The 144179-nt window shown below is 44.9% G+C and overlaps 3 protein-coding genes across 4 annotated transcripts in view; 1 reads left to right on the top strand and 2 right to left on the bottom strand.

Annotated features, from left to right (window-relative positions):
* Positions 1–3755: 3755 nt before the first annotated feature.
* On the top strand, positions 3756–12542 carry gnat2 (guanine nucleotide binding protein (G protein), alpha transducing activity polypeptide 2; the record flags this gene model as incomplete). Its single annotated transcript, XM_084333306.1, has 8 exons — positions 3756–3861; positions 7400–7442; positions 8809–8950; positions 9380–9537; positions 9771–9899; positions 9994–10123; positions 10248–10401; positions 12352–12542. The coding sequence occupies 8 exons, from the start codon at positions 3756–3758 to the stop codon at positions 12540–12542; spliced, it is 1053 nt and encodes a 350-aa protein (XP_084189432.1).
* A 2492-nt stretch (positions 12543–15034) lies between these two features.
* On the bottom strand, positions 15035–90439 carry gnai3 (guanine nucleotide binding protein (G protein), alpha inhibiting activity polypeptide 3). Its single transcript, XM_084333748.1, has 9 exons — positions 89815–90439; positions 64724–64766; positions 63650–63791; positions 62980–63137; positions 60077–60205; positions 56756–56885; positions 21660–21813; positions 20163–20355; positions 15035–17213 (listed from the first exon to the last, which is right to left on the bottom strand). Exons 1-8 carry the CDS (start codon positions 89930–89932, stop codon positions 20165–20167), a joined length of 1065 nt encoding a protein of 354 aa, XP_084189874.1. The 5' UTR covers positions 89933–90439; the 3' UTR covers positions 15035–17213; positions 20163–20164.
* A 46869-nt stretch (positions 90440–137308) lies between these two features.
* gpr61 (G protein-coupled receptor 61) overlaps positions 137309–144179 on the bottom strand; it is an 8208-nt gene continuing 1337 nt past the window's right edge. Inside the window, exon 2 of one of the 2 annotated variants that reach the window (XM_084333853.1) lies at positions 137309–143214. In XM_084333853.1, the coding sequence (XP_084189979.1) occupies positions 141561–142979 (1419 nt within the window). In that variant the 5' untranslated portion in view covers positions 142980–143214 and the 3' untranslated portion in view covers positions 137309–141560. Of the gene's footprint in view, positions 143220–144179 lie in introns of both variants that reach the window. The other variant, XM_084333852.1, reaches the window with a different exon arrangement.

Raw genomic sequence — 144179 nt, forward strand, 5'->3', positions numbered from 1 at the left:
CACTTGTGATGTCATCAAGTATAAAGTCTGGAACTGTTCCATTGACAATGAATGGAAGACAGTTGTTATACTCAAATGAGCTTTATTCTATAAATTCTATATTCAATAGTGTTCTCAGTTCATGAACAGAAAATGTACCTTATAATCAAAACATCTCCAACACAGACTTTATTTAATAAGTTTGAGTTTTAGCACTCTAGTTTTTGTATTTGAGAGTGGTTCACATTCACTGGTCTTAGACCACAGGAACAACATGTATGAATTACTTCTTAAATTTCAGCATAGTTCCCCTTTAAAGTCCCTGTCTGTCAATCCTCTAGCTACGCCCTGAGCCTATTTGACCCTGACGTCATTGGACTGCCTCTGGGACGGCCTGTCTGTCTGGCTGAAGCACAGACACAAGCTCTTGTCAACCCTGCTTGCGCTCAAATGTCAATAGACTGTATGAGTGGCCACCCCCCCCCCCCCCCCAGTTAACATTAGGCAAATGTGGTTCAAGGGTTATTATTTTGCCCTGCAGTAATGGTTATGTCATATGATATGTCATCTTCTATGGATAAAGACAATTTATTAATTTGATATGAATTTATATCAAGCATCTTAGTGCTATAGTCCTGTAACAGTGTGAGTTCACCCCTTCCTTTGTGCCGTGGCACAGCCGTTTTGGAGGGCTGTACTACATGGAGCAAGCAAATTGGACTACAGTTGTCTAACGCCAAGAATGCTTCACGCCAATATATATATATAATATATATATATTTTTTTGGTGAGTGATCATACAGTTTAAATGGTAATAGGGTGGTTTGAACGAGGGGGCAAGGCAAGGTGTGACATCATCTCCGCAGTCTAAACACATACAGAAACAACAGAAAGTTACTCACATATGGCATTCAAATTTAGGCAAGCATTTAAAAGCTTTTGGCCAATTAAAGACCAGATTTAATCAAATTGTTTCCACATGTTTTCAGCTCTACGGTACGGTACATTGGCCTATTATGTATTCAAAGCTTTTATTCAGAGACAAAAAAAGTTTTACAAGATGGTGATTTTCCCACTACTTTAAATGTGAAGGCTGACAGAAGGACTTCCTCCCGGTTGAAAGGGGTGTGTTTACAGACCTGAGGCCTGCCTATAGCAAAGAGAAACGTTCCCATCCTCTTCCACCCTGACAAAAATAAGTTGTGACGTTCCAAATGACCCAAAGTAACTGATTGGTTGATAAGAATGCAAACACTGGCAGTCTGTGCCCAGCCCATTTAGAGTGACTGGCACCGCCAGATAAAAGTGTCCTCAGCTCAATTAAAAAACTAAGCACTCCAATTAGAATGAAACCAACCTTTGACTCCAAGTTGCCTGTCTGTGCCAATGTTCTCACCCAAGGTTTGCAAACAAATAGAAAATTATACATTTTCAACCCTGCTTATAACCTGACTCCACTTTATTATTGAATGAATGAATGAATGATTTTATTTCGGTCTTCTTTTACAAAGCAATGTACAGTAGTAGGAAATCTATTTAAAAAAATAAAATAAAATGACTGAAAAGGTGTAGGCTGAAGCCGAGGCTTATAATTGCCTACCCTTTTTACATTACATTATTAATAAAAAATATAATTAAAATAAAATAAAAATAAACATAATTCAGTACATCATTTAGCAAAAACAAAAGGTTTCAAAAGAGTTTCATAGTTTTATATACAAAACGTATACACTTATAAAAAAAATATTATATATATTTTTTTGGTCATGATTTTAATCCAGTTAAGTTATAATAAAATATAATATATATTTGTATTATAAAATATACATCATCATATATTGTATGAATGACTGCACCTTAATATATCCCCTGGCAGCAGATCTGTGGGCTGCTCACTCCGGCAGGTGGACAGACACACAGTACAGTACAAATCTGTTTACTGGAAATATTGTCTGCCTGTGTTGCCTGCACTTGGCTGAGTGTATGGAAAGCAGTGGGGGACACATCTCTACTGTAAGTATAAAAATAAAAAAAATTATAATATATATACATAATACATTGAGAGAAATCCTGGTGTCAAGGTCAGTACAGTACACCTATCTGCCAGACCAAGAATAATCAATAAAATCACCAGGCCTTGGAAACAAATTTATACGATTTCATCTTCGGTTTTGCATATCTTCACTTCAAGTTGAGTCAGATTGGTTGTATTCAGAAGATCTATCACTGGAGCATGTGTTGTCATTTCAAGCTACTGGTTACTTGCATGAAGTGATTGTCTCTGCCTCACTTCAAATGGTGTTCAGTGAATATATGGCTTTCAACAAACATCTGCACATTATTCTTGCGCATACTTTCTTTCTAACCAAAGACTTTTGTCTGTCCAAAAGAAACATAACAGTCTACTAAACCAAAACTTAAAAGCAGAAATACAGAACTGAAATAGAAGGATCATGTCTCTTAACCAAAATAATTTAGCATGTTTCATTTAATAAATAAGTTTTGCTTGCACCACTAGTGTAATCAATGTCATATAAAAAGGTACACTATCCAACAGATTATAATAGACAGAATGAAAGCCCTGTAAACACTGTTCATGCAATAAAAACCATATCAAGACTGGGTATTTAGCAACCCAATGTAACTCATTATGTTGTGCCAGTTCGACGCAGGTGGAAAGATAATAGTCCTTAACACAAGGCCCACTGACCTCCATCCCTAACCCCTAGGAGATTGTCCTGCGTTGTCCAAAGATCATCACTTCCGATCCTACCACACAACACACTTGCATAAAGCCACAGATACGTCTCTCACAAACTGTAATCAAATCAGGATGAATATTGGAGAGCTTTTCTTTTTTCCCCATTTATGTTGAACCCTATTATAGAGTCAATTGCACTAACGGGGATTGATTGATGTTCACACAGTTTGATCCCGTCGATGTTTCAATGGCCACTCAGCAGTAGGGCTGCAGTGACTGTTGCTGTTTTTAGCCTCTACCTCACCACCTGGGATTTAAACGCCTTAAGCGCTAAGGCGTTTACCAGACCTTAATGCTTTTCCTCTCTGCCCTCGTCCACGTGATCGAACGGCTACTAAGAGCTGAAGAATATACTCTGTGTTCAGGGGAAGAGAAGCAGACAAGAACTTCCTTCTGTTGGAAATGTTAAGTCTTCTCCCATGATACTGTATCACAGTACGCACCAGTATCTATCCTACCCACACACACACACACACACACACATACACACACACACACACACACACACAGTTATCCATAAACCCCCATGTGAGAGCCACTCAATAAAAATATTGACATTACGAAGTACGAACCACATGAGTACTCTATAGTACATTTATTCCTGTGACCCCAATGTGCCAAAATGTGTCTGGGAAGCGTTTGATTTTAGAGAATGGAAGTGTTTGATTTGTCCTTTTCTTTTTTCCCCTCCTTTACAACCTTCACTACTGTCCTTATTAGGCTAATTGGATTGCTTGGCCAATCAGGAAGAAGGCCCTCCTAAGAAAGGGGTTTAAGCAGAGGGAATTAGAGGGTGGATCTTGGAAGTGACCAGAGTGCTCTATCGACTTGACCCTTGAGTTGTGTCCAGCTGATCATCAGAGGCCACGAAACCTGCACCTCCCTCCTCAATCCCCTTCCGCTCAGAAAGCACTTTGCAGCACGATTAGTACTGCCTCCCATTTCTTTGTTTGCAGCAGACAGAAGAGCCGTCAAAATTTCCTATCTCGAGGATCTTGATTTGGAGGAAGAAGTCATGGGAGCCGGAGGCAGTGCCGAGGATCAAAAGTCCAAGGAGTTGGAAAAGCAACTCCAGGTGGATGCCGATAAGGATGCTAAGACTGTCAAGCTATTACTGCTTGGTAAGTGGAACCACACGTAGGGTAGGAGGACACTGGAGTTGGCTAGAGCAGGGACCTTTGGGTCATCAGTGCGTCTAAACCAAGTAACATCTGGTTAGTAACATCTACCTCTGGACCGAGATTCAACCTCAAACTGCGAAATGAGCAATTTGGACTAAGGGCCTGCAGAGAGAGTCTTCAACGTTACAGCATAGGGCCACTCGAGGATGCCACGTCTAGCTGAAGGGCAATAAAAAAGGTTTGGTTTGTTGAAAAGGTAGACTCAAAACAACAGTTTCACGTAACAGTGTGAGTTGTGTTGAGAGCCAGACTACTTATTGCGTAGCAGAAGAAAGAACCGAATCGAGACCGTTGTAACCAAGGGGAGAATGAGTAGACTAGCTCCTTGGGTCAATGCACTTTGTGTTTCTCAGGACACTGAAGCGTTGGATCTTAGCAGGTGCCAAAACCTGCAGTGGCACATCTGCTCACTGCTTAGTCAGAAGTGAAGGATTCTCAGGGGGATTGAGAGACATTGCTGATAAATGTTCTATCTATAAGACTTGACAGATGACAGATGAGATGGCAGTCCAAGCCTGTGTAACTAAGGGGATAGGAAAGTGAAAAGGCATTATAGTGAGAGAGGGGAGCAGAGAGGGAGAGAGGAGAGGGATTTAAGTTGATGAGCAACAGAGATTTTAAGATGAAGTTCAGATTACCAACTGTCCTATCTACACCCAAACTGCTAAGTCCTCTCTAGGCTATCTGAATAACTGTAACTGCTTTCCCCCCCTATTGCTAGGTTTTTAGTGAGTTTTTCCTTACCTTCGCAGGGGGTATGTCTGGGAGTGTTGCATTCATTTATTTATGGTGTTTTTGTTTTGTTCTTGATTTATTGTGATGTTTCTTCTTGACTTGTTTAAAGAAGACGTGTCCGGCCCATGGGGACATTAACGTGTGTTGTCGGGCCTTACAAATACATTTGATTTGATTCTGTATAACTCCAAACTATAACTCCAATAATTTCCAACTAGAAAACATTGTGAATAGAATTTTGTATCCAATGGTTGAGCAGAATATCAGGCCTAGATAGTACACTTACTGCACAGGTAGGCATACAGATTTAGTCCCCATCATGATTTTTGAAGTTGCAAAGTCAAGATTTAAAAAAGAGAAAAGAAGACTGACCACTGGAACTTGAGGTTAAACTTTTGGAATACAAATAGAGACTGTGGCATTTGGTTTTTTAATTAACAAACGGTTATACATTTTTTTTTAGTGCTTACTTAATTTCCTCGCCGATCTCTTAGATTCAGGAATAAATAGTTACTTGTCTATTGGAACTATGTCTATTGGAGGAATTATTGTAAGGACACTGGTACTTAAAAGATCAGTCTTTGGTTAAAATGAATCAAGGTACAGTGGCTATGAAACGCCAAGCCGCTTAGCTAAGTGGTTTAGCCCAGATCCACTGGGCTGGATCTGGTAAGGTCTTCTGTGGTTCCTTCACTCTGATAGATAATTATTCATTATTCATAACACCAGTGAGCAATTTTAACTTAGTCCCACTGGATGCTGTTAGGATAAGCAAATGGTAGCTGTCTGCTTTTGTTGCATTAGACAGCCGTTACTGTGCATTGCAAGCCCTGGAGATACATTTGTCATGAACACGTTTTATTTGCAACAGTCTAACAGCCCGTCAAATCTTTTAATCAAAAAATGTATTCAGTTCCAGGAATCCAAGACTTGGTACAATGGAACGATCAATACTCATGCAGGATAAGCCGGTTTTACATACAGTACACACTCAAAGAAGCCCTAATATCTTCTGTGCTTTTATATCCTTATGACATCTCAAATTATGCCTACTGGTAATAGTATTGACTGTATTACATACCTTTCTAAAAAAGTAAAGTATGGTTGGTTTTCTCACCAATTAATATTTATTGGATTAACAAAAATAAAAGAAATATGAGGAGATGAACAATGTCGCAGTGAACAGAAAACAACTACCACAAAAATGGGATCCCAGTCAATTATTTCACCCAAAAGTAACGTATTTTCATGGCTATGATACAGTAGCCTACCAAACAAAACATTGTACATTTGCCCTCCATTAGATGCATGTAAATGTTGTAAGCCAACATCAATCATAATAAGTATAAGAGATAATTAAGTATTGTATAAGAGATAATCATAGTACTACAGAGCAGATGTAACTGGATCTGAAACACAGAGCAGATTATGTACTGGATCTGAACCACAGAACAGATGTAACTGGTTTTGAACCACAGACTAGAGGATGTACTGGATCTGAAAAACGGAGCAGTGCAGTGTTGCCAGATGGGAAATGTTCAATTATCGTCCCAGAGGCTGAAACATTTTTTTTTTCAGGAAAACTATTGTTTGCAAGTCATAAGAGAACAAATAGGCATAAATATGAAATATATTTATATTTATAATATATACAAATATGATAATTATCGTACATCTGTCAACCCTGGAGCAGAGTTCCACTCTGTGGGCTTTGATGAAATACAATAGGAGAGAACCTGCACAGAAGCCACCTGACAATCACCATCATATCTGTACAACTCTGCTATATCAAACCTGTTTACCTCTTGGGAAGCTGCAGAAATAATACCCCCCCACCACAAAGATTTCTCCCATCAAGGTGATGTGTAAAAAGTACAATTAGAAGTTGGCTAAGAGATTCACATTCAATGCAACGGTCAAGGCTAAGAGAATATCAGAAAACTGACCGAACAGATGGGCGAAAAGGAAGTATGAGACAGATGTGGATCAGAGTATGAAGGCAATCTGAATCATCAGAACTCTGTGGCTATAGTCGGCGAATGAAAACAAATCCTATACTGTCACACTGTGACCCCAATAATCCCGTCAGTGACCCTGAGCAGACCTACATACAGTAATGCTACATGTAGAGGTAAAACTAAAGGTGGGCTAAAGCCTGGGATCACAATAAAGCAAATCACCACCAATATGACAAACAATTATATTTCCAGATTAGAATGAATCAAACTCTATTTTACAAATAAAAAAAGGTGGTTAAACAAAACATGTTGATTGGTTCACTTCTTCACTGCTAGGTTGAGCCGTTTTAGGCCACAGGATGGACTTACCGCAGGCTCAACTAATTAGTCTTTTGACAGAGCTCAGTGGGCCTAGCTAGTGCCGGACGTCCATCTTTGGTTGCCCCATGGTATGGGAATTCCCTCTGGGCTTGGCCTGGCTGACAGTCAGTGATGTCCCCTGGTGTCCATGATCTCCTTACAGGCTTTCCTGTCGCCGGCAATATCGGCACTTAAAGTCCTGCAAATCCAATTGGGTCACTTACATTGTAATCATGTTAGAAAGGCATGTTTATCGAGTCATACGCGTCTTCTTGGTGTTGGGAACATTCTCTTTGAATTGATTGTATTATCTGGAATTACATTCTGTGGTTTGCTCCGGGTTACGCAATGTGTCTCTACTCAAAGGCATGTCGAAGCAATACATAGTGATTACTAATGTTAATATGAATGTGTTTCCCTTTCAGGCGCTGGTGAGTCAGGGAAAAGCACCATTGTAAAACAAATGAAGTAAGTAAAAATGACAAACACACTTAAAACAGACTGCATTAAGTGATGAAAGAATGAATATGTTATTTGTTAAACACCATGTCATCATTGGTGAGTAATTACAATGTACAGTCCCCCCCCCCCCCACCTCCTCCAATGTACAGTTTCTACGTCAAATGTATACTCTATTTTTTTAGACTCTTTTTGTATCACAAACAGTACTGTATTTGCAAATCTGGTATGTCATAAATGTATAGATGTAGCAGTACTGTCTATCTGTATGTCGTGTGTCATATATGTTATGATGAATTGAAAATGGGGGACCCTGATGTAAACAAGACGAAAGTCTTTCTCTGGTCTGCATCCCCTTAACAATAGACCTATCTCAAACCCTGCCCTCTTTTCTTGATCCTCCAATCACAACGGTCTCTTGCCTCGGACAAGCTTTGTTTGTCCGAGGCAAGCGACAGTTGTCATTGGAGGATCAAGAAAAGAGGGCAGGGTTTGAGATAGGTCTAATATTGAGCTGTACTGTATTGTACCCATTCTGCGATCTGTTAATAACATTTTCAATCAATCAATCAATCAATTACAAACCATTTGAAAATCCCTCAAAAACTGGAACAGGATACAGATTATATCAGGCAAAATGCCCCCACATCTCTGTCCATTTTGCTTTGCAGTGAAGTGTAGCACAAAGGTTAACAGCACAGACATCCGCTTGCACTCATTTGTCAGCACTTGCCTTTATGCACAGTGCAAATGTTGGCCGTGAGAGATGAACAGGGTTAGAAACATACCACCGGGTGGCACTGTGAATAGTGTATGTATGGATATCTGATATTAGCTGTGATCAGCAATACACAGACGACTGACTTCAAAGAACCATACCAGTCATTTTTGCCTTGATACAAAAATCTTTTTTCATAATCTTTGATATTTTTTTGGCATTTTAATTAAATCTGGTGACTTTATTCAGTTTATGTGTTGTTTAAGACACATTTTCTGATACACTGGAAGCCAATGGCAGTGGTAAATCTACAGTGAAAAGATTATGAAAAGATAAGGGTACCTTGATTTTTGTATTAGCATCAAGGCAAGAATGACTTGGAACCCACATGTCAAGAAGACTGCATGGTTCTTTAAATATCACTGTACTTGATCCTGGCACAAAAATATAGCAAGTAATTTGAACTGAAATACAAAATCAATTATTTTAACAATTAACTATTTCCCAGATGTGACTGTAGCATGATCAGTTAGTGATATGATTAACAGGTTCCTTCCTGTTCATTCAGTTGAACATGGATGAAGAATGACAAAAGCTTTGCACTGGATTTGACCTTTTATCTATCCTTACCTCAACCTCTTTCTCTTCTGTGAAAAGGATTCTCCATCAAGGAGGTTATACAAAAGAGGAACAAATGGAGTTCAGAGCCGTCATCTTCGGCAACATCCTGCAGTCTGCTCTGGCTATCGTCAGAGGCATGGAGATGCTGTCCATCGATTTTGGTTCAACATCTGCACAGGTCTGGTATCACACAAAAAATATATACATTGTATTAGACATGGACTCCACATTTTATTTGTATTTTTATGTAGAGTAATTATAAATAAATAAAAATTATAATAATAAAAAATAAACATCCTTTAGACAGCTTTTAGAAAGGTGCAGAATAAAAGTATTGCTTTCCTCCCAAAAATATTGATTAATGAATGTATCATTTAAAAGATGTTGGTGGGTCCAAAATTCCGTTTGTTTATATGTTGCCTGCATGTAGCCCCTCCCTACTTCTCATTTCCCCACATGGAATGCACCTGATTGGACATGCTGGTGCTCTAGTGTGACATCTAGTGGCCAGATGTTATCTATAGCACCTTTAAGTAGTACAAATCCCTTGAGAGTGCTGATGGTTTCTTTGTATCCTGTATGTGTGTGTGTGTGTGTGTGGCTACAGGAAGATGCTCAGAAGCTGCAAAACTTGTCAGACTCCATTGAGGAAGGCACCATGCCCGTTGAAGTGTCCGATGTCATCAAGAAGCTGTGGAAAGACAGTGGCATTCAGGCCGCATTCGACAGAGCTGCTGAGTACCAGCTCAATGACTCTGCTGGCTAGTGAGTCAACAACTACATACACCTTATTAAGCTTACTGGAATTGAGACCTGGATAGTGGATACACATTCACAAGATGAAAAAAGCGGGGAAAAAGAGCTAACGTCTAACTTTACAAGTTAGATAAAGAAAGTAAAAAAGGACGGTCACCCTTGTGCTGAAAGGATCAAATAAAAGGAGAGATTTCAGGTCTGAATCCTGAATACCATGTGTTTTTCCACTTTGTCATCTGCAGCTACCTTAGTGAATTCGAAAGGATCACCACGCCGAACTGGTTGCCCACTGAGCAGGACGTGCTGCGATCTCGAGTCAAGACAACTGGTATCATCGAAGAACAGTTCTCCTGCAAAGAGCTGCACTTCAGGTTAGTCACCACAGTGCATGTTGCAAATTTGTGACACTAGTTAACCGTGAATAGGAATCGGCTGACTTTGCTTTGGCTCTTCCCTGATAACTAGGATGTTTGACGTGGGTGGCCAGAGGTCAGAGAGAAAGAAGTGGATCCATTGTTTCGAGGGTGTGACCTGCATTATCTTTTGCGGAGCCCTCAGTGCATATGACATGGTGCTCGTAGAGGATGATGAAGTGGTAAGATGGCAGAGAAAGGATCCTATATAACAATGATCGATATATATGACAATTATATATCATATGTACAGTATAAAATAATGAAATGCCAGCAAACCAACTCTGTTCCTCTCGACTGTTGTAGAACCGCATGCACGAGTCCCTCCATCTATTCAACAGTATCTGCAACCACAGATTCTTCATGAAGACCTCCATCGTACTCTTCCTCAACAAGAAGGATCTGTTCGTGGATAAGATCAAGAAGGTCCCCCTGAACATCTGCTTCCCAGACTACGATGGTGAGTCCATCTGACGCTGCCTGCTATAAGACATCTGAGATGCATCGAGCTAGGGTGTCTGTAAGGACAAATTGCGGTCAAAGTGTTTGCATGTTTCATGAATTATGCCTCCTGCTGCGCATTGTGTGATAAAAAGCCAAGGTCTTGCAGTTGCTGCCTAATTGATGTCCAGGGTGATGATTTCAGGTTGGAGGCCTGGTCAGTGCTCTTAAGAGTATGAGAGAATAAATACGCTGGGGCGGGGCTAGGGGGTGGCTACTTGGGCTCAAGCCCCGAATGTATTCTGAAAAGCCCCGAATCTATTTATAAAAAAAAAAGAAAAAACGTTTTATTTATTTTTATACAATTCATCATTGTTACATGAAAATATGTTTGCACCAGATTTAGCAGAGGCTAATTTCCATCTGTGGTCTATCCAGCTGCTAACTGTATTTGAGTGAGTTAAGTCTTGGTGTTATGGTAGACTCAGACCTAAGCTTTAAATCACAATCAACAAGTTGACAAAAACTTAATTCTTCCACCTTAGAAACATAGCTAAAGTACGGCCATTTATAAATCAAAAGGACGCTGAAAACCAGATCCATGCCTTTATCTCAAGCCAACTCGACTACTGTAATGCACTCCTTACCGGCCTCCCGAAAAAATACGATGATAACTATTTTATTGCAATGCACTATTGCATTATTTTATTCTATTTTACTAACTATTTTATTGCACTGCACTATTTTACTTTGTATCAGTGAATCATAGACGCCTGGCCATAAGAGCATTCGGAGCATCTCTGCTCTCCCACTATTGAACTTGGGGGAGCAAAGGTATGATCTTGCTCCACCACTTTTTTATTATATGAAAAATATGATATATCCCCCCCCCCCAATATATAAATCTAACCATAACTACGTTATGGTTAACTGAGTTTTATAGTGAAAAGAGCAGCTTTATTGGTCAAGATTGAAGGCTCTATATTGCAGGAAATTGCACGTACAGGTTCATTAAATTAAAAAAAAAATTCAAACCACCTGCCAAAAAAAAAAATTCAAACCATTCAGCCTGCCAAAAAAAAAAAAAAAATTAAATAAAGGGCACCTATCTGGGCTAAGCCCCGGATCTCCTACAATCCTAAATCCGCCCCTACTCTGATAGTGAAAGAAACAGTGGCTCGCTGCTCACCTGTCAGTAATCCAGTCATACTTGGGGAATGATCATATGAGACCAGTTTTATCATAGGAAAATGTGTGTACAAAAGAGAGTTGTTATGTATTATGCATTATTCTTCACAGCTTAATCTCTCAGAAAGCAAAGTAAATACTAGACAATCTTTCATGTCCTCTCTTTACTCTTCTAATGTCCTCTTATCTTCTATTCTAATGTCCTCTTATCTTCTCTTCTAAATGTCTTCTCAAAAATGCTATCGACCATATTCACGTGCCAGCCATTTTGTTCTCATGTCATGCTCAGGTTGGGATTCCTTCACACCCTGTTCCGGGAAAGTAATCCCAACCTGAGCATGACATACGAGGAAATGGCCACTGTGTGAATATGGTCAGTGGAGAAGGTCAGAATCTCTTCCCCTTAGATCCTCAGTATATGATTTGAAAAGGAGTAAAATAGATGGTGGCTAATATGAATCAAGACTAAAATAATTAAGATGAGTCACGCTAAATATCTTGAGCTTCATTTACATATATCAGCTGATTAGTGCAACATCGTTCATGCTAAATATTGAAGGGACGGTATTTTTAACAAGGTTATTTTTTGAGGGACAGTGGGAAATTCACTCCCTACAGTATACTATACATATATATATATATATATATATATATATATATATATATATATATATATATATATAGGCGCTGAGAAGGAAACAGAGGGTGGGACACTTAACACTAAGTTTGATGCTCTTTTAAAACCATAACCCCCCCCCCGCCCCCCTCTAATTTGGTGCAGGTCCGAACACATATGACGACGCCTCCAACTACATCAAGACACAGTTCATGGACCTGAACATGAAGAAAGGTGTAAAGGAGATCTACTCCCACTTGACCTGCGCCACAGACACACGGAACGTGCAGATTGTGTTCAACGCTGTGACAGACATCATCATCAAAGAAAACCTTAAAGAATGCGGTCTTTTCTAAGCATCTATAGAGTGGAAAAGGTACAGTGGCGCAGTACAACCTAACGTTCTTGGCTCGACAGGAAAAGCAGTGTGGAGTGACCACATCGCTCTGTTGACACAACGTAACGAGGTCCGGCTGTGACCCGACATTGGGGAGGACAGACCCCTGGCAATTCAATCAAAACCACACAGGACATAATCTGGTCATGCAGTGTTGCCAAGCAACAATTCCTGACCATATTTGCAAATAGTACTCGTGCTGCACGGCCCATAGTGACTCTTGGGGAATGATAATCTCTATCTCATAACGCTTTATGTGGAAATGCTTCAACAACTGCCTCCCGGTGCGACACAGATCAAATTAACTGACCATTCTTTAAATCAAACCGAAATGACAGTAATAATATATCTTATTTTGGAAATAATAGCTGGTCTACGACCTATGAGATGCCGTTGGCTGGCTCACAAGAGTAGACACATTTACGACACACAACTTTGATGGCATTTCAAATGTTGGGGTCACGGGAATATTCTGACTCCAACATTAGTCTGCCTGCCAAAGAGATGGGCGAGAACCCCTGGCATTATGACTAAATAGATGGCAAAAAAAGTCTAGATGCTATGTAACTGACTAAGACTGTTTCTTTTCTTCTGCTTCACAGAATGTTTTTTCCAACCTTAACCCCTCACCTCACTCATTGGCATTGACCAGGGGAATGCACTAATGGAGGAACGCAAAGGATCCTAAAGGTTGTCCCGACTGTTGTGTTAACATCACTGCTACCATGCCAAGCCCCCCCGGTTCCTCCACATCACTCCTAGGCGTCACCCCTTTTTGCAACAGTACCCTCCTGCAAAACAGTGCATTTCACATCCAGCTGGAGTGAAACAACCATTAAGTCACCATATATCCCTTGTGGTCATGCGAGAGAAATGAGAACGGAAATATAAAGTATAATGTATAAAGATCTTTTTTTCTTTTTTTTTAGAGCAGCTCTTGACAGCATCTGAATCTGAAGTGTGTAATCCCCCCCCCCCCCCTGGAATCTGCTGGTATGAAAAGTTAAATGTGAGATAGTTGCTTCAGCCAATTCCTCATCGCTTCCTAAGATGTCACTTTTTGACTGTATTGTTTCTCGCATTTTAAATTGGAAACCAAGCCCCATCAGATTAATGTGAATAAAAAAAGGGGGGAAATATTAATATATTGAATAGCAACATTGCAACATTTGTTTTTGTTATTAAGTGCAGTAGTCTCTGTGGTCTTGATATTTTAACTGTAAAGAGTTGCTGTGCATTATCGCAGTGGATATTCTCCAGTGCTTACAGTAAGTATGTCCAGATTACAAACCAAAAATTGTACATGTATCTATTCTATAGTGTTAATGTATTTCAATTCACTTACAAAACTTTAAACATTTTGATGTGATGAATAAAAAAAAATATTAATAAAGAAAAGGAGGACCAAACGTGTTAGAGGAACTTTGTACATAAGAGTAGACTGATCGCTATATTTTGAAAGACGAATAATTCAGAAAACTATAATGGAATACAGAGAAAGAGGGAAAGACTAGACGGATGTTGCTTTATTATGAAAAAGGGATTGTAAATCTATTGAGTTTTGTCCTTTCTTATGAAATGTAGAGGCATGAAATAAAGATGCATTAACTCCAATCTCTTTCTGTCTCCGAGCCGTTGCTACTGAAACGTCACAATAGTGCAGACGTACCGTGTATTGAACAGTTAAAAAAACGTATTTACCAGTAGCCAGTTCCCGAAAGTTATCGCCCTTGGGAGAGACACTGTTGCCGTTCTCTCCTGTGTATATGGACGGAAATGGCGCACAAAGATGGCATGTGATATAAGAGACAATGAAGAGAGCGACTGATCTGTGTTTTAAAGGTCTGCGGTGCCCAGAGCGGGGCTGCTGCTGAGATGAGTCAGTGGGCCACCGCTGAAGCATGGAAGGGATGGAAGGTGTGTCACACAGAGAGAGAGAGAGAGAGAGAGAGAGAGAGAGAGAGAGAGAGAGAGAGAGAGAGAGAGAGAGAGAGAGAGAGGGAGAGAGGAGAAAGAGAGGAGAGAGGGAGACAGGGAGAAGAGAGAGATAGAGAGGTCTACAGCAATCTTTCTACTCTGCATGACCTGCTTGTCTGGTCCATTTGGCTGAAAGAGACCTTTTACCTTTCAGTGATTCACTGACCTACAATAAAGGCTTACAGTGGATATAGGGCGAGCAGTAAGAGATGCTGACAGTTTGCTATCGATTAGGCATCAGGGTTGGGGATCGATTCCTTTTCAATTCAATGACTTCAGGCAAAAAATTTAAACACTGAAAAAACTTTTTTGCCATGAAAAGGTATTATACGACCTATTAACAAGAAAATAAGACTGAACATTCCATCGTTGTAAACGGTTATTCCCGTTTCAATTCTGAAGTGATAGGTAATTGATCCCGACCCCATTACGCATTTAACAGAACACAAGGTAAGAAGAAAAGTTTAGTGCCATCATTTAATAGTGTTAAGAGGAACAATACAACTGCACACATTCAAAACTCAACCAGACATGTAACTCCCGACTAACTTTCAGGAACGCTGGCTGTACATCATAATGTTCTGTGGAAGAAGTCACCCATTCCACCGCCCGGAACCGCACTTGGGTTATATTGGCAACATAATTCTAACAAAGGGAGAGAGAGAGCGTGACACCATTTAATATATAACAACACTTTCTCCCATTGTAACTAATGTTCTGTTGAAGATTCATGTGTTTATTTAAAAAAAAAATTAAACTTTTTAGCGTTTATCGCTTTTCTGGTCAAGCATGACCGACAGAAACAGGTTGAATGGGATGTAGAGTAGGGGAAGACACTCTGAGAAAATACGGTGGGTCCGGGAATCGAACTTGTGTACCCCAGATCCGTGACGAGCACTGTTGTCCTCGACGCAGAAATAGCGCCGAGATACGCGGTGAGCTACGGGAGCTCCCGATTCATGTGTTTATTATGGTCAGTTTTATTCTTCTGGACTTACATCAAAAAAAAAAAAAAAAAAAACCTAGAATAGAAATGTGTCTCCTAGTAAAATATCAAGCAGTGAATGGCAAATTGTCGTTCATGCAGGTATTAATTATTCATGTTTTACAAAGTCCTGTGAAATGATGGCAGAACAAACAAGAGTTGTCCCTTAATAATACAGCTTTACACGTCTTGGGCTGCAGTGACATGTCCTAAGTATAAAAATATTGTTCAATACAAACTGTTTTAATTTAGTTTCGTTTTTTTTTTTACTACGTACACAGCTACATAGCACTGGCAAAAATAACCTCAATTCTTTTCAATCTAGACAAAAAAACAACAACTCTGGATTACTAAAACTCAAGACAGAACTGTTAAGAGTATATATACATCAAATGGTTCCATGTAAAATCCAGGCCCATACATAAATTATGGTATTCACACAACCAATAGATGGAAATTCTATATAAGTGCAACCCAAAATTCAAATAAAATATAACAACAAATGCAAAAAAGGACAAATAAAATGAAACGAGAGAGAGAGCAAATATTCAATGAAAAAGATTATTTGATACAGCCTCACAGCTAAGAGGGAATGCAACACATGTCAGTTAGGAAAACCTTGAGATGAAGCCATGAAACTCAATTGAAAATTAGCAGTTTTGTTTTTGGTCCTCATGCATAGTATTGTGACGCCCTACAAAAATATTTGAAGAGACAACAGAGGGTCTCTAAACTAGAGCCCGACCCATACTGGGGTTTTGAGGCAGATGCCAATACAGAGTAAAAATGTATAGCAAGGATCCCTCAAACTTAGTCATCAAAGAGTTGACAAAAATATGTACTGTACAAAATGTACTGTGAATATGAATATCTATCGTATCTATAGTAGTAGTATTTGTACTAAATGCAAAATAACTGCCTAGTTTGGGCCTAATTGTGCATGTGACTAGCATCAATTAGCCTGGCTGTAAAGAGGAGTCTTGTGTGGCTCTATTGAGTCTAGTTTCATTCGGATATCTTGAAGTGAAAAGTCAAGGGACCCCTTTGAAATTGGCCATGCCCATGGCGTTTTCCTCCCATCAAGTTTAAGCTATCTTAAAATAGCTTAACTTTAGCTTAACTTTGCACATGCTAGCTCACTTTGTCAGTGAGATAGCATGACATGGCTGGTACTTTTGGATTCCGACATCTCAAGATCTCTTTGTTTACCAGTATCTTTGTGCTATCTAAAAAAATTTAAATAAAAAAAATCCACTCCCTAAAGGCGGTTAATCAAACGGCGGGATATTGGTAGCATAAACGCTGATACTGATATATCGGTGATAAGCCAATATCGGCCAGGCTCTACTCTAAACTGCCAGTTCTGTGTGACGGACACAAAGGCCATAAGAATTACAGGACTCTTAAATTAACTCACAGTGATTGTTTACACAAGACACCCCTAATCACTTCCTCTCTGCGTTGACCATGGTAAAAAAAATCAAAAAATCTGTCAGTAAAGAATAAGAGACATGAATTGAAATAAGTCCCCAGATTAGTGGAATGGAGGTCCTGTGTGCAGCACGACCACCTGCTCAGTTCGTTTAGTCACGCCTACTTTCCCCAAATCGTCTACTGCAAGTCAGAGCAGCCCCAGCAGTCCTCAAGCCTCCTCCCAAGACACCCACGCTGCAGAACAAAAAAGAGAGGACAGAACAATAACCTAGGGGTCCGCAAAGACGATTTCAAACTAGAAATGGTAACAACAGCTTACAGTTTCTACGTCAAATGTATATACTCTCTTTTCTGGGCTCTTTTTGTATCACAAACAGTACTGTATTTGCAAATCTGGTATGTCATAAATGTATAGATGTAGCAGTACTGTCTGTCTGACTGTATGTCGTGTGTCCCCACCTCCCTAAAACAAGCCAGAGTCACGCCCCTCATAAAAAAACCAACCCTGAACCCCACCGTCATAGCCAACTATCGTCCTGTCTCTCTTCTCTCCTTTCTTTCTAAAACACTTGAACGTGCTGTATCCAACCAACTTACTGCTTATCTCTTACAGAATGACCTCCTAGACCCCAATCAGTCTGGCTTCCGGACTGGCCACTCCACAGAAACGGCCCTCATTGCGGTCACAGAGGCACTTCACTTAGCAAAAGCGAAAGGCCTCTCCTCTGTCCTGATTCTCCTAGATCTATCTGCAGCCTTCGACACAGTCAACCATCAGATCCTCCTCGCGGCCCTCGCAGGAATGGGAGTGGCTGGATCTGCGCTGACATGGCTGACATCATACCTCAACGACCGCTCCTACCAAGTGTCATGGAGAGGGACTCTGTCGGCCACCCGCCCCCTCCGGACGGGTGTCCCCCAGGGCTCGGTCCTAGGACCCCTTCTCTTCTCCCTCTACACTAAATCACTGGGTAACATTATCACGTCTCATGGCTTCTCATATCATTGTTATGCCGATGATACTCAACTCTTCCTCTCCTTCCCTCCCTCAGATATCCACGTCTCTGAGCGGATCTCGGCCTGTCTGTCCGACATCTCCGCCTGGATGACGACCAACCACCTCAAACTGAACCTAAGCAAAACAGAATTGCTCCACCTGCCGGCCAAATCCTCCCCCCTGACCGACCTCTCCATCACAGTCGAGAATGCAGCTGTGACCGCGTCCCCGACCGCCAAGAACCTTGGTGTTGTCCTCGACGACCAGTTGAACTTCTCTGCTCACATCGCAGCGACAACCAGAACCTGCAGATTCCTCCTGAGCAACGTCAGAAGGATACGCCCCTTCCTGACAAAAGAAGCCACCCAACTCCTCATCCAATCAACAGTCATCTCCCGCCTCGACTACTGCAACGCACTGCTAGCTGGCCTCCCGGCCACTGCCACCAAGCCTCTTCAACTCATTCAAAACGCAGCGGCCCGCCTGATATCAAACCTACCGAAGTCGGCCCATGTCACCCCACTTCTTAGGGACCTGCACTGGCTCCCCATTGCTGCACGTATCCGCTTCAAGGCCCTCGACCTAGCATACCGTGCAGCAAAGGGAACCGCTCCCGCCTACCTCCGGTCAATGGTCTCTAACTACACACCCTCAAGACCCCTACGCTCTGCATCTTCTGGCCGCCTCAGACCTACTCCTATCCAAGCTCCCGGAGGGTCATCAAAGAGAAGCCGCCTATTCTCAGTCCTTGCCCCACAATGGTGGAATGAACTACCCATCCCAGTTAGGACAGCCGAATCCCGTCCAATCTTTCGCCGTCGACTAAAGACTCACTTCTTCAACCATTATCTGAAATGATTAAAAAAAAAAAAAAAAAAAAAAAAAAAAAAAAAAAATCTAACCCTGACTAACCTTACTGTCATGCACTTGTCCTAATAAACTAACCTACACTGTAACACGCAACACTTGATGAACATTGTTACTCAGCTGATAGAGTTGTACCCTTCTTGCTGTCTTGTCGTACAGAACTTGTAAGTCGCTTTGGATAAAAGCGTCAGCTAAATGACTAAATGTAAATGTAAATGTAAATGTCATATATGTTATGATGAATTGAAAATGGGGGACCCTGATGTAAACAAGACGAAAGTCTTTCACTAGTCTGCATTCCCTTAACAATTGTATGTATTGAGCTGTACTGTACTGTACCCATTATGCAATCTGTTAATAAAGTTTTCAATCAATCAATCAATCAATCAATCAATCAATCAATCAATCAATCAATCAGAGCATCATAAATACAGACAGTAGGCATGACATACATTGTATACTGTCTCTGGTTTATTCAGTCACACAAAGATAAAACGTCTACAATGACATGTAACATCCAGTCAATGATCATAGTAACGCCAATAAGCACAGATGTATTTAAATATGTATTATGTAAACATTTAATAGATGGAAATGTGCTCAATAGAGTATACTAATGTTGTAGGCTCCAGTAGGTTATAAGGTGCTCTTGAAGACGTAAACACTGAATATGTGTAGCTGGTAGAGGGGCAATGATAACACTTTTCAGGTCTTTTGTTTTTTGCACGATTAATAAAGACATTTCACTAGTATCTCCCTGCTCTGTGCAAGAGTGCCTGAATAATCCTTATAATATATCAAAAACATCTATTTAAAAAAATATATACAATATTATTTTGATTTATTTCCTCAAATTACCCTATTATCACATACTGTAACTTGCATTGATCTGACACAATTTCCTATAATTTACAATGTATTTAAATAATTTATAGGTGGGTAAACTATTTCACAAATAAAAAGGTGGAAAGATTTAGTTTAGGGGGGTTTATCCTCCATTACATCCCTGCTCACACTTCAGCAACAATGACCTTCCTTCTCCCTGTTATTGTTTATCATCCTTCGCCTGCCCGCCCCCCCCCCCCCCCCCCCCATCCCATGGCACATGGCACTATTACACGCCTGTCACAGAAGAGGGATCCCTCTTTCTTATACCCCCCCCCTGGGAGGTATTCCTTGTCTTGACTGAGGGTGAAGGTCAGCAGGTGTCCCTTACTAAAGCCCTTTGAGACAACTATGATTAAGGGCTCTACAAATAAACTTGACTTGACCAGAACAAGACGGCTGTAATGGAAGTAGAGAGGGGGGGGGGGGCTGACCTTTAATACAGGCCACACTCTTTCAGGTTGATCTTTATGATGACATCTGTGACGGCGTCAAAGACAAACTGAACATTCTTGGTGTCAGTGGCACAGGTGAAGTGGGTGTAGATCTCCTTCGTGTCCTTTCGTCTGTTCAAGTCCTCAAACTGGCACTGGATGTAAGAGGCCGCTTCTTCATACGTGCCGGCGCCTAGGATGAGGACGACGAGAGGGGAAAAACAGATCAGAAATACTCAACAAAATTAAAGGGATTCGGATTTGATGGTAGATTTAGATTAGAAGTCTATGCTGTTGAAAAGGATAGACCTTTATACAAAAAATATTAAAAACTTCACTCGCCTGTGTTTTGATTTCTGAGAAATGCTGTTAGCCTCCTTTTAGCATTTTGTTAGCAATGCTAGTGCAAGTCAATAGTGGTATGTAACCTTTAATCAAAATCGCAACCAAGTCTTTTCGAACAGTGCTATTATTTATTTGTATTATTATGACTAGAGCTTGTAGAAGTAAATGGAATGCATGTGACATTGGGAGAAACTAAAACACAGACACTGACAGTGAACACTTTTTGAAGATCTGATTCAGGGGCTTGATACGTGATTACTGGGATGAGATTAGTCATTTAATTTGAGTATTAGAATCAAAGTCTTCAAGTAATAGCTTTGTTCACCATGGAGAAAAAAAACACATGGTAAAACACAACAACAATGCCAAAAAAAATAGACATTTGGTGCAAACAGAGCAGTAATGTGTGTGTACCTTCAGCAAGGCTAGCTAACTAAATACACTCAGTCTCGGCACAATACCGTGCATTTCAGAGCCAAAGATATGTGTAAATGTCAGAATCCACCAGGAACAACCAAGGTCTGGGTTATCCAAACTGACAGGCACGGGATAAAATACATCCAATACAGTCTAACAGGGAAGCAAGAGGCATGAATATTTAAAGCCTGGATTTAACGGTTATCCACAATTATTAAATATGGGACCACAAGACAGTACCTGGCTTGTTAATATGCAGTTTGGTTTTCAGTTATAAGCAACATAGAAGCTATCCAGGATATGGCTATGATCTGAACATGGCTATGTTATTGAATTACATTTCAGCTCAGGAGTAAACTGCTCAGACGACGGCCGTTTCTCTTAAGACTGAAAGTATTCAGATTTGTTAAAGTATGCGGCATGCACTTCTGAATTGAAGTGTGAGGAGGGATTTTAAATTAGAAGCTAATAGATAGACCACAGCCACATAACTGTCCTTCTCTCTGGAGACTAGGGTCTACAGTATCTTGCTAACAACCCATGCAAGCCAATTTGCCCGACACCATCAATCAATGTCAAACATAAATAAATCACAATCCATGGTGAAAAGAAAAGAAAAAAAGTTTATACTCAAGACTGATGAAAAATCTGTCAAAACACCCAAGAACCCAAGACATACCAAAAAAATAAAAAAAAAGAGCAGCTTGACCTGCATGTTTTACGCCAGTGCCTTACCAGAATACTCAGGGTAGCAGATGGTAAGGGGACTCCTGCCGATCTTCTCTTCAAACAAATCCTTCTTGTTGAGGAAGAGGATGATGGAGGTCTCTGTGAACCACTTGTTGTTGCAGATGGAGTCAAAGAGCTTCATGCTCTCGTGCATGCGGTTCTGAGGGAAGAACAGAGAGAGAGAGAGAGAGAGAATAAAAATGTATCCACCTTGTCAATAGTTGTACGTTGTCATAATATTGTCTTATAAATTCCAAATGATCCAATGTTTAGAATTTGATCACAGGGAGGAACAGACGATATTGACAGTGTTCACCACTATGTTGTATTCTAATGTGTACTCACTGGAATGGGTAATAATGTGTCATTTACATTTAATTGTAGCATCTCGCCATTTTACCAATTTCTGTTATGTTTTAATTACACTCGTGCTGTGCAAAGTGTTCGAGTGAGTATTGCAATCACTGCTGCTCTGTCTGTCTGTACCAGTCAGAAATTGTGCAGTTTTGATACAATTTGGATGAAACCTAGCACACAACCTGACGGCAGACCAAGGACCCAGATTCCCAAATATTTTTCAAATTCAAATTTTCAATAATGAGGGTAAGCATAAATGCAAGAGGTTGCTACTGAGCTTCACCTAGACTCCTGTAATCAACTGAGTTATCTGGCAACACCTTACAACATACAGTACGACCATGCCAGAGTCAGTCTCGTATTGTAGGTGAAATATCTATGCATTAGAAATTTTTTCCCAGCTGATTTCTTAGTTGCATCAATATTGTACTGTCAAGAACAGTTTCATGCTTGTAGGTTAAGTACCATATTTAATATCATACATAATATATGGCCAATTGTCCATCTTGTCATCAGGAAATGCCCACATAATTAAAAGCTGAGAAATCTAGTGATCTATGCACAAAATCTTAGGTACAACAAGATTGTGTTCGCTAGGCAACTTGTGTTTAAAGATGAAGTATTTCGAATGTTTGCTATTTGGCCAAACGAGACGGCTGGTTTAAAGTAACGTTCTGGGGAAGAATGCACATTATGGGCAGAAGACACAGTCTCTGGAGAAGGAGATAACTTTATTTTTTATTTTTGTGAGATACAAATGAGTGCCGTCAGGTGATTACATTTTTTTTATCTAATTAATTACAGGATTTGTAATTAATTAATCTAATTAATCGCATAACCATTTTAGGCCTGATATTTTATATTCTATAATCATATATCAAATTGCATGTGTCCAGATGGCAGAATTCAGTACTGTATCTACAAAACCTTCTGTTTAATCATCTTCCCTTTATTAATTTACTTAGATTTTTCAGGTCTGGTAAATTTTAGCATGGTGTTATTCACAGTAAAAAAAAATTGAATTGATATTCTCATTTGGTTCATTACAATTTACTCAAGCCTAGTAACAGACACAGTATTTCTGACACTGGGAATACATTCCCTGAGATCCATAGATGTCCCTAGAATCAGATACGAAGAACATGCAAATGGACCATTTAAAAAAAAGTTTGTAAATGTTTATTCTACGTTCTTATGGAATGAATGAGATAAAAAAATAAAATAAAATAAATATTATAAAAAAGAATTACATTTCTTTTTGTTTTAATTAATTTTGAGTTGATTTTCATAACGCGATAATTTGCTGTGTAATTAATTAATCAATCTAATTAACGCAATAAACTGACAGCCCTAATACAAATGCTTGTGCACATTTATCGGATAGTTGTGGTTATACTTATGCTGTTAGTTTTAGCAACTTTTCGCCGCAATCAGACGCTTAGTTTTCTAGAATCTGACGACGGAAAACCCTGCGGCTGCCTGGACAAGTGGGCTAGCTAGCTAGCTGGCTAGCTCTGCCCGCTAGCTCACAGACACCGGTCCCTGTCTTTTCTCCGCAATCGCACTGGGATACTCCACAAGAATCAGCGGATCCTACTGAGTCTACTCCCCGCATCAGGCCCAGTTTTCTGGGCCTCGATGGTAAGTCCTGACCTCAGCTGGAGCTGCCGGTACTGCTAGCGATAGGCTACTAACCCTCCTGCTAGTGCATAGCCTACTAAGCTAACCAAACTAGCTAGACCAGTGGTTCTCAACCTTTTTACACCAAGTACCACCTGAGAACGTAGCTGGCTTTCCAAGTACCACCATATGACCGAAGTTAAAATACAGTCTAATCAGCTATGCACAGTTCACGCAGGAGGCACATTTATTCCTAATATTATTTATTGTTAACTTTCGTCAGACACAGCCACAATTGAGAACATAACTCTCACGTAGCAAGTGAGAAAATTAAGAACAACTGTATTTCAGCAAATGTACTAAATATGTCAAACTTAAATGTAAAAATGTCACATACTGTTTGAACACAACAAAGCCACAGCCACTGGATTACAAGATTTACAGTGCAATGACGATATACTTTTTTCTTTTTCAAATGTAGCCAAGACACCAGGTGTAGGTCTCTTACTCAACAATCAGTGTTTTTCTCATCTCACCCACATCTAGACACACATCACCAAGAGAGAATTGTACACATAGAAATAGAGATCCTTTTTTAAGTTCTGTGAAGCTGAGAAACATGCCATGTAGGCTTCATTTTACTCACTCATATCACGCAGAAACTACAAATGATCAATTTCACATGAGCAAGACAAGAGACAAGCAACTTACTGAAACTAATGAGTGGTGAAAATGAGATCTGGACTGCAGTACACATGCACGGTCTGGTTTGAGAGCAGTGGTTGAGATGCGTAAAATATCGAGCAGGTGGGAGTCAGTCTGGAGTCTGGACCTCACTCACGCGACTCTTGTTCAAGTTCATAACAGAGAATGTCTGCTCACAGATTATATGTAGAGCCGAACAAGCTCAGCATTATCTTTGCAAATGTTTGCATTTCTGGGTATTTACCTTTTATCCAGCTGTCGGTAAACTCTACTCTACCCTCTACTGGACTCTTATCCATCCCCAGCTCACGCCTCAGCACCATGGGTGCCCGAGCATTCAGCTGCTCGGCTCCCAGACTTTGGAACTCCCTGCCCCCACACATCCGACAGTCAGACTCACTCTCATCATTCAGATCACAATTGAAAACCCATCTGTTCAAACTCGCATATTCACTATAACCTCAGTCACTGGCCAATACCCCCTGCTGTTTGTTTGTCTGTTATTTTAACTTCACTGTTTTTTATACTTCTTGTTGTTTCTTATTATTTTCTTAACCTTGTTTTTTAACTGCCTTGCAGACTGGGTATACTCACTATAACTGTACCCTGTGTGCCACCGTTTTATATTTCATATATATAAATTTTTTTTGTCTTGTTTTTAACTCCACTGACACTTTTGTCAAGATCATTGTTTTAATCTTGACTGTTTTGTTTTATGCCCTGTAAGGTGACCTTGGGTGTTTTGAAAGGCGCCTCAAAATAAAATGTATTATTATTATTTAAGAGACCATTTACAACTGTAGAAATAGAATTGAATGTGGTGCAATTGAGTGTTGAGTGAGCAGTTACAGTAAAAGTCAGCAGTTCCAAAGTTGACGTAAATTATAGTGAGGTGTTTTGCTTTATGGCAGGATTGAAATATAGCGCTATCCTAATAACACATTTTCATAGCTGATGTTAAGCAGATGGGTAGGGCTTTGTCTGCTTGTGTGGGTATAGGTATCCCCCTGAGTGCCCTTCTAGTTGGAATTTGTTTTTATCTTAATTTAATCATCAATTGTATGTACTGTACATTGGCTTTATGTTGCAGACTTGGAAGAATAAAGCTAAAACAAACCCTAATAAACAAACAAAAAAACCACCAAACAAAATACCTCCTCCACTTAAGGATCAAGGATATGATATGATATATGATATGATATTAGCATTTATAATGCGCCCCCCAGTCAATTTTTACATCGGTCCGGGGCGCAGCCCGGGGAAAAAAAATAATACGAATAAATGGACAGGACAAAGAAACAGGGAACCAGGCAGACGGACAGACAGAACATAAGAACACCTCAGACACACAACACAACAGCAAAGTAACTAGTGATCATCCAGAGGGGGAGCTTATTCCACAGTGTCGGCGCCATCACTGCAAAGGCCCGGAAACCCTTTGTCACAAGTTTGGCCCGCGGGACCCTCAGACACAGTTGGTAATTTGATCTGAGGGACCTGGAGCTGATGTGTTGGACCAAGAGTTCCTCAATGTAGGCCGGAGCGAGACCATTGAGGGCTTTGTATGTGAAAAGCAGAATTTTAAAATGTATTCTCTTCCTCACTGGGAGTCAGTGGAGAGAGACAAGGACTGGGGAGATGTGGTCCCTCATTCTGGTGCCTGAGACCAGCCTGGCAGCAGAATTTTGAATGCGCTGGAGGGGGAGGATGGTTTTGTCCGGGAGACCAGAGTAGAGGGAATTACAGTAGTCCAGTCGTGAGAAAATGAGCATGGTGATGACTTTATGAAGGTCGCTGGGGGAGAGGAAGGACTTGATTTTTGAGATGATGCGCAGTTGGAAGAAACAGGACTGTACTACTGATCTTACTTGTTTATGGAAATTGAGATCCGAGTCAAATAAGACCCCAAGGTTTCTCACATTGGGTTTCACCAAGGAGGAGAGGCTTCCCATGTTTCTGGAGCTCTGAGTGACTGCGGTGGGGGTGCCAAACAGAATGATCTCCCCCTTGCTCTCATTTAACTGTAGGTGGTTTTGTGACATCCACTCCTTTATGTTGCCTAGGCAGGTCTTCAGGCGGTCTAGGCCGGTGGAGTCAGCTGTTGTGAGTGGGAGGTATATCCGAGTATCATCGGTGTAGCAGTGGAAGGAGATGTTGTGCAGAGTGATATTATAGCTATGGAGACAATCCTGCATATCAGGCCGATACCGGGATAAAATAAGGTATTGGATCAGATAATTTCCCAGGCTAATACAAATATCCAATACCAGGAGCCATGACCAACGTTTGATATCTCAGGTATCAAATCATGGCGACTTCTTTTTCTGCATTTTAGATACACAGAAGCATGTCAGATTTAACTATAAAGGAAGAAAACTATCTGCATGTGTGCTTGCGTATCCTTCGCATATCTCAAGAACCGTTCATCCGATCAACTTAGATAGCTTTTCCTCCATTTAGAATTTTTTCCTATAGGGCAAAGAAAACTTTTTAATTTGTTTTACCTACTTTCTATAGAAGCATCTAAGAATGAAGTTCTATGGAAAGTAGGTCTGCATTCCCTTAACAATTGTGTGTATTGAGCCGTACTGTATTGTACCCATTCTGCATCTGGTAATACAATTTTCAATCAATCATTCCAATAATACACAGTTGGATGTGTTAGTTGGTTGGATGCACTTCAAGCTGCTTCCACATGAGGCAACTTCTCTCAATCATTCCAATAATACACAGTTGGATGTGTTAGTTGGTTGGATGCACTTCCGATCTGCTTCCACATAGAGGCAAATTGTCTTTTTTGTAGTTGTGGGAACAACTTTTTCTGGCGGATGGTTTTTTCAATAAATCTTCGATTAATGTGTGTTTATTGTATAGAAATAAGGTTGGATGAATGTGGCAGTTGTATAAAATCTTTACACCACTTGCAGTCGTGATTTGTGAACAATAAACCATGCCTAGGGGGGTCTAATGACCCTCGGCTGCGCCTCGGGCCTAACGACCACCCCTAGGCATGGTTTATTGTTCACAAACCACTCCTGCGCGTGGTAATAATAGGTATTATGTTTCATCATGAATGCATGAAAGGGGGGGGGGGGGGGGGGGGGTAATTTTTTTATGTTTTGATGGCCAGTAACGGCATGACCACAGACCTGTGGTCATCCACGCAGTCCATCTCGCAGGTCTCTTCATATAAATATCTTGGGATTTTTGTCGATAACACACTAACCTGGAACACCCATGTAGATAGCCTGTGTAGCAGACTACAACAACGACTGCACTTTCTACGTCGCCTTAGAGTTCATGGTGTAGATAAAAAATGTATGTTACTTTTCTACCAATCTGTATGAGAGTCTCATCAGATACGGTATTACAGCTTGGTTTGGTAACCTGTCTGTATAATTAAAGTCCAAACTGGCCCGTCTGATGCAGACTGCATGGAAAATCATAGGGGTGAAAGGTCACCCATCCATGCAGTCTATTTTTGAACAGGCTACTCTAAAGGCAAGCCAATAGAATAGTCTCGGACCAGGGCGGTCAGGTGGCGTAACGGAGATTGCGTTCGTCACCAAACCCCGGAGCGGCTAGATTCGCCTGTTCGAATCCAGCTCACAGCTCCGGGGTTGTCACTAGTGGTCTGCAAGGGCCTTGAAATAAAGCCCGAGCCCTGCCCGAGCACGTGAACTTCAGGCCCTGCCCGAAAATAAGCCCGACTGTAAATAATATTTTAAGCCCTAGCCCGCGTGAAAACCAGAAAAAAAATTATTATTATTATTAAAATATAATTTTTTTTGTATTTGTTTTAAATATTCTAAACACTTTATATATTAACTTAATAAATAAACAAAAACAAAAATGTCCAATAGGTCTGCCTAAATAACGCATATCACGCTGAAAACTAAGAAGCATTTATGCCTCCCTCCCAGTGCTCGCTTATAGAGCAGCCTCGTAAAACGTATTGAAGGCTATAGAATCTTCTTTGACACACACACGACACACAATAGCCTACTCAGTCACTATACAAACAGAAATCAGATTTCGAGCAGAGCAACATATGAAAAGCACAACAAAACGGTAGCGAGTCCGACCCAGCAAATAATAAACATCACTCACCACGACATCAGCAACGCGTTGAACAACTTTAACAAAACTTCTCCAACTGGCTACATACATCCAAGTACAAATAAAACGTTCGCCAACTGGCTATATTCCAACACAACCAATCGAGTTGTCCCCGGCCTGAGTTCTCCCTGCGCGCTGCGGTAATTACATCCAAATGTTTCTCTGATGACAGCTTGGCGCAAAAGAGAAAGCGAATCTTAAAGGAAAACGAAGGTTATCCTATAACCCTAGTTATATGAAAAAAAAAAAAAAAAAAAAAAAACGGCGGTGCCCGGCCCCGGCTGAGCCCGAATTATTTATAAAAAAAAAAGCCCTACCCAGCCCGAACCCGCCGGGCCGGGCCCCGTCGGGCCTGGGCAAGGTTGCAGTGCACTAGTTGTCACCAGCTTGGCTGGCCGTTCACACTAATACAATTGGCAGTATTAGAGGGTGGGAGAAGCTGGCGGGGTGGGTCCGGGTCGTTGTAAACAGACTTTTTCTTTGCCCCCCCCCAGCACTCAATTCTTTATATAAATACTATATATTTTTTTCCTATTTTACGGTTGATTCACAGTAAAATCATGACTGATATAGAGCAACAAACGACAGGCCAGGTTATAGAAAAGGTGAATTTGAGGCTTGATGCGACAACTGAGCCTCAAAATAGAAAGGTCAAAAAACAAATGGACAAATTGATATCTACCTGGCAAACAAGAAATTTACTTCCAAAGAATGACGAACTTGCCCTTACGAGGACACATAGACAAGAAATACTGGACTATGAGAAGGGAGAATTAACTGTCAAAACCATAGAATGGGAAAAGGCGGGAAGACACAAGATGGGGCAGGCCAAGGCCGCTCTGGACAAGGCTGAGCGGCGTATGACAAGAGTCTCCTCTCTCTTGCTCCACTTCAAATACGCAATACCTACTCAAACGGCAGTGGGCCCTGTGTTTAAGGACATAGATGAGCTGGACAGACTCAATACACAGGCCCAGGCCAATTCCACCATTCATAAAGTACTGACAGTGGAACAAGCTCCGATACTTCCACGAACTGACTTAATCCCCTCACCTTTAGAGACCGGCTCTTTGACCTCCTTGCTCTATCCTAGTCTCCCTCTTTCCCCGGCAGCAGCACAGGCCCCCGAACTGTATAGCACAAATCCCCCTGCGTACGCACCGCACAGAGCCCCTGCTGGTCTGGAGATGATTCAAGCCCCAGTGATACACATCACCTCGGGGGTCCTAGATGTGGCTGAGACAGAGAGTGACCGTAAATTGACACACTTAGTTGAACAGGTTGACAGGATTACACGTAATGCCCCACACCCGTTAACAGACCTCGGCAACCGCTATGGCAGAACCGGACAAGGGGGGTCCTCTGACACAACTGTACCCTGGGCTAAAGATAAACGGAGCACAGCGTGCAGTAGCAGAGTGTCTCTAGATGAGGCAAGTGATGCAGAGGATGCAGAATGTCTGACAGACAGAAGGACGGGCTACAGCCCTGTTATGGGAATTAACAGGCAAGAAGAGGAGCACCATGAGACGAGAGAAGTGGAAAAGATCAGTGTGATAAAGGGAAGACTGAAGATGCAGGCGAGAGGGGGTGAAACGAAGGGGGGATCATACGACATTAGCGGAGGAGAAATGCTGATCCAGCATCAAGGTTATGACTCCCTTGCAACACCCACGAGTGGCAAAGACCAGAGGGGAGAAAGGGGGGATGGGCAATTCTCCACTCAATGCCCACTGATGACTAGCCCTACAGGACATGCCTATTATCAGCCATGGAGTCACAGAGACATGGACTCCCTAGTGGCCAAATTGCCCCCCTTAACCAAGGGTGGTCAGAAGTGGGTAATGGAACTTGAAAAATACACAGCAGGAGATCGCCTGTGCTTAGGTGACCTCCGGGCGTTGATGGGAAGAATAGAAGGGCGATTGCCTGCTAGGCAAACCGATCTGCTCGCTCAATGCAGTATGAATCAAGACCAGGAGGACTTCAACATTCATAGACCACGCTATTGGGCAGCAGTGAGGGACCGATATCCTACTAATCGGACACTCACTGCACTGGCCAGCCTGAAAAAGGAATCAAATGAGGACATTCACACCTTTCTTAAACGGTGTGAGGATGTTTGGTTGGAGTATACGGGGGAGAGGTATGACGAAACAGAGGCCACAATAATGGTGTGGAGGAGTGCCGTAGTTAAAGCTCTCCCAGAACCGGTCCGTATCAAATTGGACGATATCGTGGGGTTGGACACGAAAACTGATGGGGAATGGAGGGCATTTCTCATACATTATGACATTAAAAACCAGAAGGCACAAGGGGCGAGTGAGGAAGAGATGAAGAATCTGGCTAAGAGATTATTAAAGTTTCAAGTTGCGGAGAAGGACAGTGAGCGAAATCAAGGGAAGAAAGAGAGGAGACAGATGGTATTGGGGTCCGCCTTGAAACAAGAGCCTCAAGAGGCGGAGATGGCAGTTGCGCCTGGTGGAAATGTGATGACACAACAACAATGGCCCAACCCCATGCAATATCCAATGTATGGGGGAGGGGCCATGCCCAGACAGGGAAGAGGCGGGCAGCAGCAGCGGGATGATGCCTGCTATCTCTGTGGAATGCGGGGTCATTGGGCCAGGAACTGTTGGGGTCACAACCAACGGGGAACCACCAGGGGAAACCAGAGACCCTTTGGCCCCAGAGGAAGAGGGGGTTTGCGCGGCTATCAATCAAACATGGGTCCGCCGAACATGCAGGCAGGACAACCACCTTCCCCCTACTGGACTCCTCCTGCATACCCTGGTCAGCAGCAAGTTCCGCACCAGTACACACAACCACAGTATGGTCCAATGCCACCCAATGCTACGCAGTTGCCTATGGCTGCATGGGGAAATTAACAACAATGAAGAGGCCCAGAGGGTCCAGCCACGGGTGAAACACTTCATGAACCAATGGTCACCTATTTAATTGAGGGAGAGGACATCCAACTAATGGTGGATACGGGAGCTACAGTTTCTGTCCTTAACAGTCTCAGGGGTAAAGTCCCACCGCTGTCCTCTCATACTCTGAGAACGGTTGGATTTTCGGGTAAAGCAGATGAACAGAAATATACTACCCCATTGGTCACACGAATAGGCAGTCAAACCCTAAATCACTCATTCCTCCACGCGCCACAGTGCCCAGTCAATCTAATGGGCAGAGACCTCCTAGTTAAGTTAGGAGCTGTCATTTTCTGTACTTCTGATTGTATCATTTTGCGACTCCCGGGAAGTCATAACAACGCTCCCATCACTCACCACTATGGACAAAGGATATTAATGTTAGGAACAATTGACACCCAACAGGAAATCACTCAGGTCTATTGGAGTAGGCTGCTTACTACTGAGGTTGACACGCCTGAAATACAGAGACATTATATGATGTGGAAACCATGGATAAATACCCTAGGGGCGTATAGGCCCCCGTCAGATCCCCTACACTCGACATACAACTATCTTAGGAGGACTGATGAGGAGTATCAACAGGCCTGGGAGCAAGACAAAGAAGGCCACACTGAGACAATACAGACATCTGACATTATTGTGGGTCCCCAAGGGGTCGCTGCATATTCACATCTGACCCCAGAACAACAAACATGGTACACTTTAGACGCAGACGCCACACCCCATGTCACCCTAGCGATTGCAGTGGGGTATGAAGCTAGGTCCCTGGGCCTTATGATGAAAGAGGCCCTCACCTGTGAGTGGATACCCACTGCATTCTCCAAGGTCTTCACAAACCCTGTAAACAACATGTGGAAAATCCTCCACAGAGGCACAGATAAGGGCTTGTTGGAGGTACAAGAATTGGAACGTGACCATGGACGAGAACACACAGATCACCCGGACACTGAGACATGGCTGCGTGCTGTGCCGTCCAAACTGTGGACTACGGGGCCATTCGATGTGGGTTGTGTGACACACAGAGGAGTATCAGTTACCCTTAAGCCTGACCAATATCCCTGTTGGTGGCCGCAGTACCGCCTTAAGCCTGAACAGATTGTTGGGATAAGAGACACTATCGAGGGGCTCCTGGAGGTCGGGGTTCTAAGATACACCACATCCCCATGGAACACACCTATCCTACCAGTACCCAAGGCAGGGGACAAGGGGTGGAGAATGGTCCATGACTTAAGAGAGGTCAACAACGCAACAACGACAGAAAACATTCCTGTACCTGACCCCTATGTGGCGCTACAGAACATCAATCCATCACACACCCACTTCACAGTCATTGATCTAGCAAATGCATTTTTCTGCTTACCCCTCGACCCAAAAGTACAAGATATGTTTGCCTTTACCTATGGAGGCAGTCAACTCACCTATAACAGGCTACCACAGGGCTATAAGGACAGCCCTGGGCTATTCAATCAGGCCCTAAAGAGGGACCTGGACACCTTACAGCTTCCTGAAGGGGTCAATTTGATCATGTATGTAGACGATTTAATCCTGGCCTCGCCTACGGCTGAGGCCTGTTTGAAAGCCACCACTGACCTACTGACACTACTCGCCGAGGTAGGATACAAAGTGAAGCGAGAAAAGACACAAATAGCGAGAAAGACTGTCACCTTCTTAGGACGACTCATCTCAGCTAACAGCCTGACATTGACTTCGTCACAGAGAACATCTATACTCTCACACGGTAAACCGAAGACAGTGCAACAGATGTTGGCCTTCTTGGGCCTCACTGGGTACAGTAGGACTTACGTGCCAGACTATGTGACTCTAACTCAACCACTCAGAGACATGATTGCTGAAGCAGGGAATAGAAACCTCACAGCAGAACTGGAATGGACAAGGGAAGGCGAGGAGGCCTTCACTCAGACCAAGCAGGCGCTGGCACAAGCTGCGCATTTGTGCACACCAGACTATACACAACCATTCTACCTTGATGTTTCTGAAGTAGGAGGGGTAGTGAATGGTGTCTTGTATCAGAAACAAAGGGGAGAGAGGAGGGTGATGACATACCACAGCTCAAAGCTCGACAACATAGAGCTAGGTCAGACGGGATGCGCCAGACACCTGGCTGCACTGGCCAGAGCTATTGAAAAGATAGCTCATGTAGTCATGTGTCACGCCCTGAAGGTGAACACCACACATGGAGTAGTTGCATTTTTGAGCTCTAAAGCTTTTGCATTCTTACCTGTCAGAAAGATCAGGATTTCAGAGTCCCTTACACAGCCACACATTAGCTACGAGACCGGAAAAGCTAACATGGCTTCAGGATTAGCCTCTGATGACCATGAGCCACATGACTGCAGCTATATAGCAGAGCGTGATTTAAAGATCAGGTCAGATCTGTGGGAGGAACCGATACCAGAGCCAGATATGGTTCTCTTTTGTGATGGGTGCTGCTACAGGGGTGAGAATGGGAATATTGCTTCTTATGCCGTGGTAGAACGTGCCAGCGTCTGCTCAACTGGCTGAAATAATAGCATTGACAAGAGCATTGGAACTGGCACGGGGTCAGAGGGTAAACATCTTCACTGACTCTGCATATGGCCACATGGCTGTGCACGTAGATGGCCCACAATGGATTAGGCGGGGTTTATTACCTCTCAAGGCACACCAATAAAACATGCAAAAGCACTTAGGGATCTCTTGGCAGCAGTCCTCCTTCCCCTGGAGGTGGGGGTCATGAAGTGTAGAGGTCATCAGAGTTCAGACACATTTATTGCTAAGGGGAATGATGCAGCAGATAAGGCAGCAAAACTTGTGGCAGGGTACAAAGGTCAGATGATGTGTTTACGTGAGGCAGAGGAGCTGGAGTTGACAGAGGATTCAATCAGGGAGCTGCAGCAACAGGCTGGTCCATATGAACAGAACCAGTGGCTGAGAAAGGGAGCTACATGTGTTGATGGGATTTGGAGAGCACATGATGGCCGCCTAGTGGCACCAGCTAAACTGTGTCAACTGATCATAAAGCAGGCACATGGCCCCACCCATGTGGGCAGACTGAGAACTACTAAAGAGGCAGAGACGCATTGGTGGCACCCATATTTCAAAGAGATAGTGGAGAACTTCATTGCAGACTGCCACACCTGCAACGCCTTTAATGTAAAGAGGACCTACAAGTGTCCTATGGGTAGGTTCCCTGTCCCAGATGCGCCTTTTAAAGAAATCTGCATAGACTTCACAGATATGGGAGCTGAGAATGTTGTACGTGGATATAGGTACATTTTGGTTGCAGTGGACAGGTTCACCCGATGGGTAGAAGCCATCCCCTGTAGGAAAGAGGATGCGGCCACAGTTGTTAGATGGCTAAGAAACGAGTTTGTCCCCCGTCATGGGCACCCGACCTTGGTCCGAAGTGACAATGGAAGTCATTTCACCAGTCACAAACTGGCAATAGTGGAAAAACAGCTAGGCATAGGACACAAATTTGGGGCTGTTTATCATCCGGCCTCACAGGGCCTTGTAGAACGAGCAAACCAAACTTTGAAGAGGAAAATGGGAAAAAAAGTCATGGGACTAACATGAAGTGGGTGGATGCACTTCCCCTTGCGCTAATGTCCATGAGATCTTCCCAGAGTGGAAGAACTCACCTTTCTCCCCATGAACTGATGACAGGTAGACCAATGCCAGGCCCACCCAGAGAGGGGGGTATTGGTCCAGCGTTGAACATATGGGATATTGAGGTGGAAGACTATATTAGGGCTCTCACTAAAATCACTCAAGTCTTGTCTTCACAGGTCCAGAACGCAGAGCCAGCCGAGGAGACACCGGAACAGACTCCTGTTAAACCTGGTGACTGGGTAAGAGTCAAAGTGCACAAGAGAAAGTGGACTGACCCTAGGTGGAAAGAGCCTGCCCTGGTAGTGGAAGCTACCTCACACGCTCTGAAGGTAAAAAGTAAAACAGGAGCTAATTGGCACCACCTCACACATTGTGTACCTGCACAGGAACCCTCTCCTAAACTTGAAGAGGTTAGACACGATTTGGCCGTGCTGGAACAAAAGAGTAATGAGAATCTGGCTACCTGATCTATTAGAATCAGCAATATCAGATGACATTCTGTCTGATATAGGACAAAACATGCTCGACGACATCCTTAATATAACATCCCCTTCTTCTCACCAAATACAACACCAGAACACAGTTGAAAACATTACTGAAGTACGCCATATCTCTGTAAAACTGAGTAGGGTAGTAGTGGGTAGTCTGGCAATCACAGTGTTTTCCTTACTACTTGCTGTACTTTGTTACGGAATAAGATACCTTCTAAAAAATGGAAATGGCGTCTAAAGATAAAAAGTTCACATGTCTTAGGATCAGTCTGGTGATAGGATGTCTGTTAGTTTTTACCCTTGGTCTGTTCTGCTATTGTTTCTCATCCAACCCCCATGCAGTGCAGCAGACTATCAAAGAACCCGCTTCCCGTGACTACACCCAGAGACGCGGTGTTAGAAAGGCCAGATACATTATGGACGTCAGGTTTGAGGAAGGGAAGACATCAACAGTGTTGATTGACGCATGTATATTGGCTGGCTGTAGAGGAAATCATGCTACATACTCCCAGTTGAATAAACGCATCTGTGTTTCCCATGCTCTTCCATGCCATTCCCCCACAGACTCAGCTTGGGACACTAAGGGGAGCAAGGACCATGCCTGCACGCAGGATCCAAAGATGAGATTAGACGAGTCTGGGCGCTCGCTTAAAGACAGACTGACTGTGATCAACGGACAACCCCCACCCAGCTGTAAAGTAGGTTCATGTAACCCCATTCTTATCACCCTCGTAAATGCACAGGTGGGGGATGCCGTTGATCTGGTCGTAGGTATTCCGGGTGTGGGATATCCAGATTTCACAGGACCATTTAGACTGGTGATAGGGCCCCCGAACACCCCACCCCCCCTAGTAGAGGGAGTCCGACCCAGACCATTGGCCACTGAGCACCCACAAGTCACATATGTTCGTATGGGTTCGGTAGAGGACACCATAGCCATAGAGACAGGATATACTGAGCCAAATATGTGGTTGAGATGGATGCTGTTCACTGCAAAACTGAACGATGTGTCTGAATGTGTAATCTGTGCATCAGCCAGGCCCTCGTTGGGCACAGTCCCCTTTCCTGTGAGCATGCGGGAGGACCCCAGAGGTTTCATGTGTCTACTGGACATGTTCCTCACTAAAAACGTTGTTAAACCCAATTGTACCGCACTCACTAAACTGTTTCCCCCCGTTGAAGTGGCCCCCATTGCTCCCCCGTTTACTCCCTATCTGGGGGCGTACACGTGTATCACCAGGAGGGACAGAGGAGGCAAAGCAGTGGGGGAGATAAAGACATGTGACACACAACACAGTGTCAACACACTGAGTACAACAGGAGACTTGTCAAAGATGCGCTACGCCAGGACGGATGTCTGGTGGTATTGCGGTACAGACATACTCTACTCCATTCTCCCCGATAGATGGTCAGGTGTATGTGCCCCTGTTCAGCTGGTTTTGCCCTTTTATGCTATCCCCTATACTGCTGAGGAATTAAAGAACACAGCGGCAGGGGAGAGGGTACTCCGCCCCAGCCCTCGCCGTAGCAGGCGTAGGGCCCCTAAAGGCTCCTTTGACGATAGCGTTTATCTTGATTCCATAGGCGTACCAAGGGGGGTCCCCGACGAGTTCAAGGCCAGGAACACAGTGGCCGCAGGGTTTGAATCTATTTTTGTTTGGCCCACAATTAATAAGAACGTAGATTGGTTGAACTACGTGTTCTACAATCAGCAGCGATTTATAAATTACACGAGGGAGGCTTTTGAGGGGGTGGCGGAGCAGCTCTCCGCTACCAGCCTCATGACACTCCAGAATAGGATGGCGTTGGACATGTTAATGGCTAAGAGGGGCGGGGTCTGTTCCATGTTCGGGTCCTTATGCTGCACATTCCTCCCCAATAATACAAGTCCAGACGGCTCGGTGACCAAGGCCTTGTTAGGCTTAACGACCTTGAGTCATGAGCTTAAGCGGAACAGTGGTGCAGCAGACCCTTTCGGTGGAGCGATGGAGAGGTGGTTTGGTCGGTACAAGTCTATGTTTGTCAGTATGTTTATGTCCCTCGCTGTTGCCGGTTATGTTCTTGTCTTGGTAGGATGTTGTTGCATCCCCTGTCTCCGTTCATTGACCAACCGGCTAATTACTACTGCACTTTCCAAGGAGAAGGATTCCTCCTTCTTTCCGCTGTTAAAGGGAGACGGCGAGCCAGATGGGCACTCGCTGAGGTTGGCGGAGGACGATCGCGGGAACTACGTTTCTCTGTATCCTACACCAGGGGCACTAGATGCCCATGAAAATCTCCCTGATTCTGTGCATGCTCATGTAAATCTCCCTAATTCTATGCAAAGTCCCTTCAAATGTGCCACTCTCCCGTATGTCTCAGACCGTATGCCCCGTGTACAGACCGTATACCCCACCGTATACCCCCCCCCCTGCTGTCCCATCTGCCCCATTCCCTCCGTTCTCTACTCCAGCCCCTCCTCCCAGTGTCCCCTCTGCCCCATTCCCTCCATTCTCTACTCCAGCCCCTCCTCCCAATGTCCCCTCTGCCCCATTCCCTCCGTTCTCTACTCCAGCCCCTCCTCCCAATGTCCCCTCTGCCCCATTCCCTCCGTTCTCTACTCCAGCCCCTCCTCCCAATGTCCCCTCTGCCCCATTCCCTCCGTTCTCTACTCCAGCCCCTCCTCCCAATGTCCCCTCTGCTTCGTTCCCTCTTTACTCTCTGACTGTACAGGACGAGTAGGACTGAGAGGCCTCTGGGCTGTCCGTTGCCACGTGTTACCAGATCGTGATATCCAGATATGGGAGGAAGCTATGCCTAGTCTCTCCTCACCGGATAACACAGACTCTCCTGTACCTGATACCGGGAGAAGAAGCCTCATATTATAGGACTCTAACCTGTTCTGTCTCCTACTCTACCCTCTCTCTCATCTCTCTCTACCACACCAAATTCTCTCTCTCCTCTGGGCCCCCAAATTTATGTGGTCACACTCCACAAGCCCAACTAGGTTACGTGCAAGTCTGATGTATTAGTGTTGGTCATCCCATACGAACCAGAGAAGAAGCCTCATATTATAGGACTCTAACCTGTTCTGTCTCCTACTCTACACTCTCTCTCATCTCTCTCTACTGCACCAAATTCTCTCTCTCCTCTGGCCCCCAAATTTATGTGGTCACACTCCACAAGCCCAACTAGGTTACGTACAAGTCTGATGTATTAGTGTTGGTCATCCCATACGTTGAACATTGTGATTAGAAATATGTCCAGAGATGTGCTGAGATCCATCATGGACGTCGGACGGCGGGGGAGTTTCATTTTTTGGTATTTTTCTGTTTTTTAAGGGGCCTTTTGACGCCCAACACCCTGATTTGGGTTGTTTTTATTATACACTGTTATGTTATGTTTGACAACTCACAGTGAGTCTGATGTGCTGTGAGCTGCGCCGAGGGCCGTTACCATAATAGCGGGACTATGGGACGATGTGTGCCTTTTATCCTCCAATTATGTCATAGTATTAACACTTTAACTGCCGGGAAACACTTTACAGCGTCATTCCCGGCCATGCTCAAGTTGCCGAAGGACGCTTTACAGCGTCTTTAATATCAATATTTCTAAAATCTGTGATCGGATTCATATTTCCCCTCCGCTGGCCTGAGATCCACCAGGAGGACCCACTGAGCTCTCTGGCGGTTCAGGAGCGCCATCTGGTGGCCGATCGGCGCAATCGCCAAACAGGAAGTGCTATGGAGGTTGTGCTGGTCGGCCATATTACTTCCGGGCACTCGGTTTGGCTGCCGGCACTCTGGCTCGTCACAATATAATAGCAATCCATTGCCAATAACTCGATAAACAACATGATTTGGACGTATATAGTATTATATAAGCTGGAAATGGTTCATCAGGATAAACATCCCATAATCGAAAACGGTCTACACCACGCTGATCGTCCAACGGCGCGAGGAAGATCCGGTGAGATTCAGCGTTATTCTTGAACGTGTTCAATAACGCTGCCCACGGAATTATAAACGATCCCCCGCCCATCCGGTCATCATCAGATCATACGTAGATCATTCTAGAAGTACGTCCAATTGAAATTTTTTATATCGCCCCGATTGCCATCAAACTGTATTTCATCATCAATATAATGCATTTGGGGCTATAGATCACGTTCTGGAGAAAGCTGCAGAAAGAGATGAAAACATACTTATACATTAGACCATACTTTACTATGAATATGTGAATGAAAAAGTTTAACGTTGCTACACAATGAACAATACATATAGGACTTTGAATGGGCCCTAATAATGGCAATGTAGCAATAGAATTTAAAAAGTTATAGCCATGCAAATAAGGGGTACTTATCCATAGACAAATAGAGCTGGCAACCCATGGTATAGCATGAATTTAACCTCCGGCACCCATAGTGTTAGCAAGTTATTATTCAAGTGTGTTCTTTAATAGGCCGTACTTTCTAGGCCGTGGATTGTCTCGGGAGGTTTTTGGCCACATGCAGAGGACTCTGTCTGATGTGACAGGTGGAGAGGTTGATGATTGTGCCATTTCTCTACCATCTCGTGCTTTTTACGGTGTGGATTGGGTCGGCCGGTGTTTTTTTTTTTTTTTTATTGTTTGGTTGTTTGTTGATGATTTTGCATAAGGTCCCCATCTATTTAATTTTTTCCCTACCTAAAGGTAGGGAAGGGGGGACTGTTGAAATATGACATGTATAATCATGAAAGTTATAGCAGAGACATTCTACATGTATAATCATGTAGTTTTATAGCAGAAGACATTCTCCCATTTATTACACTATGCAAAACCTAGTTCCCTTGGGTTCTCTCTCTCTGGCACAGCCAGACCACTCACAGATCCTCATCAGTGACCATAAAAACTCACACACACACGTTGCAATATCCTCATCTTCCCTAAGACACATTCATTCCCCAAGACACAACGCTGGAACATATAGCCTTAACTCAACTAATTTGACACGAAATGCCACAAGTGACTAAATTATGACTTGACTAGGATTACCCCGCGATTAGAAGACGGGGCCAGGTAGAGTTTAAGTACCAACGATAAGACACAGACACATATAAATCTCTTTCCCTCCCTTTCAGAACAGACCCCCACTTTAACTCTCACACACCCAAAACACATCCCCCCACACACACACACACACACACACACAAACACATCCCACACAAACACATCCCACACACACAAACCAACACACACACCAACACACACACACACACACACACCCAAAACACATCCCACACAAACCAACACACACACACACACCAATTATATGATGTGCCATGGAGAGAGGAGATAAGGGAACGGAGGAAGGGGAGGACTTCACTTTTTTCATTTGGGAGCACACACTTTGGCCGGCCGGTCAGATCACTCTGTGTTCAAGAACTAGTATTTTGTTTATTTCACCTATTATACCTTATTCACTTTTTATACCTTGTTCATTAATTTTTATATAATAAACTACCTCAAAAGTGTTTCATTCTTTACTTCTTTTTTAAATCTTATTACCGATCGGGTTTGAAAGTCTGCAAACTCGACACTATACCCACCCAACCACCTCCAATTGAAATCGTCACAGCAGTAGTTTGTTTATACTTCAGAAGTATGATATTTAACCCTTAGACGTCTAACCTAAATAGCTCCTCCTGAGAATTTCCCCCTTTTTTTTTGTTACATAATATACAATTACAGATTCATACCTTCAAAATAAGCCATCAATTGTCAAATTTGAGACGATAGTTTTCAATCAATGTCCTATCAAACATTCTGGTACAGTCATTGCCAATTTGCAGCAGGAGCCTCTGAAGAGAATTCAGTGAATTCAGCTAATGATAAGGGAACTACACTCCTTCCCAGAATTCAATGTGATGTCAATGTTAATTTCAATGACTAATTCACACCATGAAACAAAGGCCCAGCAGGGAACAATTACGGCTGAATGGGGGTATAGTGTGACTGATCAATACAGGCAACACACACTTTGATTTGATGCCATGCATATACACACACTAGATAGACAGAGGTTTAGATATTTAGATAGATATATAATAGTAATATAATAGAAAGAGAGAGAGAGAGATAGAAAGAAAGAAAGAAAGAAAGAAAGAAAGAAAGAAAGAAAGAAAGAAAGAAAGAAAGACAGAAAGAAAGAAAGAAAGAAAGAAAGAAAGAAAGAAAGAAACAGAGAGAGAGACATTTATAATAATAATAATTATTATTATTATTAAATAGAATAATTTTCTATAGGCTTGCCGTGGTAGTCAGTGATACTGGTGTCATTCTGTGTTCAGGCTTCCATACTTACTGATCAATACAGGAAACACACACTTTGATTTGATGCCATGCATATACACACACTAGATAGACAGAGGTTTAGATATTTAGATATATAATAGTAATATAATAGAAAGAGAGAGAGAGAGAGATAGAAAGAAAGAAAGAAAGAAAGAAAGAAAGAAAGAAAGAAAGAAAGAAAGAAACAGAGAGAGAGACATTTATAATAATAATAATAATTATTATTATTAAATAGAATAATTTTCTATAGGCTTGCCGTGGTAGTCAGTGATACTGGTGTCATTCTGTGTTCAGGCTTCCATACTTACTGATCAATACAGGCAACACACACTTTGATTTGATGCCATGCATATACACACACTAGATAGACAGAGGTTTAGATATTTAGATAGATATATAATAGTAATATAATAGAAAGAGAGAGAGAGAGATAGAAAGAAAGAAAGAAAGAAAGAAAGAAAGAAAGAAAGAAAGAAAGAAACAGAGAGAGAGACATTTATAATAATAATAATAATAATTATTATTAAATAGAATAATTTTCTATAGGCTTGCCGTGGTAGTCAGTGATACTGGTGTCATTCTGTGTTCAGGCTTCCATACTTACTGATCAATACAGGCAACACACACTTTGATTTGATGCCATGCATATACACACACTAGATACAGAGGTTTAGATATTTAGATAGATATATAATAGTAATATAATAGAAAGAGAGAGAGAGAGATAGAAAGAAAGAAAGAAAGAAAGAAAGAAAGAAAGAAAGAAAGAAAGAAAGAAAGAAAGAAAGAAAGAAAGAAAGAAAGAAAGAAAGAAACAGAGAGAGAGACATTTATAATAATAATTATTATTATTATTATTAAATAGAATAATTTTCTATAGGCTTGCCGTGGTAGTCAGTGATACTGGTGTCATTCTGTGTTCAGGCTTCCATACTTACTGATCAATACAGGCAACACACACTTTGATTTGATGCCATGCATATACACACACTAGATAGACAGAGGGAGATATAGATAGAGAGAGGGAGAGAGGGAGAGAGAGAGGGAGAGATAGAGGGAGAGAGATATATATAGGTTAGAAAACAACCTGGGTTCTCAGACAGACAGACAGACAGACAGACAGACAGACAGACAGACAGACAGACAGACAGAGAGAGAGAGAGAGAGAGAGAGGCGACGTCATCTTTCCTTCACTAGCACCGTGTTTACTACAGCGCGGGTGACGGTGACCAAAACACCAAACTCGTCACACAGTAGCCAGTGGCTGATACTGTAGTTCACGTATTCATAACTCATATACACACACGCACTCTGCCATACTTAGTTAATGTTTTAGCGCGATGTGGGTATACAGGACTGTCGCTGCAGAGTTTCTGTTGCACATAGAAGCAGACTCGACACAAGTTTCGTCTTGACGCTGCGTCTCAGCGCGCACACACACACATACACACACACCACATTATTCTGCGAAGCAGCTCAGTGTCCCGTGGATATTATTGCAAGAGATATTTCATACATATTATGAAAAGCCGATGCCAATCTGTTGTTTAGAATTTGGATGGGGGGTAGCGAGTCTCTGATACCTCTCACCTCTGCGCGGGGGTCGAACACCTATTCACAGCGCACACGCTTCTCTTGTGTGTGTGCGCGCGTGCGTGACGTGCGTTTCGTGACGCGCTGTAGTTCTCTGGCAAACGCAGATAATTACAAGCATACCATCTAGCAAGAATTAAACGTAGTTACAAATAGTATTATGTTTAGCAAGTAAGGAGACATATATAGTAAATCTCAAAGCACTCGAAATTGTCATTTTTCTATTTTTACAGATTTCTGAAAAGCGCGACTTCCAGAGCATTTATGAGTCATTCTAAATCCCTTTGTTCTCCGCCCACGGGTCCAAACAAGCCCCGCGACCTAAAAGGGTTAAACATGGTCCCCAAAATGAATGGAAAAAAAAAACCACGGTATGGTACGTACCTCGGTTTTGAAGTCAAGGTTCGGTACGGTTTTCGGTACAGTGGGGGAAAGTTTGGCTTTCCATGTTCCACTCAGGGGTGATGTAGTGTGCAGTAACTAATTGTACTTGTAGGGCTGTCAACGAATATTCTATATTGAAATTAATAATCGACTTGTAAAAAAAAAAAGATAATAATAATAATTATATTAGATTGTGAAAAAAATAGCCCCCGGTGGGCGGTCGTTAGTGGTTAACATACCGTTGTATTCGTTCGGTACACTACACAGCCGTTCTGTACGGTACACACTGAAACTTGTTAGGTTCGGTACGGATACGTGTACCTTTTACACCCCTATTCACCACGGTATAAAACGGAAATGTATTGATGAAAAAATAATCAGTTTTTTGCATGTTGACCGGAAGAAACCCACTGACAATCGACGGCGTTAGAATATAAAATATAGGTTTAGCTCTACAAACAAGGTGAGCGTTTACATGGGGTTAATGGGTGGCATGGCCTATGCACTTCCCGGAACGGGCGTGGCACTCAGTGTTAAACCCGGAGCCCTATTTTCTGAAAATCCGCCTAAAATACATACCTAAGTAAATGGATATTGCTCCACTTCTACAAGGTCCATTGCATGTTCTTGGTATCTAGGGACATCTATGGACCTCAGTGGATGTATTCCCAGTGTCAGAAATATTGTGTCTATTACTAGGCTTGCTTAAATTGTGATGAAATAAAGGAGAATATGAATTATGATTTTTCATTGCATCTTTGACAGTGAATAACACCATGCTACAAATGACCAGACACGAAAAACTGCCACTGAGCTCGTTCAATACCTTCTTGAGATCACGTGTACAAAAAATTATAATAAAGGGAAGATGATTAAACAGAAGGTTTTGTAGATACAGTACTGAATTCTCCCATCCGGACCAATGCAATTTGAAATATTATTAAAGAATATAGAATAGCAGGCTTACAAATTATTCTTGAATACGTTTGAAAAATAAAACGATAATTTTGTCAGACAGTCTGGAGAGATTGATTTATGACGTGATGTCATCAGCGGTCCGCCGGCGGACCGCACGGGCGGAAGAGTTTAAACACTGTAGCAGCTCAACTGGAGAGGAGCTCAGATGATCATTCTGAAAAGTATGTAGTGCTTTTTTTCCTTCTCCGATCAGCTGTGAGAAAGTCCGTGGGAGAAAGTTAGCATATGTGTTTGCGCTCGCGCGTGTGTCTTTCCATTGGTTACCATTATTGGGCGAACAAGAAAACTAAAGAAAACTGTAAAATTGTAATGACCCTGCTGTGTTACAATTACAAACATATAATTCATTCATGGTTTTGTTTTAGGGACACGAAAGGCTGTAGTAAACGGGAGGGAAGGAGGGGAGAGCCGAGTGCAGAGTGTCAGTGCGCGTTGTCATCATGCCTAAGCTTCAACGTTTTATTCATCGTCTACATTTGGCAATACAAGCTTAATATTCAACGTTAAAGATCAATGTAAGCCAGTGTAAAGTAAAGTAAAGATATTGAGCATAGATTTGTAAAATATGCAACCCTAGTTTCACCTAGTGGTATGAGACGTATTCTTCGTATGGCTGCGCATACCGCACCGTGACACCTGTACCGTAAATTCGCAGGCCGAATACACATACAGTTACACCCCTAGTAACTAGAAAGTTACTGATTTACTGCGGTTGTTTACAATGGCAGGTAACCCAATTTTGTTTACAAAAGTATCTTCTACCTAGTATCTTCTAGCCTTGGTGCCTCATAATTGTGTTATCTATGGCAGAAGATAGAATAATTCTAAGAATTGTATGTAGTGTAGTAGTAAATATGTTTTGTAAAATAATAGCAGGCTCTGCAAATGTAAACAAATCCTCTCCCCCGGAAACTGCATAGTGCATCTTTAAAAACCCTTACCATTTCCTCCTCCAACCTGTACCATCTCCTCCTCCTCATCCAACCCTTACCATCTCCTCCTCCTCGCCTCCCTCGTGGACAAGCTCAACTCTTTCTACGCTCGGTTTGGTGTAGACAGTGGCGCTGCTAGCTCTCCGGCTAGTGACGTCACTGGCGCGCCGGCTGTTGTGGAGGGGGGGGGGGGGGGGCAACCGCGGGGGGGGGGGCGGGGACGCTCTCTCGTTGTCGGAACACAGTGTGAGAAGAGCATTTATGCAGGTGAACACCAGGAAGGCTGCTGGCCCAGATGGTATAACAGGACGCATACTTAAGTCCTGTGCCAACCAGCTAGCCCCGGTGTTCACCGCCATATTTAATCAATCCCTGGCGGAGTCAGTGGTCCCTGCCTGCTTCAAGATGTCTACCATCATCCCTGTACCGAAGAAACCCTCCCCAACATGTCCAAATGACTACAGACCCGTGGCACTCACCTCTGTGGTCATGAAATGTTTCGAGAGGCTGGTCAAGGACCACATTTGTGCCTCCCTCCCCAGTGATATGGACCCTATGCAATTTGCATACAGGACAAACGGGTCCACTGACGACGCGGTCTCCCAGGTACTGCACAGCACCCTCTCTCACCTTGACCGTCAGAAGGGGGGCTATGTGAGACTGTTGTTCATTGACTACAGCTCAGCGTTCAACACCATAGTCCCCACCAGACTGGTGGACAAGCTGATCGAGCTGGGTCTGAGCTCCGCCCTGAGCGTCTGGGTACTGGACTTTGAGCGAAAGACCCCAGGCGGTCAGGGTGGGGGGTCAGACCTCCAACACCATCACCCTGAGCATCGGGTCCCCCCAGGCCTGTGTTCTGAGCCCCCTGCTGTACTCACTCTACACACACGATTGTGTGGCCAAGTTCAGCTCCAACTCCATAGTGAAGTTCGCAGACGACACAGTGGTGGTGGGGCTGATCTCGGACAACGACGAGAAGGCCTACCGGGAGGAGGTTGAGGTACTGGAACGCTGGTGCCAGGACAACAGCCTGCTCCTGAACATTGGTAAAACAAAGGAGCTGATCGTGGATTATAGGAGAGGACAGCAGGAGACACACACACCACTGAGGATTAACGGGGCTACCGTGGACAGGGTGAACAGCTTTAAGTACCTGGGGGTCCACATCTCAGAGGATCTGACATGGTCAACACACATAGACACAGTAGTAAAGAAGGCGAAGCAGCGCCTCTACCACCTGAGACAGTTAAGGAAGTTCAGAGTATCGGGGAAGATACTCCAGTCCTTCTACTCAGGAGCTGTAGAGAGCATCTTGACCGGAAACATCACTGCCTGGTATGGAAACAGCACGGCACAGGACAAGAAGGCCCTACAGAGAGTGGTGCGCTCAGCCGAGCGTACCATGGGTATTGCACTACCTCCCCTGCAGGTTCTATACAACAAGAGGTGCAAATCCAGAGCCTGCAGAATAATGAAAGACCCCCACCACCCCAATAACAGCCTGTTCCAGCTGCTGAGGTCAGGCAGACGCCTGCGAACCCCAGCTACTAGGACAGAGAGGCTTAGGCTCAGCTTCTTCCCCCAGGCCATCAGAGCCTTGAACAATGAACATTGAGTGCCACAGAACACTGAACTATCCACACACAAGCACACATGAGCACACACACGACACGCACGCTGTGCACTAGCAGCCACTTTAACACTTTAACATGAGCGGGCACACACTCATGCCGCACTCACCCACACTTATTGCCAAAAGGAAAGGCCACTTTAAATTAGTATAGCAACAGTAACAGTGTATTGCACTACCAAAGATACCTAGCATGTCCTATATGCTCTGTAAATAACTATGTACAGATACCGAGATGTCACACCATGTTACCGGTTACCTGTTATTGCACAATGTTGTTTTTATTGGATTCTATCGGTTATTGCACATTGTTGCGGGCAAGACCACCCGCATTTCATTGTATACTTGTATGCCGTGACAAATAAAACTCTTGACTTGACTCATCCAACCCTTACCATCTCATCCTCCTCCAACCCTTACCATCTCCACCTCCTCATCCAACCCTTACCATCTCATCCTCCTCCAACCCTTACCATCTCCTCCTCCTCCTCATCCAACCCTTACCATCTCCTCCTCCTCATCCAACCCTTACCATCTCCTCCTCCTCATCCAACCCTTACCATCTCATCCTCTTCCAACCCTTACCATCTCCTCCTCCTCCTCATCCAACCCTTACCATCTCCTCCTCATCCAACCCTTACCATCTCCTCCTCCTCCTCCTCATCCAACCCTTACCATCTCCTCCTCCTCATCCAACCCTTACCATCCCCTCCTCATCCAACCCTTACCATCCCCTCCTCCTCCAACCCTTACCATCCCCTCCTCATCCAACCCTTACCATCCCCTCCTCCTCCAACCCTTACCATCTCCTCCTCATCCAACCCTTACCATCCCCTCCTCATCATCATCCAACCCTTACCATCTCCTCATCCAACCCTTACCATCCCCTCCTCATCCAACCCTTACCATCTCCTCATCCAACCCTTACTATCTCCTTCTCCTCATCCAACCCGTACCATCTCCTCCTCCTCATCCAACCCTTGCCATCCCCTTTTCTTCCTCATCCAACCCTTACCATCTCCTCATCCAACCCTTACCATCTCCTCCTCCTCCTCCAACCCTTACCATAATAATAATAGATTACATTTATATAGCGCCTTTCATAGAACCCAAGGTCGCTTCACAATCAGGACAAAAAATAGGGCTAGGGAAATGGGGGGGAAAAGGGGATGAGGGAAGGTAAGGGATAATGGACCTAATCTAATCTAAACTAATTGATGGGGAAAAGCCTTGGTGAAGAGGTGTGTTTTTAGAGCAGATTTGAAGGTGTCCAGGCAGGGAGCGAAATAAACTTTTTGACTCACCGGCCAGTGGCGGGTAGATGGGAAGAGTCTACCCGCCAAGCATATTTCTTACCTGCCAAACATTTTTTGATTAAAAAAAAATATATATATATATTTTATATACAATTTTTTTTTAAATAAAATATATATTATATAATCATACTTGTAGTTGTATTATCTGCGAGACATCGCCACCATGCAATAAGTCAAAATGCTTGCTATCTGCAAACAGCTCCACTGTCTGTGTGTATACTTGAGTAGCCTCCAGCTCCAGCAAGGATTCTCCGGCCCTGCAGCTAGACCCTATATTCAGCTAGACCCCACATTCAGCATGCAAGGATTCTCCGGCGATGCAGCTGGACCCTATTTAGAACGTTACGGTTCTTTTGTCAAATCACATTCAACATGCCCTCAGCTAGAATACGCATTCAATCAATGTTATAAGACATTGATATCAGGAGCTATCTGTAGCTACTGCTAGCCCGGTAGATAACGTTAAGACAATTTAGTTTACTGGGACAGATGGATCATCTAACGTGAGCTAGCTAAGCTAGCTAACGAGCGAACGGAGGTATTATGCACTCGAGTAGACTATTGCTGGAGTTCCAGAGGGTAGGGGACGCCACGCTGAAGGCTCTTTCCCCAAAAGTCCGTAACCTGGTGCGAGGGATGGAGAGGAGACCTAGATCAGAGGATCGTAGGTTCCGGGATGGAGTGTGCTGGTGGAGGAGATCAGACAGGTATCGGGGGGCGAGGGCATGGAGGGACTTGTAGGTGAGGAGCAGGAGTTTGAAGGTGATGTAGAACTTGACTGGGAGCCAGTGGAGGTGGATGAGGGTGGGGGTGATGTGCTGCCAGGGCTTAGTGTGAGTGAGAACCCTGGCAGCTGAGTTCTGAACATACTGGAGCCTGTCCAGGGCTTTGCTGGGTACCCCGAACAGGACTCCGTTACAGTAGTCCAACCGGGAGGTGATGAATGAGTGGATCAGGGTCTCAGCCACAGAGTCTGAGAGTGAGGGTCAGAGACGGGAGATTTTTTTTTTTTTTTAATATTTATTTTTTGGCGTTTTATCGCTTTATTACTACTGGGCAGTCCAGTAGGGAGAGACAGAGGAGAAATGGGAGACAGAGTGGGGGGAAGACATTCGGGAAATAACGACGGATTCGGGAATCGAACCCGGGTCGCGGCTGAGCGCGCTATGTGGTTCGCCACTGGGGCGCCAGAGACGGGAGATGTTTTTGAGGTGGTAGAAGGCTGACTTGGTGACAGATTTGATGTGGGAGTGAAATTAAAGTGTGGACTCAAGGGTGACGCCCAGGTTATGGACTTCGAGAGACGGGGAGATGGAACAGCCGTCAACGTGGAGGAGGAGATCTCCAACCTTCCCGAGCAGTGCCTTGGGGGCCACAACCATGAGCTCTGTCTTTTTGCTGTTCAGTTTCAGCAATTTGGTTGACATCCAGGTTTTTATGGCATGGAGGCAGTTGACTACAGACTGTGGGGGGAGCTGGGAGGATGGTGAGGTGCTGATATAGAGCTCAGTATCATCAGCATAACAATGCAAGTTGAGTCCGTAGTGACGTATAATCTGACCGAGGGGGAGCATGTAAATGGTGAATAGTAGAGGACCCAGCACGGAGCCTTGGGGGACACCGTGGTTGACTGGGGCCGGGGGGGAGGATGAGCCGCTGACGCTGACAAACATCTATTTGTGAGATATGAATGAAACCAAGACAGAGCTGTACCGGTGATGCCAAGGTTGTCGGAGAGGCATTTGAGGAGGACTGAGTGGGATATTGTATCGAACACCGCGGAGAGAAGGATGAGGAGGCTGATGTGTCCGAAGTCTGCAGCAAGGAGGAGGTCAGATCTTGATGAGGGCGGTCTCTGTGCTGTGATCAGTGTTGGGCAAGTTACTTTTAAAAAGTAACTAGTTACAGTTACTAGTTACTTCTTCCAAAAAGTAACTAAATTACTTACTCAGTTACAAATTATAAAAGTAACTAGTTACTTCAGAAAGTAACTATTGCGTTACTTTCAAGTAAATTTTTTACATAAACAACATACACAAATCTAAACTATTTTAATGTTGCTGTGGGACAAAGTGAGACTAGCCTCCAATCAAATGCCATGTATGTAGATATTATTATAATTACTATGTTTATATAGTGGATCATACAAATACAATAGATGTTTTGGAACTTTTGATATCATGTATTGCCCCTCAACAGGCCACTACTGGGCAACATTAAATTATGCTTGTTAAGCACTATACCAAAAATAAATAACAAAGATATACTGATTGAACATTTTAATTAACAGATTGCAGAATGGGTACAGTACAGTACAGTACAGCTCAATACACACAATTGTTAAGGGGATGCAGACCAGAGAAAGACTTTCGTCTTGTTTACATCAGGGTCCCCCATTTTCAATTCATGACATACACAACATACAGATATAAGAATCTAATCTAATCATCTAAACAAATCTAATCATGACATTTAAGACATGCATGACATACAGATATATATATCTCTGACTCTGAGCACCTGAAGACTGTGCTATTAAACCAGGAAGTGCAGCACTATGTCAGCAGAGTAGAGCCTCCACTACTGCAGTGTAACACACAACTAACACAAGACTAGAGTGAACAAAAATGCTCATGGACCCGCGGTCTGTCATTGAATGCTCGCGTGTGTTGTTCGTTGGATTCGTTTTGGATAATTTGGCCACCAAAACTACTATCAAAACGTACACGGACCGCGGTCTCACGTCGACTGGCTTGTGTTGTCGCGCTGTATTTCAGACTCTGGATGAACCCGCCCACCTCTACCTTTGATTGGTTTACCATGGCATTTTACTCAAGCTCAGCCAATCGCGCGCTGAGGTTGGCTGAAGGACTAACCTCGTTCCCAGCTTTATAGAATGCCTCTCGTCGCAGAGATATTTCTGATGAAAAAAAAAAGCTTCAATCATAGACAGTAACGCGCGACATTTTTTGCCAGTAACGGTAACGGCGTTATTAAGATTGGATGAGTAATCCGTTAGATTACTCGTTACTGAAAAAACTAACGCCGTTAGTAACGCCGTTCTTTATAGCGCCGTTACTCCCATCACTGGCTGTGATGTGCTCGGTAGGCTGACTGAAGGGGTTCATAGAGCTCATTGGACAGATGTTGATGAAGCTGGGCGGCGACTGCCCTTTCCAAGGTTTTACTTAGGAAAGGAAGGTTGGAGATCGGCCGGTAGTTATCCAGCACCTCAGGGTCCAGACCAGGCTTCTTTAGGATGGGAGTGATGGAGGTGGTTTTGAAACAGGAGGGAACTAGAAGAGAATGGCGCTGCTCCGACCGGCCGCCTTTCTGTTAGCTCCGTCGAGACTGTGCTTACTTTTGTTAATTTTTATAGTTTTAAGAGTTTTATTTGCATCAACTGTTGGTGCAGTATATGTGTATGACCGTCAGTCAATCATTGACATTGGATTAAGGAAAACTTACCGATTGGATTGCTCTCTGGATCGGATTGCTGAACAGCAGCAGTGGCCCGCCGAAATCCTTTGTTGTGGCTGAGGCAAGGAGAAGGCACGACGACGTGGAAGAAGAGCCGGGGTCCGGAATAGATTGAGGTCCAAACGACACAGAACCACATTGCCCAGCATATTGTTGGCCAATGTGCAATCGATAGGAAATAAACTGCACGGATCCAATTCCAGAGGGACATTCGGGACTGCAATGTCCTCTGTTTCACAGAAACTTGGCTGTCTCCAGACATCCCGAATCATGCAATAGAACCGGCAGACCACTTCTTCGTTCTCCGCAAGGACCGGACGGCAGAAGAGTCACAAAAGACGAAAGGAGGCGGCATTGCCTTCATGATAAACAAGGAGTTGTGCGATTTAGGCAACGCAAAGGAATTGTCTAACCACTGCTCCCAGACCTGGAGTTTATCACGATCAAATGTCGACCCTTCTTTCTCCCGAGGGAGTTAACGTCCATCATCCTCATCGGAGTGTACATTCCACCACATGCGAACACTGGGGCCGCACTTTCAAAGTTACACGACGAGGTAAACAAACTACAGATAGCTAGCGTTGACGCTGCCATTTTGGTTCTGGGCGATTTCAACAGCGCGCGTCTTAAAAAGGTGTTGCCGAATTTCTATCAGCATGTGACTTGTCCCACCAGAGGCGAGAACATATTAGACCATGTATACTCGCAATTTAAGAATGGGTACAAGTCACAGGCTCTTAGTCCTTTCGGTAAGTCCGATCACGCCGCCATCTTTCTTTTGCCAAAGTATAAACAAAGTCTCAAGCGTACGCCCGTAGTATCGCGAGAGGTTAAGCGTTGGGCCGTGACGTCAGAGGAGACACTCCAAGCTGCGCTTGAATGCACAGACTGGAGTGTATTCCGTGATAACACAGCCAATATTAACGAATACACTGAAACGGTGCTTGACTTTGTCTGTACTCTGGTAGAAGAAACAATCCCCTCTACCACAATTAGACTATACCCAAATCAAAAGCCCTGGGTAGATAAATCCGTCCGTGAGGCTCTGAAAGTGTGCACATCAGCCTACAACACCGGGCTGGTGACAGGCAACATGGAAGAACACAAGACGGCAAGATACAACGTCAGGAGAGCAGTAATAGAGGCAAAACGGCGTTACAGGGATAAAGTTGAACTTCAGTTTGAACAGGCTGACTCTAGAGGTATGTGGCAGGGCCTCAGAACAATGACAGACTACAAAGGCACCTCCCTCAAACTGAACAGTGACATCTCCTTAGCAAATGATCTCAATTCCTTCTATGCAAGGTTTGAGGCTGTGAATAACAACACCAGCCTACAAACCACGGCAATGGGGGGAGGGGGGGGGGTCTGCTGATGGAGACTCAGTGTTCAGGGTAACAGAGCATGAGGTGAGGCGGACCTTTAAAAAAGTGAATATCAGGAAGGCAGCAGGACCGGACGGCATCCCCGGCCGCGTCCTAAAAGTCTGTGCCGACCAACTGGCCCCGGTATTCACTGACATCTTCAACCTGTCCTTGGAACAGGCTGTCATCCCCACCTGTCTGAAGAAGTCCACCATCATCCCTGTACCCAACAAATCTACGCCCGCTTGCCTCAACGACTACCGCCCTGTAGCCCTCACCTCCATAGCCATGAAGTGCTTTGAGAAGCTAGTGAAGGGCTACATCTGTTCCTCCCTCCACATCAACCTGGACCCCCTGCAATTTGCATATCACCCCAACAGGTCCACGGAGGACGCCATAGCCCATGTGCTGCACACAGCAGCATCACACCTGGACAAGAGGCAGGGGAACTATGTGAGAATGCTGTTCATCGACTACAGCTCAGCATTCAATACCATAGTCCCCTCCAAACTCATAGCCAAGCTCAGGGACCTGGGCTTGAACTATGACCTCTGCCAGTGGGTCTTGGACTTCCTGACGGGCAGACCCCAGGTGGTAAGAGCAGGCAACTGCACCTCCTCATCCATCACGCTCAACATAGGGGCCCCCCAGGGCTGTGTTCTGAGCCCCCTCCTCTACTCCCTGTACACACATGACTGCGTGGCACAGCGGAACAACAACACAATCATCAAATTTGCTGATGACAGTAGTGGTGGGCCTGATCTCTGCCAACGACGAGAGGGCCTACCTGGAAGAGGTAGAGAATCTGTCACAGTGGTGTCAGGAGAACTGCCTCTCCCTGAACGTCAGCAAAACAAGAGATGATTGTGGACTTCAGGAGGTCGGGGGTCAAGGACTACAGCCCCCACAGCATCGACGGGGCACCGGTTGAGAGAGTGAACAGTTTCAAGTACCTCGGAGCCCACATATCCGAGGACTTGACATGGACCACACACATTGACAGTGTTGTGAAGAAGGCACGACAACGCCTCTACTTCCTCAGGCGCCTAAGGAAGTTCCAAGTCAGTCAGAAGATCCTTAGGAACTTCTACTCATGTACAATAGAGAGCATCCTGACTGGCAACATCACCTCCTGGTTTGGGAATAGCACTGCACAAGACCGTAGCAGACTACAAAGAGTGACACGTTCAGCCGAACGCACAATTGGAGGGGGGCTTCCCACCCTCCAGAACATTTACAACAAGCGGTGCAGGGGGAAGGCTAAGAGAATCATCAAGGACTCCAGCCACCCGAACAACTGCCTCTTTGAACTGCTGCGGTCAGGCAAGCGATACCGGAGTCTTAAGGCGAGCACAGAAAGACTCAGAAGAAGCTTCTATCCCCAGGCCATCAGGCTGCTAAACGAACAATAAACACTATGCAACAACCATCAAATGCACACAGCACACACACCCACACGCACACACTCACTTAAACAAACAACACACTGCAGCACCCACTCTCCACACTTTAGATCACACAAACACACTTTATATTTATTGATAAAGGATTTGCACTACAACTCGTACACCTACTGTAAATTGTACCTAAATTGCCCCTCATCCCATTTCTCCCTTGCACTATATAGTATTGTATATTAGTACACTGCATAGTATATTGTATATTATATGGTAACTCAGTTACGTCTATTCTGCATCGAACATTGTACATATGTCTATACTGAACACTGTGACCTATTTTTTTTACTTCTAATTTACATGCTATACTATGTTATTTTATTTCATACTTATCTTGTCTTGCACAGTCTCTGGAGCGTAACAGTAAGAAGCATTTTGTATAAAAGTATTCTGTACTTCTGTATGACAACTATTAAAGAAACTTGAAACTTGAACTATTCCAGATGACAGAGAGGAGTTGATGATGTCCGTTATGATGGGGCAGAGGGTAGGAAGGCAGGCCTTGACCAGCACCGTAGGCATGGGGTCGAGGGAGCAGGTGGAAGCTTTGGCTCTGGTAACCAGCTTCATGACCAGCGGAACATCCACTGGGGAGAAGGAGGAGAGAGCGCACTGGGGATGGAGGGATGCAGCTGGGAGCATGTAGTCCCATGAGGAGCATCTCCTCATCGAACCCTTACCATCTCCTCCTCCAACCCTTACCATCTCCTCCTCCAACCCTTACCATCTCCTCCTCCAACCCTTACCATCTCCTCATCCAACCCTTACCAGCTCCTCCTCCAACCCTTACCATCTCCTCCTCCAACCCTTACCATCTCCTCCTCCAACCCTTACCATCTCCTCCTCCAACCCTTACCATCTCTTCATCCAACCCTTACCATCTCCTCCTCCAACCCTTACCATCTCCTCCTCCAACCCTTACCATCTCCTCCTCCAACCCTTACCATCTCCTCATCCAACCCTTACCATCTCCTCCTCCAACCCTTACCATCTTATCCTCCTCCAACCCTTACCATCTCCTCCTCCAACCCTTACCATCTTATCCTCCAACCCATACCATCGTATCCTCCTCCAACCCTTACCATCCCCTCATCATCATCCAACCCTTACCCTCTCCTCCTCCTCCTCATCCAACCCTTACCATCTCCTCATCCAACCCTTACCCTCTCCTCCTGCAACCCTTACCATCTCCTCATCCAACCCTTACCATTTCCTCCTCCTCCTCCAACCCTTACCATCTCCTCATCATCATCCAACCCTTACCATCCGCTCCTCATCCAACCCTTACCATCTCCTCCTCCTCCTCCAACCCTTACCATCCCCTCTTCTTCCTCATCCAACCCTTACCATCCCCTCTTCTTCCTCATCCAACCCATACCATCTCATCATCCAACCCATACCATCTCATCATCCAACCCTTACCATCCCCTCTTCTTCCTCATCCAACCCTTACCATCTCCTCCTCCTCCAACCCTTACCATCCCCTCTTCTTCCTCATCCAACCCGTACCATCTCCTCCTCATCCAACCCTTACCATCCTCTCTTCTTCCTCATCCAACCCGTACCATCTCCTCCTCCCATCCAACCCTTACCATCCCCTCTTCTTCCTCATCCAACCCTTACCATCTCCTCCTCCTCATCCAACCCTTACCATCCCCTCCTCATCAAACCCTTACAATCTCCTCCTCCTCATCCAACCCTTACAATCTCCTCCTCCTCACCCAACCCTTACAATCTCCTCCTCCTCCTCCTCCTCATCCAACCCTTACCATCTCCTCCTCCTCACCCAACCCTTACCATCTCCTCCAAGCCTTACCATTTCCTCATCCTCTGCCAAGACGAGGTCGTAGTCACTCAGTGCTACACAGAAGATGATGGCTGTGACTCCCTCGAAGCAGTGGATCCACTTCTTCCTCTCTGAACGCTGGCCGCCCACATCAAACATCCTGCGGTGAAGCAGAGTAAACACAGTTACTCCACATGTGTGTGGGTGGATAACGCGGTGAGGATGAGCGATACTTCAGTAGGAGATTTGCATTATTTAGCACACTTGCCTCCATGCAAGTTCATGAGGGGCCGGTCCACTGACCACAGTGGCTAACCCAGGGGGACTTGTGGACCAGTGTTCAGACTATTTTCAGACTCTCCTTTCACTTGTATGGGAGTTCAGAAAAGAAAACCATACTTCTTCTAATCATATGATGAGACAAAACTAATAAGGGTGGAACTCTTTTTTGTCATGACACAGTGTTCCCCAGCTACTCTGCCCAGTTTGCACAATGGCACCTAAAGCATCCAATAACGAGCCTCTTGGGGAAGCGCGACCCACAGCCTACAGAGCTTGGAAAAGGATCGACAGGCCGCCTGTACGTTAATGCCAAGCAAGCAGTGCAAAAATGCTTCCGCATTCGTCACCGCACGCTAGTGCGGTAAAGCGCCCTTCTTTTCAGACAAATGCTACCGTGCGTGCACCGGCGGCGGCGTGCTCGCTCAGGTGCGTGCGTGCGCCGGCGTGCTCGCGCGAGGTGCCCGCGCATGCGACACGAGCGGAGCTCAATATATATAAGTCACCGCCCCTTATTCAGTATCCAACAAATAGCTCAATTGGCTAGGACACATGGCTGTGGATCCTATGGCTTGTTTGCTGGCGAGTTCGAATCCCATCGAAAATATTTTTTAACGTGATTTTTTTTTAACGTGTATTCTTTCGCCGATTAAGGTTAGGCATTGTTTCGGAGTTGGTTAAGGTTAGAACGGTTAAGTTTAGGCGCTGTTAAGGAGCTGGTTAAGGTTAGAGTTTGTCAAAGAGAATGGCAATATAATTTCTATGGTTAAGGTTAAGGTTAGGCATTGTTTCGGAGTTGGTTAAGGTTAGAACGGTTAAGTTTAGGCGCTGTTAAGGAGCTGGTTAAGGTTAGAGTTTGTCAAAGAGAATGGCAATAGACAGCCTATTTCCGCGAAAATGAAAGGCGCATTACTGCATGCCACTACGGTAAATTTTTGCACTGCTTGCTTGGCATAAAGCTACACGCCGACAGGCCGCCGGAATGTGTAGTGGGGAGGCTTTTCTTTCCAACATACAGTATAGCACAATTTAAATAACTGTTTGTGCAATATGGATAGGATATTGGACAAAGGGCAGTACACAGAAGAAACGGCCATAGCTTGAATGACAGGAGAGAAATAGGCTGCTCACGTGGAGAAGAAATTACTTTCTATGTATAGCCTAATAGCAGCATAATCAAATCATTGTCATAAGGAAGAACACAAGTGGCATTATTTATTTGCATGTGAATAGCTAGTGTAGTGTAGTGTAGTTTCCTGAACAGGAACTTGGTGCAGCTTTTCTTTATGCAAGCAACTGTCAAAATCCAGCTGGCCTAGATGAATTGCCTTCTGTCCCGCACCGAAAATCTACATACAAATTTCTTAATCCTTTTCATAATTTCGCAGTAATTTATGCATAGAATGACACAGCTACTCATCAGCTGCCTGGTATAAGGTAGTAAAATAAAGTTAGGCTCTCGACTAAAATGAGGAGGAAAACGCTGCCTGTGCACATTCCCTGTTATAGTACGATTTTCAGACTAAAATACATGCAAACAAGTCTGAACAAATAACTGCCTGAATGTAAGTGGTGACAACAGACCCCTTGAGGCAGCTAGTGTGTGTGTGTGTGTTTTTTTCTTTTTTTTTTTATTATTATTATTGCAAAACAAAAATTATTAAAAGTCAGTACTCAACACATAATGCATAATGAAACTAACAGACAAGGTGGCTAAAATGACATGCAAGTACAGAAACAGAAAACAAAAACAACAGACCCCTTGAGGCAGCTAGAGTGTGTGTGTGTGTGTGTGTGTGTGTGTGTTTGTTTGACCCTTCCTGAACTCATATGAATGGGCTAAATAATGCAAATTGTGAAATATATATATATATCCAGGCCAATGAGAACAAAGCCCCACACAGCAGCAGCCCACAGACCCTGCTCTTTTATCATTAGCTCTGTAATATCATGCTTGTCTAGGGTGGTTCTCCCTCCACCTGGGGCCCGCGGAGACAAATGGAGGCTAGATTGAATTTGGGGCCTTATGAAATTGGTTCTTATTTTCCTTATAATGCATTTTTGTTTTTCCGTGGGTCCAGTGCCTTTTCTTCCCCCTATTTCCCGGATGTTGACTTTCATATATTTCATCCAATTTGACCACCATTCAAGTGTGTGTGAATTAAACACTAGAGGTGAACCTTTTCTTTGCTAAAAAGTTATACAATATATCGTTCTCAGGTTGTAGTATTAGATTGAGGCTTAATGCAGCCACTGCATACAGGCCGGTCGGTCTCTCAAAGTCCAGTACAATTTATGCTGCCAAAATGTTGAATTGTTGCTGTACTTGTTGCCTGTGTAAAATCAATAACACTATTGCAATGAAGTGATTCAAGTACCAAACGTAAAATATATTAGCAGCTACTAACCTAATAAATCCTAGATGAGAGCATGTTGAAGCTGGACTGCTGTACTTTGACTTGTACTTGGCCGTCTGTTCTAAGTTCCTAATCTATTTAAATGTTTTATTTGTTTTCATGTCGCTTCAACAACTTGGCTTCATTGTCTCACAAGAAGAACCTCCACATGTATTTACTACTGGACAAACCGTCCTTGAAGTTCCAGGCCGAAATGCGCGCACGTACGCACGCACGCATTAATAAGGAATGTCATAATATTTATATTTCTGCAACAATTTCCCCAAAAAAACCAAGTCTAGTCTATTATGTTAAGTTGCGTTAAGTTAATGCCACCAAGATACAGTTGTTCTACTGTAGTTAAGGTTTCCTTTGATACTCATTAGCCGGCAATTAATTAACAACGGTTTACAATACCTTGCCAGCTAATAACTATTAAAGTCCTTGCTTACAAATGCTCTCTTGATGATACATCAACTTGTATAGAAGAGGTGTAATGCTTGTGTAAAGTCATTAGGTCCACAACGAACATATCTAGTTTAATAGCGTCTATAGAGATCCATCATCTGAGATCCATTTCTCAGAAAAGACAAAAACACCACATCACAGCTGACAATGCCTGCCAAGACCAGGACCATTCAACCATGGGTCTGAGCACCGGCACTGGAACACTAACTTGAAGTAGAGCTCCTTGAAGGTGAAGTGTGTCTCTACGATGCCAGTGGTCTTCACGCGGGTACGGAGCACGTCCTGCTGAGTGGGGACGTAGCTCTGCTGGGAGATCCTGTCCAAGTCGTTCAGATAGCTGGGGACAGACATACAGATACATTAAGAGGATGACTGAAAATATTCATACTAATATATATATAGTACACATAACAGTATGAAAAATAACAGTATCCAGAGGAACCCCCAAATCATAACCCACAGGCTCTCTCTCTCTCTCTAATTTACTCTGAATATAAGCATATGAGCAAGTAAACCATGTAATCAAAGGTGCAGATAAGGGTCTGTATGCCCTAGTTATATTATACGTTACAATAAATATGGTCAAAAACACTTAGAATCTGAATATATACTATGAGTAAGTAAGGTATACAGTATACACAGGGTGCAGTATACATAAGGTACCCTAACTGGCATGATATACGGCACGCCATACGTTATACGTGGTAGTCTGTGCAGTTTAGGTGGTAATAGTCAGATTCCCAATCTAGTCTAGTTGTTTTCTTGTATCTTGTCACACTGTCTAGCTCTAGTCCTTTGTATTAGATAAGACTAGATTACATTTAATCTACGGGGTAAATATGCTAAGCTAATGTATGTACAGTATTATTATATTAATTGTAGTCAGATTCAGATTATTTTATCGTCACAGTTTTTTCTTCAGAAAAACGTGAGATGCTTGTTTTCCCCGGCTCTTCAACCATAGTAGATTTGTAAACACAATGCACAACAATCTATACAAACTATACAATACAAGGTATATGTTTTTTACAAGGTAAAAAACAGCGGATAAATAAAACATTATTCTACAGTGAAAGTAGCAGTGTGTGTGTGTGTAGTAAGTGTGCTTGTGTGGTGTGTAAGTCACCTAAGGTGCTTTTGTGTGTCTGCTCATGTGATAGTTCAGAGTCTATCCGTTAGTAGTCTGTTTGCCCAGTGGAAGTAGCTGTTCAGTGTTCAGTCCTTTTGTTTCCTGTAGTTCTTTGTAATCCGTTTCCCTCAAGTGTCTCTCATGCGTAACCTCTTGTGTTATTGACCATATTGTCATATGTGAATATGGTCAATTCCTCTAGCTCTTTAGTATTTTCTGTCAGTCATGTTTTTGGTTCGGTTGTCAGCACGGCTGATGCCTCCTTTTCTTCGGCCCTGTCATTTTGTTCCTGTCAAACATTCAAGAAAAAACATTTTGAGTCCCACCCCCAGCGTTGCAACAAGCACGTGGTTCCCAAGTAGAAATGTCCCCACTGTTGAAACTAAATAACGTGGTTTTGTGTCACGTCTGTCACAAATAGCCGTGCAAAGGACACTGAAAACAAGGGGGCCACAGTAACCCAGTTCTTTAGGACAATCAGGTCCGGTGGACAGAGAGACGTGTTCGGAAGATGAGACAGCAGAGAGTGCTCCGCGGAGAGAGAGATATACTAAATATGGGTTCATATTTTGATGGATGATAAACAGTGGCTGAGTGAAAACAGAGGAGTACGACGGCCCCGACTCACTGCACTGGTCCCTCTAGTCTGGACATGTGAGGACAGAGTGCACAGACACCAAGGGACGTCCACTGTTTTCAAAACACACCACACTGTCCTTCACACTAACCTACTTTCCTTCGGGGCCATATAAGCGTTACCGCAGGAAACCAAAACCTTGGGGTATACCGTGTCTCGTTTCAAACTGCCATAGAGAATTCCGCAACCATTGGCACATTTTAGGCTACTAGTTTTGTGCACATTATTTCTACTAAGTTCAATTCTTTTGAGAGTTTCCTCTCATCTAAATGGTGGCTGTAGTGAGCCTGTGTTCGATCCGTTTCTGTTCTAGTCTAAAAGACTACTGAGAAATGAAATTGACTGGTTCTGCATTTTCTTAAGTTCTGCATTTTCTACAGCTCTGCATAGAAGACCAGTAGACTACAAAGTAGGTTTCCTGCACCAGTTAGATACATCAATAATGACTTCATATTTCAAGCATGATGACTGATGACTGGGGCTGCCCCCTGTTAGTCGACTAGTCAACCAAGACTTTAGCCTTTTTTTAATGCTTTTTTCCACCATACTGAATGAGTTATATCCTGAAAAGTAATAAGCACACCTAAGCATTAAATTCAAAAATATCCTTCTGTGTGATTAGTTACATGTGGAAAACACAATTATCGATCAATCAACCAATGGATTAGTTGGGAAATCCATGACTATTAGTTTTAGTTGAGGACAGCCCTACGCTATGCGGTTGTAAATGGACAGAAACGCCATTTCTCAGCAGTCGCTTTCACATGTATCTCCTTCCCTTCAGGAATGTCATCGGAGCATTTTAAAACAAGCCGATACAAGAAGTGGGAGAGCAAGACCCATCTTGTCTTGTTCCTGTTCTTTGCATACAAGCTCTGCACATTAGTGGGGAGGAAATGGCCCCTGAGCCTTAAGACTGTCACCGACTGTGGCGAGCAGCATGACTGAGACATTCTATTTTCAGTGCATGTGACTTGAAAGATGGATTACGTCATTCGTTCCTGAATGAAAATCCAATTTCTGCTTTCAACCCCAGTGTGTTGGCAAGCCGATGTCCTCGTCCATACTTCCAATTCAAACGTGTGTGTTAACCCTTTCACTACCACACTACAGAAGGTTAACCCTTTCACTACCACACTACAGACGGTTAACAGTCTGTAGTGTGGTAGTGAAATGGTTAACCTTCTGTAGTGTGGTTGGGAAAGGGTTAACCCTTTGTCGTGTGGGAGTGAAAGGGTTAACCCTCTGTATTGTCGCAGTGAAAGGGTTAATCATTTGGTAGTGTGGTAGTGAAAGGGTTAAGAAGCCTAACCGGACCTATTCTGAGAAAAAGCAGATTTCTTACTATGAGGCGGAGTCGTTGAGCTGGTACTCTCTGGAGCGGTTGAAGCAGCCCTGGACTCCATCGTCTACCCACAGTCTCCGGATCACTCCGGTCAGCTCTGCTGATATCACTCCCTCCTCGGTCGAGCTCGCCAGAGCAAACAGTTGGCGGGCATCATCCTGGCATCAAAGACAATTATCCGTTAAACAAGTGGTCCGTCCCATGGACACATTCAAACCAGTGGTGCACCGGTAGTATCGGCGCCAATCTGGTTCCCAAGTACTCGGATCAATTAAGCTATCAATATGATACTGACATTTTAATGACATGCACTATACTGTGTAAAAAATAAACTCTGCAATGTGGCAATCCTTTGTTAATTGAATAAAATAATAAACTACCAGGTTTCCCTGTAATTGCTTTATAGTATGCAAATACTAGTTGGCATGACTAACTAGTAGGTACTCATTTTGGCCAGTCTACTTAATAAAGGACTTGGTCTGAAATGTTTGGTCATCGGTGCACCTCTAGGTCAAACTGTAACGCTAAAAACGTTCACTGTCATTTCATTCCCGTGTGTATTTATTTTGTGAGGCCTTGTAAAGAGCTTGGAGCCTGTCGACTACCGCTACGCCGACTCTCTAGGGAAGATCTAGTAGGAATGCCATGTTTGGATATTAAGCTAGCATACCGCTCGTGCAGCGTCCCCAAACTCTATCTTTAACCGGCCCATGGCTCTGATGATGGCGATGATGGACTGGATAGTATTGCTGTACACCACCACTTTGTACTGCTTACACTCTTCTTCTGAGTAGCCATCTTCATGAATGATTCTGAAAGGAGATGAGATCCAAACTGGGGTTTTAGAAGTCAGAATGAGAATCTGAGGAGTGACTCAAGTTCTGTTTTTATTCGTCACATATAAGGTACATGTACATTATAGTGAAACGCTTGGTTCTGTATGACCCTCCTGAGATTGTGCTTCATACAGTAAAAAAGTTATCAACACTACAGAGTAAGACCAACACTATACAAAATATACAAGTAGTGCAAATTTGTAAGGATAAATACATCAAATATGGTGTAATGTTTAAAAAGTGTTTAAAGTGAATGTCTAAGGTGAATGTTTAAAGTGAGTGTGTGTGTGCATGTGGCTGTCGAATGGATGAGTTAATGTTGACATCCCCTTAATGAGGATATACCTAGTGTGGAGCAAAATAAAAGTCATAAATCTCTCTTATTGGTGTAGTAAGTTGTGCTTCAGTGAGTATGAAGCAGGCCTAATGTGGGAATCTGGGGGAGTCTATTCAGGTCCTGCCAGGCCACGGCTGGCCTCTGTGCCCATTGTTTAGCATGTTATGTAAAAAGGGTGCTTCCTCCTCTGCCTTGTGGAGCAGAATGACCCTCCATCTCTACATCCACAGCATTTACACCGAGATGAACTCTGCCTGCGATGGGAATTCTTCCTGCACCACTAACCTCCGACAGAAGAACTACAGTTGGAACAGATAGGCGACATGTTGTCAATGTATCAACAGAAATAACGTTCAAGCGTCCATTGGCACGTTTTAACTTCGATGGAATGCAGTTTGTGAAAGAGGAATGTCACCCATTTTAAGAATTCACATAATGTTATTCCCGTGCCACAGGACAGTTGAGTAAACGTTTGTGAGCATGTGACGTCACTTGGCTGTGAAAGCCGGGGCTGATGGGTGGCATTCCCTTTTGAAATGTGCCCAGTGTTGTGTAACTAGGTTGAACTTACTTCATCTGCTTTACTATTGTGCTTTTTCCCGATTCCCCAGCACCTGAAAAAGGAGTACATCAGTTAGGCTACACGACAAACCACAGCAAGAGCCAAGTCAGCAGCCAGAACAGGCTTGTCCACACCAGCTCACTCCACACAACGCTTTATACTCATATGTGTTCACAGCAGCAGTACAGGCAGTACTTGAGTTGAGGGGGGATGCGGGGGGATGCCATCCCCCCTGAAATAAAAACGGTCAATATCATCCCCCTTCTAAAACGGTCATCCCCCCTTCCCATCCCTTACATCAAAGTATCAGAATGTTTTAAAAAAAATATCTGCGGCACTGGCCATCCTCTCAGTCACGAAAGCATGCACTCGCAATTCGCAAATATGCTGCGCATATCACTGTTAAACGGTGTGCATCTCGCGCCACTGACTGTCGGTCGCTTAGCCTTAATTGACAGTGGCACGAGACCCGCGAAAATATCAGATGTTTAATAAAAATTCCCACGGTACCGCTACTGGCCATCCTCAGTGCGCAGGGGATCTTGCGCAAAATCACCCATATGTTTCCACGTCGCGCACGGCACTTCTCGTCTGCCGGCTCACACCAGATTACAATACACTGGTGAACCGCATGCAATGCCACTATGCCAGTCTTCCCACAACAAAGACACCAGATGTTGTCAGTGGCAACATGGCAGTGCCATGGCAAAGTTATACAATATTTAAATAATAAATACAATTGGACTGAAACACTGGATGCTTGGACTGAAACACTGCATGTCTTTAAGGTTCGGTCGCTTGATTTTCCTCTGGGAAATACTTTTTAAACCGTTCAAGAAGAGCTTGGAGGTGAGTTGTTATAGACATCCTCACTGTGTTCACACTCAGTTCATTTTCCTCCATAAATTAATTAGGGATGCACAGATATGAAAATTTGCCACAGATACCGATACCGATTGTTCAACTAACACAATCAGCCGATACCGATATTTGTGGCAACATTTTTATTTATTTATTTTTTGTAATATATATATATATTTTTTATGAAACTACTGTATATTTGTGTTTCAAATTGTGCTCACCGATATGAACATAGGCCTCTTTACTTACTTAAAAAAAGGAAACATCAAGAAATAGCACTATCTCTCTCCCAGTATGGTCTGCCGGGCTGCAGCTAGATACTAGTTCTCCCAGTATGGTCTACCGGGCTGCAGCTGGATACTATTGTCTCAACCAGAGCTCTCAACCCAGGGCTGTACGCTGCGATGATCTCATCGCAAATTGCCCCTTTAATTGGCCGTTGCGATTGGTAAATAATATTTGGGGGCGGGCTTGCGAGTAGGGATTTCAAGCCTTGCATTCGCATTTCACTCCTAAATGATCCAAGGCGTGTGATGACGCTGAGCACTCAGGTATGATCAGCGGGGAAAATCAACTGAGCACTCACTCTGATAGACTGGCTGACTGTCTGATTTAGCTATGAAGAAAAGTAAAGTTAGTAGTAGGGATGGGAATCGATGGTTCCTAACTGGGTTTTGGCCATATGCTCCCGAAATTCTCCCGCTGTTTGGCTGCTTCTATGTGCAGTGAAAACTACTCGAAATGATGTCATTGATTTAGTTCAGGGTTAGCCGTGGAGCTAACGCTAGCTAACGTGAGCTAATCAAGCTCACAGAGAGAGATAAACAGCTGACAGCAGGTAGTACAGGTACAAATACAATAAAACAAGGGGTGGGGGCTGTTGTGTAAACCTTGTGTCGCGTCAATCTGGTCCACACGTTACTCGTTCATATCTCAGCCTGTGCTGAGATATGCCCATTCCGCGGTCTGTTAATAAAGTTTTCAATCAGACAGATGTATGGAAAGGCTTTTATTATAACATTCGTTGAGGTAAAATCATTATGCCTCATTTAGTCATCCTGCAGAGCACTGGTCTCCTACTCGTGGGCCGCAAGGAGCTAATGTAAGTAGCTTTGTTGATGTCAGCACACGGGGCATTCAGGAAGTCAAAAACGAATGCGCTTGCCGATTGGTGCTAAGAACAGCAGGGCGGGTGCAAGCGTTGTGACGTAATTGGCAGACTCTACTGTCAATCAAAATGATTCTGTTTTCCGTCAGAATGAATGAATGAGAACTTTATTAACAGATTGCATATTGGGTACAATACAGTACAGGAGGATGAAGACCAGAGAAAGACTTTCGGCTTTTTTACATAAGGGTCCTCCATTTTCAATTCATCAAAACATTTAGAGACATACAAATATACAGTAGTTTCATAAAAATGCTAAAATGCTATTTATTGATTGATTGGTTTAAAACTTTATTAACATATTGCAGAATGGGTACAGTACAGCTCAATACATACAATTGTTAAGGGGATGCAGACCAGAGAAAGACTTTTGTCTTGTTTACATCAGGGTCCCCCATTTTCAATTCATCATATTTCATATCTAAATCATATAATATCTCATTGCTAAATATATGCAATATATAATCTAATAATCCAATAATCTAAATCTAATATATAATATAAAAATGCTAAATGCATGGGTATTTTATTTTGTCTTTAATGTTAGCTTGCAAACTCATACTGTCTTGGTAAGCCTCATAATGAATTGTTTGGGGTAAAAAAGAAAAACATTGTGATGTGTATCGTGTATCGCCGAAAGGTCAGAAAATATCGTGATATCATATTTAGGCCATATCGCCCAGCCCTAGTTGGTTCATTATAAAAGATACAAACCTGACAACAAAAGCACTTAAATGTTAAATAAAAGGACCACAGTAATGAGGCAGGAGGAACATATTTTTTTGCACTATAATGGTAAAATTGTTATTTAAAAATGTGCCCCTAAAACATATTTTTTGCCCCTAAATTTCTAATTTAGGGGCAAGTGTGCCCCTAGTGAAAAAGCTTAGCGTACAGCCCTGCAACCAATGAAATTTTGATTGACAGTCGATTCTGCCAATTACGCCACACACCGCTTGCACCCGCCTCTGCTGTTACCACCAATCGGCAAGCGCATATACATTTTTTACTTCCGCTTTTGTCCGCCATTGATTTTGACGAGAGCTGAGCTCTACAACCAGGGCCGGACTGGGGAAATAATTCATACCGGGAGATATAGCGCGAAATATAGCCCCAATCAGGCCACTTTTTAAGCGGGGGGTCCCACCAGGAATTTTTTTGTTACAAAGACTTAATTTCCTGCATTCTGGTGAATTTTAGTGCATGTGAATCACAAACTAATGAGCCAACAATTGCTTAGTACAATGTACTGTTATGGACCTCAAATAAAACTGTTGTGGCACTAGCAATGCTACTCTCTCCACCTTCAAAAAGAAAAAAGCAAGAGCACAACATATTTTTCTATTTACTATTATAATACAGTTAACCACTCTCTCCTGTAAGGGCCTTTCTTTTTCTTTGTTTTATCCCTCTCTCCTCCACCCTTTCTCTTTCTTCCACTGTCCATCTTGACATCAACGTTAATTGACTTTCGCTCTACTGTATCTCTCCCGAGTCCCTCACTACCTGGCTCATTGCCTGGCTGTTATTCTGCATCTGAGTGCCGTCTGCCATTCCATTCGCCGCCTCCGCTGTCAATCAGTTGTATCGCCTGGTCCCACCTCCACCAATCACAAGCGGCAGCACGGCTCCATTGTGTGTGTGTGATCCGCGTGAGGGTGAGAGTCAGATAGTTCTCCAACTCTGTCGCAGACAGTGAAATCCTGGTTGTTCCCCACCCACCTAGGTTATCTAACTATCGCGCCGCGCCGCCGCCACAACTAGAAACAATGGCCTGGCAGAAAGAAAAAAATAATAATAATAAAAAAAATAAATTAATATATATATATATTTTTTTAATCTGTGCAGGCCAGGCCACCGGGAACACTCCCGGTGCTCCCGATGGCCAGTCCGGGCCTGTCTACAACAACAACAACGTTAGATCCCCACGGCGGCGCGGCCGACGTTTAGCTTTTGGCTCCGCAGGATGACTAAACGAGGCATAATAATTTTACTGCAACGAATGTTATAATAAAACAAAGCCTTTCTATACATGTGTCTGATTGAAAACTTTATTAACAGATTGCAGAATGGGTCAAACTCAGGGCTCTATGAGCAACGGAAGGAACTGAGCTAGTATGAACGAGTAATGCTTGCTACGTTCGGGTAAATAATATGTGATGTTATTGAACGTGTAACACTAACTATATAACGTTAATGCCACAAAACGAATGCATTTGTTAATCATAAGTAGTAACTTTGATGCAGTAGCTTGTGTGTGTGTGGGCCGGGGGCGGCGTTGTGCAGGTCGCGACGCGACTGAATTTTTTTTTGCCTTTTGACGCGACACAAATTGATGGATATTTATCGCTACTGCCATCGGCACATTCAAGCTTATCGGCCGATAGGCCGATTGCAGTCAACAAGGCACTTATCGGCCGATACCGATACCCGACCGATACATCGGTGCACCCCTAAAATTAATTAAGCTCTGGAAATCCAGCCCATTTCTACTCCAGTGCTCGAGTTTCCTCGTGAGCGCTTGTATTTTATCATTGAGCCACAGGATGGTTGTGTTTTCACCTTGTAGTGTGTGACAGATTAAGTCCATTCATTTTAGCAAATATGCAAGACAAATATGCTAGCCCTGTTATCCAGTCGGGATCGGAAAGGTGGGCAGCGAGCTGGGACGCATTCTGTCAGAAACAAGCGCGCCTCATCCCGCAGCTCAAACAGGTGTTGCGCGTGACTTGCATTATGTACATACCTGTCAACCAACCCTTGGGACTGTTAACCTACAAGACCATAGACTTCCATTACAACCACTTTTGACCCTACTGTAAGAGCCATGGTGCCTTGGCAGCCCGGGCGCCTGTAGCTGTTCCGCAACCGTTCCTACTTCCGGGGTAGGCCTGATTGGCCCCGACAGGCACGTGACCCGCCGCGGCCACGCCCCGCGGCAGCCCCAGGAGCAAGCGCGCTACTGCTGGAGTTCGCTTCGCCTTTCACATCGCTGCCGTTGGCGAAAGCAGACAAATGAATGACTAATTCGGTCAGAAATAACGTAACTAATAACGTTAGTAAGCACTGCTTATATGCTTATTATGTCTGCGGGGTACAGTAAACGCTTCTCCCGGTACATTCTGAAGAGCACACCGCTGTATGTTGGAGAACCAGCGGTACATTCTGAAGAGCACACCGCTGTATGTTGGAGAACCAGCGGTCTTCCTCACTCGAGTGAGACTAATATTTAAAGGCCTCTGCATGCTACAGAAACTTCAAAGCAACTGCACCACAACATCGACAAAGCAACGGTGTTGTAGACACTCTGCATTTATGCTTCTGCAACATCGACGCACAGCCTAGATAGATGATAGATAAAACTTCCCTTCTCAACCAACCCATTGATAACAAGCAGAAAAAGAAGCATAATTTTTACTTCCGATCGGTGGATTTCAAAATCAAAAAATAAAACAGCGACGTCTAAAAGCACCGTAAATACGTTTATTTTGTACATTATCTAATGTTAACACGAACCTAAACTAATCTAAAGTTAGTTTAGGTTCGTGTTAACGTTAGATAATGTACAAAATAAACATATTTACGGTGCTTTTAGACGTCGCTCTTTTATTTTGAAATTCCCCGACCGGAAGTATATGTGATGTATTCTGCTTGTGTAACTTCTGTGTTTGTTGTTGTCTGTGTAGATCGTCGGCAGCTCGAACTACCTGATATTAAATTAATTGATTGCTCTTTAACTTGTCCGTGTCCAGTCCTTTGTAAACAATGATGCATGTAATTATATCAACGTTACTGTGTGTTGTTGTAGCTATGTTAATAAATTCTGAATGGCATTAACGTTAGTTGGGTATGTCGCATTGAGCTGGCTGGCTACAACAAATTATCACAAGCTGGCAACGTAAAATATCAACACCAGCCATGGGAACACTGTTTACTAAATTGTGGAGGCTTTTAATCGTCAAGGTAAGATGATTTGAAGGCGTATGTTATGGAAGTCCCCTGCGGCTCCACTTTGTTGAAATGTACATAACTAGGGCTATAGGATAATTCGCGATTATTTTTTATTGGTTTATCATGACAATCCAATTACATAGTCCAACATATGTGTGAAATATAGGAAATATATGAATTGTCCCCTCCAATAATAATTATGTGGTATCAAGAGTAGTGTATCTACTCCCACTCTGTAATTCTAGTTTAGAAATACTCCTAAAAGCTTCATTTGCGTATTAAAATCATAAACATTTTCTACCGGGGGACGATGCCCCCGGACCCCCATACTCTGCGTCCCCCTCAAACTTGTCATGAGATCTGCAGCCCTGACCATCCCCCCTGTTTTTTTTTCACAACTCGAGTACTGAGTACAGGCATTTAATTTGTTGAAAAGACACTGGAGTCATAACTAGATAAACTCAGTTTTTCATACACAGCTGAACTTGCCATGAACCAATTCCATCATATAGAATTCTGTGTGTCTGTTTGCATCAAGACAACAACATGATGCAGCCTCGTGATGGATTTAACACGTTCACTACCACACTACCCTTTCAATGTGACAATACAGAAGGTTAACCCTTTCACTGCCACACGACAAAGGGTTAACCCTTTCACTACCACTGCAGGTTAACCTTTCACTACCACACTACAGACAGACTGTAGTGTGGTAGTGAAAGGGTTAACATTATGTAGTGTGGTAGTGAAAGGGTTAAATGGCTGTTGTTTGTGTGGAGGCAGAGTGAGTGATGCTGGCTGCTGTGTGATGCACCAGACCAGGGGTTTGGTGATGTGTGTGTGAGCCAGAGAAGTAGATTCTGCCTCAGAAATCACACCCTCCTCATTGGCTCATATTTATAGCACAGTGTGAGTGGGCCATAGGAAGAGACATGAACACCACTACCATGTGCGGAGGATTCCACAAACAGGGAGCTATAGCCAGTACAATGCTAGAGCCTGGAGCCTGAGAGATGCTGCTGCTAGGACAGCTGTAGCAGACCAGGACAGAGGACATCATGTGAGTTCCTGGATAGTAGCGGTGAGACAACCAGTGAAGTAGAAAGAAAGAGCTATGTAAGCCATTGTGATGAGATTAGATAGCATGGATACATACGTGACAAAGGGAAAGTTATTGAAGCTACTACAAGGATAATTTTCGACAAAATACATCATTGTCAGATTGGTTGTGATACCTTGGTATAATTACAGTAAACAAATGAGACCATTGTCCAAACTATTGGTAGACTAATGTCTTTTCCGTTTATTCCAGCCCCCAGCACAGGATTTGTTTTGATGAAAAAGAGGGTGAAGAGCCTTGTTAACCGTGAATGTAGAGTTATTTTTGTTGATGAAGCAAATTACGTTTGGAAAGGCCTCGTTTACACTGTAATGCCTTCAGCAGAACTCCTGTGTGTCTGACCCGGTCGCGTGTAGCTTTATGCCAAGCAAGCAGTGCAAAAATTTACCGTAGTGGCATGCAGTAATGCGCCTTTCATTTTCCGCCACCCAGCGCCCAGGTCGCGCGGAAATAGGCTGTCTATTGCCATTCTCTTTGACAAACTCTAACCTTAACCAGCTCCTTAACAACGCCTAAACTTAACCGTTCTAACCTTAACCAACTCCGAAACAATGCCTAACCTTAACCTTAACCTTAACCATGCCTAACCTTAACCATAGAAATTATATTGCCATTCTCTTTGACAAACTCTAACCTTAACCAGCTCCTTAACAGCGCCTAAACTTAACCGTTCTAACCTTAACCAACTCCGAAACAATGCCTAACCTTAAGCTTAACCTTAACCATGCCTAACCTTAACCGGCGAAAGAATACACGTTAAAAAAAAATCACGTTAAAAAATATTTTCGATGGGATTCGAACTCGCCAGCAAACAAGCCATAGGATCCACAGCCATGTGTCCTTGCCAATTGAGCTATTGCTAGATACTGAATAAGGGGCGGTGACTTATATATATTGTGTCGAACCAAGGCGGGATTTCATGCGCATGCGCGGGCACCTCGCGCGAGCACGCCGGCGCACGCACGCACCTGAGCGAGCACGCCGCCGCCGGTGCACGCACGGTAGCATTTGTCTGAAAAGAAGGGCGCTTTACCGCACTAGCGTGCGGTGACGAATGCGGAAGCATTTTTGCACTGCTTGCTTGGCATTAACGTACAGGCGACCCGGTCGCACGCAATATCAATACAAAATAGAGGATATCAATGGACTCGTCGTGGTCAATTGTCTTTCTTATCGGTCTCAACATGTTTCTGCAGTAATCCTGCCAAGCTATGGACATTGAATTTACAATGATATTATTGATGTCAAAATCCTCGTAGTGCCTTTAAAGCCTTTGAGAGTAAAAAACACCAGCAGATGTCCACATGAAGGACCTTCATCAGTATGAGAATCAGACAAACAGGAAAATGGTTGCTCACTGGCGTTAACCACTTGTTTTCCACTAGGGCAATCCCTGATATCATACTGTGCTGGGCAGTAGAGAGCACAGAGGGCACAAAAACACCATGCAGTCTAAGCAAACACAAGCCCACTCCAACCCTTTCTCTTGCCCAGGAAGCAGAACTGTGTACATTGACAGAAGGACAAAGAGGGCATCTCATTTGCCTAATTGGAATCTCACTTATGGGTTGCAATAGGGCTGTTGTGGTATGGTCTTCTCCACATTGCAGTATTGAGTGAGTCGACATGCAATAACAGTTTGCAGCATCACTGGAATAATTGTGTCAACTCTTGACTAAAATGTAAATTTTTATTGTCATTACATTATCTGTACACTCTAATGTTTCTCATATTAGTTATACCCATTCGCCCAAGGCATTTTGTTTGGCGTTTTTACTGTAGTACAGAAGTACACACCATTGGGGCGGCTAGGTGGCGCAGTGGGCAAGGCGCACGCCACCAACGCAGGAGATGCTGGGTTCGAGCCCAGCTCTCGGCGTTGCTACCAGCTTGGCTGGTCGTTCATACTAATACAATTGGCAGTATTAGGGGGTGGAAGCTGGTGGGTGGGGATCGGACGTTGTGGACAGCGACTCCTACAGGTCGGTTGGTGCGCCTGCGCAGTAGAATCAGGAAGCGACGAGGGTGGCGTGTCCCTCCCACGCAGACCCTCCCCGCTGAGAGATCGTGCTGTGCAGGTGAAAAGATGCGACGGCTGCCTCCTCGAGTACCGGAGGGGGACACGTGATGCAAGGCTTCGTCCACATTACAGCTGGCTTGTGGGAGGCATGGCCTAGCGTTCGAGACAGGGGAGGGTAGAATTGGACAATGCGAAATTGGGGACGGGAGAAAAATAGAAAAATGGGGAGAAAAAAGATAAAAAAAAGTACACACCATCCATCCAGGTCTGTATCATTAATTAATTCATAAAACCATAGATTTAAAGCTATTGGTTGTATGATAATACGGTTTCAGATTGGGCCTGCACACCATATTACTGGTAATGCTAATCTGCAAGAAATATATATATATATAAATAATATATACTGTATATTACAACAATTTTAAATTGTTATTGTTGCCGACCTAGTTCTGCATGACAAAACTTAAAATGGTAGCATCACGCTGGATTCAACCGGATAAAATGTGCCTGAAGGTATGGGTTCTTACTTATCTCTATGTGATTTATCTAGAGATATCTACAGCAAGAATTTTAGGTGTCAATGAAGCCAGCATTGCAATCTGGTTAGAAGTGGTGGAGAGAATAAAGGTTAGCATATGAATTGTAATCCTTGGTTAGAAACGAAATAATGGATGGATTATCCAAGGGGGGTCCTGAGGGGGGGGAAGAAGAGCAAGCAAGAGCATAATGTATGTATTGTATTGTATTGCAAGTATTATGTATATATCTCGTAAACTACATTTATATTGATTCAAATACTGGAATGTATAATCCTGTGATTTATTGTGGATATTTACTGTTATTGCTTGTGTGTCTAGTTTTATGTCATGTCAAAAGAAATATAAAGAAAATTTGTTCACAAAACTTAATGGCAAGACATTAATTTCCATAAGCATAAATCCATCTGGGGTTACTTTATACTGGCATGAGAACAGTTTGTTATGTACTGTACAGCACACATAGTGCAACCACACAATTACCAGCAGCAACTACAGCCCAGAGAAGACGGAGAAGAGTCACAGGTGGTGAGCTGGGCTATGCGTCGTCCCGGGCATAGATATAAAACGGTAGATGCAACATTGCGTCATAAATCATGGGATAACAGTCAGCCATCCTACCTTTTTGCCTGGGTATTGTTAACTGGTTAATTGCTGTACTAAAAGGATCAAAGATGAATCCACACGCCAGTAGGGGTGGGAATCACCAGTTTCATCACGATACGATATCGATTCTTTGGACAACGATACGATATTTTCCGATATCACAAAGTCTGCCACGATACGATTCGATTCAGGTGCCTGCGATCGATATGAGACGATATTATATGCCCATTTAACACAATCAGTAACATTTAAATCAACAAAAAAAAAGGCAATGGAAATATCATTTGACATTTTTATTTTTGATCTCTTCCAGACATTTAAATGAAAAACAATCGATTGTTTTTAATACAAATAGACCTCCTGTTCACTGTTTTTTTTTTTTTTTTTTTTTTTTTTATATTAACACTTTAATCGCCATGGGTTAAATTCTTAATATACCATCCTCCGCCAGCTCTATTTGTCTATGGAGAAGTTCCCCTTCTTTGCAGGGCTATACATTTTTAAATGCTATTGCTACATTGCCATTATTATGGCCCATTCAATGTCGTATATGTATTGTTCAGGGTGTAGCAACGTTAAACTTTTTCATTCACATATTCATACTAAAATATGGTCTAAAGTATAAGTATGTTTTTATCGTTTTCTGCAGCTTTCTTCAGAACGTGATTTATAGCCCTAAATGCATTATATTGATGATCAAATACAGTTTGGTAGGAATCTGTGCGAGATAAAAAGTTTCAACTGGACGTACTTCTAGAAGTTTCTACGCATCATCTGATGTTGACCGGATGGGCGGGGGATCGTTTATAATTCCGTGGGCAGCGTTAGATGATTCATCCAGAGTGGGTCATATGTTCATCAGATCAGTTAGTAGGGATGCCCCGATCGATCGGCCACCGATCGTTATCGGCCGATACTCAGTATAAATATGCAATCTGTGAATTCCGATAATGAGTCATATTCGCCGATCGCGGAAACCGATCAAGCGAAGCTCTCACTCGCTGTCTGTCTCAGACACACACGACCTGCAAACTGCCGCTGCTCCTCCTCCCTAGCCCCGCCCGCCCCGTGTAGAGTTTGTAAACAAAGAGGACTGAGAGGCGGCTCCTCTGCTCGAGTCTGTAGTGCATTCGACCTGCGCTAACGTTAGCTACCTAGCTATCGTTACTGTTTAAACAAAATTACCCAGTCAACTATTCACGTTTAGTAGGCATTGTCTAACGGTATTTAGCCGGCTAGCTACCGATAGCTCCTGATATCAACAAATGATCCAGAAAGTCTAGTAGTCCATGTTCATACCTCCGTTAGCTTGCGTTAGCTTGCGTTAGCTGACGTTAGTTTACTGTTCAAAACGAAATGTCCCATTGAACTAAAGTTCTGTCTTAACGTCATCTAGCCGGCTAGCAGTAGCTACAGATAGCTCTTGATATCAATGTCTTATAACATTGATTTAATGCGTATTCGAGCTGAGGGCTTGCTGAATGTGAAATGACCAAAGCACAGTAACGTTACCAATAGGGTCCCGCTGCAGCGCCGGAGAATCCTTTTTGGAGCTGGAGGCTACTAGAGTACACACAGACAGTGGAGCTGTTTGCAGATAGCGAGCATTTTGACTTGGTGCGTGGTGGCGATGTCTCGCAGATAATACAAGTACAAGTCTAATTATATAATATATATATTTTATAAAAAAGAAGAAAAAAAACTTTTTATATAAAATAATTTTTAATTTCTTTTTAATCAAAAACAATCGGTATCGGATCGGTATCGGCCGATATGGCTCACGACGATCGGTGATCGGTATCGGTGGCAAAAAACGTGATCGGGGCATCCCTATCAGTTAGTATAGAATACGTTAGAAAATAACGGTGAATCTTACCGTGGCTTCCTCGCGCCGCTGGCAGATGAGCGTGGAACAGATTTTTTTTCTATTATGGGATGTAGAAATGCCCGATCCATTTCCAGGTTGTATAATAGTATATGTCCAAATAACGTTGTTTATTGAGTTAGGGCGAGCGATCTATTATCCAGTGTTTCAAGATGGAGTCGCGGGAGCTATAGCGAGTGGCCGGACCACATTTGGATGAGTACTACCGGTTCAAAGGTAAATATCCGGTTGGCGATCTGCCGATCGGCCACCAGATGGCGCTCTTGAACCGCTAGAGAGTTGAGAGGAGATCAGCACTGTGTCTCCGGGCTCCGGAAAGGAAATATGATTTCGATGACAGATTTTTGAAATATTGACATCAAAGACGAGTTACGGCGTCTTCGGAAGAATGAGCATGGCTCGGAATGACGTGAAAACTCGTTTTCGGCGACCATAGTGTTAATATCCTATCACAGCACTGTATTTTGGCTGGAAAAGGCATATTGGGAGTCAGAAGGTGCAGTACCGGCCATATCCTGTTAGTGGGGCTATCTCGAGAATGCAGTAACCCCCTCTCCTTCCCAGTCCCTAGTGGACCTCTGCTGTTCTCTATATCAGCTTAGCTTAGTTAGCTCACGCTAACGCAACGTTAATTTCGGTATTTAACGCGACGTGGGCATAAAGGAATGGCGAGGATGGAAAGCATGTTAGATGCATTTTACCCCTTGTGGGGGAAAAAACAACAGGCACTTATTTCGGGCAAAATAGGCGGACTCTGAAGCAATGCTGTCTAACGTCTACACACGCTGAGCTGCGCTGAGCTACTGTTGTTGCAGCCGGGCGGATATGCTCACGAGGGGATTTTCAAAATAAGAGTATCGCAATATGAATCGATCTTTTTACGTTGCATCGATCCTATTTGATAATTGATAATAGATCGATATATCGATCTGGATCGATGTATCGTCCCACCCCTACACACCAGTATAGAATAGATGAGATATATATATTTATTTTTATTTTATTACATATGGGTCAACAGCATTGATCTGTTAGCTAAACAAAGAAGTTATAACCAGCAAATGCTTTAATGTTAGCTAAGCTAACTTACTGTAGCTCAAAGGTAATACATATATTACATACAGTAGGTATGTTTCTCTCTTGTGTTTCCGATTGTAATTGGCTGCCAATATAGGCTATAATACTGAATCAATTTAGGACAAACAAAGATTTTAAATTCGGGACGATCCACATTAATTTAGTTCCGGGACAATAGTGAAAAAAGTTAGTTAGAGCCTTGCTGGCAAGCTAGAACTTTAGCTACCATTTGATCAAATAAGCATGGACTCAGAATTGGAATGTGGTGATTGTTTCAAATAATAACTAAAGCTCAACTCGTATATATCGGTCAGACGATATTGGCATATCACTGATATATCGGTATCAGCATGTACGTTACCAATATCTCACCAGTTGATTAGCCATCTTTTATTGTCTCTAACGGAGTACTTTTTAAAGCTAGTGCGAATATATTGGTATGATATGAAAGGTGGCAGATATTGCTCCAAAAATCAAGATAATCTTTGAAGAGGGGGGGGGGGGTGGGGTAATGGCCATGGCAATTTTAAACACTTGACCACTCACCTGATTTAAAATGGGCTCATTGGGACCACATACTGTGCAGTAAGTCTCCTCTTTATATTCCCAATTGATCAGACCCAGTATCGGTCAGCCAACTCAAACTGTCTACTAGTTGAGCACAGAGAGAACTTATGTAACAAGCTTGACATAAAATAATTCCTCATATAACAACAATATCAGTCAGCTACATTAACTCATTCCCCGCCAACGACGATTATACACGTTATTGGCCGCCAATCGTTGAACGCCAACAACGAGTATACTCGTTATTTGATTGTTATTTCTTTATTCGATATTTCCATTCATTATCCATCTAGGGAGCCTGGTGTTATCATGGGGCTGAGTCTGAGATTGCTAAAGTGCAATACCGGCCGCATCCTACCAGGCGGCGGTATCAAGCACCATTTTAAACCTTGTGTAAAGCTGTGCGTTGATGAAATGCCTCCGGGCGCTCTTTTCTACTAACCTGAACCTAGGGCTTCACCCGATCGCATTGAATAGTTTTCAGGACCCAGATTCATTATGCTGTGGTGGGTTATGTCGTGGGCCAAATGGACATACGATCTACCAGATGGCAATCAAATAATTGGAATATTCTTTTTGGAATCCCACCGGCCACAGGTAAGAGCAATTTAACGTCAATTTCAGCTTGATTGTGCCTTGTTTTCATAGCCATCGCCCTGATCAGCGTATGTTGTTGTAATAACGAATGCCGTTATTGACAATCAATTAATCAGAAACTACCCCCCCCCCCTTTCATGCATTCATGATGGAACATAATACCTATCATATGCATTTGATTTTTTTATTGTAGCGTGTGTTGGGACGAAATGCCAATGGATTTAGTATAATACACGTTGCTGGCTATTACTAGCCTCCCAGGAATTACCATAGACCGCTCTAAAACCATACTTATATTCACCACGGTAGAAAAAAGGTAATGTATGGATGGAAAAATTATTTCTTTTTCACATATTGAACGATAGATACTCGATGTCAAATGGGCCATAGTATTGCATCCATAGCTATAATATAGAATATAGTTATTATAGCCCTGCAAACAAGGTGACGGAGTTGATAAAATCAATATATTACATTAATCCATTTCTGTGGTGTCAACCCAGCAAATTACATTGTCTTCATATTGCCCCCCCCCCCCCCCCCCCAATGAAAATGTTGCCAGTGTTTAATAGACTTGAGATACTTAGCAGATGTTTTTACAATACAATAAAAGGTTCAGACTGGTGTCCGAGAGAGAGATTTATGCCAGGACCGGGGCAGGCAGGGGAGGACAAAGTATAACGTATGACCCCTCTTCTAAACCTTCTCATTCACTAATTCTCTCATTCATGGTATTTTTGGCCAGGCATCAACCATGGCCTTCTGCCATTTCACAAAACCAACTCTACTCAAATCCATGTCAGATTCCAATTTGCAGTGTCATCCAAACCCCATCTAGAAGTACGGTCACAGAGTATAAGACTTTGAATCAAGCCTCATTTAACAAGAATGCTGAATGGAGATTCTGTGTGAATCCCTATTCGTGGTCAAATGGGAAGCGATTTTCATTGGAAGGGTGCTCCAGCCTTCCAGCGTTGTGGTTTTGCATTAAGAGAGGCTGCCAAGCTCCTCTTGTTTTCCCTATAACTCTCTTGTTCCAACACAGACAAGAAGAGGGCAGTGCCTGGAAAATTGCTTTTCCTTCTGCTCTGTGGTCTGACTTCAAAAAATGAATGTTTCCATTCAACAAGATTGTAGCCGGCATTGTACTGTTGCAATACATTTCTTATCGTCCTCCAATTAATCCTCATTAGCTGACGAGTTCCCTCCCATGGGATCCATCCGTACCATAGCCCAATAATTCAGTTAGATACCATAACAACGCTTATTCATGTACTACTGTATTTCAAGTTTCACAACAATCATTCCACTAAGGACTCACCTGCTAAATATAGCATGTTATCTTAGAAGCAAAACATCAAATGGTCTTATTGTACAAGTGTAGTAACAATGTAGTTGATTTGACATCAATGCAAACACCTTGGAAAAAGTGCCCCCCAAGCTGTGAGGCAGTCAATGATTCGAATGGCTCGGTAATAGCAGGGAATGCATTTCTTGGCTTGGCTTTGTCCAGACACATTTGACAGGTCATGGTATGCACCAATCACAACTGACAAAGCACCACCTTCATCCCATGATACATCTATCCCATGAGTGAAAAATGGTACCCTTCAGAGTGAAAATGCTGCTTCACATAATTGTTCACAATATAATATAGTTCAAACATAATGTCAGCCATACTCCATGTTAGTCTTAATTACCATATCAGAACCCAGTGAGTGTTAATTAATGGGAGATTCTGAAATGATTGGGCCTTATTCAATAAATGCTCTTACACACAAATGTGTTCTTAAACAGTTTGCTAGCCCTTAATTTTGTCTTACAAACAGGAAGCAATGCCCAACTACTGCTACCTCTTGTAACATTAATGTCTTTGCAAGCCTGGGTGATCGCCAGTTACAAGAGGTACACAATAGATGTGTAGGCATTAATGTGTTACAAAGAGCCATCAGTATTTTCCTGTAAGACTAAATTGAGGGCTAAAAAGGTCCTATAATGTGTAAAGACCATTTCATGAATGAGGCCCATTGTGTTCTGTGTTTACTACTACCACAGAGCAAAGCAACATGGTTGGCATTCTTGTGGAAGAGAGGTGTTACATGGTTATACAAATTTAGAACATGGTACATTAAAGAACTGTTAGCTCTTGATGCAAAGTGTGTAGTGTGTGAGAGAGCTTCTCGGGCGCAGCATACAGATTTTGTATGCAGGAAGTTGAAGGCCCTAAAGGGGAGGGCTTAGCCTCCCTTTCCTATAATGTCGCAGTGAATGTGTAATCTTGCGTAGCCAGTCCTCCGTTTCGTCAAGCTTCATGCTAGGTCTGGGGAACATCTTGTTGCAAGAATTGGGTTAACAAGAATGTGGAAATCCTGAGGCAGCCATTCAATTGGCTGAGAGTTTAAAAAATGCCCGTCTCGAAAAACAGCACCAGCACCAGGCACCGCTCTCATTGGTTTGTAGTACGGTAATCTTGCAGTGGGGAACTGTGTTAAGTACTGTATCATGGCTGCTTTCATTAATGGTGCCACTTAGTTCTCCTAATCTACTCCACAATAGACAGGTTTCTTGTTTATAAATATACTGTGTTGGAGCCAATCAGCAATAGGACCCACTGAATCACTTGACTGAGTTGCCCCCTACCTGCGTGAGCTGCGGCGCTAAAAAAAATACAACAGGCGCTATGGAGAAACCATGGCATGGCTGCGAGTGTCAGTCTTTCACCTTTTACATCTAGATTTGGCATGGATTGATTGTTTAGATCGCTAGCATGGCTAACAAATGCAAATATATTGTGGTCTGCCCCGCTGTTCTGACCAGGATTACGTTCGCTTTTGCCTCCTTGATGCACATGCACACTTGAGTCTGACCCATGTATACAAAGTTTCTAACACATCCTATTTTGCTATTAGCTAGCATTAACGCTAACATACTGCAAGCTACCAAAGATTTTAGCTAATGTCAGCTACCAAATTTTGCATTGATTGATTGATTGATTGAAAACTTTATTAACAGATTGCAGAATGGGTACAGTACAGTACAGCTCAATACATACAATTGTTAAGGGGATGCAGACCAGAGAAAGACTTTCGTCTTGTTTACATCAGGGTCCCCCATTTTCAAATCATCATAACATATATGACATACACGACATACAGATAGACAGTAGGGGTGGGACGATACAGGGGTGGGTGGGGGACACACACTGTACAACTGTACAAGCAAAACTGTACATTGGAATATTGACAACCATACATTAGGGGTGGGACGATACATCGATCCAGATCGATATATCGATCTATTATCAATAATCAAATAGGATCGATGCAACGTAAAAAGATCGATTCATATTGCGATACTCTTATTTTGAAAATCCCCTCGTGAGCATTTCCGCCCGGCCGGAACAACAAGCTCAGCGCAGCTCCGTGTGTAGACGTTAGATAGTATTGCTTCAGAGTCCGCCTATTTTGCCCAAAATAAGTGCCTGTTGTTTTTTCCCCACAAGGGGTTAAATGCATCTAACATGCTTTCCATCCTCTCCATTCCTTTATGCCCAATATGTCGCGTTAAATACCGAAATGAACGTTGCGTTAGCGTGAGCTAACTATGCTAAGCACTGCAGCTAACCATGAGAGGAGAGGAGAGAGGAGAGGGGACTTGGGAAAGAGCAAGGGTGGGGGCACTGGGCAGTCTACCTTTCTGTGGGGGACTGGGTTGCGTGAGGGGCATTCTGTGTGTGTGTGTGTGTTACTGAGGATGGACAGATAATGTTGATAGTTAAACATGAATACATAATATATGTATTCATGATCATCATGCAACATAAAACAATTGTAGGAAGTTTGGGAGAGGAAAGGGTTTTAGCTTGCGTGTTGTGAGTTCCAAAACATTTTACTTAAAGTTTAAAGCTCAATATATAAAAAGTTAACAGGAGGTCTATTTGTATTAAAAACAATAGATTGTTTTTCATTTAAATGTCTGGAAGAGCTCAAAAATAAAAACATCAATTGATATTTCCGTAGCCTTTTTTTAGTTGATCTAAATGTGACTGATTGTGTTAAATGGGCACATAATATCGCCTCATATCGATCGCAGGCACCTGAATCGAATCGTATCGTGGCAGACTTTGTGATATCGGGAAATATCGTATCGTTGTCCAAAGAATCGATATCGTATCGTATCGTGATGAAACTGGTGATTCCCACCCCTACCATACATGGTAATTTACTGTACATTGGAGGGGGTTGGGTTAGGACATTTACAGGGCCAGTTTCGAATTGCAGCCTCCCGTAGGTGTTCTTTGAGAGTGGTTTTGAAAGTGGGTAGTGATTCACATTACTTTACAGTTTTGGGTAGGGCGTTCCACATTGATGTGGCATAATTGCGAAACGTGTTTAGTCCCTTGTTTGAGCCGAATCTGGGTTTAACATGATTTGTGGAGCTCCCTCTGGTGTTGTGATCGTGGTATTCACTGACCTTTGGGAAGTATTTTGACATGTACATGGGTACCTTGGTCGTGTAGTGTATCTTGTAGACCAGGCCCATTGCAAGTTGCTGTACTCTGTCGTCTACTCTAAGCCATCCTAGGTTGTCAAAGTGGGCAGGGGTGAGGTGGGTTCTAGGAGTAAGGTCAAGCAGTAGTCTGAAAAAGTTTGTTTTGAGATGTTTGTAATTTAGTTTTTAGCGCCTTTGAGGTGCTTTGGTACCATGAGGTGCAAGCATAGTCGTAGTACCCTTGAATGAGTGCTCCTGCCAGAGTCTTCAGGGTATTCTTGTTTACCAGAGAGGAGATCCGGTACAAGAATCGAGTTTGTTGGTTGAATTTTTTTATTACATTGGATGCCATTTTGTCACAGGAAAGATTTGCCTCTAGGATGGATCCCAGGTAGATAACTTCATCTTTCCTTGTGACAATATTGTCACCCACTGTAACTGAGAAGCCGTCGGTCTTGCTGAGTTTGTTATATGAACCGAAGAGAATGGTAGTTTGTTATCAGCGAGCCATATGCCGATTTTGCCTAGTTCCGAGTGGGGATGGGAATTGATTAGATTTTATCAATACGATTCCATTATCGATTCTGCTTATCGGTCCGATTCTTTATCGATTCCCTTATCGATTCCTGATACATTTATAATTTAAATAAATAAATTGGAAATGCAACAGAACTAAGCTGGTTAGAATAACAACATGCAACTTGACATTTCTGATTGTAATTTATCATTTATTGTTGAGCCCCCATGTCAGAAAAATACAAAAACTGTAAAAAATAAATTAACTATACACTTAAATAAAATAATGGCATCGATAAGAGGAATCTATAGTCACGGAGGCATGCGATTCCAGGAATCGGACAATTAGGAACCGGTTCCCAATCGATTCCGATTCTCGATTCCCATCCCTAGTTCCGAGCTGAGGGTTTTTTCAACCTGTAACTTGTTCTTGTCAGATACCAGCAGGGCTAAGTCGTCCGCAAACAGGAACAAGTTGCAGTCACAAGCTGACGACATGTAATTTGCATAAATTAGGAACAGTAGCGGTCCTAGTATGCTTCCTTGTGGAACACCACAGCTCACTGTGAGGGGGGGGGGGGGGGGGGGGGGTAGGGTACCGTTTACCTCCACCATCTGTTCTCTCCCCTCCAGGTAGGATTGCATCCAGCTCACTGATAGACTATCAAAACCAATTGCTTTTAGCTTGTCAATCAGAATGGTGTGATTGACAGTGTCGAAGGCCTTTTGTAGGTCCAGCATGACCATGCCGCAGTATTTGCCCGCCTCCACCTCTTGTTTGATGTGGACGTTTAAATAGAGAAGGCATGCGTCAGTGGAGTGGGATGTTCTGAAGCCAGATTGGAATTTGTAGATTAGATTTTTTCCCGCTAGGTACTTTTCGACCTGTTCGTATAAAAAAATTTCCATGACTTTCGAGATGGAGGTAAGGATATAAACAGGGCGGTAGTTGCCTGGGTCTAATTTGCTGCCCTTTTTGTGCAGGGGTGTTACTCTCGCAATTTTGAAGTCCTTGGGGACGTGTCCCTGTTTTATGGAGAGGTTTATTATGTGTGTGATGACTGGGGTGATGGCGGCTGCTGAGTCTCTCTGGACCAGTTCATTGGCGTCAGGTTTGGAGAGGGATGGCTTTAGCCTGGCTATGTTTTTGAGGTGGAAGGAGGTTTTTCAGGTATTTTTTTATATTGAAATGAGTGTGTGGAATAAAATTTGAAACCAAGATTAGTGACAACAGAGGACGTAGTGATGGGTTGACCGTTGATGGTGGGACATAATGCTGTTGGCCTCGGAGAGTTGCTTGGGTGTGCCAATGAGAATAGCCTCTTTCAAAAATGAAAGTCAAGACAGATCACTAGGGTTTAGTACCGTTTATCTTCTGAGTTAGTTATACTTAGCATCCAGCCCTATGAGAGCAATCCTTTGAACCCCCGCTCTATCAATGAAAACCTTTATTTATTCTCAAAAAGATAATTGAGGTCACCGGTCAACTAGGGATGGGTACCGAATTCGGTACTTTTGAGGTACCGAACCGAAACACGTCGGTACTACCGAGTATCGAATCAAGTGAGAAACCAAAAAAAAAAAAAAAAAAAAAAAAAAAAAAAATTCGTTATTAATTTTTTTTTTACTTTTTTTTTTCCATGTCAACGTTCACACGCACAATATATGCTTACCTAGGATTTGACTTGATTCAACAACAAAGCAGTCGGAGCAATGACAAGCCGAAAACTGTCGAAATTGTAGTTATTTGAAGTTTGGATTTTTTTTTTACGACTGAGGTAGGTAAATAAAATTTCTTGAGACTAAAGTACCGAAAAAAGGTACCGTTGGGTACCGGTATCGATTCACAGGTACCGGTACCAGTACCGGTTCAAATGTGAAAGGTACCCATCCCTACCGGTCACCCTCATTTTCAATGTCATTGAGACTTTACAGACATTTCAATGGACACATTATTTTCTACAATATAACAATAAATATGAATAACTATCTATATATAGACATCACAAACGCCAAATAATAGGATGGAGTTGGTGGCATTTTTCCCTCAGTCATAGGCCTGTGAGCCTCATTCTCATGATTCATACTGACATCCACAAGATAGTCTCATATTACTATCTCATACAGCTAAAGGTGTTTCTGAGTTTGTCAGATTAGGTTATGTTATGTTCCACATGGTTTGTTGCTTCCAGTCAGGGCCGGATTAACGACCGGGCCGCGGCCCGTGGGCCTCGAGTGATGAGGGGCCTCAAAAAAAAAAAAAAAAATTAAACTTTATTTTTTATTTTGTATTTTTTATTTTTTTGGAGGCCCCTCGTCACTAGAGGCCCCAATTTTATTTTTATTTTTTTTTAACTTTAATTTTTTATTTTTTGAGGCCACTCGTCACTAGAGGCCTTTTGGAGGCCCCTTGTCACAAGAGGCCCCACATTTCTTTTAATTTTTTTTTAACTTTTATTTTAAATTTTTTTGGATGCCGCTCGTCACTCGAGGTCTTTTGGAGGCCCCTCGTCATTAGAGGCCCCAAATTATTATAATTTTTTTTTTTACTTTTATTTTCTTTTCTTTTGGAGGCCCCTCGTCACTAGAGGCCCCAAATATTTGTTTATTTTTTTTTTTACTTTGATTTTAAACATTTTTGGAGGCCCCTCGTCACTAGAGGCCCCACATTTTATTTTATTTTTCTTTCTTATTTTGGAGATCGATGTCATACTGTGACACTGAATGATTGGCACTGACTGACGCTCTCTGATTGGCCACTGACATGTTTGCCCAATCGCGTGACGAGCTGTGTCTTTGCCCATTTCCTCGTCAAACAGCCTGCAAACTACCTGGCGTTATATCGCCATGCTCTAAGACAAACTCTAACCTTAACCAACTTCGAATGAGTGCCAAAGCTTAACCGTCGAAAGAACTTGCCGTCAGCCCGTCACGCTCTAAGACAAACTCTAACCTTAACCAACTTCGAAAGAGTGCCTAAGCTTAACCAGTGTAGAAACAGGCATCGGCCAATCAGAGAGCGTCTTGCCAGAAATGCGGCTAGGTTTAGAAATAACGTGACTAGGGGCCTCCACACTACACACTAGTACTAGTACTAAATACCTATATGTCCCTATGCCATAAATGTCATGTATGTTGTGTATGTCATAAATGTCTATATGAATTGAAAATGGGGGACCCTGATGTAAACAAGACAAACGTCTTTCTCTGGTCTGCATCCCCTGCCTTAACAATTGTGTGTATTGAGCCGTACTGTATTGTACCCATTCTGCAATCTGTTAAATAAAGTTTTCATTCATTCATTCAGTAAAAAAAATAAAAGAGATACGAAAATTTGAAATATAGGCCTCTCTCTTATACATGCCTCCTCCTAATACAAGCCTGGTATCCACTACAGTTGAAACAAATACAAGCCGGGGTTACTATTAGAGGAATTACGGTATTCTATATATTTTTTAAAGTGACATATAAAAACGCCACTGTGCGTGCGTGCACGTGTGTGGGGGGGGGCCTCCACAAGAAACTGGCCCAGGGGCCTCTGAAGTCTTAATCTGGCCTTGCTTCCAGTACATGCCACGTGTCAAACACACAAGCAGGCAAAATCCCTGCCTCCTGCGCCATAATTCACCAAAGGAATCTGTAGGGTTTTAATAAATCATGATATTGAAATGCCTTGTCTGCATAGCTTTCAAATAGCCTGCCATCAGACTCTTGTTAATACAAGAGTCTTGAGTATGAGACTATCGTTGGTGAAAATGCCATCTCAGACGTCATGCCATTGGTCTCCCCACAATACTCGAGTATTATTATAGCCTGGTGGTAGCCAGATACCACGTTCCTCTCTAATCAATACAGGCTAATGCATTTTAAACCACTACGTGACCACTTACACTGCCTTGTGGATTAGGCTATTGTCATACTGGATGACACAGCTCCCATTGAAAAATAAATACCTCTGAGGGATGGATGGACTAAAACCAATGTACTTTTACACCTGACCAGAGCCAGCAGCACCCCTCACTGTGTGGGACACAGGTGAAAATATTATTTTGTCCGGAGTCTCCGGACTATGTGTGTTTGTGATAGGTGGACAAATAGAGAGTGAAATGTTGTTTCCATTTTTCATTGTGTTGAAATCCCATAGCATTACAGGACTAGATGATGTTATTAGCATGATACGCTACTGCTATTGTCTGCAGTAATGCTGTTTTTCACCCATATGTGGCAAAGATTGAGCATTGTTTAGCCTAAACATAAATATGCAATAAGAGGGGTTTTTATTAATCAAATTTGGATTTGTTTCTTTCCTGATGTGCTGAAGTTCCCATTTGTTTCAGGTGCCTAGTAAGTAGATTAAAAGACTGGTTCACCTCTGGCAGGTGGCTGATCTCATTACTTGTAATGTCAGCAAAGATCACACAGAGGTGCCTGCCAACAGACTGGGGGCATTAAGATGGCAGCCTCCACGATATATGTCATCTTAGCTTGTACCACTGTGCAACAACCCACACCCAACATATGTGGCAACTTCCTAGTGATCCCCAGGACCAGGCTAAAAACAAGGGGTGATCGAGCCTTCGAGGTGACAGCACCAAGGCTCTGGAACGCTCTCCCCCTGGACCTGCGAACTGCCCCCTCTGAGAACTCTTTTAAAAAACAACTAAAAACACATTTGTTCAGGCAGGCTTTTAATCACACATAGGCGCCTTTTTCTGTTCTATAGTGTTGTTTTAATTTGTTTTAATGAGTGACTCATGATTTTATCCAAATTCTTTTATTCTACTTTTTCTATCTGGTTTCACTGTTTTTAACTGCTGTTTGTCTGTTGTCATTTATTTCTGATTTTGTTTTTATTGTGTTTTTATATTAAGCTGTAGTGTAAAGCACCCTGTGCATTCGTGCTGTGAAGGGTGCTCTATAAATAAAGGTCATTCATTCATTCATCAACTTGTGGATGTACCTGTATAGACGTTTGTATGCTTTTCAGAATAAAGCTTCAGGACAGGTCAGGGTTTTCAACCCAGAGGCCTACTATCTCTATATGCACCTGGTCAATGCATTATTTCACTGCCATATAATTAATACACGTACTGTGACGTACAAATATGCAGGTGGGTTAATACATGGGTATGAACTTTGTTTTTCTTTTTTGAACAGGTTATTGAATGTGCTGGACATTATATGTATGCATAATGCCTGTAAACAAAACAAAACAAAACAAAAAAAGAAAGCGCATTTGGAAATAGAGTAACATTGCGTAAAAAACAAGTGTTTTTTGTTTGATGTAATGACAAGGTTGCATAGTTGAAAGTGAGAAGGCGACAACCCCTAACACCGTAGCCTACTAAATGTATCGGGGCTTTAACAAAAAGTAATGTTCACCTACATCCACACAAGTAGTCCTTGAGTTAGTTGAGAAATTATATTCTTTAGGAGCCTAAAACCAAATATAGGTGGAGAAGGGGATGGTACGTGCGGGGACTATAGAAGCAGTGATTTACAGTATGTAAATTGCATTAACAGGAATTGTATCTCTTCAAATGGGCTATAGCCTATAGTATAGATATATATTGCAGGACTCCAAAACTAAGTCAGCTAACCGGTAACAGCAAAGCATGTCAATCATTTTACAATAAACAAGTTGACACATTGCAAATCATGCCCATTTAGAAATCCACACAAATAACGCTTAACGTTCTTACCAAGTAAGAGCAGTTTCACTTCTCTGGAGGCTTTCTCCCCATCTTCCCGTAGGTTTTTATCGATCATTTTACTCCTCTCCACCGCAGCTTTGTCCTCGGTGCTTATCGTGCAACCCATGTTTAATAACTACTGTCTGTCACTTCTCGTTTCGGCAGAACTGCTCATTAAGTTGACGAAATAAATCGCTTCACTCGGTGCGTTAAGTTCCCCAGCAGCCAGAGACTGGATCGGGAAAGGAAAAGGCGTTGGCACTAACGCTCGTCTCGCCAACTAGCCCCACATGGGAGTTGATGGTAATCTCACGCAACTAGAGTAGCCTGCTGTAGTGTCGAGTTGATCAATTTGGGTTCGCAGCCTAAATGACTTCCTTTATAATGGTGATTTTTTTTTACTGTTCTATCCAACTTATCCGTAGTTGTCGAGTCGTACTAGACACACACAGCCAAACGCCTAGACATCTTTCTAAAAGAAAGAATGCTGCATAAATAATGCTTATAATACAAATAAACGCAGAAAAAGAGGGCACGCTTTTTTGGCTGAGATATTTAAATTAGCGCTGTTTACAACCTTTATCTAACGTGTTCAGTTAAAAACTATTGCATGGCACCCAAGTAAAATATCTCGATATTTTTTTGTATCAACCAGGTTGCTGTTGCGCAGTCGCGCGCTATGTACAGCTGAGCCAAATGCACGAGAAGGAAAAACTGCATTGAAAAGAAAAATTGATGTTTCGGGGCTCGAGGGGAAATGTAGTCTCTTCTACATCAGAAACACCAAGCATGTTCATTGTCGCGCAGAAACATGTAGGGAAGTCGGCTTAGGTTGAGTTATTCGATCCCCCCAACTGTTAGTTAATTGACTAATTTCCGGTAAATTGATTAAAGATGCAAACATGGGTACTTGTTCTCATTAGTATGTTCCCACATGATTTGTATGCTTGTTTCGAGCAGTGACTTTCGAGTAGATGGCGGACTTTGTGTGTGATGTGAGCGCCCCCAGTGATATTCCTTGTGAAGTGCATGGAAATTATGGCAACATCAGACAGCCGCAAAGTTTGTTAATGTGCGATGAAGTTATGAACTTTAGTCAATGTTGCTTTGTGTTGCATTTAGACCACCACCTGGCATTGATGGGGTGAAACGATTACTCTAAAGAAAACAGGACATATAGGCCGCTCATTGAAAAACATTAATTTAAATGTTTAAGTTTAACTCAAGGAAATTGTATTATGGATGTTGTGTCTCTTTATATTGTATAGCCTAATTGTCTTTATAATGTAATTCTAAAACCATTATAGACCTCATAGTAATGGTTGGATGAGTGAAGATTGGATTGCTATTGATTATTTTACTCAAGGCAAGGCATTTGTTTTTTGTGTAGTGCCCCTGAAGCAGTTCATAGTTTAGAGCCTTGCTCAAAGGCACTCCAGCACTAATTGTCACCTCACCACTGGAATAGGCTACATCCTCCTGTCAGTGCCAGGTATTTACCAGCAACCTTTAGCTATTGGTCAGTTTATCTGCTTCTAGGTCAACCTGTCACCCACAGTCAAAACATAAAAGCAAGGATACAGATATACCTGCCAAAATCCAAAATAATTGTCCATTGATTTTTGTTTTCCTTTTATGCCTGATGAGGAGCTTAAATCTAATATCCAAAAGCTGACAGAACTTACTTGTCCTTCGTCTGACAGACCAACATTTTTTACATTTATCAATATTTATCTGCTTGTGTTCTAATCCCGTTTTGCCCCATTTGCCTGAACAGGTCGCGTCTATGCTTTACCCAAACGGTTCATGCGTTTTGCGAATCTGATTGGCCACTGACTTTCTGGTCATGTGACATGTGCGCCCAATCGTGTGACGCGCCCATTTCCGCCTCGACCAGCACCTAACCATAACCCTAACCCTAACCGTTCTATCGCCATGCTCTAAGACAAACTCTAACCTTAACCAACTTCGAAAGAGTGCCTAAGCTTAACCGGGGGGAAAGAACTTGCCGTCACACGATTGGTGCGACCAGAAACATCAGTGGCCAATCAGAGCGCAAAACGAGAACGCGGTAGCATGCACCGTTTGGGTAAAGCAATGACGCGAACAGGTCCTGTCCGCTTGTATCCTTTCGGCAAGCAACCTTCCCTTCCGCGTTGCTCTGATTGGCCGAGCGCGCGCATGCGCATGAGCCGCGATAAGCCCCTCAGGCAAGCAGGAATACTAAGCTCCAGTTAACCTAATTTATACAAATGGAAGTATTGATTTCGCCGTAACGAATAATTAAAAAAAATATACCGTTAACTGGAATATGTTGTTTCTTTACACATATGTTGGATTATGTAATTGGTTTGTCATGACAAACCAATAAAAAATCGCGAATTAACCGGTGGTTATCCTATTATATTAACATTGTGCGGGAGCTTAGAGGACTGTATATACATTTCACCTTAGGGGTTGGTCGGATGCCTTAACTGCTAAACTAATTGTACCAAATTACACAACTGAGTAAATAACTTAAAATGGAGTCACCTAGACTAGAAAGAGCGAGGAAACTGTTTGAATCATAATGCCATTTTATATAAACAAAGGGGGGAAAAACATACATACAAATATTATTATTACTTTATACAATTCCTAATTAAATACTATAGCTAAATTTAGATGGGCGCCCAAATGGTTCTATTAAAGTGTTCTGGCCAACGTTGCTGCGGTTACCAATGCAGCAGAGGAACAATTCCCTCTGCTAGAAGAGAGAAGTGGAGAGAGTTAGTAATCCTGGTGGTGAGAAAGGACCCGGATGGGTTCTGTAGCGAGGAGTAGTCGACCGCTGCGTGGTGATGAGGGCGGGAAGACGCTGCCTGGTCCGATTGGCGCTACCAGTCTGCTCCTGCAAACCAGATGCACCGCTGTGGGGTATCCGAGTGTCTCCTCCGCTCCGTAGTTAGTGTAACGGAGGTACTGCAGTATATCCACAGTCACGATGGTACAAGTAGTTCAGTGGCTGTGGATGGTAAGCGGTACTGCAAGTAAACTCACTCCCCAGAGGCATCCAGACCCGGAAGCAAGAGGTGGATTCACATCTTGGTATAGTGGTCTGTGATGCCGCCCGCGACGCGGGAGATCGGGGTTCAACTCCCACTCAGGGCGATCCCTTAACAGGGGTCGAATCGACAAACACAACGCAGATAAGATCACACCGGCTTGATTGATTGATTGATTGAAAACTTTATTAACTGATTGCAGAATGGGTACAGTACAGTACAGCTCAATACATACAATTGTTAAGGGGATACAGACCAGAGAAAGACTTTCGTCTTGTTTACATCAGGGTCCCCCATTTTCAATTCATCGTAACATATATGACATACATGACATACAGATAGACAGTACTGCTACATCTATATATTTATGACATACCATATTTGTAAATACAGTACTGTTTGTGATACAAAGAGAGCCCAGAAAACAAAAAGTATATACATTTGCCGTAGAAACTGTACATTGGATTGGGTAGGTGGGGGGGGGGGGGACTGTACATTGGAGGTGGTTGGGTGGGTGGGGGGGGGGGGGGGGGGGGGTTGGGTAGGAGGGGTGGGTGGGTGGGGGACACTGTACACTGTACAACTGTACAAACAAAACTGTACATTGGAATATTGACAAGACCATACTTGGTAATTTACTGTACATTGGAGGGGGTTGTGTTAGGACATTTACAGGGGCCAGTTTCGAATTGCAGTCTCCCGTAGGTGTTTTTTGAGAGTGTTTTTGAAAGTGGGTAGTGATTCACATTCCTTTACAGCTTTGGGTAGGGCGTTCCACATTGATGTGGCATAATTGTGAAACGTGTTTAGTCCTGTTTGAGCCGAATCTGGGTTTACCATGATTTGTGGAGCTCCCTCTGGTGTTGTGATCGTGGTATTCACTGACCTTTGGGAAGTATTTTGACATGTACATGGGTACCTTGGTCGTGTAGTGTATCTTGTAGACCAGGCCCATTGCAAGTTGCTGTACTCTGTCGTCTACTCTAAGCCATCCTAAGTTGTCAAAGTGGGCAGGGGTGAGGTGGGTTCTAGGAGTAAGGTCAAGCAGTAGTCTGACCAGTTTGTTTTGAGATGTTTGTAATTTTGTTTTTAGCGCCTTTGAGGTGCTTTGGTACCATGAGGTGCAAGCATAGTCGTAGTACCCTTGAATGAGTGCTCCTGCCAGAGTCTTCAGGGTATTCTTGTTTACCAGTGAGGAGATCCGGTACAAGAATCGAGTTCGTTGGTTGACTTTTTTTATTACATTGGATGCCATTTTGTCACAGGAAAGATTTGCCTCTAGGATGGAACCCAGGTAGGTAATATCTTCTTTCCTCGTGACAATATTGTCACCCACTGTAACTGAGAAGCCGTCGGTCTTGCTGAGTTTGTTATTTGAACCGAAGAGAATGGACTCTGTTTTGCCCATGTGTAATGATAGTTTGTTATCAGCGAGCCATATGCAGATTTTGCCTAGTTCTGAGCTGAGGGTTTTTTCAACCTGTAACTTGTTCTTGTCAGAGACCAGCAGGGCTGAGTCGTCCGCAAACAGGAACAAGTTGCAGTCACAAGCTGACGACATGTCATTTGCATAAATTAGGAACAGTAGCGGACCTAGTATGCTTCCTTGTGGAACACCACAGCTTACTGTGAGGGGGGGGATAGGGTACCGTTTACCTCCACCATCTGCTCTCTCCCCTCCAGGTAGGATTGCATCCAGCTCACTGATAGACTATCAAAACCAATTGCTTTTAGCTTGTCAATCAGAATGGTGTGATTGACAGTGTCGAAGGCCTTTTGTAGGTCCAGCATGACCATGCCGCAGTATTTGCCCGCGTCCACCTCTTGTTTGATGTGGTCGTTTAAATAGAGAAGGCATGTGTCAGTGGAGTGGGATGTTCTGAAGCCAGATTGGAATTCGTAGATTAGATTTTTTTCCGCGAGGTATTTTTCGACCTGTTCGTATACAATTTTTTCCATGACTTTCGAGATGGAGGTAAGGATAGAAACAGGGCGGTAGTTGCCTGGGTCTAATTTACTGCCTTTTTGTGCAGAGGGGTCACTCTCGCGATTTTGAAGTCCTTGGGGACGTGTCCCTGTTTTATGGAGAGGTTTATTATGTGTGTGATGACTGGGGTGATGGCGGCTGCTGAGTCTCTGAGGAATTTGGAGGGGATGTTGTCATGGCTACACGTGGCTACACGTGGTGCCGCTAGACCCGGATGCCCTGTGTGGAGTGAGTTTAGGGGGGTGAGTGTAACGGAGGTACCGCAGTATATCCACAGTCACGATGGTACAAGTAGTTCAGTGGCTGTGGATGGTAAGCGGTACTGCAAGTAAACTCACTCCCCAGAGGCATCCAGACCCGGAAGCAAGAGGTGGATTCACCTCTTGGTATAGTGGTCTGTGATGCCGCCCGCGATGCGGGAGATCGGGGTTCAACTCCCACTCAGGGCGATCCCTTAACAGGGGTCGAATCGACAAAACACAACGCAGTTAAGATCACACCGGCTACATGAGCACGCAGACAGCCACACTAAAGACACGCTGGTCGCCTCTGTTCAACAGGCTAATGCTAGTGGCTACTGTGCTAGCAAATGACTGGTTGTGTGCCTTTTACCCTTCGGCACAGACCCTATCTAAATGTCCTCCGGTCTGTGCTATATATCGTCTGATATGTCCAGTACAGAGCAGCTATCAACGCATGAGCATCGGGCTACGTTAGGTATTAGCTCCGAGCTAGCTAGCTTATGCTAATTGCTAACGATAATGGGAAATACTATAGTTAGCTGTAATCCGCTAATCCCTGACGTTTACTAAACATCTAATTAGTACTAAAACTCACTCTCTCTTGGTGGAATAATGTCCGCTTGGTAAGCAACTTTACATCCCTGGTCAAACTATATGTGACTTTAACGCTGGATGCATTTCTCCGTCTCGTTCTCTATAAGTCCAGGCAAGTTCAACGTCGTGAGTTCAAAGTCTCCTACAGGAAGTGACGCACTTGCGCTAAAACACTTCCACCTCTGGCCCACTAGATGGCAGCACTGTCATATAACATGAGATGCCAGCAGTAGGCAGACGGTGTAAACATTATGTGGTAAATAATAACTTAGCTCCCACATATTAAACAGGTTGGTGAACTTAAAGGGGGGTAATCTTAGGTCTATTTTTACCTAAATGCAGACCCTTCAGCACAGCCGCACCCTGATTTGCGGCACTAATCAGTACTGAGGTCTAGTAGTCACTCAGGCTGGTCAGAGTCAGAGTCAGAGTATGGGGGTAGTCGGATCAGTCGAGCCACTGGTCTGTGGTAAGTTCTTCCTCCGACATCCACGACAGCAGAGCGGACTCTTCTGTCTTGCCCTTTTACCACGCTCTTCACCCCTCCGGTGAGCCAGCGGGCTCGGGGGAGCGCCTGATCCACGATCATGACTGGGGTTCCTGGTTCTAGGTTGCCTCTTTCAGTGATCCAATTGCGGCGGCCTTGCAGCGATGGAAGATACTCGGTGGTGAACCTCTTCCAGAATTGGTCGGCTAAAGCCTGACTATACCTCCATTGTCTTCTGCCAATGATCTCGGTGGAGGCGTAGACCGCAAAGGGAAGGGCCGCGTCTCGCCGCACCATCAGAAGGCTGTTGGGTGTTATGGGGTTGAGATCGGCCGCGTCGCTACTGACGTACCCCAGTGGCTTGGAATTCAGAATGGCTTCAATCTCCACCAGCACGGTGTTGAAGACCTCTGCCTTAGGAACCTGGCCTCTGAGCGCGGCGCCTAGAGCAGCCTTTACTGACTTGACCTCTCTCCCACGTTCCACCGAAGTGGGGTGCATTTGGAGGGTTGTAGGAGAAGGTGACCTGTTGGGAGGCCAGCTCGTCCCTCAACTCCTCACTCATCTGGTGGTAACTCTTGATGAGTTCAGCTTCTCCTCCCTTGAAGTTCGTTCCGTGATCAGACCAGAGGGTATGGGGTCGCCCTCTCCTTCCAGTAAATCGACGGAATGACTGGAGGAAGCTGTCTGTTGTCATTTCAGCCAGCACCTCGAGATGGACGGCTCTCATGGTGAGGCACTTGAAGATGATTCCCCATCTCTTAGCAGTTGCTCTCCCGATCTCCGCCTTGATGGTGAAGGGCCCGAAGCAGTCCATGCCCGTGTTGTGGAAGGGCGCTTCTTGGAGACGGAGGCGGCAGGATGGGAGGTCAGCCATTCGTGGCATGATGGGTTGGGCTCTGAGCCTCCCAGCCGCGAAGTATCCAGAACCTTCTCCTGAGCTCCGCGAAGAGCCGCTCCGCTCCAGGGTGATACAAGTTGGTGTCATAGTGACGAATCACCAAGTTAGTCACCGGATGCTTTGAGGGGAGTAGGATGGGGTGTTTGCTGTCCTCGGTGAGGCCCTGAGCCCGTCAGAGGCGGCCTCCGACACCTATGAGATCTTTCTCGTCCAGTTCGGGGGCCAGTAGCCTCAGCTTGCTGTCTCTTGCTAGCTCCATCTTCCGTCCCAAGCACGCCATCTCGATCTGGAAGACCTCCCGCTGCACCCTCCGCAGCAACATGATCTCAGCTGCGGCGTAGTCATCAGCGCTGAGGGGGGTCGGGTCTCCGGGACCGGGGTTCTGGTGGTGGAAGGTACGTACTTGGAGCTCTTCTAGGGTCTGGCAATCGTCAACCTTGAGACCGTCGGTGGTTGAAGGGTCTTGGAGTCCGGTGAGGCCGCAGAAGATGGACTTCTTAAGTTCCACCTCCACCTCTGCGTTCTCCAAGTTCGGAGGAGAAGGCCACTCTTCTTCTGGCTTGCGTAGGTAGTCGGGTCCTCGGTGGTAGAGGTTGGGACGTGCCAATTCCTCGAGGGTCGCACCTCTGGTGATCACGTCCGCCGGGTTGACATCTGTCAAAACGTATCGCCAGCAGCTGATCCCCACAAGCTCTTGGATCTCTGTCACCCTTGTTCCCACGAAGACTTTATATCTGCACGAAGTCGACTGGATCCACTGGATGACTGTTGTGGAGTCGGACCACATCGACACCGCGTAAAGGGGGAGGTGCAGCTCTTCCTTCAGCATCTTTCCCAACTGGGCTCAACTTAGAGCAGCGCAGAACTCCAGCCGGGGAATGGATTGCTGCTTCTTGGGTGCAACTCTTGAGCGTGCAAGAATGAAGGAAACGTGGACTGTGTCTTCGGGCTCTACCATGCCCAGGTACGCTACTGCAGCTTATGCCTTCTCAGACGCATCACAGAATACATGAAGGGAGAGCTGGCTGCCGGTCAGACTGACGCTCGAGGGAAAGTAGCTCCTGGGGAACTCGATCTGTTGGAGGGTGGGGAGCTCTTCTTCCCACTTCGCCCCGAGTGTCTCTGGTAGGGGGTCATCCCATCCCTTCGCCTCAGTCCATAGCTCGCTGACCAGAGCCTTGGCACGAGTCGTGTAGGGGTTGATGTAACCCAACGGGTCATATTGACTCGCCAGAGTACTGTAGATCGACCTCCTGGTTACCTAATGGCGAGTTTCGATCTTATTTTGCCGGTAACACAGGGTGTCAGACTTAAAACGCCAGAGGAGACCCAGAGTCATTTCCTGGGCGTCCTCACTTGACTGGGAGAGCCAGGTCTCGCTGCTGTCAGCCTTCACTTCGTCTGGGAGGTCTCGGACGACCTCAGGGTCATTGGTGGCCCACTGGCGGACATCAAAGCCAGCGGTGGCCAGGAAGGTGCGTATATCATGCACCAGCTTGTAGGCCTATTCCGCTGTCTTCTTTCAGTGCTAAGCAGACACGGCTTCGCTACTCCTGGGGGAACCTTAAAGGTCGGCATGGGCTCTCTTCTCAAAAGCGGTGTGGTGTATCTGAGGACACCGCGCACGCAGACACGCTTGGTCTTGGCTTGGAGAAGATCCATCGCCGCCTTATCTTCCTTGGAGCGAGTGTGTATCTTCTCGTTTTTGTATGGAGCAATGTCCAGCTGCCACAACCTCTGAACATTCTCCAGCAGCGCCTCATCTTTGTGCCCCGCTCCAATGAAGAGGCAGTGGGTCTGACGGGCGTTCAGATTTCTTAGACTGATGGGGCCCTGCAGGGTCCAGCCCAGCGGAGTCTCCAGGGCGACGGGACATCCGGGTGGACCCTGGATGATGTGCTTGGGTAAAGTGAAGTTCACATTATCGGAGCCGAGCAGGAGGGTGGGCTTCACCTCTATTGCAGCGTTTATCCCCAGATTACAGAGATGTGGGTACCTCTTCATGAGGGACTCCATGGGGTAGCCGTAACTGGAGAGGCACAACCCGGCAGCGGTGAATACCCGGCTCACCTTGAAGACTTCCTTCGGCCATCCGGCCGGTGTGAGGGTGAGAGCCACACTCTCTCCATGAATAGTGGTGCGCCCTGGTTGGATGGTGAGGAGATCCAGCTCCTCTGCGTCGCCCCTGAGTCCAAGGGCAATGGCAGCCTCACGCATCAGCAGCGTGCGCTCCGAGCCATCGTCAATAACCGCGTAGGTCTCCAGAGTCTTGTCGCGGTTCCGCAAGACCACCGGCACAATCTTCAACAGCACGCAGGGAGTGCTGCCCCTCACGGGGCCCACGTAGTAGTTGCGTATCTCTCTAGAGGGCTCATCACGGACTTCCGCAACGTCAGGCTTAGCCTTGTCGTCTCTATTGTTGAGGTCGTGGAGGGCCGTGAGGTGGATCTTCCCGCACCCGCTCTGTCTGCAGGGTCCCTTGAGGGTGCAGTCCTTTGCTCTGTGCTCACGGGCGCACTTCCAGCACCGCTTATTCTCTATTATCCACTGTTTCTTTTCTTCTGTAGTCTTCTCCTTGAACACGGGACAGTTGTCTAGCCAGTGGACCTCGGTGCAGCACTGGCATGGTGGCAGAATTTTCTTCTCTCCTTTCTTCTGGGAGGAGAAGCCTTGTTTGCCTTTCGGGGGCCCTTGGTGCTCCTTTGATGTGTTTTCATGTACTGTAGTCAGCACCCTAACAGGCCGCCCCGTTCGGTCGGACTTGTCTCGTCCACTGCGTCCATTGCCTCTCAGCTCATCCCGCTTGGGGAGGCGGATGTGCCTCATCTCCGACTTCAGGAACTCTGAGAGCTCCATCAGGGTAGACAGTGGCTGTTTGGGGTGAAGACGCTCGTGTTCCCGTCGGAACCTCTCTTCCCTTTCCTTTGGAAGCTTCCTGACAAAGCGTTCTACGTTGGAGCCTGCATAGAGCTACTTGCGGCCGGCAGCTCCTTGAAACGTCAGCAGGCTCACCAGAGCCTGTACCTTCAAGGAGTATGTGTCCAGGGCCTGGTCGTCCTTTATGTCTGCCATTTCTCCCAGCTCGTGGATCTCATCCAATATGTGGTCCCACAGGCGTCCCCAGCGCTCGTCCAGGGCCTGGATAGACGAAGTATAGGGGGTGGGGGAGTATGCGTTGGCAGTGCATATGAGCTTGGCTGCAGGCAGCCTACAGTGCATAGACAGCTCGATGAACTTCTGTTGCTCGCTGTGGTTGGCGGCGCCCAGGAGGAACTCCAGACACATCCTCATGTTATGGTACTGGCTTCTAGAATTATCTTTGAAGAATGGGATGGCGCTCCCTGGTGCGCGCTGTGGGAGCGGGTCATACCTAGGGGCCGGGGTAGTTTCTGGCCAATGTTGATGGGATCTGGAGGTTGCTCTGTGTGTGGCGGGTAGCCGCTCACGTTGAGAGGGGGGTGGCACCTCTCCTGGTGCCATATATTCCTCCTGCAGACGAGCCAGTCGCCCTTCCAGGTCTTCGGAGTCGGCCTTGTCCCCTCTTCGGGGTCGGGGATACGTAGCTGGGTGCTCTTCCCTTTCAGGCTGGCGGCCCTGGGGTGAGTTATTCCTAGTGGATGCTCTTGATGTTTGCCTGGAGGCAGAGGCCGATTGCAGTTGGGCGGTAGCGAGCCGGGTGTACTCCAAGGCCTGGGCTGCCGCTCTATCGCGCTCCCGCTCCAGTGCTTCCGCTGCTCTTCTCTCTCTGTCGAGCGCATCTTGGTGGAGCCACTCCTGTCTTGCGAGTGCATCCTGGCGTCGTTGTTCCTCTCTTGCGAGTGCATCTTCGCGTTGTTGTTGCATGCATTGGAACATGAGTTCTGTTTGGCTTGTAATGCTCCCTCTGCTCCGTGATCGGCTGGGGGGCCTACCAGTTCTGGTTCCATGCTGTCTGGGGGATTGATATCCTTTCCAGGTTGCGAGTCGGTTTCAGAGGAGTCACGCTCCTCTTCTTCATCAGACTCATCTTCATCAGACTCATCTTGGTTGGCGGTATTCAGTGGCGGGAAAGTAGTTATGTCTTTACTACACGGGACTGCCACCTCGTGTCTCTTCTTGTCTTCAGGCAGCTGGGGGGTGTCAGTTGGGTCTGACTCTGTTCTCATAGTCTGATCTAACTGCGGTGTGGCAGCAGCACCCTCTACTGGCTGGGGTGTGCCTGCCGTCTGGGTTGTAAAGTCCCCTACTGTCCGGTCAGCTGATGTGTTTAGCACATGCTGATTGCTCTCCAAACTAGGGCTACTGGGTGTACACAAGACACAGTCATCTAGTCGGGAGGGTAATCTATGCTCTCTAGGAGCACGTGTCTTCCCTTCAGGGAGGGGGGGGGGGAACCTCTTGAACCTCTTTCGGGACATCCTATCTGGTTTGATCCGGCTCGAAGGACCAAATTGTGCGGGAGCTTAGAGGACTGTATATACATTTCACCTTAGGGGGTTGGTCGGATGCCTTAACTGCTAAACTAATTATACCAAATTACACAACTGAGTAAATAACTTAAAATGGAGTCACTTAGACTAGAAAGAGCGAGGAAACTGTTTGAATCATAATGCCATTTTATATAAACAAAGGGGGGAAAAAACATACATACAAATATTATTATTACTTTATACAATTCCTAATTAAATACTATAGTTAAATTTAGATGGGCGCCCAAATGGTTCTATTAAAGTGTTCTGGCCAACGTTGCCGTGGTTACCAATGCAGCAGAGGAACAATTCCCTCTGCAGGATGAGAGAAGTGGAGAGAGTTAGTAATCCTGGTGGTGAGAAAGGACCCGGATGGGTTCTGTAGCGAGGAGTAGTCGACCGCTGCGTAGGATGAGGGCGGGAAGACGCTGCCCGGTCCGATTGGCGCTACCAGTCTGCTCCTGCAAACCAGATGCACCGCTGTGGGGTATCCGAGTGTCTCCTCCGCTCCGTAGTGAGGACGCAGACAGCCACACTAAAGACACGCTGGTCGCCTCTGTTCAACAGGCTAATGCTAGTGGCTACTGTGCTAGCAAATTACTGGTTGTGTGCCTTTTACCGAGTCCCTTCGGCACAGACCCTATCTAAATGTCCTCCGGTCTGTGCTATATATCGTCTTATATGTCCAGTACGCGTGTATCCTTTCCGCAACGGAATTCGGTTTCCGGGTTCCTCTGATTGGCCGCGACCCCCACGTGACCCGCCCCCCTATCCACCGCTCTGCCGCTGTCGCGCGCGGCAGAGTGAGCGGCCGCGGACTCGCTCGCTTCCTCAATTTATACGCATGGAAGTATTGACTGAATTAATGAATGAATGAATGAATGAATGAATGAATGAATGAAAACTTTATTTAACAGATTGCAGAATGTGTACAATACAGTACGGCTCAATACACACAATTGTTAAGGGGATGCAGACCTGAGAAAGACGTTTGTCTTGTTTACATCAGGGTCCCCCATTTTAAATTCATATAGAACGACTACGCCGTAACAAATCATTAAAAATATATACCGTTAACTGGAATATGTTGTGCCTTTACACATATGTTGGATTATGTAATTGGTTTGTCATGACAAACAAATAAAAAATTAAAGATTTGTTACGGCGCAATCAATACTTCATTCATTCGGGACCTCCATGTTTTGGGGGTATTCATCAGACAAATCGGATCCGGGGATTCGGCTCTCATCAGTCGGGCAAGAACTGCAGGTTTTCAGCCTCTCCCCTCTCTCCTGGAGCTTAAGGGTGAGCTTAGTATTCCTGCCTCTGAGGAGGTGGCTACAACATCAACACACAGTGACTACATGCAGTCACTGTGTGTTGTTGTAGCCAGCGGGTAAATCGCGATTTTTTTAATTTGTTTGTCATGACAAACCAATTACATAATCCAACATATGTGTAAAGGCACAACATATTCCAGTTAACGGTATATTTTTGTAATGATTTGTTACGGCGTAGTCGTTCTATATGAATTGAAAATGGGGGACCCTGATGTAAACAAGACAAACGTCTTTCTCAGGTCTGCATCCCCTTAACAATTGTGTGTATTGAGCGTACTGTATTGTACACATTCTGCAATCTGTTAAATAAAGTTTTCATTCATTCATTCAGTCAATACTTCCATGCGTATAAATTGAGGAAGCGAGCGAGTCCGCGGCCGCTCACTCTGCCGCGCGCGACAGCGGCAGAGCGGTGGATAGGGGGGCGGGTCACGTGGGGGTCGCGGCCAATCAGAGGAACCCGGAAACCGAATTCCATTGCGGAAAGGATACACGCGTCCAGTACAGAGCAGCTATCAACGCATGAGCATCGGGCTACGTTAGGTATTAGCTCCGAGCTAGCTAGCTTATGCTAATTGCTAACGATAATGGGAAATACTATAGTTAGCTGTAATCCGCTAATCCCTGACGTTTACTAAACATCTAATTAGCTGATTACTAAAACTCACTCTCTCTTGGTGGAATAATGTCCGCTTGGTAAGCAACTTTACATCCCTGGTCAAACTATATGTGACTTTAACGCTGGATGCATTTCTCCGTCTCGTTCTCTATAAGTCCAGGCAAGTTCAACCTCGTGAGTTCAAAGTCTCCTACAGGAAGTGACACACTTGCGCTAAAACACTTCCACCTCTGGCCCACTAGATGGCAGCACTGTCATATAACATGAGATGCCAGCAGTAGGCAGACGGTGTAAACATTATGTGGTAAATAATAACTTAGCTCCCACATATTAAACAGGTTGGTGAACTTAAAGGGGGGTAATCTTAGGTCTATTTTTACCTAAATGCAGACCCTTCAGCACAAACATAGCTACAACAACACACAGTAAGTAACGTTAATATAATTACATGCATCATTGTTTACAATGAACGGTGGGGCTAATCGAAAGGACTGGACACGGACAAGTTAAACTAACCTAAAGTTAGTTGTTCACCAACAATCTACAGACACCAACAAACACAGAACCGGATTGTTATATTAAATTAATTGATTGCTGTTTAACTTGTCCATGTCCAGTCCTTTCGATTAGCCCCACCGTTCATTGTAAACAGTGATGCATGTAATTATATTAACGTTACTGTGTGTTGTTGTAGCTATGTTAATACAATAGGATAACCACCGGAGAACTGTTCCAGGGGGGCCTTGATGTGCCGATTCACCTTGGCGCGCTGGCAGGCGGTGCACGTGTCGACCCAGGCTCTCACATCCCTCTTGAGCCCCTGCCAAACAAACTTCTCCGACACCAGTCGCGAGGACAGCTTCCTGCCAGGGTGAGACAAGCCGTGTATGGCCTCGAAGGCAGGGCGTCTCCAGTTGGCGGGGACTACCGGCCATGGCTGACCCATGGAGACGTCACACAGGAGCGTGGCCCCTGCGTCACCGAACACCACCTCCTCCAGGCGCAGTCCAGTGTCCGACAACTTGAGAGCTTGGACGGCAGGATCGGCGGCCTGGTCCGCAGCCATGCTGACGTAGTCTAAGCCCAGCTGCACCGCACCAACCACCGCCCTGGAGAGACAATCCGCCATCTGGTTGGACTTCCCAGCAACGTGCTGGATGTCTGTGGTGAACTCGGACACGTAGGTGAGCTGGCGCTGCTGGCGGTCGGACCACGGCTCTGCCGCCTTGGACATGGCGTGCGTGAGCGACTTATGGTCCATGTAGGCCGTAAACTAGCGTCCCTCCAGCAAAAAACGGAAGTGTCTGACAGCAAGCCACAGCCCGAGGAGCTCCCTGTCGAACGTGCTGTACCTCTGCTCCCTGGGCGACAGCTGGTGGCTGAAGAAGGCAAGAGGCTGCCAGGCGTCCCCAACCCACTGCTCGTACACCGCTCCCACAGCAAAGTCAGAGGCGTCCGTGGTGAGAGCAGTGGGCGCCGAGGGCGAGGGGTGGGCCAACATGGCCGTGCGGGCCAGGGCCTCCTTGGTGTCCTGAAAAGCCTTCACACGCTCCGCCGTCCAGTCCACCGGCTGCTTCAGAGTCTTGCCCTTCTGGGCGTCGTACATCCTGATGAACCCCTTGAGCTCGCTGACTGTGCGAGGGCACGGGAATGCAGCGACAGCTTCCACCTTCGAGGGGAGAGGGGTCACCCCCTCTGCAGAGACTCGGTGCCTGAGAAAGTTGATGGCGTCCCGCCCGAACTCACACTTCGCCGGATTGACGATCAGCCCATGCTGGCTGAGCCGTGTGAATAGGGTTCGGAGGTGGGACAGGTGCATCTCCTCCGTGGCGCTCGCTACGAGGATGTCGTCCAAATAGACGAAGAGGAATGGTAGGTCCCGGAGCACCGAGTGCATGAGGCGTTGGAAGGTCTGCGGCGCGTTCTTCAGGCCGAACGGCATTCGCAGAAACTCGAAAAGCCCAAAGGGCGTGACGACGGCCGTCTTGGGGATGTCCTCGGGGTGCACCGGCACCTGATGGTACCCCCGTACCAGGTCGACTTTGGAGAAGAAGCGATTGCCTGCAAGGTTCGCTGCAAAGTCCTGGACATGCGGGACCGGGTAGCGGTCAGGCTTGGACGCGTCGTTGAGGCGGCGGTAGTCCCCACATGGGCACCACCCACCATCTGACTTAGGGATGATGTGCAGGGGAGACGCCCAGAGGCTGTTCGAGCGCCGAACGATGCCCACCTGCTCCATGTGCGCAAACTCCGCCCTGGCGACGGCCAGCTTCTCCGGGTTGAGGCGTCTGGCCCTGGCATGGAGGGGAGGCCCACTGGTCTCAATGTGGTGCTCCACCCCGTGTTTCACTGTGGGCGCGGAGAAAGTGGGCTTGCTAAGGTCGGGGAACTCGGCGAGCAGCCGCAGGTACTGGTCACTTTCGGTGAGTGTATTAGACCACCCGCTGTAGACGGCCTCCCCCTGCGTACAGGCAAAGGAAGCGAAAGTCTGTGAATTGACCAGGCGCCTGTTGCCCACGTCCACTAACAGGTTGTGGGCGCACAGAAGATCTGCACCAAGGAGGGGAAATGTGACAGCCGCAATGACAAAATCCCACGAAAAACATTGTCCTCCGAAACATACGTCCACCGCCTTTGTGCCGTAAGAGCGGATGGGCATGGGGAGCTCCCGTAGCTCACCGCATATCTCGGCGCTATTTCTGCGTCGGGGAAAACCGTGCTCGTCACGGATCTGGGGTACACGAGTTCGATTCCCGGACCCGCCGTATTTTCTCAGAGTGTCTTCCCCTGCTCTACATCCCATTTCAACCTGTTTCTGTTGGTCATGCTTGACCAGAAAAAGCGATAAACGCTAAAAAATAAAGTAAAAAAAAAAAAAAAAAAAAGAGCGGATGGGCATGCCGTCCGCACCCGCCAACTGCGGACCGCGCTCCTCCCTTGCCACATCCGATCTCTCTACCGGAATGATGCTCCACTGGGCACCCGTGTCACAAAGGAAACTGCGACCAGAGGCGGTGTCTCGGATGAAGAGCAGCCTTTTGGTGACGCCAGCGCTCAGGGCCACTACTGAGCGCCGGCCCCGCCGTTTCCCGTAGGTCCGAAGGTGCAGGGTGAACGGCATCGTCTGGCCTTGGCGCCAAACGTGGCATGGAAGAAACAATGGCCAGCTGCGTTACCGTGCTGGCCAGAAGGCCTGGTATCATCCCTCGCTCTCCTGCGACGGTCCGGTGGCGGGGCGGTTGCGGGAGCGAGCACGTCGGCGGACCGCTGAGGCATGGCCAAAACTAAACGGTCCGCCTCCCTGGCAAGGGCGTGGGGGCCCACGATGTCGGTGTTGGCCAACGCCATCCTAACTTGGGCTGGCAGCGTGCGCATGAACAGCTCCGTGAAAAGGATCATGGGGTCTTCGGTACAGAGCAGATTTAGCATCCTCTCCATGCACGCAGAAGGTCTCTCGTCTCCCAAATCCGACATAGCAAATAGGCGACGCACCCTCTCCGCACCGGACAGTTCAAATGTCTCTAGAAGTAGGGCCTTGAGGCGCTCATATTTGTTCGTCGCCGGGGGAGCAGACAAAAAACCTACCACTCGAGCTGCGGTGGAGCTGCCCAACATTGCCACAGCATGGTTGTACCGGTCGTCGTCATCATCCACGTCGCTCTTGTTGAAATGCGCCTCTACAATAGCAAACCATGCAGCCGGAGTCGAGTCCCAGAACTCAGGTAGTTTGAGAGTGGGAGTGCGCGCACCACGCGTTTCCCTGACAGGGGATGGTGATGGCTGCCGGTGGCCTGAACGTCTTCCTCGTCCGGACATTTTGCAAGAATGTTCGTTCGCTGATTTTTTTACACAATCGCCGTAACAAAAATCCACGTCGGGGTCACCAGTGTAGTGCCGGAGGAAAAAGGAATAATCGTAGGCAACGTAATGCTTGTTTAATATACAAAGCAACGTCAGTCAATACAGAACAAGAGCACATGTAATTACCAGAACAGTAATCATCACAACAGATGACAAAAGGTACTCACAGTTGCACGAGGGTTTCGGACAAAAATACGTGATGGTTTGAAACTGTACACTGTACATTGGAATACTGACAAAGCCATACTTGGTCATTTACTGTACAACTGGGTTAGGACATTTGTGGGGGCCAGTTTCGAATTGCAGTCTCCCGTAGGTGTTCTTTGAGAGTGTTTTTGAAAGTGGGTAGTGATTCACATTCCTTTACAGCTTTGGGTAGGGCGTTCCACATTGATGTGGCATAATTGCGAAACGTGTTTAGTCCCTTGTTTGAGCCGAATCTGGGTTTAACATGATTTGTGGAGCTCCCTCTGGTGTTGTGATCGTGGTATTCACTGACCTTTGGGAAGTATTTTGACATGTACATGCAGGGCTTGACATTAACTTTTTGGCTCACTAGCCACTGTGGCTAGTGGTTTTCCAAAGTCACTAGCCACTCAGCATTTTCACCAGCCAAAAATCACCACACTAAATAATTTTTTCATCAATACGTTCCCATTTTATAGCGTGATGATGAATAGGTTTAAAATCAAAATGCATATGATCGGTATCATGTTCCACCATGAATGCATGAAAGGGGGGGGGGGGGACGTTGTTTCTGATGATTGATTACCAATAACGGCATTCGTTATTGTAGCATCATACACTGATGTGTCATGATGTCATGATGTCATGTATGTTGTGTATGTCATAAATGTCACTATAAAATGAAAATGGGGGACCCTGATGTAAACAAGACAAACGTCTTTCTCTGGTCTGCATCCCCTTAACAATTGTGTGTATTGAGCCGTACTGTATTGTACCCATTCTGCAATCTGTTAAATAAAGTTTTCATTCATTCATCGGCTGGTTGGCTATGCTAACAAGGCCTGATCAGCATGAAATCGTTCTTACCTGTGGCCGGTTGGATCCCAAAAAGGATTTCCCAGTTATTGATCGCCATCTGGTTGTTCGATATGTCCATTGGCTGATGCAATATTCCTTTACTGCATACTGAATTCAGCGTCGCAAAAGGTATTCCATGCGATCTGATGATGGCATAGCTTCACGCTAACAGAAAAAGTAGGCCTGAATGAATTTTTTTTACATCTGGTCTGAAAGCAAGGAGTACTCCATTCTCGAGACAGCACCACTACCAGGATCTGGCCGATAATGCACTTTTCAGAATTGTTGTGGGAGTTGTAGTATTATGTAGTATAACTTGGATTGACTTAATGATTGCAGATGCCTTTTGTAGACTACAATGTTTTTTTTTCATAGAAAAAAAGTCACCGGCCACTGTGGCCGGTAGAATGACAGAGTTACCGGCCACAGCCGAATTCTACCAGCATTTGGCCGGTGGTCAGGTGTTAATGTCAAGCCCTGTCATGGGTACCTTGGTCGTGTAGTGTATCTTGTAGACCAGGCCCATTGCAAGTTGCTGTACTCTGTCGTCTACTCTAAGCCATCCTAGGTTGTCAAAGTGGGCAGGGGTGAGGTGGGTTCTAGGAGTCAGGTCAAGCAGTAGTCTGACTAGTTTGTTTTGAGATGTTTGTAATTTGGTTTTTAGTGCCTTTGAGGTGCTTTGGTACCATGAGGTGCAAGCATAGTCGTAGTACCCTTGAATGAGTGCTCCTGCCAGAGTCTTCAGGGTATTCTTGTTTACCAGAGAGGAGATCCGGTACAAGAATCGAGTTCGTTGGTTGACTTTTTTTTATTACATTGGATGCCATTTTGTCACAGGAAAGAGTAGCCTCTAGGATGGAACCCAGTGAAGGAAACTGGTGTTTTTGGGTGTTTTTCAATGTATGTGATGTATATGTAGCAGGGTGGATTATCCCTGCTTCGTGGGAACTGTGGTACACGGTCACTAGGTAGCGAGACACAGTAGAACTCTGGCTAGCTGCACCTCTGGCTTTGGGGTCAGGAGCGTCAACTGGAGGCTGGCAGTGGGGTGTATGGGGCCCAGGATTTACAAACCTAGTCCGGTACTCTGGTCTTCCTCCCTCTCTCTTGGGCAGTCAGCAGTACTCCCCAACACGCCCTCACTCTCCCCGATTGTCCCCTAGCACCCCCCCACACCTAATGACCGAATGGTAAATAAATAACTTGGTTCCCCCCGCAAGCAGTACCCATCCTCAGTAACACCAGAAACCTTACAATGGGAAAAGGGAAGGTTGAATAGGAAGGGGTTAATAATGGATATATTACCCGCATCAAAGGATTAGAATTAGACTCAATAAAAGACACACACACCGTTGAGAGAGCACCGGGGCACCGGGGCACCGGTTGAGAGAGTCAACAGCTTTAAGTACCTCGGAGCCTACATATCCGAGGACTTGACATAAACCACACACATTGACAGTGTTGTGAAGAAGGCACGACAACGCCTCTACTTCCTCAGGCACCTAAGGAAGTTCCAAGTCAGTCAGAAGATCCTTAAGAACTTCTACTCATGTACAATAGAGAGCATCCTGACTGGCAACATCACCTCCTGGTTTGGGAATAGCACTGCACAAGACCGAAGCAGACTACAAAGAGTGACACGTTCAGCCGAACGCACAATTGGAGGGGGGCTCCCCACCCTCCAGAACATTTACAACAAGCAGTGCAGGGGCAAGGCTAAGAGAATCATTAAAGACTCCAGTCACCCGAACAACTGCCTCTTTGAACTGCTGCAATCAGGCAAGCGATACCGGAGTCTCAAGGCGAGCACAGAAAGACTCAGAAGAAGCTTCTATCCCCGGCCATCAGGCTGCTAAACGAACAATGAACACTACACAACAACAACCATCAAATGCACATAGCACACACATCCACACGCACACACTCACTTTAAACAAACACACTGTAGCACCCACTCCACACACTTTATAGCACACACTCACTTTAAACAAACACACTGTAGCACCCACTCCCCACACTTTATATTTATTGATGAAGGATTGCACTACAACTCGTACACCTTACTGTAAATTGTACCTAAATTGTACCTCATCCCATTTCTGCTTTGCACTATATAGTATTGTACATTAGTACACTGCATAGTATTGTATATTATTTGGTAACTCAGTTACGTCTATTCTGCATCGAACATTGTACATATGTCTATACTGAACACTGTGACCTCATTTTCTACTTCTAAATTACATGCTATACTATGTTATTTGATACTATCTTGTCTAGCACAGTCTCTGGAGCGTAACAGTAAGAAGCATTTTGTATGAAAGTATTCTGTACTTCTGTATGACAACTATTAAAGAAACTTGAAACTTGAAACTTGCTCCCGTTCAGTCTGAGTGTTATTATACCATGGGCCTAGTTACAACATAGCTACATCTGGTGATTATTGCACCATGGGTATCATCACACAAGGCTTACAATCTGGTAATTATATAGTTACACCTAGGCACCAAGTGCTCTCATGGTACCCGGACTAAGTGCTGTCCACTGTACACAGACTAAGTGTTGCCCACGTCTGGGCTAGCCACAGTATCCACCTTCCCTAAGGGATTACATATACTGCTCCAGGTCGGTAATATGGGGAAGGAGGGGGGAACATAAGGGAGGAAATAGAAGGGTTCACCGAATGGGAAATATTAGGAAACACACATTGTATCACGCTCAAAGAAAAGGAACGAAAACAAAAGAGTGGGCCCACAAAATACCAGTAAAGTCCTATCTTAATGCCGGCATATATTGTTTGGGGTACCCCTATGGAATGGTAGTAGCAACGTTACTTTCGCCCGCAGGCTGCACCACACTGTGTACTGTATAATAACTCGGGAGCATCAATGCTCATTTGTACTCATCCAAAATGGCCGCCTCGCCACTCCACTGTTGTCCGGGAGGCAAGATGGCGGCGAACGCTCTCGGCGAGGATGTTAGCAGGCGGAGCTGGGCAGAGAGGCAGCGCCGGCTGAGAGCGTGTGCTGAGCGATGACGACCCCTGCTGGACGGGAGGAACTCCCGTAAGCTGCAGGCAGCCGGGTGCAGGTCTGATTGAAGTCAGCCGGAGCAGACTGATTGCAGACAGCCGGGTGCAGATCTGGTTGAAGTCAGCCGGAGCAGACCGGTTGTTGGCCCACGCTCGTCCTGGGGCTCGCACTCTATACCGCACACAGTAGCTACTATAACTCGATTGTTAAGGACTTGGATACTCGGTTAGCCGCACGTTACTTATACCGCACACAGTAACTATTATAACCCGATTGTTAGTGCCTGGCTCTGCACGAATTGTTCACACACTATCGCTGGTACTGCTAGGATATCGTGTCCACTAGCCAGTACTTCCTATCACCCGTTGCTATCTCACGGGGCCCTCTGGCATAACTTCAGCAACAGGACTCTCCAGAGCCCCCGTTCGTTGCGACTGTTCGGTGTTCAAGTTCACTGCCGAAGAGAGCGTCTTCCGTTTCTCTCCTCCATATATCTCCTCCCAACTCTCTCCGCCACTCTCTGCCTGCTACCGCCCCCTGCTGGTCCCGCCTGCCAGTCACAAGGGAAAAGCATTGTAGAATATGATCCAGTACTGTCGTTTATAATCCATATTCCAGTGCTCTTCGGAAGGGGACGCTTGTGTCATTGTTCGTGTGAATATCAATGATGTCTTTGTGTACAAAGGGAATATAAAACACCAGTCAGCACTCCTGAACAATATACAATATTTTCAGACTGCTACATTTCCCCCCACTTTGAACTTGCCAAGTCCTCTGCAAGTTAACAACAACAACAACCAACGCATGCATGAAAACGGTCCTGAGACCAACAGTTTCACACATCGATCGACACTCGTACCTTATGCTAACAGTTTCACACACTCCTTCATGAGTTGGACACACTGTTTAACAAACACACTCTTGAGCACGTAGTCCTGGCGATACCGAACGGGTAGCCGACCTCTAGTGCTCCTCGGGTCCCGGATCGGTCCGACTCCCCCCTCTTGGATCCCGTATCCGTCTTCTTGCCCTCCCGGGTAGCAACACGAGAGGAGGTAAGAGGGGTGGAGTCCCCAAGGGGGGGACCATCAGACTCGGAGGAGCTCTGTGCAGGTTCGTGCAACCTCCGGGGGATCCGCGCGTGCTCCCGCCCGCCTTGGGCGGTCTCGTAGGTGCATGTTCCGGGGCCCAAGCCTTCGGGGCCACGTCTCGAGCCGGGGCACACCGTATACACTGTTGCCTCCAGCCCTTCACCTCGGCCGCCATCTCTGGCCAGTAATAGCCCCGCCCCATTAACCCTAGTGTCCCGCGTTCGCCCAAATGTCCCCCCAGGACATGTTGAATCTCGTATACGTGCCGCCGCAGCACCCCCGGCACCACCAACTGGAGTATCTCTTCTCCCCCTCGAGGGTCACTAACTCGCCTGAATAGTACCCCATTCTGCAGACGGAACCGTTCCCACTGCCCGTAGAGCTTACGTATAAGCGGGCTCGCCTCTTGCAGTCGCCCTCCGGCGGGGCAGCTCCCCTTCATCACCGCCTCTCGTACGGGCCCCACCTCCGGGTCCTCCCCTTGGAGCCGCCGTAACTCGTCCCAGCTATAGCCGCTGTCTCCCTTCTGAGCCGTTATCTGCCTGGCGCCGACGACTGGGACCTCCGACGGATTGGTCCGCTTCTCGGGGCTCCGGCGAGCACGGACGGGGCCCGGCCGACCTCGCGCAGCCCGGAGCAAGCAAGCCCGAACTTCTTCCGCCGAGATCGTTACATAACCTTCGCTGTTGACTTCCGGCGGCTCCCGTGGGCTCACCTCTTCGGTTGGCCTTTGCGACCAGGGCGGGGGCCGGTGACGGCCCGGCCCGCGCTTCGGGCCGCCGGCGGGCACGAACGCCTTCTGCTGGGATCGCTAGAACGTCCCTTGCGGTGTCCACTACCTCCGGTCCTGGTCTCCTTGGAATGGGCGCCCGGGCACCAGCGCGTCTGTCGGGCCGGCCGCCTTGGCGGCGTATCATCCGGCACGTCACCACACTTCTCTCTCCGGCCCCTCGTCTGGCGGTCGCCAGGTCGGGCGACCCGCCGGCTGTTGTGTGGGTGGCGCCCTGTACTGGTGGGAGAGGAACCTCACCGCCCGGCGCTTCCTTCGGGCGCGGTTCTCCCATCGCGCTGGGGCACTCGCGGCCGATATGGCCGGGCTGTTGACAGGTGTAGCAGATCAGCCTCCCATCTTCGCTCCGGCGGGGTAGTCTGCGCGGGGTAGAGGGCACGTCTTCCCTCCGTCGGCTTCCGGCGAAGCCTCTCTGGGGCGTATCTCGCTCCTGTTGAAGCGCCTGGAATAGCTGCTCCATGCGCGCGCCCAACTGCTCCTGGCCGGCGAAGAGCTGTCGGATGGACTCCTGGAGTGCGGCTAGGTCCAGAGGTGGCTCGCGTCTCTCCACGGCGACAGCGTGTATCATGCCCCGGGCGGCACCCCTCGCGGGGGGCAGGACCACCTCCTCTTCGGACCAGTCGATCGCCGCCTTCAGTACCTGGGGAAACGGCCGTGTCTCGTCCTCCCTCATGTACTTCCGCATTTCTCGCCTCAGGGTCTCGTCTCGGAGACCCACCACAAACTGCTCCTGCAGCAGGGCGGCGGCGACGGTGACCTGTGTAGGCGCCCGACGTTGTAGGCGACGGATCCTCTCCTGCAAGTCATACGCGAACTGGCGCACAGTCTCGCCGGCGGCCTGTCTTCGGTCAAAGAACTCCCCCAGGCGCATGCAGACCGGGACCTTGTCCCCATAGGTTTCTTCGAGGAGCGAGAACAAGGCTTCAGTGTCGGGGACAGTTCCCTCGGTCAGGAAGCGTACCGTCTGCTTCGCCTCGCCTTTGAGGTGAAGCTGTATGACCTCCGCTTGCTCCTCCGCGGGCACTCGACTGGCACGGAGATGGGTCCTCATTGCCTGGATCCAGTCTTCCACAGGCAGTTCCCCCCTCTCGTTTTCACCTCCAAATTCGCTGCACTTCCGCTCTCGTTGGACGTACACCACCGGGAGGGGCGCTGGAGGGAGCTGTTGGAACATGGCCTGTGCCACGGCGAGCGACTCTTGGCGCCTGGCCCGTTCCAGTTGTTCGTGCTGGTGATCCAGGATGCCCGCCTGGTCTTGGAGTTGACCCTTTAGGAACTCCACCTCGGCGGTCAAGGTCTGCACCGTCTCGGCTTCCCTTCCTTCCTCTTTGAGCGGGGACAGCGGGTCATCTCCTGGCTTCACCCAGGATGGCCCGGCTTTGGCCTCCGGCTTCGGGGGGTCGCTGTCTGACATCTTAGGTCTCTTGGTCGTCACTTACGAGGGAGTGGAGTAGGATGTAGATCCTGTTTGTGACGCCAAATGTAGCAGGGTGGATTATCCCTGCTTCGTGGGAACTGTGGTACACGGTCACTAGGTAGCGAGACACAGTAGAACTCTGGCTAGCTGCACCTCCGGCTTTGGGGTCAGGAGCGTCAACTGGAGGCTGGCAGTGGGGTGTATGGGACCCAGGATTTACAAACCTAGTCCGGTACTCTGGTCTTCCTCCCTCTCTCTTGGGCAGTCAGCAGTACTCCCCAACACGCCCTCACTCTCCCCGATTGTCCCCTAGCACCCCCCCACACCTAATGACCGAATGGTAAATAAATAACTTGGTTCCCCCCGCAAGCAGTACCCTCCCTCAGTAACACCAGAAACCTTACAATGGGAAAAGGGAAGGTTGAATAGGAAGGGGTTAATAATGGATATATTACCCGCATCAAAGGATTAGAATTAGACTCAATAAAAGACACACACACCGTGCTCCCGTTCAGTCTGAGTGTTATTATACCATGGGCCTAGTTACAACATAGCTACGTCTGGTGATTATTGCACCATGGGTATCATCACACAAGGCTTACAATCTCAAGTTTCAAGTTTCTTTAATAGTTGTCATACAGAAGTACAGAATACTTTTGTACAAAATGCTTCTTACTGTTGCGCTCCAGAGACTGTGCAAGACAAGATAAGTATGAAATAAAAACATAGTAAAATTAGAAGTAAAAAAAGAGGTCACAGTGTTCAGTTTAGACATATGTACAATGTTCGATGCAGAATAGACGTAGTTACCATACAATATACAATACTGTGCAGTGTACTAATATACAATACTATATAGTGCAAGGCAGAAATGGAGAAATGGGACGAGGTGCAATTTAGGTACAATTCACAGTAGGTGTACGAGTTGTAGTGCAAATCCTTTATCAATAAATATAAAGTGTAAGTGTGTTTGTGTGATCTAAAGTGTGGAGAGTGGGTGCTGCAGTGTGTTATTTGTTTGAGTGAGTGTGTGCATGTGGGTGTGTGTGCTGTGTGCATTTGATGGTTGTTGCATAGTGATTATTGTTCGTTTAGCGATTATTGTTCGTTTAGCAGCCTGATGGCCTGGGGATAGAAGCTTCTTCTGAGTCTTTCTGTGCTCGCCTTAAGACTCCGGTATCGCTTGCCTGACCGCAGCAGTTCAAAGAGGCAGTTGTTCGGGTGGCTCGAGTCCTTAATAATTCTCTTAGCCTTCCCCTTGCACCGCTTGATGTAAATGTTCTGGAGGGTGGGAAGCCCCCCTCCAATTGTGCGTTCGGCTGAACGTGTCACTCTTTGTAGTCTGCTACGGTCTTGTGCAGTGCTATTCCCAAACCAGGAGGTGATGTTGCCGGTCAGGATGCTCTCTATTGTACATGAGTAGAAGTTCCTAAGGATCTTCTGACTGACTTGGAACTTCCTTAGGCGCCTGAGGAAGTAGAGGCGTTGTCGTGCCTTCTTCACAACACTGTCAATGTGTGTGGTCCATGTCAAGTCCTCGGATATGTGGGCTCCGAGGTACTTGAAACTGTTCACTCTCTCAACCGGTGCCCCGTCGATGCTGAGGGGGCTGTAGTCCTTGACCCCCGACCTCCTGAAGTCCACAATCATCTCTTTTGTTTTGCTGACGTTCAGGGAGAGGCAGTTCTCCTGACACCACTGTGACAGGTTCTCTACCTCTTCCAGGTAGGCCCTTTCGTCGTTGGCAGAGATCAGGCCCACCACTACTGTGTCATCAGCAAATTTGATGATGGTGTTGTTGTTCCGCTGTGCTACGCAGTCATGTGTGTACAGGGAGTAGAGGAGGGGGCTCAGAACACAGCCCTGGGGGGCCCCTATGTTGAGCGTGATGGATGAGGAGGTGCAGTTGCCGGCTCTTACCACCTGGGGTCTGCCCCAATCTGGTAATTATATCGTTACACCTAGGCACCAAGTGCTCTCACGGTACCCGGACTAAGTGCTGTCCACTGTACACAGACTAAGTGTTGCCCACGTCTGGGCTATCCACAGTATCCACCTTCCCTAAGGGATTACATATACTGCTCCAGGTCGGTAATATGGGGAAGGAGGGGGGAACATAAGGGAGGAAATAGAAGGGTTCACCGAATGGGAAATATTAGGAAACACACATTTTATCACGCTCGAAAAGGAACGAAAACAAAAGAGTGGGCCCACAAAATACCAGTAAAGTCCTATCTTAATGCCGGCATATATTGTTTGGGGTACCCCTATGGAATGGTAGTAGCAACGTTACTTTCGCCCGCAGGCTGCACCACACTGTGTACTGTATAATAACACGGGAGCATCAATGCTCATTTGTACTCATCCAAAATGGCCGCCTCGCCACTCCACTGTTGTCCGGGAGGCAAGATGGCGTCGAACGCTCTCGGCGAGGATGTTAGCAGGCGGAGCTGGGCAGAGAGGCAGCGCCGGCTGAGAGCGTGTGCTGAGCGATGACGACCCCTGCTGGACGGGAGGAACTCCCGTAAGCTGCAGGCAGCCGGGTGCAGGTCTGATTGAAGTCAGCCGGAGCAGACTGATTGCAGACAGCCGGGTACAGATCTGGTTGAAGTCAGCCGGAGCAGACCGGTTGTTGGCCCACACTCGTCCTGGGGCTCGCACTCTATACCGCACACAGTAGCTACTATAACTCGATTGTTAAGGACTTGGATACTCGGTTAGCCGCACGTTACTTATACCGCACACAGTAACTATTATAACCCGATTGTTAGTGCCTGGCTCTGCACGAATTGTTCACACACTATCGCTGGTACTGCTAGGATATCGTGTCCACTAGCCAGTACTTCCTATCACCCGTTGCTATCTCACGGGGCCCTCTGGCATAACTTCAGCAACAGGGCTCTCCAGAGCCGCCGTTCGTTGCGACTGTTCGTTGTTCAAGTTCACTGCCGAAGAGAGCGTCTTCCGTTTCTCTCCTCCATATATCTCCTCCCAACTCTCTCCGCCACTCTCTGCCTGCTACCGACCCCTGCTGGTCCCGCCTGCCAGTCACAAGGGAAAAGCATTGTAGAATATGATCCAGTACTGTCGTTTATAATCCATATTCCAGTGCTCTTCGGAAGGGGACGCTTGTGTCATTGTTCGTGTGAATATCAATGATGTCTTTGTGTACAAAGGGAATATAAAACACCAGTCAGCAGTCCTGAACAATATACAATATTTTCAGACTGCTACATATAGATTGGGGGGAGATGAGAGCATCTAAAGGGGGCCGGGTCAGGGAGGTCGAAATGTGCAGGCTGACAGTGGTGGGAGCAGGAGACGGTGGTTCAGAGCGAGCAGGGTGTTAGTGTGAGTACCACACTGAGCAGAGCAGAATGTTTTGAATTCCCCAGTACATCAACAAGCTGATAGCAGCACAGAGCGAGGGAGAGGGGTGACTCCTTAATGCAACAGTAATGAAAAGTTTTGAAATGTGTGAAAGGTTATTAGCAGTTGTCATGGCACCGGCACCTAGTAACCAGAAGAGGGGCGGGGCCATCGTTGCTATGACGAAGATCATATAAATCGAACAGTGGTTCCGGGTAAGGGCAATCTGACTGAGACTAAGAGGGAAGAAACCAGAATAGACTCTCTCCTCTCATCACGGAGAGGGGGGGGGGGGGGATGACACATCATCATTAGCTTCGGCTAACACAAGGATGGTTCAGGCTAACGACCAGGCCTGACCACCATTGGACTGAATAACAGCAGAGACGATAGCAATGAAAATACAATCTGATAACATCTGGGCTGAGGCTTCTGTTTATATCAATAAACAACGCTCTTTCAAGAAAGGTATGCTGTCAAGGTGTCGAATTCTTACGAAGGTGGTGAGACATTACGGTGGCGGATTGCACTAACGGGGAGAGATAAGGATTGTACAGCCAGTATATGAGACGTCAGGATCATTAAAAGTACACAACGCAGAGGAGAGAGGATAACACAAGAAGACGTGATACTGGCCGATTGATCAGAATCTAACACCAGGTATGTAATTTCATCTTTTCTTGTGACAATATTGTCACCCACTGTAACTGCGTGCTAATAAACATTTTAAATATGTTTTATAAACTGGTCAACACTGCTCAAAACGGCTTTATTTATGTATTTGGCTGCCTGGTGCGCCTCATGCACCCAACACCGGAAATAATGCAGTGTTGACCAGTTTATAAAAGATATTTAAAATGTTTATTAGCAACGCTGAGCTTTCAAACCATCACGTATTTTTGTCCCAAACCCTCGTGCAACCGTGAGTTCCTTTGAAATGTCTCTGTGATACTTGTATAACGAACGGTTCGGGCAGCAGTCCTTCATGGTCAACATAGGTTGGTTTGCTATGGGCTAGGAAGTGACTGTGGTTTCACTCTGTGCATCACAATCATGAAAGGGGCTATGGCCAGGTGTGACGCTGGCAGCCTCAATTCAGCCTAAACCATTGGTAAATAGCAAATAGAAACATCAGAACTATGCATTTAAGCCCTTGTATCCTATAGCTCCCTGTAGTTTAGAGCACTAAATACATATTTCTCTTCATGAAGTGTTTCTGCAAGGTTGCAGTATACATTAGTTGCAAATTGGAATCTGTGCCCCCCCCCCCCCCAGAGCTCCAGGGGGTCCCCAGCAACATGAGTAATAGGATCACTTCACTAGGAAACACCCGATACAGTCTGGCTGCAGTCATTATGCAATTCCATATTAAATCATATATAATAACCCAAATCCTCCCAGATGGGGTCACTGGCGCAAAATCTTATCAGATGTGGTTTCCACGGCCTAATGTACTTCCATTTTGGGCTCCTCCTTGACATAAATACGTTTGGGAACGCCTGCGCTGGATTCATTTACCAATGTATTGGATGTATTACATATCTTAACAATCGCCTAGGGAGGGAGACAGAGGAGAAAGAGGTCTCTCTTCTTGTGTGCTTTCCTCTGGGTGTTGTGTAGAGAGAGAGACCACCAGAAAGGTCAGGCTGTTTGAACTATTTGACTAAAGCTCCAGGAGGCGCTCTCCACAGCTGAACATGAAAGCTATGAGTCAATCAGTTGGGCCACGGCACACGAGAGGGGAAGGGAATTAGTACAGGGGAGGACAAAGAAAAGAGGGACCGATGAAAAGGCAAGAATACAGAGAAGATGAGCTTTAGATGGTGTCCTGTTAGTATGGTCGTTCTCTCACCTAGTTTTGTCATCAGGGATCGGCGGGGTCAGGGTGTATGATTATTAATCCCTAATTAATACACATCCAATGTAATACTTCTTCAGTGCCAATACTGAGTCTGAGTGCTAAATGCATTAGTTTAGATTAGATTAGATTCAAATCTATTGTCATTATACAGTACAGTACAACACAAATACGTATAATAGGTACAGTGATACAGGTATACAGACAGTATAGTCATACTGGCCAGCAGCGTAACTAGTAAGAGTAGGATATGTATGTTATAGATCCAGTATTTTAAGATATGGATTATGTTCTAATAAGCACAGTTGTTCATGTTGTTGGTGTCCTTAGCTCTATTTATTAAACATTTAAAAAATGTCCTTATGTACCTTAGATACTATTGTCACCTTGTATATATAATATATATGTGTTTCATTATACATTCATACCAATTATTCGCCTGTTCTATTCTCCATCCATCTACAGTATTTTTTTTATTTTATTTTATTTTTATTTGTCTCGAACATAGAAACATAAAACAAGTTTAAAAAACAAAAAGGTAAATAGTCAAAGACTATTTCCATACAATAAGTGATCAAGAAGGAACAGGGGGAAGTAAAACAACTTATCAAGCCCTGCCCCTTCCTTACAATATTTGACATTATAATTTAATAAAAATAAAAATAATATAACAAATAATGAAACATTTAATAAAAGTACAGTTTTTTATATATCCAAATGAGAAAAATATGTATTAGGCAGTCACATTACTGCTCAAGCTCCTCTCTCTTATATGTGTCCATAAGTTTGCTTGTTTATAGCTACCTTTAAATTGATTGATATTTTTGATACATTTTATACTCGCATCCAGACCATTCCAGAGTGATACGCCACAAACTGCAATGCACATACTTTTAAGAGTTGTTGTTGAGATCAGAGGTTCTGTGTAGGATTGTTAGTAACTGTCTAACTGTACATATGGCTGTTTACACTAGTAACTGTTTACCTGCATATATAACTGTCTCCACCAGTGACTGTCTGGTTGCATATATATCTGTTCCCACTAGAGGGCGGTCTAGGCGGAGCCACCCAGGTACACCACCTTGTGGCGAGTATAAAAGCAAAGGTATACTCCCACTTCGTTCTCTCCCCCCATGCCTCTCAGAGAGAGGAGACCTGTATGTTACTGCTGCTTTCCATGTGAATAAAAAGGAACAACGGCAGTTAAGGCTCAAGATAGAAACCATGCCTCTTGACCACATTATTGTCGCCCTATAGTCGAATTGTGTTAACAGGTTATGGGCCCAGATAACGCCGGGGCGAAATAGTGGAGGTACTGCAAGCTTAGCTCAAGTATAGGCTAGGATAGCGCCGGGAGCACCGCGTGGCTAGACGCTAGGCCAACAAGAGCAAAAGCTAAGCATACCATTAACGAAGAGGATGGAAAACAAGAGAAGAGACAAATGGCCGACATTCAATGGAAAAGCAGAGAACTATGAGCTCTGGGAAGCCCTGGACGACCAGCGGAACGCAAGCGCGTACTGCGAGTTAGCGCCGATGCTCGACGACACCAGCCTGGGGCTGATATTCTGCGACACTAAAGACAGAGGCCGAGAAAGCCTGGCGGTACTGAGAGAGCATTTCATCGGGCGAGGAAGACCCAGAGTTGTGGCCCTCTACATAGCACTAACGGGCCTGAGGAAGGGGACCACCGAAACCGTGACCGAATACGTCAACAGAGCGGAGCAAATCACGACGCCACTGAGGAGTGCCGGAGAAGCACCAAGCGATGGGCTAATGATGGCGATGATAATGAGAGGACTACCGGAGCTGTACAAACCGTTCACACTCCTGGTAACGGACATTACGTTGGGACAGTTCAAGGCTAAGTTAAGGAACTTTGAGGCCTCAGAAGACACCCACCCAGCCGCCGCGGAGGAGGGGGAGAGGGTGCTAAAGGCCCAAGCGATGCCAAGAGAGAGAACCAGGACCACGACGGAACTGGCGTGTTGGCGATGCGGAGATAAAGGCCATCGGAGAAGCGAATGCACAAAGACTGTCTGGTGTAGCTTCTGCAAATCCACGGGGCACACAGACAGAGCGTGCATGAAGAAACACAACCAGAGCGCGCGATACGCGCATGGACAAGATGGCGGCTATGAACGAGACGGAGGCCGCGGACAAAATGGCGACTACAGACGAGACGGAGGCCACGGATGAAATGGCGGCTACGGACAAGATAACGGCTGTGGACGGGGTGACGACAGCGGACACGATGACGGCGACGATCGACGTGAGATGAATCGAGACGACGCTTGGAGAATCTATAACGGCGACGATCGACATGAGATGAATCAAGACGACGCCCGGAGAGTCGATGGCGGCGACGATCGACGTGAGGCGAGTCGAGACGACGCCCGGAGAATAACGGGACAAGAAGACTGCGCTTTTGGAGCGCGGACGGCGGGCATCGCCGGACCGGCCCAGCTGCAGCGGGCCCAGAGAAGGGGACTGATCGTGGACACGGTCGTCCCATGTCATCAACGACAGGGGTCGGTTCAAGAACTTTGATGACAGTTTCCACCCGGAGAGGCACTGCATGGAGCTGGCGGATGGTAGACGCATCTACGGATTGGCACAAGAGAGGGGAGACGCACAGGTATGCCTCACGGACAGCAAGGGGCGCCGGCGTACGGTGACGCTAAAGAACGCTCTATACGTACCATCGTTCCCACAAGGACTATTCTCTGTAATAGCTGCTACTGCAAGCGGCGCCAAGGTATTCTTCGATAAAGGTAAAAATGTTCTTGTAGAACCTGACGGTACCCGGTTTGACATAAAGATGTACCTGAGAATACTTTATCTGAAAACGGAGTGTAATGACAACGACCAGTGTAATGATAATGATGATGTGTGTAGCGGGACGGCCAGTCACGATATTCAGACATGGCACGAGATTATGGGTCATTGTAATTACGAGGATTTACTGAAACTGAAAGTAGTGTCAGAGGGCATGCACATTGAAGGGGAGAAGCGTAGACCTGACAAAAATTGTGCAATGTGCAAAACGGGGAAGTTTACCCAACCGAGATACAGAAATCCCACAGACAGAGTAAGGGTACCACTTGCACTAGTTGACATGGACCTAGCAGGCCCAGTAAGCAAAGGAGTCCACCGTACACCACTGCCCAGTATATTGCTAGCCAATGTACAATCAATTGACAATAAACTGGATGACATCCGAGCAAGGATTCAATATCAAAGAGACGTTAGGGACTGCAACGTCCTCTGCTTCACCGAAACATGGCTCACACCGGAGGTTCCAGACCACGCAATTCAACCAGCGGATCACTTCTTTATCCATCGCAAGGATCGGTCATCAGAGTCCGGTAAACAACGTGGAGGAGGTATTGCCTTCATGTTTAACAAAAATTGGAGCGATCCAACTAACGTGAAGGAATTATCCAACCACTGCTCCCCAGAACTGGAATATATAACCATCAAGTGTCGTCCTTTCTTCCTCCCGAGGGAGTTAACGGCGATCGTCCTGATCGGAGTGTATATTCCACCGCAAGCCAGCAACAAGGTTGCGCTCTCCAGACTACACGACGAGGTAAATAGAATACAAGTGGCGAACGTTAACGCCGCCATTTTAGTGCTGGGAGATTTCAATAGCGCCAATCTGAGAAAGGTATTGCCTGACTTCTATCAGCATGTGACTTGCAACACCAGAGGCGGTAACATCCTAGATCACTGTTACACGCAATTTAAAGGTGGCTACAAGGCTCATTCTGATAGTGGCTTTGGTAAATCAGATCACGCGTCCATTTTTCTTTCACCAAAGTACAAACAGAGAATTAAAAGTACTCCCGTAGTCTCGCGAGAGGTGCAGAAATGGGATTTGACGTCAGAGGAGACGATCCGGTCAGTGTTTCACTACACAGACTGGAATGTGTTCCGCGACACAGATAACATTAATGTCTACACGGAGACAGTGCTGGACTATGTTTGTACTAGGGTGAAAGAAACAATCCCCACTACCAAAATGAAAGTTTACCCAAATCAAAAACCCTGGGTAGACAAATCCGTCCGTGAAGCTCTGAGAGAGCGCACCAAAGCATACAACGACGGCCTAGTGGCAGGCAACATGAATGACCACAAGGTGGCGCGATACAACGTAAGGAGGACAGTGTCAGAGGCCAAACGGCGCTACAGGGATAAAATTGAACTCCAGTTTGAACAAGCTGACTCTAGAGCTATGTGGCAGGGGCTCAAAACGATGACAGACTACAAAGGCGCCTCCCTCAAACTGAACAGTGACATCTCCTTAGCAAATGACCTCAATACCTTCTATGCGAGGTTTGATGCTGGTAATAACAACACCAGCTCACAAGCCTCGGCAATGGGGGGGGGGGGGGGTCGGCTGCTGATGGAGGCGCAGTGTTCAGGGTAACAGAGCATGAGGTGAGGCGGACCTTTAAAAAAGTGAATATCAGGAAGGCAGCAGGTCCGGACGGCATCCCCGGCCGCGTCCTAAAAGTCTGTGCCGACCAACTGGCCCCAGTATTCACTGACATATTTAACCTGTCCTTAGAACAGGCTGTCATCCCCACCTGCCTGAAGAAGTCCACTATTATCCCTGTACCCAAAAAATCCAAGCCTGCTTGCCTCAACGACTACCGCCCTGTAGCTCTCACCTCCATAGCCATGAAGTGCTTTGAGAAGCTAGTAAAGGGCTACATCTGCTCCTCCCTCCCCATCAACATGGACCCCCTGCAATTTGCATACCACCCCAACAGGTCCACGGAGGACGCCATATCCCATGTGCTGCACACAGCAGCATCACACCTGGACAAGAGGCAGGGGAACTATGTGAGAATGCTATTCATCGACTACAGCTCGGCATTCAATACCATAGTCCCCTCCATACTCATAGCCAAGCTCAGGGACCTGGGCTTGGGCTATGACCTCTGCCAGTGGGTCTTGGACTTCCTGACTGGCAGACCCCAGGTGGTGAGAGCAGGCAACTGCACCTCCTCATCCATCACCCTCAACATAGGGGCCCCCCAGGGCTGTGTTCTGAGTCCCCTCCTCTACTCCCTGTACACACACGACTGTGTGGCTCAGCAGAGTAGCAATACAATCGTCAAATTTGCTGACGACACAGTGGTGGTGGGCCTGATCTCTGCCAACGACGAGAGGGCCTACCTGGAAGAGGTCAAGGTCCTGGCGGGATGGTGCCAGGAAAACAGCCTCTCCCTGAACGTCAGCAAAACAAAGGAGATGATTGTGGACTTCAGGAGGTCGGGGGTCAAGGACTACAGCCCCCTCAGCATCGACGGGGCACCGGTTGAGAGAGTCAACAGCTTTAAGTACCTCGGAGCCTACATATCCGAGGACTTGACATGGACCACACACATTGACAGTGTTGTGAAGAAGGCACGACAACGCCTCTACTTCCTCAGGCGCCTAAGGAAGTTCCAAGTCAGCCAGAAGATCCTTAAGAACTTCTACTCATGTACAATAGAGAGCATCTTGACCGGCAACATCACCTCCTGGTTTGGGAATAGCACTGCACAAGACCGAAGCAGACTACAAAGAGTGACACGTTCAGCCGAACGCACAATTGGAGGGGGGCTCCCCACCCTCCAGAACATTTACTACAAGCGTTGCAAGGGCAAGGCTAAGAGAATCATTAAAGACTCCAGTCACCCGAACAACTGCCTCTTTGAACTGCTGCGGTCAGGCAAGCGATACCGGAGTCTCAAGGCGAGCACAGAAAGACTCAGAAGAAGCTTCTATCCCCAGGCCATCAGGCTGCTAAACGAACAATGAATGAACACTACACAACAACAACCACCAAACGCACATAGCACACACATCCACACGCACACACTCACTTTAAACAAACACACTGTAGCACCCACTCCACACACTTTATAGCACACACCCACTTTAAACAAACACACTGTAGCACCCACTCCCCACACTTTATATTTATGGATGAAGGATTGCACTACAACTCGTACACCTTACTGTAAATTGTACCTAAAATTGTACCTCATCCCATTTCTGCTTTGCACTAGATAGTACTGTACATTAGTACACTGCATAGTATTGTGTATTGTATATTATATGGTAACTCAGAACATTGTACATATGTCTATACCGAACACTGTGACCTCATTTTTCTTCTTCTAAATTCATGCTATATTATGTTATTATGTTATTTGATACTATCTTGTCTAGCACAGTCTCTGGAGCGTAACAGTAAGAAGCATTTTGTATGAAAGTATTCTGTACTTCTGTATGACAACTATTAAAGAACTTGAACTTGAACTTGAACTAGGAGGTTTTAGATATGTACAGTCTTTTACAGACGTGTGTACAGGGGCTGTGTTTGTTTACTTTATCAAAGAAAAGAGTGACACACTCCAGGCCACAGAAAAATTCCTGGCAGACGTAGCCCCTTATGGTACAGTAAGATGTTTGAGGTCCGACCACGAAACAAGTTCACAAACAGAGAGTTCCAATCACTGTTGAGAAGGTATAAGATAAGACACGAGACGTCACGTCCATATCCCACACACCAGAGCGGGGTGGCAGAGAGGGAATGGCACACCCTTTTCGAAATGGCTAGGTGTAAGCTAGCAGATAGTAACTTACCAAAGAGCCTGTGGCATTATGCGGTGCAAGAAGCCGCTTACACCAGAAACAGGTGCTTTAATAAGCACGCGGGCACCACTACATACAGCGCTGACATGAAAGAAGTGTAATCTAGCCAGAATGCACCGATTTGGATCAGTGTGTTATGCGTACCTGCAGGACAGGGGAAAACCCAAGTCCAAGGATGTAAAAGGATTTTTCGTAGCACACAACAGAGGAAGCCCTGCTTTCCTAGTTTATCACCCCGGTAACGGGAGAGTGCAGAAACACATGCTAGTCAAGTTTGTCACGAAGACAACCTGTGAGAGCGAGACACAGACAGAGGAGCCAGAACTGGACTCCAGAGCAAGGTGTGTAGAAACAGAAACACATCACCCCAGTGTACTTAGTACAGTTGTGCAGACAGACAGTCAGCAACCCCCAGAGGGCGATGACAAGGAGCACCTGAGGGTGACGTCAAGTGCCCCAAGCAGTGGGAGGTATCCCCCAAGGGAACACAAACCCCCAGAATATCTGCCAGACTATGCCAGGAAAGGGAGTGACGAGGAGGACAATACACCTACCCCCGTTGAGTACTACTACAGGGTAGTCAGTGGGGTAAACCCGACCTTTAAGGAGGCCACATTGTCCCATTGAAGAGGGCAGACATACAGTGGGAGGAAAATGGGTGTATTCAACCAAGTTACCAGAGGGCAGACAGACAGTGGGAGGGAAATGGTTGTATTCAATCCAAGAGGGTATTGAAGACCACGGTAAATACAAAGTATGGCTCATAGAAAATGTATTAAATTCTGAAGAAATTAGCCCTATGTTTGGTCCCATGTTTAAGTACAGAGGTGGATGAGTTACCAGGTTTAAAATACTGAAATGGATCTTATGTTTAACCCCATGTTTAAGTACAGAGGTGGGTGGTTTACAATGTTAAAGTACAGAGGTGATTCAATGTTTAAATACAAAAGAGGATCTATGTTTAAAATACAGAAGTGGAGGATTTGATCATCGCTCCAGACCACAAAAGAAAGACCTAGGCAGGTTAAACCATTTTATAGGTATGGACTTCGAACAGTCTGCCAACTGTGTAAAAATATCCCAGAAGAGATATGTGGGAAAAGGTTCTGAGATGTTTTTGACTGAAGTAAGAAATGTATAGATAAACTGTGGGTAGCTTCATTCTGTTGGACAACCTGTACTCGCCCTGACCTATGTTCTGTAGTGAGTAAGAGTGTCATAGTATTTTTGTTGACCCCACAGAGAATCATTGAACTACGTCAAAAATATGTTTTTCGTTATCCCAGAGGTGCTGCAGACGGACAGCGGTGTTTCAGAAAAGATAACAAAGATTTAAGGATTAAAGCCTACAGTGATACTATCAGCCTGTAAAGCTGAGTATATGTTTCTAGCTATGACAATGCAAAATGTGTTTATCTAGAGCAACTGCTCGAAGTGATGAAGATAAGGTTATGAATGTATTGCTCAAAATGCAGTAGGTAATTGAAATGTATCCTCTATACCGAATATGGTGTTTTTGAAGAATGGGCGTTCTGTCAAAACCGTTTAAAATGATGAACATTGTGTATATATGGAGACTGTTGTTTATGAGGACAACCAGGGGACCATTGTGATTACTAGGAACCCAATGTGTCAATATAGATGTAAACATGTCATTATAAATAATATCATCTCATCAGGTATGTCATCAGATAAGAAAGAATGACACCGGTTTACTGTCCAATGGACGACAGAGTAATAGATACTATGAGGGAGCCTGTTTCAAATTAAAATAGAAGGGATTTGCAAAGGTCATGTTTAATGTGAAGATATTGACTGTCATACCCTATGGATGTTTTTGGGATTATATTATTTCCTTTGTTAAATGTTTTTCCAAGAAGTCAGCCAGTATGCTAATGCACCTAAGTGGGAGTGTTGAGATCAGAGGTTCTGTGTAGGATTGTTAGTAACTGTCTAACTGTACATATGGCTGTTTACACTAGTAACTGTTTACCTACATAATATATAACTGTCTCCACCAGTGACTGTCTAGTTGCATATATATCTGTTCCCACTAGAGGGTGCTCTAGGCGGAGCCACCCAGGTACACCACCTTGTGGCGAGTATAAAAGCAAAGGTATACTCCCACTTTGTTCTCTCCCCCCATGCCTCTCAGAGAAAGGAGATTTGTATGTTACTGCTGCTTTCCATGTGAATAAAAAGGAACAACGCCAGTTAAGGCTCAAGATAGAAACCATGCCTCATTATTGTCGCCCTATAGTCGAATTCTGTTAACAGTTGTACGTACCGTAGGTTGCTTTAAAGCTAATGTCCCTCTAAAATTATAAACACTCTCTCTAGAATTTTTTTTGAATGTTGCTGAATGTTGTATCATCCATTGCAACACTATTATCTCCGACATCCAGTTGGGGGATCCCCTTTGAACAGCCCCTTTGAAAAGCCTGTGGTGCTTTTTCCCCCCTATTGCTAGGTTTTTAGTGAGTCGTTCCTTATCTTCATTGTGGAAAGTCTGGGAGTGTTGCATATTTGGATTTTATGGTGGTTTTGTTTTTGATCTATTGTGATGTTTCTTCTTGACTTGTACAGAAGACTTGTACAGCCCATGGGGGCTATTCCATGTGATCTCGGGCTATACAAATAAATTAGAGTTGATATATATACCGTGAGAATAAATATGAATATATATACGGTATATATACAGCATTATTGTACATGCTATCATACAGAGCTATGGGTTATATGCAGGTATATATAGAGGTATATAGAGGGGTTATATGCAGGTATATTCAGACAAATATGGATATATATGCAGTATATGTAAATATGCGGTATATACAGCACTGTTGTATATGCTATTAACGTGTCTTTTCAATGATTCTATTTGCTAAAGTCTCAGGATCGTATAGTGGATCTCTGTATAGTATCTTTGCAGTTGTACTCACACGTTCTGTTCAATTTGTCTTATAAATGATTTGGAGTCGGAGCCAGGCGCTTAAGGTACAAAGACAGTCTCGCCGTCGTTTATTGGAAGATCCAAACAGCTTAAAGTTCTTGTCAACTTTTCTATTCTATAACAGCATCGGCAGCACGTCTCGATTGGATAGGTTTTCAGCATAGGTTTGGGGGTCGTCTCAAGATGATGTTTCTCCGTGCCTTGACATGGTCTCCTGGTCTCCGTGGTTGTGTGTTTTTCAGGTCTCAGATCTGTGGTAAATATAGGACTCAAAACCCCTCCCCCAGTGGTCGAGTCTCTGAGATGTGATGTCACATGCCAAGGACTCCAATGTGATTGGCTTATTACCCTAGGAGACTGTCTTCCTCTCCAAATAAGGAGGTGAAGTAACTTATTTCGGGCCGTTTTCAAGGACTAAACAGTTATTGTTTGATCAAAATATATGAGTGAATACTTTGCTTAACAGATTGCAGAATGGGTACAACACAGCAGAAGCACACCACTTTGCCAAAGGGATTTAGATTTGCAAAATCCCTTTTTCAAAGTTTACATCAGGGTACACACACTACTTTTCAACAGATGAGAAATATAGTTTTATTCTAGTTTTACTTATTGCTTTTTACTGTTACATTTCCAGATTGTGCTCGACTATCTACTCCTTTATAATTCAGATTTATAGATCATTACGGCCACAGTTTCTTATAACAGTCTTGTATACTGTTTGATGCAAATCCCTTATATTTCATATGTAATGTGTTTTTATGAGAACAGGCCCTTACTGTTGTTTTTACTTATTTTAAGTTCTAAATCCTGTTTTATTTAATTTAGTTTCTCTCTAGTGATGGCTTTTTAACTATCTTTAACTAGAATCTTATTTTCTTTTGACAGTGATATGTATTAATTATGGCTGTTTTTCCTTTTACGCCTGAGTCAAATTATTCCACTTCTCAGTGGACAATCAGTCCATTTCTTAGTCTCCTTGTGCTTGCTTTTCCTTAATTTGCCCCTTATTTTTATCAGTTGATTAATAACTTGCTTTTTTTAGAGTTTTAACTTTCTACATTTGTAAGTCCTTAACCTGTGTTTTTACCAGCTGCAGCTATTTCCTGCTACGGCTCTAATATCTCCTACTCACATCTAAACCACCAACTGTTCTAAGGAATGCGACCCTGTAACCATCTATCTGTCTTCCTGGCAGAAGACTTAAACTGTCACCAGAGGAGAATAGCACCCCGGTTTGGTCTGTTCCTACCCTAAAATACACCAACCCCTCCTCCTGGTGTCGGAGGGGTAGGTTTTTATGGCGTTACTAACCTCGCTAGGGGGGATGTGGGGACAGTTAGCTCAACCATTAACAAAAATGCATTCCTTACTATTTGCTTTTGACTCGAGGTCCTTCCTCTTTTAGCTATGACCCTGTGTCTCCTTAAAACCCTTACTTGTACCATACTTTTTTGATTCAATTAATTTACGACACTATCATACAGAGTATATGGGTAGACTATAGTATGAGGTGGGTATTTAAGATTATTATGATTACTATGATTTGTAGGACAGTTGTAGACAATGGATGCTAGGTAGGTATACTTTTAGTATAGGCAACAGAGTATGCCTACACATCAAATATAATACTTCTTCAGTGCCAATACTGAGTCTGAGTGCTAAACTATAAAAGTATTACACTGATCCGGTACTTTATTGAACAGTATTGACTTTGACCATTATCTTGGGGTCACTGGACAAAAATGGATTTTCAATTTCTCCATTAGGAGAAGAGAAATTGCCAAAAACGCAGGGGATACCAGTAATGGTGCATCTGTGATGTTTATAGCCTGAGTGGCCTAGGAACTCTGGAACAATAACATTCTATACCCCCAAACTGAATAGTTATTTCCAAGGAACTTCATCCCACATGTGCACAACCAAACATACTACATGTCTCTACACCTACGCGGAAAGCACAAAGGGATATTATAATCAGATTTGTATGTGTGTGTGTGTATGTGTACGCGTATGTGTGTGTGTCTGCTTGGGTGGCTGTAACTCCAATAATATAAATTGTATTAATCTATTAATTAATTTCTTATCTGCTTTGACTCAAACAAATCAGGTTGACACTCAGCCAAGGACCAAATTGGAGATAGACAATTCAGATCGATTCAGATCAAAGTTAAATTCAGATCAAAGTTTCTGCCATTGGTGTATTATTGTACTAAAGACCCAAGATGGCGACCAACAAGATTTCCAACTCAGGGACACTAGGTAGGGATGCGACGTGAGTGAAGTTGACATAAGGTCTTCTAGTCCAATGACACAATATTATAATGAGTCTCTTCGGTCTGCAAAATGGTCATGACTGGAGGGTGAGTCTTACAGGCAGGGCCGCCTGGGAGAAATGCGAGGCCCTGTGCGAGATTTAACGCGAGGCCCCCCCCCCCCCCAAGGTAAAAAAAAAAAAAAAAAAAAAAAATTATATATATATATATATATATATATATATATTTTTTTTTTTTTTTTTTTTTTTTTTTTTTTTTTATACAGTCAACATATTCTTAAATAATAGCGCTGCCCGAGGCGGGGCATGATACAGTCAACATATAGCAAAAGAGAGAGCGAGAGAGAGCTCCCGTTCTACAGTCAATATACAGTGTACAGAGAGAGAGAGAGAGAGAGAGAGACACATTGGAAAGAAATTGAAATGCTATTTGGCCCTAAACAGAGAGTACACAGTGGCAGAATACCCGAGCACTGTGACTGAAGATCCTTGAGCACAGCCTAGCCATCGAGAAAGGCCGCCATAGGCAGACTGTGTGTGTTAGAAAGAGAGAGAGAGAGAGAGAGAGAGAACATGTGTGTTTGTCATGTGTGTGTGTGTGTTAGAGAGAGACTATAGCATGTATGAGAGATTCAAAAGGACAAAGATCAACACTTAAATCCAACAAGAAGAGGGTCAACAGAGAAACCAAAGCAGCAAGGAGCCAATGGCCGACATCAGCTAAATAGGCTAGCCAGGTACTGTGACACCAGGCCACGTGACACACACAACGTGGCTACACAAACGACCATTCACACACAGCACATGTCGTATCTCCAAATGTTGTGAAGTAGCATATGTTTTGCCTGGAAAAAAACATCGTTATTAACAAAACATTCGGGAGGGGAAGGAAGGAAGAGTGGGGTAATGTCATCATGACATTTTCATTAATCCAAGTTACCTGCACGATGAACGCTGGGCGAAAGGCCGCAAGGTCTCCACGTTGACGAAAGGCCTCTCGCTGGCGGGACAAAAAGAAGCTATGGCCACTGGCCAGAGCCTTGTCATGGTGCAGGCCCGACTACATCTTCTGTCAAAGGGCCTGCTATTCTCAAGGCTAACTGATAGCATCAAACGAACGTTCCCAGCTGACGCTAAACAGCTAACTGGCTAACAGTTAGCTCACACAGTTAGCTACTAGTAGTATTAGCTAGACCAGTTTGGCTCCAAGAGAGAAAGAGAGATAGGGTCAGGTGACTCAGATCCACGGCGGGTACATAATCATAAGTTGACTCACCATAACGCAGTATCAACGTGGAAGGATACTTTCTTGGCCCCACGGTGTAATTTCGGCGTATTGCTGCCTAACAGATTTATCTGCTCACAAGTTCTCTTCTCCTTCTTTTGAAAAGACATCCACTCGCCTCGCCTGGTTAGCTAACGCTAGTTAGCATTTAGCTAAGCTAGCTACTAGCCGACATGGCTATACCGAAAGGCTCCGGCCATTTGTCCCGCTAGCGAGAGGCCTTTCGTCAACGTTCCTTGGTTGGTGACCGACCGACTGATAATGACCGACCTCTTTCTTCGTCTTGGCTATTGGGCATAACTAAGCATAGTCAAAAGCTGCACGCGCGAAAATGTCAAACGCAGCCGACTCACGCTGCCACGCCGGCAACTACACTGTCTACACACGCTGTAAGTAAAACCACTCCCTTCGTTGAAACCAATGCTGCTGCAGAACCCCAGAGGCTGAGCTCCAATAGTGAGTATGTCTGCAGCTGCAGGACTGCAGACCCAGGAACAAGTCAGACACATTCTACAAACGTGTCTAATGTGAAATATATAAGCATATAAGCAAAACTAGATTTTAGGTCTGTGATGAAAAAGGGCCTCGCGGGAAGGGGGGCCTCGCAAAAAAAAAAAAAAATAATAATAATAATAATAAAAAAAATTAATAATTTTTTTTTTTTTTTTTTTTTTTTTTTTTTTTTGCGAGGCCCCCCTTCCCGCGAGGCCCTGTGCGACCGCACTGCTCGCACACCCCCTGAGGCGGCCCTGCTTACAGGTCCACGTGCGCCGTAGCGTGGGTGTGTGTCTCTTTGATTGCTCTTCTAGTGCTCTTCTAGTGCTCTTCTACTGCTCTTCTAGTGCTCTTCTACTGCTCTTCTACTGATCTTCTACTGCTCTTCTTCTCTTCTAGTGCTCTTCTACTGCTCTTCTTCTCTTCTAGTGCTCTTCTAGTGCTCTTCTAGTGCTCTTCTAGTGCTCTTCTAGTGCTCTTCTACTGATCTTCTACTGCTCTTCTTCTCTTCTAGTGCTCTTCTAGTGCTCTTCTAGTGCTCTTCTACTGATCTTCTACTGCTCTTCTTCTCTTCTAGTGCTCTTCTGGTGCTCTTCTACTGCTCTTCTTCTCTTCTAGTGCTCTTCTACTGCTCTTCTACTGATCTTCTACTGCTCTTCTTCTCTTCTAGTGCTCTTCTAGTGCTCTTCTACTGCTCTTCTACTGCTCTTCTAGTGCTCTTCTACTGCTCTTCTACTGCTCTTCTACTGCTCTTCTACTGCTCTTCTTCTCTTCTAGTGCTCTTCTACTGCTCTCCTTCTCTTCTAGTGCTCTTCTACTGCTCTTCTACTGCTCTTCTAGTGCTCTTCTAGTGCTCTTCTAGTGCTCTTCTACTGCTCTTCTACTGCTCTTCTACTGATCTTCTAGTGCTCTTCTAGTGCTCTTCTACTGCTCTTCTACTGATCTTCTAGTGCTCTTCTACTGATCTTCTACTGATCTTCTACTGCTCTTCTACTGCTCTTCTAGTGCTCTTCTACTGCTCTTCTACTGCTCTTCTACTGATCTTCTACTGCTCTTCTACTGCTCTTCTACTGCTCTTCTAGTGCTCTTCTAGTGCTCTTCTACTGCTCTTCTGCTCTTCTACTGATCTTCTAGTGCTCTTCTAGTGCAATTCTAGTGTTCTTCTACTGCTCTTCTACTGCTCTTCTACTGATCTTCTAGTGCTCTTCTACTGCTCTTCTACTGATCTTCTACTGCTCTTCTGCTCTTCTAGTGCTCTTCTAGTGCTCTTCTACTGATCTTCTACTGCTCTTCTTCTCTTCTAGTGCTCTTCTACTGCTCTTCTACTGATCTTCTACTGATCTTCTACTGCTCTTCTTCTCTTCTAGTGATCTTCTACTGCCCTTCTACTGCTCTTCTACTGCTCTTCTAGTGATCTTCTACTGCCCTTCTACTGCTCTTCTACTGCTCTTCTAGTGATCTTCTACTGCTCTTCTACTGCTCTTCTACTGATCTTCTACTGATCTTCTACTGCTCTTCTACTGCTCTTCTACTGATCTTCTACTGCTCTTCTGCTCTTCTACTGCTCTTCTACTGCTCTTCTAGTGCTCTTCTACTGATCTTCTACTGCTCTTCTTCTCTTCTAGTGCTCTTCTACTGATCTTCTACTGCTCTTCTACTGATCTTCTACTGCTCTTCTACTGATCTTCTAGTGCACTTCTACTGCTCTTCTACTGCTCTTCTACTGATCTTCTAGTGCGCTTCTAGTGCTCTTCTACTGCTCTTCTACTGCTCTTCTAGTGCTCTTCTACTGCTCTTCTACTGCTCTTCTACTGCTCTTCTACTGCTTTTCTACTGCTCTTCTACTGATCTTCTAGTGCTCTTCTAGTGCACTTCTAGTGCTCTTCTACTGCTCTTCTAGTGCTCTTCTACTGCTCTTCTACTGCTCTTCTACTCCTCTTCTACTGCTCTTCTACTGCTCTTCTGCTCTTCTACTGCTCTTCTACTGCTCTTCTACCCTTCTAGTGCTTTTCTACTGCTCTTCTAGTGCTCTTCTAGTGCTCTTCTAGTGCTCTTCTACTGCTCTTCTAGTGCTCTTCTACTGCTCTTCTACTGCTCTTCTACTGCTCTTCTACTGCTCTTCTGCTCTTCTAGTGCTCTTCTACTGCTCTTCTACTGCTCTTCTAGTGCTCTTCTACTGCTCTTCTACTGCTCTTCTACTGCTCTTCTAGTGCTCTTCTACTGCTCTTCTACTGCTCTTCTAGTGCTCTTCTACTGCTCTTCTACTGCTCTTCTACTGCTCTTCTAGTGCTCTTCTACTGCTCTTCTAGTGCTCTTCTACTGCTCTTCTAGTGCTCTTCTACTGCTCTTCGAGTGCTCTTCTGCTCTTCTAGTGCTCTTCTAGTGCTCTTCTACTGCTCTTCTAGTGCTCTTCTACTGCTCTTCTAGTGCTCTTCTACTGCTCTTCGAGTGCTCTTCTGCTCTTCGAGTGCTCTTCTGCTCTTCTAGTGCTCTTCTAGTGCTCTTCTACTGCTCTTCTAGTGCTCTTCTACTGCTCTTCTAGTGCTCTTTTACTGCTCTTCGAGTGCTCTTCTGCTCTTCGAGTGCTCTTCTGCTCTTCTAGTGCTCTTCTAGTGCTCTTCTACTGCTCTTCTAGTGCTCTTCTACTGCTCTTCGAGTGCTCTTCTGCTCTTCCAGTGCTCTTCTGCTCTTCTAGTGCTCTTCTAGTGCTCTTCTACTGCTCTTCTAGTGCTCTTCTACTGCTCTTCTAGTGCTCTTCTACTGCTCTTCGAGTGCTCTTCTGCTCTTCGAGTGCTCTTCTGCTCTTCTAGTGCTCTTCTAGTGCTCTTCTACTGCTTTTCTAGTGCTCTTCTAGTGCTCTTCTACTGCTCTTCTAGTGCTCTTCTACTGCTCTTCTAGTGCTCTTCTACTGCTCTTCGAGTGCTCTTCTGCTCTTCGAGTGCTCTTCTAGTTCGACAGTGTGACACCAGGAGTTGCGGTTGAAGTCAGGGAGAGCGACAGGTCAGTGTGGGCAGGCGTCAGTCAGGTTATCGAGGCCAGCAGCTTTGCTCACAACCCACCCCCCCTCCACTGACAAGCCATTGATAATAGCAAGCCGTACTGATCAGTACTGCCTCCTTCAAATGTCAGCCCTCTTTGATCCTGTTACCAAGGCTTTACTTCACCTCCATGACTCCCCTGCCTGCAACAAACAAACACACACACACACACACACACACACACACACACACACACACACACACACACACACACACACACACACACACACACACACACACACACACACACACACACACACACACCTACACATGCATGCATGAATGTACAAATATACACACACACACACACATGCATGAATGCACGCATACATTCACAAATGCATGCACACACTCACAAATGCATGCACACACACATACACACACACACACACACACACACACACACACACACACACACACACACACACACACACACACACACACACACATACAGTACAGTACACACTGACATACATATTGACATACTACTACACACAGTAACTGCAGACACACATACACACACTGGCAGTCTGGCACACACACATGCACCTACAGATTCCAAAGATGCACATACCCAAAGACACACATGCATGCAATGCACCCAATAATAAACAACTAATACACCTAAAGAGACAGACAGACAGATTCGATGATTAGCATTATTTATTGATCTCTAGGTAAGTATTTTAAAATGCCTGTATGATTTGTGTACACTTGCAGATGAAGAACAGTATGAAAGGTAGTGTCAGCTGCCTCTTTTGGTTAGAAAATAGGAGCAACGCCAATGTTAATCCTGTAGCTGTTTCTTTAGGGGTTCCCAAACTTTTCAGGCCGGGACCCAGAAAATAAGGCGTCAGAGAGCCGCGGCCCAATGCACATCGTCAGGCTTTTTTTTTTTTTTTTTTGCCAGGCGATCGATTTTTTAAGCCAAATATCACTTCATTCCTATTAAGTTAGTTCAAGTTAGTTATTCATTTATATGTGCTATTTATGAGAGGGCTAACTTGTTGCAAAATAATAATGATAATAATAATAGCCTCATTAAAATACTATTGTTGCTTCGGTTGTTTTCAGCATTTTATGTGCATAATCTGTTATTTAGTTTGAAATGTTCGTTGAAATAAGTAGATTTTTCGTTTTTGTTTATTTATTAAGTTAATATAAAACCATATAGTCACATTTTAGAATACAATAGAATATAATTTTAGAATACAACTAGAAACACTGTCCTGGCCTGCTTCTAAGTTCAGTGGCCTGACAATTTTTTTTTTTTTTTTTTTTTTTTTTTGAAATCATCTTTGGGTCGCAACCCTGACTTTGGGAACCACTAATCAATACATCTGATGGGCTCTCATCAATATACAGCCAAATCTCTCAATGAGAAAAGAAAAAAGAGTAACGGACATTCCAAACAGTCTTGTCAGCTTGGGTACAAAAGAGAAATACAAAGAGAAAAGGAACATATTATTGAACCACATGAACAATAACTAAGTACACAAGTTAACAATATCCAAAAATATTCCTAGTGCCCAGTTGTGGACATCTATTCCATTCACCTTTCTTCCTTCTCCCTCTGATAATCAATAGATTAGGAACGGAAACAACCCTTTAATCATTAATCTGATTTCTGGGGGAAATTTGGTTGCTAGTTGCCAGGAACTTCAGATTGTATGCAGTTTAACCCAGTATGATGCTACTGTACATAGAACAACCACTGTGAATTTAATTCACTATAGAGAGGAGATAGCAAAACATGGAAAGGAATGAACATCCAAACAAAGTACGATAAAAGCGCCATCCATGGGGCTCTGGGAGGAAAATACATCTATGTGAAGCAATCTAACTCCAGCTAATATCTGTTTTACTATTATCCCTGCAAGCCAGTGAAGTAATTCTCTAACTCCAGCTCAAATTAGTTTACTGTTATCCCTGCTAGCTAGTGAAGTAATTCTCTAACTCCAGCTCATACAGTATGTGTTTACTGTTATCCCTGCAAGCTAGTGAAGTAAATCAAGGGCTGTTGTATGTTGTTTTGCAGCTAATACAGTAATTATCTTTTCTGGTTGCATCCTGCATTTCTGCCATTGTGGGGTGCTATACTTTGGTGTATTTTGCGACAAGGTAGCGGTAGTAGCCTACAGCTTGAGCATTTGTAGACATGGCAATGCTGTGCCTCAGCAGAAAAGGCTATGCACTCTGTGGACTGTACTCATGGGGCATGGCAGTAAATTAAGTTTCATACATCATTGATGATGTAAATGAATTGATCATACATAAATTGATGATGTTCCTTCTCCTTATTGCTAAACCAATTTTTGCATGAACTTTTGCCTCATATCCCCCTATTTTGTACATATTAAAAGATGATAATAAGGAGTTCAATTGCAAAAACAACAGCCAGCGCTGAAGTCATCACAGAGGAAAAATGAGGGACGTTGTGTTACACGCTTTCACAAAGAGCTCTCTCTCTCTCTCTCTCTCTCTCTCTCTCTCTCTCTCTCTCTCTCTCTCTCTCTCTCTCTCTCTCTCTCTCTCTCTCTCTCTCTCTCTCTCTCTCTCTCACTCACTCACTCACTCACTCACTCACTCTGTCTTTCTCGACAAAATATAAAACTTCCCTGTGCGCCTTGAGTCGTCTGTCTTGTGATCACGCCAACAGGCCCAGTCTGGTGTGACTGAGGGAAATGGAAAGCGATACAGAGAGGCATGGGGGAAGTACAGGACACGAATAGAACAACAAAAGGAGTGTGAAGAGATGTTTGTTTACCTCCATATTCCTTCGCAACATTCATCATCGCAGTGTCTGATTTGTGCAAGTATTCATTTCACCTGAGATCAGAGAAAGCACAGCGTTGACGTCTGCTGCCCATTTCATGCTAAAAAGGAGGCCAAAGGCAAGGCCTTGCCATGTGTAAGCATTGTCACACCTGTGTGTTGTGTAGTCACAACAAGCCCGGTTGTTTAGGGCTAAACATGACAGCACTCACACTGTTCTTGTGTGCGCCGTTGGCCAAGGTTTACCTGTAAACAGCGTTGACATCAGTCGGGCGACAGGGATCGGTCGCAATCTTCAAATCGTGTCCCGGTGCGGGCCGTGGCTTCCACGCATGGTTTTTTAACTGACATTTTGTAACATACCGTAGCTGACATTTGGACAGCGAAGCGTAAGCCCTCACATTTTCACTGTCAAAAATGAAAAAAATAACTCTAAGTATACTTCTGTACTTTTTTTTGCCCCTCCAGAGTCGAGGATGATCACGAGCACCATCAAAGTGAGATGATCTTGGGTGTGAGGAGTGTGATCATCACAAGTCTATCATCTTATAAGCATGGTAACAATGTTCCCAGAATGAAGTTAAAAATATACTAGTGTGTGTGTGAGCCTGTTTACTATAAATACCATTAGCAGCACCAGCTGTGAAATTATCCTGTTAACACGTTGAATATTTCAAATTGAGAAGCAGTAAAAAAAAAAAATTTAAAAGGAGAAAAAAAAATGGCACTGACTCTCCTTTCATGTCTCCTGAGGAAAAAAACTGGCAGAATTTGCATTAATTTCTTGGCAGCGTTAGGAGGTGAGCTAGTGGAATAAATGCACTTTAATGAAAACAGATTCTCTACTTATCTTCCCCCACACTGGCTACAACGACGGCACTGAATCCGTCCTGGTTTTTACCCCTTGTCTGTTTGCTCTTGTAGGTATTTCAGCAAAGGTACTCTTGCAGTAAGCAATTCAACTTTTATAAATTAATTAAACCCAAATCGAGGGATACAAGTCAAAACATTGTTTTGATCACCCAGATGTTAACACAACATTCAAATCTTACTCCGGGAATGGCCTTAGAGAACATGTAATTAATCATTACTCATCATTACTGACTTATTGGTGCAACTGATCATCAAGGGGTTCAGTCAAGTCTTGGAAACAAAAACAAAGGAATTCCTGACACTAGGTTGTCAGGAGCAGTGTATTGGATAACCCCTCTCTGTTTGGTCATATTAAATGAACAAAATATGACCTGATACCACTTCAAAGAGGTGGGGAGGATGGCACTATTATTTGATGTAATGTTATGATCAGGTGGTAACATAAGAGATACTGAAGCTATGGCATAATTTCCTGCTTTTATATGAAGAACATTATTCTAGTGGCAATCAAATGCATATTGAGCTCAAAGGGGCATTTCACCAATATGTCAATACTATTAGTCTTGATCTTGAGTGTAATGTATTCCCCCAGAAAGACTTAAGTTATTTAGAAATGTGGTTTGACTGTTGGAAGTTTCTATTTAGATTCCTATAAAAACCAGTATAGTGAATTTTAAAAATAGCTCACTAACTTGAGAACTGTGTTTTCCCCTCAGTATTCATCATTAAAAGGCCCTATTCTTTATTATCCATATCATTTCCCCAGAACTGCACAGTAAATAACACATGGATCACTTGTTCATAACATCACACTTGGTCTTGGTATGGTAGCATTTGTAACTTGTGAATCACCTTGTGTATTTAAAGCTACTTTTGATGTTTATTGGAATTCTACAATTCTGAGAAGAACCCTGATGAAGGTCCTTATACTGGAACGTTGCCCCTTAACTGCAACTGAAGAAGACAGTGTGCTGGAGCTCTTTGTTTCTTAACACTCAATAACGCTCAAACCAAGCTACATGGTTTAATGTTTTGTCATATGCGTTTTGGCTGATAATATATCAGTTGTTTTTTTCTTGGTGAAGTGCCCCTTTAACTTTAAATTCTTCAAAGAAGATACTTGATTCTGCAGTTCACTGGACTTTAACCTCAAAAACACTGTCTTAGTATGTACAAGTACTGTGTTCATTTAACAACTTTTAGAAAATGTGAATAAAACCAAGTGTATCAAGTGGAGTTACTAGACCACAAAATAGATTTATCTACAGTACATTAGAGAGCAGCTACAGTTCGGGTACAGTCCTGCAGCAGTTCTCTGATAGATTTAGCTCATTGTTCAGTTGCTGCTGCTCTAAGAACTCTGAGGTCTCCTCGAGGATTTGTCCGGGGATGTGGAAGTCAGCAGGCATGTTCTGTTTAACCGCTGAGTCCTGAGGGCCATCCATGTCTGGCTCCTCTGGACTGGCCCTGCTGAGAGAGTTGCAGGGCTCCAGATTGCAGCCAGTGCCCTGAAGGAATTGCAGAAAGTTCTCCTCGATCGAGGCCTCGCGGCTGGGCAGCTGCTCCCCTTCGCTGGGCCCCGCCCGCTTGAAGAGGCAAGCCAGGTGGCGACCCAGCTCCTCTCGGATCTGCCGGTTCAGGCAGCCATAGAAGAAGGGATTGGAGGTGAAACAGAAATAGCCTATCCACGTGACTACTTCCTCCAGCTGGGCCAATGAGGCAGGGGTGGTCGACACTAGAGCAGAGTACAGATGGAAGGAGAAGTAGGGCAGCCAACAGCAGAGGAACTGGCCCCCCAACGCCACCAGGACCACGGCAGCCTTCCCCCCGCTGAAGGTCCTCTGAGGCGTCATCCGGGCCCCTGCCCCGCCCAGACTGGCTGCCATGGTGGAGTGACTGCTGAGAGACTCAGCGCGCTGGCGTGGCGTGTCCATCCAGGTGGGCTGGGGGCCATGCTGCATGGCTGCTACCCGAGCCACCTTGAACATATTGCAGTACACCACCAGGATGATCAGCATGGGGCACAGGAAGTAGATGAAGGTAAAGAAGACCATGAATAGCAGGCGTGTGGTACTGCCTCCAGTCCAGTGTAGGGAGCAGTGTCTCTGGCCAGGAGCCAAAACTGGAGGAGTCCCCAGCCCCTGCTCCCCCTGGAGCAGCCAACCCAGGAGAGGCAAGGCTGACATGACGATGGCCTTGATCCAGATCCCCACCAGCACTGCCACCACCACCCCCACTGTCATCTTCACCTCATGGCGCATGGGGTGGACAATGTAGTAATAGCGTTCCACGTTGATGGCAGAAATGGAGAGGATGGCAGCGCTGACCAGGCACACACTCAAACAGAGGTAGCTGCGGCACAGAGCCTCGTCCACCAGCACACGGTCCGACAGCATACCCAGAGGCATCAACACCAGCGCTGCCAGCAGGTCCACCAGACACAGGTGGAACACAAAGGCAAACTTCCGCAGCTGTGGCGTCTTGGTGATAACAGCCATCACGGCCACATTCCCCACCACTGCTAACACATCCATGATGAGCATGGCGCATAGCGCCAAAGACTGGCTCAGATCAACGCCGCCTTCACTGCTGGCGCGTGGCCGGGTCACATTGGAGGCATTGGGGTACAGTGAGGCTGGGAGCCAGGGGGAGCCAGAGAGGGAGGTGTTCCACGGGGGAGTGGGCGTGGCAGGATGCTCCATGAGAGGATGGGATGAGGAGGAGGCCGCCGCTGACCTTCACGGACCCATCATCCATCCTCCCCTGCCGTAGGGTCACTGAGGAGCTCAGGCGATGAGTCCTGCCATGGCGGCTGGAGGAAGACAGACCATGTCCCTGGTGGAAGTCTTCTGGACAGGCTTCAGCCCACAGAAGGCTTCACTGGATTCCTTAAAGATGCTGTGACTTTGATCTCTCTATACTCCCAGTGAAGGCAGCCTGCTCTGAAACGAGAGAGAGAGAGAGAGAGAGAGAGAGAGAGAGAGAGAGAGAGAGAGAGAGAGAGAGAGAGAGAGAGAGAGAGAGAGATGAGAGAGAGAGAGAGAGAGAGAGAGAGAGAGAGATAATTCAAAAATAGGCATCAATAGGCACATTTGAACACAGCTCCATTGAACAGCCTTGTGTTTCTATCAGAAGGAGAACCTTTGTTTAGATCATCTCTGCAAATCCTCTGATTCAGCTTCCCCATGTTCCTGCCATATAATGCATTTGAAACAGGCTAATTACTGGTAATGGTTAGAATTCTAGAAACAAGCGAATTATTGTTTAATTGTTATTGTAATAATTGTTAGATTAGTCTACACAGTAAGCCCACAAAATCAATGTTGGAAAGAGAGGTTGTAAACCACTTATCAACTTATAAAATTATTTAAAATAGGGCAATCTGTGGCTTTTAATCAAGCTCTTGATCAGCATTTCTAGTTCATATCGACAAAAAAAACAGAATACACCGCCTTGTTACCGTTAAAGTGTCTCTTGCTTTGCCATTATGCCACAGACCTTAATACTCCACATTCACTCATAGCTAGCATCTTAATTTGGTACAGCTTTGACATCTGCATCTTCAGATGCGAGTTTCCAGGACAGCAGATCCCTCAGGGAGAAGCTAAAAGCACGGAATGGACCATATGTTCCCTTGAACACTGCCAAGAAGCAAACTGTAGAAGAAAATAAACTGTGAAACTCCCCAAGTATACTGAGCTCAACGCCAGACCATGGAAGAACACTGCCATCATATCACGAAGACTACAAAACATAATGACATTAGGGCTGAACAATTTGGGAAAATGTATCTAATTGCATTTATTTTGACTGATCTTGCAATAGTGATGTGATTCATGATGTTATTATTGAAATTATCACGGTGATCATAAACAGTGATTTCTGCTGGGACCAAACAAAGA

This window comes from Notolepis coatsorum (assembly GCF_963971535.1).
Source record: "Notolepis coatsorum genome assembly, chromosome: 17".
NCBI lineage: Eukaryota > Metazoa > Chordata > Actinopteri > Aulopiformes > Paralepididae > Notolepis > Notolepis coatsorum.

Excerpts from the sequence above, each read along its gene's own strand:
- gnai3 (XM_084333748.1), bottom strand. The coding sequence starts at position 89,932 with ATGGGTTGCACGATAAGCACCGAGGACAAAGCTGCGGTGGAGAGGAGT. Across the intron at positions 63,138-63,649 it reads TTGGGGACGCTGCACGAGCG|GATGATGCCCGCCAACTGTT; the intron begins GTATGCTAGCTT and ends CTTTGATGCCAG. Across the intron at positions 21,814-56,755 it reads TGGCAGAGGATGAGGAAATG|AACCGCATGCACGAGAGCAT; the intron begins GTAAGGCTTGGA and ends TTCTTCCCTCAG.